The 144,179-nt window shown below is 34.9% G+C and overlaps 4 protein-coding genes across 6 annotated transcripts in view; 1 reads left to right on the plus strand and 3 right to left on the minus strand.

Moving 5' to 3' along the window:
• Positions 1-13,359: 13,359 nt before the first annotated feature.
• On the minus strand, positions 13,360-51,220 carry LOC128999810 (heterogeneous nuclear ribonucleoprotein U-like protein 1). 3 transcript variants are annotated; one of them, XM_054426493.1, is made up of 21 exons: positions 50,942-51,220; positions 43,251-43,482; positions 41,917-42,184; positions 40,905-41,029; positions 34,811-34,914; positions 33,884-34,026; positions 33,528-33,624; positions 32,547-32,659; positions 31,553-31,810; positions 30,925-31,047; positions 30,254-30,382; positions 25,643-25,811; positions 24,150-24,371; positions 23,633-23,780; positions 22,865-23,008; positions 21,945-22,162; positions 20,062-20,120; positions 19,273-19,468; positions 18,391-18,557; positions 17,435-17,486; positions 13,857-13,996 (listed from the first exon to the last, which is right to left on the minus strand). In XM_054426493.1, the coding sequence occupies exons 1-20, from the start codon at positions 51,069-51,071 to the stop codon at positions 17,475-17,477; spliced, it is 3,057 nt and encodes a 1,018-aa protein (XP_054282468.1). In that variant the 5' UTR covers positions 51,072-51,220; the 3' UTR covers positions 13,857-13,996; positions 17,435-17,474. The 3 variants fall into 3 exon arrangements, with proteins under 3 accessions (XP_054282467.1, XP_054282466.1, XP_054282468.1); XM_054426492.1 differs by lacking the exon at positions 17,435-17,486 and having other exon boundaries at positions 13,360-13,996; positions 19,282-19,468; XM_054426491.1 differs by lacking the exon at positions 17,435-17,486 and having other exon boundaries at positions 13,360-13,996.
• Positions 51,221-65,022: 13,802 nt separating this feature from the next.
• On the minus strand, positions 65,023-71,444 carry LOC129001549 (protein MIS12 homolog). The gene is made up of 5 exons (XM_054428876.1): positions 71,340-71,444; positions 69,278-69,411; positions 67,731-67,903; positions 65,901-66,038; positions 65,023-65,343 (listed from the first exon to the last, which is right to left on the minus strand). The coding sequence occupies exons 2-5, from the start codon at positions 69,363-69,365 to the stop codon at positions 65,128-65,130; spliced, it is 615 nt and encodes a 204-aa protein (XP_054284851.1). The 5' UTR covers positions 69,366-69,411; positions 71,340-71,444; the 3' UTR covers positions 65,023-65,127.
• A 4,573-nt stretch (positions 71,445-76,017) lies between these two features.
• Positions 76,018-117,423, minus strand: LOC129000654 (protein stum-like). Its single transcript, XM_054427614.1, has 9 exons — positions 117,389-117,423; positions 110,360-112,021; positions 81,780-81,909; positions 80,909-81,069; positions 79,738-79,893; positions 79,357-79,525; positions 78,206-78,332; positions 76,569-76,763; positions 76,018-76,362 (listed from the first exon to the last, which is right to left on the minus strand). The coding sequence occupies exons 2-9, from the start codon at positions 111,955-111,957 to the stop codon at positions 76,259-76,261; spliced, it is 2,640 nt and encodes an 879-aa protein (XP_054283589.1). The 5' UTR covers positions 111,958-112,021; positions 117,389-117,423; the 3' UTR covers positions 76,018-76,258.
• Positions 117,424-133,741: 16,318 nt separating this feature from the next.
• LOC129001631 (P2R1A-PPP2R2A-interacting phosphatase regulator 1-like) overlaps positions 133,742-144,179 on the plus strand; it is a 12,207-nt gene continuing 1,769 nt past the window's right edge. The window contains exons 1-4 of the mRNA XM_054428998.1: positions 133,742-134,161; positions 139,653-139,902; positions 142,837-143,027; positions 143,921-144,046. Coding sequence (XP_054284973.1) covers positions 134,034-134,161; positions 139,653-139,902; positions 142,837-143,027; positions 143,921-144,046 — 695 coding nt within the window. The 5' untranslated portion in view covers positions 133,742-134,033. The remainder of the gene's footprint in view (positions 134,162-139,652; positions 139,903-142,836; positions 143,028-143,920; positions 144,047-144,179) is intronic.

Below are 144,179 nucleotides of genomic sequence, written 5' to 3' on the forward strand. Positions count from 1 at the left end.
ATTTCAATTGGACTCTCCAATCATCTTGTCATTAGCCTATTGGGTATGATGATTAGGGTGTCTAATAGAAATCGATCACCACTTATCATTTTTTAATATGTATTTACCGTCTTGTGAGTAAACATTATAAGTGTGAATATAAGTGATATTTGACGTATTTTTTGTGCTTTCAGATATTATTATTTTTATAATTTTCATATTGGGTAAGTGCATTCTACTAGCTTAAAACTAGTGCATCTTCTTGATTTATGCCCTCCTGTTATTCAGTAATGATCTGAAGCCTCCAAAAAATCCAGAAAAGGTGTAATAACAAATTATGGAGCTTGATCGAAAGAGGGTTTTTTGTAGTAATTGTGGCTTTTGACAAAGTTTTAGCTTAATCACACTCCTCCATGTAATCAAATAGAACGGGTACAGTAAATAATATGCAATCACATTGACAACATAACAAACGCATTTCAAATATGAAACAGCAATGATGCGGATTTTATTGACACTTGACCACGATATTCATGGACGTCAATGGACACCCTTGTTAGCAACCCCACACCCATCACATGATCCAGCAGTGTTATGTTCACTATATCAAATGTTCTGGATAATTTTATGAGTGTGTCTTATTTTATGTAGGTATCGATGTCTCATAAAATTATCTATTTTGTAGCCCTATACTACTCCTTTTCACTCCTCACGTACAAACATTTATTAACCTTTTTAAAATCTAAGGCTTAACTCACAATCAAATTTATTTTAATTTTTTAAGGTGGAGACCTAGGTTTCTACGTCGAAACGTTTTTATCAGTCCTTTGTCTCATAGTTTAAACTTTGTCTCATAGTCCTTTGTGTTAAACTTTTAGTTTTCCATCTATTACTTGAGACTGTCAATTTGGTACAATTTGCACAAACATTGAACACTTGTTTTCATAAGTACTTATGAAAAATATATCTAGGAGTTTAATGTAACCTAACCTTCTCAAATATATTCCGCAGCATAACAGACATTTTATTAATTAGCCTAACTGAGGTCCGTGAAGTTGGCGTACCCATATTAGCGTATCCACTTTTGATCATTCCAATCGTTAGTTCATCGTTAGTTCTCGATAGTTCCCAAATTTTGTCGTTAGTTCTCAAAAAATAAAAAAGTTATAGCCGATAATAAGTGGGTACGCTAACTTCACACTTCCGGGTTTTAGCACACGCCGTTTCCTGATGAGAAATGTTTACATCTATATATCAATCGTTAGTTCTTCGTTAGTTCTCGATAGTTCTCCAATATTAACGTTAGTTCTCAAAAAATAAAAAAGTTACGAGGCATACAAAGTGGGTACGCCAACTTCACAATTATAGAATTTCCAGCGGGCACACTTTTTTGAATAAAAATGCTTACATCTATATACCAATCGTTAGTTCTTCGTTAGTTCTCGATAGTTCTCCAATATTAACGTTAGTTCTCAAAAAATAAAAAAGTTACGAGGCATACAAAGTGGGTACGCCAACTTCACAATTATAGAATTTCCAGCGGGCACACTTTTTTGAATGAAAATGCTTACATCTATATACCAATCGTTAGTTCTTTGTTAGTTCTCGATAGTTCTCCAATATTAACGTTAGTTCTCAAAAAATAAATAAGTTACGAGGCATACAAAGTGAGTACGCCAACTTCACAATTATAGAATTTCCAGCGGGCACACTTTTTTGAATAAAAATGCTTACATCTATATACCAATCGTTAGTTCTTCGTTAGTTCTCGATAGTTCTCCAATATTAACGTTAGTTCTCAAAAAATAAAAAAGTTACGAGGCATACAAAGTGGGTACGCCAACTTAACAATTATAGAATTTCCAGCGAGCACACTTTTTTTGAATAAAAATGCTAATATCTATATACCAATCGTTAGTACTTCGTTAGTTCTCGATAGTTCTCCAATATTAACGTTAGTTCTCAAAAAATAAAAAAGTTACGAGGCATACAAAGTGGGTACGCCAACTTCACAATTATAGAATTTCCAGCGGGCACACTTTTTTGAATAAAAATGCTTATATCTATATAACGAAGAACTAACGATTGGTATATAGATGTAAGCATTTTTATTCAAAAAAGTGTGCCCGCTGGAAATTCTATAATTGTTAAGTTGGCGTACCCACTTTGTATGCCTCGTAACTTATTTATTTTTTGAGAACTAACGTTAATATTGGAGAACTATCGAGAACTAACGAAGAACTAACGATTGGTATATAGATGTAAGCATTTTTATTCAAAAAAGTGTGCCCGCTGGAAATTCTATAATTGTGAAGTTGGCGTACCCACTTTGTATGCCTCGTAACTTTTTTATTTTTTGAGAACTAACGACAAAATTTGGGAACTATCAAGAACTAACGATGAACTAACGATTGGTATGATCAAAAGTGGATACGCTAATATGGGTACGCCAACTTCACGGACCTGCCTAACTGTTAACTTTAAATAATTCCATAATCTTCTGTCTATTGAGCATAAGTTTCCTAATAACTGGGAAGGCTTCTTTGTTCAAGGGTTATATTATCAAAAGCCCTCAAAGTTTCCTAGCCATTGTGATAGGATGAGTGAAGTTTAATGAACAAACCCTGTTAGTACAACGGTGTCAATGAGATAAGTTTAGTTTTGATGAAACTTTGCCATTAATAATGCTTTTGAAGGGGTAAAGTTTACTAGACAAAGAATGTTAGGATAATGTTAGGATGTTATGTCTCAGATAATGTGGATTTTTTAATGCGAGGATCCACTGAAAATTCCACAAAAGTTACTAAATATCGTACAAGCTAATCGTATTGTTTTCATCCTCTAAACATATAAAAAATATTGCTATTAAGTTAGTTCATTAATGACATTTTAATCGTGACCTACCTTCTGGTCCATGTTGTTATTGGAGTATATAAATTCACCACTCAATTGTCTAACAGATAACAATAAAATTAAACCGTGAACGTTGCACCATGTTGCACCCACAGCATTAATTGAATTATTACAAACAACAGTAATATACGCATGTCTACACACGATCAGCCGTCCGTATAAAGAGAGAAAAAGACAACAATGCCACAATCAGCTGACTAGCGTCTGGGCCTCAGATTGGGATACTTTCTTGTTTCGTATGAACATTACAAAACAAAAATGTTGCACAAATATTGCAATGGTCTGTGTTTTGTTTATCTATTTAACAAATAAACTATTCGTTGATAAATAAATAGTACCTGGTGACCGAGCTTTGCTCGGAGAAAATCATTAGTTCACTCTGAAAGCAGTCTTAGTATCGGAGATACATAAATCTGTTCCCAAACTCCACACGGCTCGCCTTTACAACGTCCTACACCGTTTCCTACGTCATGGACCTGTTTCCCTCCATTCCCATAGCACTTTAGGATTGTAGATACCCTAATCTAATCGTTATTAACAATTCCCACACTCTGGACAGCTCGCCTTGACTACTTCCTTCACCACTTCCTACGTCGCGGACCTGTTTCCCTCCCTTCCCATAGCATTTTAGGATTGCAGATACCCTAATCTTATCGTCATAAACAGTCCCTACACTCCGGACTGCTCGCCTTGACCACTTCCTTCATCACTTCCTACGTCACGGACCTGTTTCCATCTATTCCCATAGCATTTTCTGATTGCCTTTACTACTTCCTTCACTACTTCCTACGTCACGGACCTGTTTCCTTCCCTTCCCATTGCATTTTAGGATTGCAGATACCTTAATATATTCGTCATAAACAGATCCTAGACTTCGCACTGCTACCCTTGACTACAATGTATCGAGTAATCTTAAGTATAATCTTTGCTCAATATTAACAAGTGATGTTTTTCCTTTTGTACTGTATTTGTAATTTGCTAGTATACTGTGGGTAGTTGGCTTATTATGAACACATGCTACGACTTCAAGTCTTTTGTTTACTTTTTCCTTGTTATTTAATTCAGCCAACATGGTTACCTAGCAACCCATAAGACTAATGTTTAAAAAATGCGATTTTCAGTTTCATTTTTCTACGTAATTAGATTTTTGTTGGCAGTTCTAACTGCATGAAACTCGTTTTTAGGCCAGAAATAAACTATTTACAACATTTGTAGAAAATCGTCGGAGCCGTTTTCGAGATCTTGGTGCAAGCATAAATACATACAAGCAAACATTACTCGTATTAGAGTATAGTACCTGGGGACCGAGCTTTGCTCGGAGAAAATCATTAGTTCACTCTGAAAGCAGTCTTAGTATCGGAGATACATAAATCTGTTCCCAAACTCCACACGGCTCGCCTTTACAACGTCCTACACCATTTCCTACGTCATGGACCTGTTTCCCTCCATTCCCATAGCACTTTAAGATTGTAGATACCTTAATCTAATCGTTATTAACAGTTCCCACACTCCGGACAGCTCGCCTTGACTACTTCCTTCACCACTTCCAACGTAGCGGACCTGTTTTTCTCCCTTCCCATAGCATTTCAGAATTGCAGATACGTTAATCTAATCGTCATAAACAGTTCCCACACTCCATACTAATCGCCTTTACTACTTCCTTCACCACTTCCTACGTCGCAAACATGTTTCCCTCCCTTCCCATTGCATTTAAAGATTGCAGATACATTAATCTAATCGTCATAAACAGTTCCCACACTCCGGACAGCTCGCCTTGACTACTTCCTTCACCACATCCTACGTCGCGGACCTGTTTCCCTCCCTTCCCATTGCATTTAAAGATTGCAGATACCTTAATCTAATCGTCATAAACAGTTCCCACACTCCGGACAACTCGCCTTGACTACTTCCGTCACCACTTCCTACGTCGCGGACCTGTTTCCCTCCCTTCCCATAGCATTTTAGGATAGCCCATACCCTTATCTAATCGTCATAAACAGTTCCCACACTCCGGACAGCTCGCCTTGACTACTTCCTTCACCACTTCCTACGTCACGGACCTGTTTCCCTCCCTTCCCATAGCATTTTAGGATTGCAGACACCCTAATCTTATCGTCATAAACAGTCCCCACACTCCGGACTGCTCGCATTTACTACTTCCTTCATCACTTCCTACGTCACGGACCTGTTTCCCTCTATTCCCATAGCATTTTATGATTGCCTTTACTACTTCCTTCACTACTTCCTACGTCACGGACCTGTTTCCTTCCCTTCCCATAGCATTTTAGGATTGCAGATACCTTAATGTATTCGTCATAAACAGATCCTAGACTTCGCACTGCTACCCTTGACTACAATGTCTCGAGTAATCTTAAGTATAATCAATCTTTGGTATAATCTTTGCTCAATATTAACAAGTGATGTTTTTCCTTTTGTACTGTATTTGTAATTTGCTAGTATACTGTGGGTAGTTGGTTTATTATGAACACGTGCTACAACTTCAAGTCCTTTGTTTACCTTTTCCTTGTTATTTAATTCAACCAACATGGTTACTTAGCAACCCATAAGACTAATGTTAAAAAAATGTGACTTTCAGTTTCGTTTTTCTACGTAATTAGATTTTTGTTGGCAGTTCTAACTGCATGAAACTTGTTTTTAGGCCAAAAATAAACTATTTACAAGATTTGAAGAAAATCGTCGGAGCCGTTTTCGAGATCTTTCTGCAAGCAAGCAAGCAAGCAAGCATACATACAAGCAAACATTGCTCGTATTAGAGTATAGGATATAGGATAGGATTGTAGCATGTCTTGGATTTCTTCGAGTTATTACATTTAATTATTGTACGTGATCCATAAGTTGTTTTTGTCTAAACATGTGGACTGTAAATTAGTAAATTAGAAGTTAAATTATACTCTCAATACTTTTTATTTAACAAATAACATTAGAAATGCGTGTTATCGTGTTTAAATTGTTTATTGATCATTATTAGGGCCTATCCCTTTTATCGTTTGCTGTAAAATTATGTACAAAGAATGGACATTTAATAAATTTAAATTACAATAAACTTAAATATTGTCAGTTTGGCCCAATAAATGACTTATTACAATCCTGTATTTGAAAAATATCTTTTGGAAACTTAAATAAGTACCTTTCCACCACAAACCAATCATAATTAATTATCAATCAAACCTAGGACAATTAACAATATTCCATGTTCAATAGTTTAAGAAGACAATATATTTGCAGTAAGAACTAAGCTCAAATCTCGCCTATCTAATTTACCTAAAATTACCTTATTAGCATTGCATCATCCGAAATACGTCTTCAATGTCACATGACACAAACACAAGCAATAATAAATAAATGTCCACTAAAGCACGCGTTGTACAACGGACACGGCAAAATTGTAGAAATGTAAAACCAAAACGAAACCGTTCAAGGAAGAACTAAACCAGCAACTAACTCTTGCGAGAAGAAAACAAATAAAATACATTGCCAAACATCAGCTGTTTTATCAGCAATACAGTATTTAGGAAAATGTGTGGTTTGGAATAATAGCTTACAATTGAATAGTACAAATATATATAAATGAATAAAATTATACAAGTTGTGTATTTACTGTTAATTGAATATATGTCTTTAGATTAAATAAATGGAACTCCTTAATTTATTTACCGCCCATAACTGAAGTTACAGGCTATGACCGGTAATGCTTGATGTTTCTTCAATATTTAGTTAGGTTACAGGTTATTTACTTGTAGGCCTGCTTCCACATAGTGAAATAGAATAATCTTGTAAGTACTGTTTGACCTCTGGCATAACTTTAAAGCACTAATATACAATTTACCTTTTAGAGAGTAGAAGCTTATTTACTTGTACTTTTTCTATTGGATTCTATTTTAGAGTGGGTTTCTTCTCAAACTTAATTGCTTTACTGGACCTAACTTAAAAATAAGGTTTATATTTTACATAGGTATGACAATTTTACATTCAGTATCCAAACTCAATGGAATTCTTAAGCGGGGAAATGTATTTAATTGCAATACAGTCAAGAAAATATTAGAATCCCTAATTTTCTTCTTTGTTGGTTTAGCTACTCAGATTTGCTATTTTCCTCAATAATTAATATTTTATTTCCTATTACATTCAATTCCACTTATACATTTCAGTATATTATCAGATCATTATGAAAGTGTTACTGCAGATGAAAGAACAATATTTTACATAGAAGTGTGATAATTATAGGTACGTTGTAAAGTAGATAAACCACACATACCTTCCCTTATTGTCAATTCTGACTTTGAATTGTATTCTTTTGACCCATTCAATGCATTTTCTAGGTTTCTATTCCAATGTTCATGGATAGATTGATGGGCAACAATACAATAACAAATTATAGAGTATTATAGTTGAATTTGTGCATCAGACCAATTTCCCCAAAAATTCAAGTCCCACTTTTTATTTAACTAAAGCTAGGGGAGTATTTTGTATATTGTCTTACAATTTTGTTTTTTGATTTCAAATTAATAATTGAATTTGTAATTGGACCTGGATTATTTTCAAGATCTCATACATCAATCCTAAGATGTAAAGTTACAATCGACCTGCAAAAGAAATACCGGTGAAATATTTTATTCAGCACAAAAGAAGCAGTTTGGCTGTGAAAAACAGAACTTCTCTAACTTGCAAATTTTATCTTGTAAACAACAAGATGCTCTAGAGGAAGGAAAGTAACATTTGTTGTTTTATTGATTCTCAGCCACTATGTTATTCATGCAACATTGAAGGAGCACTTCTTATGTTAGCACTATTTTTACTTATGTATACTTTTTGCTTCTTCAGAGTTGTACATTTAGCCTAAGGGTTTCTTTTTAGCGAATTTCCCATATAGGGAATAAGGAAATATTAGCAAATTTCCCATAATAGTGAATATTAGCAAATTTCCCATAATAGGACACTTTTACCCTCCCTGTTGCAGCAAACCTAAGGAGACGTTTTAGTGTAAATCCAATCAGGGCAAATGGAAATTTGCTTAGTCTGCAGGTTGGGCTGGGGTAATTGACTTGTTTTTCGTTTGTGTATTAATATTTTTAACTAGATAATTGTGAGTTTATATTTACAGTCTTAAAATGCAAACTCTATAAGATAAACTTGAAGGAAATCACAAAAGATGACTGAGGGGGATGGTTAAAGAGCGGCTGTGTTTTATTGAACTTGGCTGTAAACTTGCAAAGGTTCCAATAAATTGATAAAATGAGGGAAATCTGGACAAAAAGCTTATAACATATTTTATTGTTGGAGTATGCAGCTAAACTAATAAAAGTCTACTTAGATTTTCTTCCAGTTTACCTTAGATTACATTGTACAAAGCAGGCAGATTTTTTTGTTAATAAATTTGAACCCTTTTACAGTAATCTTTTTTTTTAAATATTTCTACTGTTATTAAATGGTGCAAGTAGACTTTTTTTTTGCAAGTAGACCATCACTTTGTACATTTTTTCTTAGTCCTTATTATCTTTTACCACTTGGTTTAAAGGAACATGACATTTAAGGGTGTGTTACTAGTCTAGTGGTTTGTGTCTTTGATGTCAGGATGGTAGGGACGGGTGCGATTGCGATTCCTGGCAAGCCAAACATATAGGATTGGACCGATTCAAAGTCATTTTCAAAGAGATGTTTGTGTGTGTGAATGTTTACAGTATACGGACACCTGTGGTCCAATATTGATGAGATTTGGTAAGGGTACTTATTCAAAAAATCTAAATTTTTTTACATTTTTATTTTTAACGATATTGTTTTTAAACACATAAAATAACAGAAAATTTTAATTTTACAAAAACAGCTTGAACGATTTTGAATAAACTGTATTATGTTGTTGTTCTTTAATTTTAATCAAAATGGTATCAACCCAAATGCTGGTACGAGCTATAAGGTTCAAAAGGTAGGTGTAGCTTTAGTGATTTTCCCTTTAAATATCATACTTACTATCATCTTTACCCATGATAAGGGTTGTTTAAAAGCTAATGTTTGTGTCGGATTGCTGATACCTTTTATTTTACCTTTGGTTGGAAAATGTATAACATAATAAGAACAATAAATTCTGAGTACGGTACAAAACTACAAATTCAACTAATGTTGAAGCTACATGAATAGAATAACCTAGTTGCTTCAAATCTGCAAGTAGTTTGTTACCGTAGTTTGTGTATTGTTAGTTCGCTACATAATTGTAGTGCACTTAAAATCTTAACACTATGAAGTGTCATTTGTCTCTATGAGTAGACAGAGTAATGTTTAATTCATTTGATTTATCACAATAAGAACAAAAAAGCTAAAAATAGTAGTGTTTATAGTGCTCGGTGATGTGAGTCAGCCGTTCAATTATCAGAATTGTCAGTAGTTTTTCATGGTTCATGACTGGGTGTAGTACTAGTCCATGTGTACATTTGCTAAATCTTTTTAATACTCTTTCCCCCTAAACATAGTAAATGCAAAACGAAACTATTATTTTGGTCAACATTTTTTAGTTTAAGTTTTGGTTGGATATGTTTTGGGCCCCCTGAACCCAAAAAAATAGCTTTTCAAGTGGTGTCTGCGTGTGAGTGTCATGGATGTGAATAGAGCTACTAAACCAAACTTATGGTTTGATTTTGATGAAATTTAGTACTGTAATTTTCATTTTGAAATTTGGGTTTTTAATGGTGATTTTTCATTAAAACCATAAAATAACTGAAAAATCAGATTTTTATAAAATAGCTTTAACGATTATGATTATAATTTAGTTTGCTATGGTCTTTTTAACTCTCAACAAAACTGTACAACAACCAATGCTGTAAAAATTATTGTTAAAAGTATAATGCAATTTTTGTAGTTTCCCCTCAAATGAAATCTTAGTTACTCTCACCGCTTAAGGGTCGTTGACAAGCTGATGGGAGAACGTATGATTTAGTTCGCTGATGCGTTTATTTAAGTACCGGGACCCCGAGCTCAGCTCGGATTCAATAAAACATTTAAAGTTAATTATTGAATCTAAACATTTGCAAACCTTCTCATTGCCTAGTAGCATTTGGATGATTCCGTTGTTTATCACTACAGTTTTAGCATTAAGTGTAGCAAGGATCAAATGGTATTTCACATTTTCTAATATGGTCCGCTTGCAATGTGGGTGCATAGTGCTTATTCAATCAAATATCTCTAATCCGCCGATATGGCTGACTTTATAGGTTTGAGGAATTTCAGACTTCACTGCGCTGACGTTCTACCAAACTGAGCAGCGATTAGTCGACTCTCCTGTTCAAAATGATTAGCCTTTTGTTCATCATATTGCTCGGCCATAAGATCTAAAATTATTTCACTACTTTCATTCTTCGATGCGTTACTTGGCCGAGGTTCTGAGACATTTGGTGAGATGTATGAGCAGGTTGGATCTTGTTCGGTTGTAAACGAAGTGGTAAAATTTGTTTCTCAATGATCAATTGTCTCTCCCTTGCAAATTCTGGAAATATTTTAGCTTTGGAAGTCTTCCGCATTTTGTACCTAATAAACTAACTAAATACAACTATTCTTTAAAATGTTTAGTCCAAACTAACCAATGCCAACCAAATTTGTTTACATGTCAAATCAAATTATGACAATACAAATAACCTGTAACAGCTGTTTTTGTTAACTACCGCTACAAAAAGGAATGGACGATAATATGGGCACTTTCAAATGCTGTAGAACAGAAACCACATTTTCCCCAGCAATGTGACAAACACCAATCGATTACTTGTGGCCAAATACCCTGTATTCAACAAAAAAATCCAAATTCTTTGGACAAAAATATAAGTTTGCCCAGACACACGCTTGTTTTAGATTATAGAATTTGTTCCACAAATTGAAAAGGTCATTGAAAGGTTGCTGTCCTTGATGATTGGGGTTTTTTTTATGGGCCTGATTTTAGTCAGCAAAAAAGCTAAACAGGTTTGTTTTGTACGACTGTGTTTATATTCAGCTTAAAATATAAACAAGTGTGCTGCTATATAAATACCATGATAAGAATAACTCATAACAAATTATTCACCGATCCAAAACTAGGTTACATAAAATTAAGGAGTATCATAATATGTATATGCCACAAAGTAATTTTTACGCTCGTGTGCATTTCTGACTTTATATTTTTAATTCATTCAAGGTAAGGAAAAATAGCAAAATACATGACAAAAGAAGCTTCTTCTTTACATTTGTTGCAGAAACAATTGACTTTGAATGTTTAACAGGTCCTTCACGCTCTGTTGGTTCAAAACTGCTGTTTGTGATGCTAACTTTGCACTAAACGTTTCCAAGAAAATTAACACAATGGTTATAAATTTGAAGAATAACAACAATGCACAATGTACAGGGTGAGGCAGTGAAATGGCATGATTTTTAAAAATCACAAATAATTTAGAAAAAAAGGATAGTTGTTTTAACATAAATCCTAAGTACATGAGTGGAAATTAATGATTTACCTTAAAAATAATTATATTTTGTAATAGAGTGTCAGTAAAATGGCGTACTTGGTTTTGCACACATTATTTTTTTATTATGAATTAATATCAGCCCATGACGCTTTTTAGCTTTTGCATAACGTCTGCAATCGTTTTATAGCGCTTTGTCGTGCTAGTAGTGGCTTCAAAGTTATTCACCCGAAGGAGGATAGCTTTCATTGATGGCACGGGAGCCCATGGCGATAGACTGAACTCACAACGGAAAGTGTGCTGAGTGCAAACCATAATATCCATGTTTTTGTAATATGCCTTTTACAGCGAACGTGTGTTGAGCACTCGTACAACACTCCATGGCTAGGGAAATTTCCACTTGTCTAGACGTCTATGGTCATTTCCTCCGAACTCTAATAATAGCCCCCAATACCTTGTCAGCTGGTATCGGAATCGTGCCATTTCACTGCCTCACCCTGTACTTTGAGGAATGTAATACTAGTTGTTTGGATCAGTAATTTTTATAACCTTCCCAAAGTTAAAACTTAAAAATTTAACCAACTGTTCAACAAATTGAGCTTGGATGCTTAAAAAAATAACAAGCTCGCATTTCTACTCAAAAAATATTTGCTATTGGCCAAAAAGTAACCTTGCATTAAATCTGTGTCAAGCTGTACAATTGACTACAACTACTCAATGTGTCACACCTTATTTCCCGAGGGCTACATTCGTCCTTTGCTCTCGGTTGAGAGCAAACATCAATCGCAAACTTACTCTGTTGCAGACTTGCTAGACGATCATTTTTATCGTTTCCTTCAAATAACATTTGACGTCAATAAATTTGGTCTGTAAATTCAGAGTAAATATAAGAAAATTCCACTTTAGTAAACTCACAGTTTTAGTAAATTTCAACAAGTATTTATTTTATCAAGGAGGGGAATAACATTTTTTTTTTTTAACCCGGCACAAATAAATTCCTCAATATCTGCAAAAATACAAAATTAAAATTAATCATACAGTATAACAAAGTCCCTAAATGACTAACTAATTTAAATGTGGTATTTTACTTTTTCCTCCTATAGAGAAAGTATTGTTGTAGACAAAATTCGAGAGTTTCAGTGGATATATCTGTTGGCTGGGACGGGTGGCGTCGTCCTGTAATCCAGCTACTCGGAGGTCACGAATTGTGGATATTTATAGGCATGCACTGTGGATGCGATACTCCCTGGTGTGGATTAACGTCCGCACGAGTGAGTACTACGACTATCCGCAGTACTATCCTGATAATTAGACCAATTCGTATATACCAAGGAAAAATGTGGTTCGGATTCCACTATAAACTGTAGGTCCCTTAGTTGCCATTAGCTGTATGGGCTATTAATTAACAGCTGTGTCTAAGGAATGTCGGCCTTAGTCACTAACAAGACTACAAGATCGCGCCACTCATCCTACACTCATCTCCATTCATACTTGGCTTAAAATACCTACTATGTATGGTCGCCATTTCATTGAACAGTATTGAACAGTATATATATCACTTTGGGTACCTCTGTACCCAAAAAAGTGCTTTTCGAAGTACTGTCTTTTACCAGACTTTTCAAGACTAATTTTTTCAATAATTAGTGATGTGTCAATACCAAAATTTATAGATATCTGAAAATTTTTGCTAATGCCCACAAGCTGCTACTTAGTGAGTGATTTAACCCTTTTGTCTTACAATTGTGTTAAGACATTTATACTATTGATATGTTGAACTATTGACAAGAATGTAACAATAAGCTACAATCAATTCAAAGCAATCAATACGTGTGATTGCTTACAATTTAAGTTTACCCCTGAGTCAACCGCTGACTTTTACCCTGAAGCAAGAAAAAGATCTAGACCCGCAACACTTGTGTAAATACAACTGTTTTTGCTGCGGTATGCCGAAAATTAAATTTTACACGTCATAAACTACAGTAGGATTTTATAAATAATATACACTTTAAGGAAATATAAAAAACTAACCCCATTGGCATTTTAATCACTTTAATCTGTCATACCTTATTAAAAATTACATGTCTCATTCATAAATCACGATTAAAATTAGTTTCTCATTTAAAACAATTACAATCTTTATTGTACAAAACTTATAAGATAAAAATATAAACAGAATAGCCTTGGATTGGGCACAGGCTAACACAAACACATTGCATAACAGTTTATCACAAAATCATTGTGTAAAATCTAAATTATAAGACTTTCTTATATTAACTTACAGCAAGTTGTTTAGTTAAAAACAAAAATTTTATGCATAAACATTGTAAAAATACACTTTAAATTTACTAATAAACTTCTTCAATTGCACATTCACATCAACATCCAATTCATTCAGGTGAACTGTTATACAATGTCGAATGACCGAGGCTTTAATACTAACATAAATATAGAATCTACAAAGAGAAAGAAGCTTGTTGACAAAGACACTAGTTGTCAGGGTGTCAGGTACATAGTTACTTGGCTGCGGGGGTCTGAGCTGTAACCGCGGCAGGGGTAGCAGTGGTTGCTGCGGGGGTGGCAGCAGCCGTCATCCCAGGAGTCATGGCTGCCCCGTAGTTGTAGCCGTAGTTTTGCCACCCTTGCGGATATGAGTAGGTCCCGTCAGCATTCTGTAACAAACCACAATCATAAAATACTATGAAAATTTAAAATTATTATTATTTGTTGTTTCTCTGTTTTATTATTGTTTAAAGAGTATTCTACACATTTATTATTACTACACCTAACCAAAGAATAAACAATGACTAGTCAAGACAGTGCATCTAATTATTAGTTTAGTAGACTTGGTAATCTGACAGGAGTGCTAATCTGTCACATCCCCAAATATATTTCAGTCGCTATCAAGTGAATTTTAAGACAATTCTCTTGAAAAAAATTAGGCTTATTGTAATATGTTGAATGAGAAAATATATCTAACAACAACAAAATATACTATAGGATGTCTCCAGGAAAATACATGTTGGAAACAACAAATTTACTGTCAAATTAGAATGTGAACTTTTCATTCACATCTTTTCTCCCAAACACGTGAGGGAAACAATCATTCATAGCTATCAATATTTTTATTAATTTGAACGATCATATTTAGCTATTTCTTCGATTGATTATATTAATTAGCAATCATTTTGGAGTGTAAATTTAGTACATAAAATAGTTATGATATTGATTTTAGCTATGAACAGCGCCTGTTTTTGGCTAGTTGGTTATGTCACTGCTTGTTGCTTGTAGACTTATTTAAACACGCAAGACTCTTGTACCAAACATAATCATAATCAGAGGTATGGATGGCACATTGGTTAGTGAAAAACAAAAAGTTCTTAATACATGGAAAGATTATTTTGAAGACCTATTGAATTGTGAGGAGGTCAGTGGAATAGGAGATGAAATACAAATAGGTACAGAAAATGTAGATGAAGCTATTGATGAGCCGACCCGAGAAGAAGTGAAAAATGTAGTAAAAAGTCTAAAGAATGGAAAAGCCCCAGGTGGAGACATGATACCAGTAGAACTAATTAAGAATGGAGGCCCGATTCTAGAAGAATATTTATACAAGCTGATTGTGAAAATATGGAGAACAGAGAAAATACCAGTTGAATGGCAGGAAGCTGTAATTGTCCCCATCCATAAGAAGGGTGACAAACTAGACTGCAAAAATTACAGAGGAATATCACTCTTAAGCACAACTTACAAAATACTCTCTAAAATAATTCTTAATAGAATAGAGAAATACGCTGCAAACATAGTGGGAGAACACCAGGCAGGATTTATGGCAGGCAGATCAACAACCGACCAGATTTTCATATTGAAAGAAATAGCATCTAAATACTGGGAATACAACAAAGACTTGTATATTCTTTTTGTTGACTTTGCAAAAGCTTATGATAGCATATCAAGACAAAAAATGTGGAAGTTGATGGAAAAACACAGGATTCCAAAGAAACTTGTCAATCTTACGAAAATGTGCACATTTAAGACCATATCAAAAGTCAAAGTAGAAAATGAATACTCAGACACCTTTAGAATTAACACAGGACTAAGACAAGGCGATGCACTATCCCCATTATTATTTAATATAGTCATTGAAGAAGCGCTGAGAGAGGTGAGCAGTCTTCAGGGAGGTGCAAAGATTAGCGGGAAGACAAACGTTCTAGCATTTGCAGACGATGTGGCACTAATAGCAGAAAATAAAAAAGATATTAAGGAGCTAGCAGAAAAGCTAATCACTGAAACACAAAAAGTGGGATTGAAAATAAATGAAGAGAAAACTAAGATAATGAAGATAAGTAGACTACCTGATAACCAACCATACTTGGAAGTCTTAAATTTTAAATTCACAAAAACTGACAATTTTAAATATCTGGGAGTGACAATAACAAGTGAAAGCAGACAAGACGACGAAATCCAATGTAGATTAGCAGCAGCTCAACGGTGCTATTGGAGTCTAATAAAACTATTTAGAAGTAGACTCCTGACCAGAAGAACTAAAATAAAGATGTATAAAGTAATAATACAACCAGTTCTACTATATGGAGCAGAAGTCTGGACACTTACAAAGCAAAATGAAAAGAAATTGATAGTTTTTGAAAATAAAATCTTACGTAGAGTGTTTGGTCCTATTAATGACAATGGTGAATGGCGGATAAGGAAGAACCAAGAATTAAGAGAACTTTATAATGACCCAGATATCATAGCAATGGTAAAGAGCAGAAGATTACGATGGCTGGGACATGTATATAGAAGAGATAATAACAGTATGATTAAGAAGATATGGATGGGGCAACCAGAAGGACGACGGCCGCTGGGACGGCCCAGATTAAGATGGAATGACCAAGTGAGGCAGGACCTCAGGAGGTTAAGAGCGAGTTTGGAGGCAGCAGAAGATAGGCAGCAGTGGAGGAGCATTGTTGGCGAGGCCAAAAATCACTTGGGATTTGTGTGGCCACAGGAGTAAGAGTAAGTAAGTAGTAAGTAAGTAAGACTCTTGTACTGGGACCTATGCCATGTTGGATTATTGAGGAAAACTGTGCTAATTTTCACCCACCGATTTCCAACAATAGCTTCCAATCATTTTGTTTTAAAGGTTGGGTCTATACTTTTAACTAATGCAAGGTTCCTCAAAACGTATTATAATAAATGTGTTTGTCGGGAAGAAACAAGGGTTTCATCCTTTGCTTTGAGTGTGGATGTTGAATTTAATTGTAAAATTAAATCAGGAAGTTAGATCTTGACATAACACATTTTTTTGTATATTTGGCATCTATTTCATGAGCAAGTCTGACTCCAGTTAACTGGCGTAGTTTCAATTACACATCAGTCATATTATAACTTAATATTTAAAAAAATAAGTTTGTACTTACAGCTCCTGGGCTTAGGTGGCGCTTCTCCCCTGTAATAATAATTAACATGTCCCTCCATATTTCAACCATTCATGCTCCAGTACCACGCCCAGTTGGCAACACAACACTCATTGGTGTTTTCCTTTTTACATGTTACAGGCATGTAGCAAGTAGATCAAAAATGTTAAAGGAAAAGCAGGCTAGTTCAAGACACTATCCTTTACGTTAGTTGGCAAGACTCATCGGAGCATTCGACTCGGAAAGCCCGAGGTAATAACCAGCTAACTGAGGACTGTCCATTTTTTATGTTCTCGTCTCGTAGGTTAGTATAGGTGTCACACTGTTCCTTACACTTCATAACTTGTAAGATTGCTTGGACAGTCCACCAGATTAAGACTTTGGTTGAATACTCAAGATTTGTTTTATCACCTTAAGTTTGATTAAAAAGATTAGCCTAACAAAACACATTAAAGTGCAGATTAAATTTCAGTCCTTGTCTTTTTGTTACACATTTAATTTAACAGTCTGTGCTATCTGTAATGTCAGAGTTTTGGTTCAAGGCCAGCTCCAGGAATCCTTTGTATCTTCATTGTCATCCATTCATTATTTTAAACTTTTCAGACAGATTTTATATCGTTTTAGAGTGAGGACCTAGACGTTATTGTATCAGTTTGTTTAATTACTTGTTTAGCAAATTTATTAACTACTTACTGTATGTACAACGGTTACGAGCATCACTGCAGAGGTTTGTTTATTTGGGAACCTGCGAAAATCGGACGGTTAAAATACAGGATTGGGACCGTGTTTAGCCTTTTTAATAGCATGCAAAATGATTTCGTCATGAAGGATTTCTCATTGCTTTTCGTCAAGATTTTTGAGTTCTGGTTTGCAATTTCATATAAACAAATATACATTAACAATTGTATTGAAATCAAACTTCCTTCAGCTCGATTGACATTGAGTGTGCCATAGTTTACATTTGTTTGTGATTTTTCTTCTTCTCTAATTAAATGATGAAGTGTTGTTTTAGAATTTTAAATCCTTCTCTACCTAGCGCAGGATCTCTTTACCCATCCATTTACACTAGTTTCATTATTTGAAAACCATGCCTTGGTTAGTTACATTTTGGAAGAAACATCACTTGGCAAATTGTCGGTTAGTATTAAATCACAGAACAATGTTAAGTTACACAATTCAGATCTAAGGCTTAATCGTAGACTGGAGAAAAAGGCCTTTCACATCAGACCTTTTCAAATTCTTTTTGTGATTTGAGACAACTTCCTTAGACATATTTTTTATTATTGCAGTCAAGGTCTTACATTATACCCCACTGTGGCACTTTATCAAAAAAGAGTCACTTGAGTGCTCATTCTAGAAACTATTACAAGATGTTTATCTCAGTCAAAACTTTGAATTTGAATTTGCCAGATCCAAACAAACTAAAGTTGTATGATTCCTTATCACATTTTTGAATGTTTTTCAAGAATTGTTTTAGATAAAGTTAATAAAATTATTGAACATCAGTGTGTGGTTTGACAATATTATTGAAGACATTCATTTATCCCAAATGCGTCCAACATCCAAAACCAGTTAGAAACAATTGCGATGCAGCAGTGCACACATACAAGCACAACTTCACCGTGTTCAGACATTTATGCTTCACTGACCTGCGTCCAGCCCTGTCCGTAGCCGTACTGGCCCCAGTAGCCCTGATAACCAGCTGCTTGGTTGTAACCGGCTGCTTGTTGGGTGTAACCGGTTGTATTGTAACCAGTTGCGGCGGGTGTTGTTGTTGCTCCAGTCGCCGCTACAGCCTGTTGTTGCTGGCCAGTAGCTATAAATACATCAGAAAATTATTCATCAATTTATGTAAGAGATATATAATCTGTCATATTTTAAACATGACAAGTAATTGAACGTGGCTGATAGCAATTATTATTGAATTAAAGTAAAAATAAGTTATTGAGATCCTTTTAAAGGGCAGTACATGCAAATAAGGACTTCTAAGTCAGTATGTATTGGATTTAAGAAGACATAATTTTCATGAACCCTAACATCTTAAACATAATCATCCAAAGATCATCATGTTAATAATTTTGCTGTCTACTGAAACCTGAACTCAAAATCTCGGCTAGTATGAAAATAAATTTTGATTTATAGATCCAAATTGTAGGTTGATATCTAAATGAACCTAAAGCCTTGTAAGATACTAGTGATGTGTCGACACAACAATTTATCGATCCTTTATAACAATATCTGAAGAATCAAGTCTATACATCCTGTCTCTCGCAATAGCGACAAAACCCTGATAGTCTCCAGCGATTGCAGTAAAATTCTGATCACCTCCCGCAGTTACGGAAACGTCATTGTCATCATGGACAATCACAGCAAAAGCAATAAATTTACAACTACCCGATCTTATGGGCGTCTAGAGTATCTGTATTGACGTTTTGACTTCTCATTACCGAATACAATATATTGGTGATATTGAGAGAATTGACACCTCCCTATCAGATACCAAATAAAAGTTCAAGTGTTATGTCCCTTGCCTTTGTTACCCCAAGCTTGCTGCCCCCAGCCCTGCTGAGGTGTGGCCTGCTGGTTGTATCCTTGGTTGTAACCTTGGTTATAGCCCTGGTTGTAGCCTTGGGGGTTGTATCCCTGTTGGCCCCAACCTCCCTGGTAGGTCTGGTTTCCCCATCCACCACCTTGGTTGCCTTGGTTTCCACCTTGGCCGGCCCCACCCTACAAATCAATTTGATATATAGCTTATCCACTTTGACACATAATTTCATTTTACTTGGACCAAAGTGGTCCATATTTTTGGGAGAACATTTTTCACATTTTAGCATATGTTTATTTTTAATTTTACCAAATGACGTTTGATCTTTCTAATTTAGTGTATGTAGGAGTATTCATCTCAAGTAGTAGGCTGTTGATTTTTAGAGGTAAAGTAGAACCTCGATAACAAGACTCTCATGAGGATTATTAAATAAGACTTGTTATCAAGATCGACTTCTTATCAGGGTTAACAATAACATGGGATTAGGGGTAAGATAAAATTCAAGGGGATTAGAAAATGACACTTGTTATAAAGGGTGATGTGTTATCGAGGATCTTGTTATCAAGGTTACAATGTATTTTTTTTTTCGTACAAACTTCTGATGGCTTTACTTTTTATTAGTTTTTGGGCAATGGTTTAATACCAGATTTTTATAATACATCTAGGCCTACAGTTAACTCAAATAAAGGTTACAACTCCAGAACTACTTAAATTATAGGTGATGAATTGGAAACAATTTTATTGAATATACCTAAGTGTTAGAGATTCAACTTACCTTGTTGTCTCTAGGGCCTCTATCCCCTCTGTTGCGGTCAAACCCATCCCTGTTTCCACCTGAAAACATTACTCAGTTAAGTTTCTTCTAAGTAGGCTATACAAACACAAAGTAACTAAAACAGGTAAATTAATTGTTTAACAAAGGAATCGAGTTCAGCTATCTTACCTAATAAATAGTCTCTAGAGGCTAATGGATACACAATAAATGAAAACAAAACATATAAACTAAAAGCCTATTTTGTCCTGATCGGTGGCGTAAATAACACCCCTACGGGCTATGAGGTCCAGGGGACGCTGAGATCTGATTGTCACCGCCCAACAATTGCGAAAAAAATGTGACATTGTTCCTGTGACTGTGGGATGTGACGATGATATTGTCTTTAAGACCGAGGAATATAATCTTGATTTGGAAGCAATGGTGGAAAAATAAGACGTTTCCAAATCGCGGGAGACAAATATGATGTGTTTAAGCCCAAAGAATATGTCAAGATTTTGACGCAACTGCACACAAATTTGACATCGTTTACGTGACCGCAAGAGACGAAGATGATACACAAGACCGAAGAAGAAATTCACAATTTTGCCAACCACAGGAAAAGGTGACGTTGTTTCCGTGACCACGGTAGACGAAGATGATGTTCACCGAGGAATACATTCATCAATTTCCGCAATGGCGGTAAAAGATTATGTTGTTTTCGTGACCACGTGAGACTAAGATGATGTCTTTAAGACCGGTGAAGTAAACAACGGCAACTCTATAGTCTGCCCCCGAGATGATGGGCCTTCTCACTCTAAACCTCTTGATTCACTGTAAAATGTACGGTACATTTAACTTCCATGATATAACTTTAACTTTTTATTTAATTTTTTTGTAATATGTAATGTTTATAATCGGGAGTCTACTGTATTAGCCATGGGAAAATATTATGTTGAATCTAACCTCTGCTATATTAACACGAAATAAGAGTAGTATTGATGTTTTAAGACCTTTCAGTTGTACATTATTATCAAATAGCTTATGGACTCTTCCATTTTCCAGGTATGTTAGTTGAACTCTGTTTGTTATCAGAATTAAAGTAGTAATTTAGATTTAGGTGCCACTGGATCACTTGTTGAAGCTTTCACCAATGAATATCAAATAATACACAAAATTAGTAGGGATGGTCAAGTCTCGAAATTTTGGGAAATTTTCGGGAAATTTTTAATCTCATTACATGAGACGAGATTTCTTTTTGGCCAAGATTTTTATCGAGACGAGAATAAAAAAAAAAAAAAAAAAAAATTAAAAACGCCTGCAGAAAGTCAATGCAATACCCGCAATACCTTTAAATGTAAATATTACTTTAATTATTTTAATAATATTACTTTAATAACATTTGAGAAGTTTTGTTAAGTGTAAGCAGTGTAAGGAATGTTTTATTACTATAAAAAGTCAAAATAAGTAACTGGGCCTATTTTATAAAAATTAATATTGCTTTTATTTTATGATTTATTTTATTTTAGGATAAGTTGAAGTCTATCCTAACTGATATCACTATGTTTCCTAATCGTAGGCATTTTTAATAAGTTAGGCGTGATTAATAAAAAAATGTTATGCTGATGTTTTATAATAAAAGATTGTAAATATTCTTGCCTATTATCATTATTTTTGTATTTAAACAGTCATCTAACAATGTTACAAAATCAGGTAAAAATTTTGAACGTGCATTTCCCGTTGTGTATGAGAAGGGAAATCCCGTCTCGATCTCGTCTCGAAATTTTATGAGAAATAAAAAATCTCGTCTCGTCTCGTCTCGAACTAAAAATCCAATCTCGTCCATCCCTAAAAATTAGAAACCAAAATTCTGTAGCCTACATTAGATGTCCTTGCGCCTTGCATACCTCCACGTCTGTCGTTGAAGCCGCCTCTGCTCCTGTCAAAGCCGCCGCGTCCTCCCTTGTTGTCTCTGTCAAAGCCTCCTCCTCTGCCCCCTCGTCCACCTCTCCCTCCACGGTTGTCTCTGAAGCCTTCGTCTCTGTTGAAACCACCACCTCGGTAGTCGTCCCTTTCATAGCCTCCGTCTCGGAAACCTCCCCCTCTGTTGTTGTAGTCATTGTCCCTGGAACATCATTACCAACCGTTAGCCAAAGGGTTGTCTACATCATTCAACAGTAAATGTTAAATGTTAATTGTGAAATAAGTTTTGAGTGTAAAATATATATGAGTAGGCCTAATTAGGCGTGACCTACATTGGAAGCAGATTTTTGTCTGATCAGCCAACCCGACCAGACCAGACCGGAAGTGGGTTCACGCTCCTACACTGCAGCCAGCCTCACGGTTTTCACTCACAAACAGCACAAAGCATTTGTGTTGTTATTAAAATTAACTTATTGTTATTAAACTTTTGGTTAGCCTAATTAAATTTGTTTATAATGTTGGGTTAGGATTGTCAAAAACTTTTAAAATACTCATGTAGGGCTGGCTAGTTAAAATGTATGCTACAGATCAATTTTACAGCTACAAACAATAATTTCAAATACTCTACATTCACAACAGTTTTATCACAACACTGTAGTAAAATACATTTGTTAACCTTATAATTTTATATAGTTAAAGTAAAGATCAAATATACAACAGTTATTCAGATAAAATTTAAGTATCACACTCTTAAATCACTTGTAGATATGGATGATAAAATTTGTTCTTCAGATGCATATTTTTTTCAAAAGGCTGTTTCATAATAAGTTTGCAAATAAACACACACAAAAAAATTAATTTGCCGCTGGGATAAAACAAACTCTTACGAGTCAGAACCAGTTACCTGAAGTTACCGCCACCGCGAGGTCCACCTCTCTGGTTACGGTCATAAGGTCTATCCCTGTCCCCTCCTCTCTGGTTCCTCCATGGACCACCACCGGGAGGACGGGAGTCCGCGTCTCTGTCAAATCCACCACTAGACGGACTTCTGTAGAGACATAACATCATGTAAGTAAGCAATTTCTCAGCAAAATTGTAAAAAGTTAAAATAAGTAAAAGATTTACAGTTACCAACTACTGGGAATACAGTCAAACCCTCAGGTTTAATCTAGAGCTTGACTAAGTTCTGTTAGCATTCAAAAACAGATCAGTAATATTTTATATCATTTGAATATCAACAAGAAATAAAAATCTATATTACTCAAGACACTACTAGATAGAATGTTTTTATTAAATAGACTATTTTGTACTTCAGAGCCTTACATAAACCTTTCAAAGTAGCTCGATTGAGAATTTTTCCTCGATACCATGGATTGAATGAAACCCACTTGTGAACTAAACTTGGGAGACGGATTAAGACAACCCACACAATAAAACCGTTCTGGGTAGATAACAGCACACACAAAATTTACAAATGCATCAACTGATAATAATTTCAATATTTTTCTCACAATATAGGAGTTAAAGTAGTAAATAGGACTTTTGTTAATGTACTTTACAAAAAAGGACATTAACAAAATACTTTTGCTTGGGTTTTTTGACTATTAATACAACAACTTCTGTATCCAATAGTCAATGGTTTTATATTAAGATTGAGAAAGTTTCAACTGACCTGTCTCTCCAGTTTCCTCGAGGAGGGCCACGGTCAGGGCCACCACCACGTGGACCCCATCCTCCACGACCTCCACGATCCATACTTCCACTTCTGAACCCTCCACGACCACCAGGTCCACGGTCCTTCCTGTCCATGCCAAACCCACCTGCAACGACACACCACAGCAAGTGAACATCAGCCAAACAACAGTTAATACCAACAATGGTACAAGTTATGCAGCCTTTATAAATACAGCTTACCCTTTAGAACATTACCTATCGCAAAGATACTCGGTTTGATGTCAAAATTAAACATTGCAAGAGGAGTATCCGCAGTATTCTCAGGATTAGCCAGCTTTAAAACCTACTTGATTAAATTACAATAAACCTAACTACTCTAAGCAACTTCTAGGTAGGTATAACATGAAACAATTGTTAGTGGCAGTCATTGAGTAAATACAAATTTTTTTAGCTGTGAACACTTTACTTGAGAATTTGAAATTTGAATCATCATAGGCTGAATCAAGAGTGAATACCTCCTCGTCCGCCACGGAAACCTCCGCCTCCTCGGAATGGAGGTCTATCGTTAGGTCTGAACTTCTTGCCCCCTTGTCCGCTGAAGGGAGCTTGCTGTCCAAACCCTGCGGCCCGACCCTCCTTGTTGTACTGTTCCACCAGTGGCTGGGACTCCTCACGGTTTAGCTCTATGAAGCGCACCTCGTCAAAGTGTTCCCCTTCCTCAGGCAGCCGAAAGTTGGCTAAACACAATGTTTATAATGTAACAATGTTTATAGCGATATACACACTGCAGCAAGCATAGAGATACTTTCATGATCGGTGATAGCAGATGTGAATTTAGAGTTACACAACAATTAAACTACAAATGATTTCCTCTCAATTTAAGACTCAGTTTTCAAACCAACAAACTAATTGTATAATACTACATATTGGTTATATTTAATTTTAAAAAATATCATCAAAGTATCTCTACGCCTTGCTCAGCAAACCATAGAAAATGTTTGAGGTCTTTTATTTTAAAAGAGTTAACATTCAGTGAGACTTGTAAGTTACTTTTACTACAATCTATTTGTTGGTGATTCTATTACTGTATTATTTAACCTGATAAATTGTTCAATTATAATCCTACCTGCGTAGTTTACACTTACAAACAACCTCTTCTTTACAAATTTTCTTATGGTGAAGTGGAAAACAAAAGGAATACAGTACGTCAAAGGACTTAATTCTTCTAACTCTTGTCATACCCAACCGCTAAAGCTCCTAGTATCATCATACAGTAAATTAAATTAACAGATAAATGAAGGTGGTAGCGAACCAAAATGGTAAAGAAATATGTAGGCTAATAAATCCATAGAACTTTATCATTGACAATTGAATCAAATTAAAAACGTCAATGTCAATTATTGTACTGCACTGCATATTCAAGCGTTAAATCTATAAAAGTGTGAACCAAAATATTATAACTTGCCTATTTGAAACTTTTATCTAACAAAATTGTCTGTTGAAATGACTAACTCAACTAAAATGTATTAGCCTAGCATCTTATGTTAGTAAAAGCAATAAATAGTAATGATTATTAACCAAAATAGTAACAACTCACCAAATTTGTTAAAGATTGATAATAATATTACTTAAATTTAAAATAGCATTAATTTACAGTAATATGAATCACAAACGAAAATGATTAGTTATTAGAGTTACTTGTACTTAAAGATTCTTTGTCTCACTGAACATTGACTTACAATTAAAACTCAAGACCGCAAACGACATTAATGGTGTATTATACAAGAAGTGTACAATGAAAACAAGTTCAAAGAAAATCAAACAAAAAAAAGAAGAATTCTTTTTTTTACTAGTTTAGACCCTTCTTTACACAAACTTTAACCCCTATTACATATTAAGCAGATAAAATAATTAAAAACCCACCAATAAACAAAATTTTTTAAATTTACTACACAACATAAATAATAAACACATAGAAGTAACCATGCAAGGACTGATAGTACGCTACCTTTCATCTCCAAAACCGCCGAGTCCGGAATGTCTTTTCCTTCCTCCGCTTCACGTTTTGCACACCTGCGTTGAAACTCTTCATCGTTGGGCACTATAACGATCGCCCGTCGAATGAAGCCCCCAAAGTTGCGCATTTTGCGTTTTTGAGCGCTCGGGTAAACATTCGTCTGTGTATCATGTATAATCATAGTTGATTTTTCAAACAATTGTGTCCGGCCTCTGACGTGAGCTTAGTTTCGACTGAGCTCACCAGAGGCCTCGACCACTCACCTTCTTGCCTTCTGTAACCATCAAAGTTATACAACATCATAATACACAACATCCCCTTCATACTTGAACCATCTAGGAACAAGTCTACACACATCATATCATTAAGTAATCTCTTCTTTTGACAAAACTTAAACCTAATTTCAGATGAGTGGTTTCATGATTGACGGGTCTATTGTCCAATACATCTTCAGTGGATGCCATGTTTTGATTTATGCCTTATTTTCTAAATTACTTCTTAAACTTCACTATCACCTACAAAGGCTGGCATGAGCAAATTCTTGCTGCCAAGAACCTTTTTAGCTTTAACTTTCTACTACTTACCAAACCATCTCCGAGCCGATATTACCAATTCCTACTCATAAATAGCAGAACTAATCCGACAAAATCTTGGAATTTTTAAAATTCACATTCTGGTCCTTCCTTTTTCATTCCAGTGTTTGGACAGCAATACAGTTTCCCAGTATTCTTGTGGAATAGATATTGCTGTATGCCGTGAATCCAATTTTTCTATTTTTGTATGTCATAACTATGGTTTGGCCCATTCTCCTCTTAACTTAAGTAATTATTCTAGGCAAATTAAAAACTAATTGGTACGTTCTTGTTATGTTCCGCATAGTACGTCGAACGCTTGAAAATATTTTTCTAAAGTTTTATATTTCGGGCCAACAGATGAAGTTGAATACAAAAATGTCGTTGGTTGTATTTTATTCTACTTTTCATTAATTTAATTTTACTCTTAAGGCTAGTCTAGAAGCTTATTTAAATTATGATATCACGGTTCAGAGAGCCAAAGACGAGTGATATTTATACTAGTCTGTTTTTAAACCATCCGATCCAATATCGGTTTTAAAAAGTCTATCTTAATAACGTAGGTATTGTTGTGTAAAGTTATCTTTGTGAATTATATTGTAATAAGCCTGTTGAAAACAGACAGAATGGTGGATTGTCAAGGTCTATACTCTATCAGGGATATGTGGTTTAGAGAACAGTCCAGAACAGACTCAATCTTACTGTTAGTTTAGTAGAACCACTTTCTTGTGCCTTTCTCATTCTTAATCATCAAAGTTATTACCAACTGTAATTTCCTCTCTCTTTCCATTCTACCTTTAAACAGAATGTGATAGTATAAATTACAATAGAACCGTCCTGTCATATTTCATTCAATGCTATTTAAGTGGGAAAACTCTTTGCTACAGGATAGATATCCATAGCATGCCCTTCTTTTCCATTTAAATGTTTTCCAAGGAGTAAATGTACCCTAAACTCCATTCCATCAAAGTCATGGCATCCACTGAAATTGTATTACTACGGACAAACACCTACCTTAGCTTACAGCGAGTCCATGAGCTCCTTAAAGTATTTACCTTGTCATCGTGAAAATCCATGTACCTGAAAATTCAGGCTCTATAAACTTACCTTGATCGTTCGCTGTGCTCGGATTGGGCCTGAAAATGGCAACTCACCTCGTCATCCTGTGTATTACATATTAAAAAACAAATGGGATGGTATTGGGGATATTCATGGGCATTATGGTAAAATTCTATGGATAAAAACTACATGTTTAACCATGCGAGAAGTTACTGAACAAAAACATTTCTTTTTTTCCAAACGCTTCAAAATTTTTTTTCATGAATTTAACAAAGGCACACCAAACTAAGGAACAATAATAAAAAAAATCCATCATATAAAAAATCCAGGAATATTGGGTCCAAAATATATTCAGACAAATTTTAACAATCCAGATAAAGACATAAGGCCAGTGACTAGTCTTAACTTCTAACACACCATAATGCCCATGACTGTAGTACAATTAAACAACAACAAAACTTGTGTACAGTCAACAGCGGCTTGTCACACCAAATACTTAACAACTTCAAATGGAATAAGCAAAATATTTACACCTGACAGAGATTAAACCATAGACAAATAGAATAAATATAGACTGTCAAAGGAAGTTTCCGGCGCCCACCACTAGGTTTGCCGTGTAGTTACGACGCACACCGCTGCAGTCGAGGAGCGCAGGAGCCGTATGCGACCAGCAGACGCTGCAGCGGTGTGCGCTGTAACTACACGTCAAACCTAGTGGTGGGCGCCAGAACTTATGCTAACCGCAGCACAGCTGACGGTCTATATTTATTCTATTTGTCTATGATTAAACTGACTACTATTAATGTCCTGGGAGAGAAATTGTTTGTCACTAATAGGCTATTATTGTAAAATCAAACTTAGCTAGACCTGGATAAAAGACTAAACATGCAAAGAACAAAACCCATGTGAATATCCATAAGAGATAGTAAAATTGTAGTTTTTAATTGGTTAAAATCCTATTTCATAACCAATATCTGACTCGTGTTTGATTTATAACACTAAGTGATTTTGTTCTTGGCTTTACTTAATCTAACAATTCATGCAAAACCCCTAATACATTTTATTGTCCTTGTGAAATTTAAAACTACCCCTACTTATATGACTGCTACTTAACTTATATTTTCACACTGGTGAATGTATTTAAGTTTTATATTCATTGGAAGAGGTAAATAAACGAGGAGTAAAAAAATATGATTTGTTGAGAGCTTTGGTCACTAGGGTTGGAAAAATATAGGTAGTATTCCAACTTTTTGGGATTCAACGGAATTGAGTTATTTCTTCATGTTCTTGACAGTACACTATGCCTAAAACACCCTTCAAACCACATTGTAACTTTCCACCAATTGGTACAAATGGTAAGTACATTGGTACATTACATTGTGTTCATTATGTGTGTTACATTATGTTGGCAAATACATGATTAACATTATATTGATAACTGAATTCCCTAATTTTATTGATGTGTTTTAAACCAAAAGTTGTCTTCAACACTACTGCCTCATTTTTACGAGTAACAAAGCAAACCTTAGTTTTGTCTCCCGCAGATGTGTTAACATTACTATCGTTTCCCTGGAATACGGAAACGTTGTCAACGTAACCCGGGATTGTGACAAAAGCATGAATTTTTCTCCCATCCAAACTTTGCAGAGGCCTTTGGCGATCGTGATGGTAAGAGCTTGATTTTCCAACTTTGTGCTCGATCTCTCGAGCATATAGGCCAAGCTTGGCTTGGCTCGGAGATCGAGCCACTAGTATATTTCTAATTTGAGGTAAACAGGTATTTCATTGGATTCATTTTGCCTTGGAAATAAACCCTATTAAAATGTACAATTTACGCACGGGTCCCATCAACTAACAAAATTTTTCATATGACTACTAGATAAACACCTCTTAAGTGGGCCTAACATGGCTAAAGACTTAGTTTGAGTTCTAAGCAATTGCTATTGCTAGAAACAGTAAAGTTGTTCCATTGTTGGTTGCCCTAACTTCCTATTTAAACACTGTTAGCCACCCTACCATTGACCATTTCTCCGTCTCTTTTGGCTTGATTCGAGTTAGCTTTCATGATTTACTACATACCGAAAAAAGGAAGATAGGCATTATATCAAAATAAAATACAAGAAGCCAGCAAAGATGGAGAAATCCATCCTTGAGGGGTCTGCACTACATTAACAATTATTCATTTAACCAGCTATTCTTAAGATACCACAAGATTAGATATAACAAAGATATAACTCAAAATTGTAAACTTTTGGTTTTCTTTAAATAACCTATATTGTTAAATTGGTATTTTTACTAACTCAATAAATTATAGCCTAAACCTGATGTTAATTTATACTACTATTTCAGCATGTGACAATGTTCATTTACTAAGGTAGGCCAAACAAAGTTTATCCTGTTGGGATTGCAACAACTGTTTACAAGTCCTATGTGATCCTACGTATTCAGCAACAAGATGTATTATCATCGGATTATTTGAAAGCGGTCTAGTGTGTCAAGACAATTAACTTATCACAATATTAAAGGAGGCATTAATACTTATCAACAGTACTAGAGATTGTATATGAGTCCACTAAAAATTTTAAAAACTCTCACGTGAAGACCATCCTGGTTAAGAGGTATAGTTTCACACTTTTTATCACAGAAATTCATGTACCGGTACCTTTTGTGATGTAAAAATAATGGCTGATTGAAATTATTACTAACATAGAAAGCTTAAAACTATCACAAAACTAATACATATCCTATAAGGTCCCTCATGAAGGTTACTACGCTAATATTAAATTAAATTATTTTACGGCATACTGATTTAATCATTATCCATCGTGACCCTCAAATGGCTTAAAATGATTGAGTAAAATTCTGCAAGGAGAATACATCCTAAATGTCATGTCTCTTAGTTTCTAAGGTAGTGTGACAAGCCTAGCCGAGACAGCACACAAGTGGTGTGGAGGTAAGCTAGTCAATGTACCTGGTCTAGGATGTAGTTTCTGCGGCGACGAGCAGCCAGCTCCAGCAGCTTGTTGAGACACTTGGTGCATTTGTCAATGAGCACGTCCCACCGGCCGTGGTAGTTGCGCTTCCGCGGCAAACCTTGGATCTACAAATTAATGAATAATAGTGAATATTCTACAAAATATTGTTACATTTTAATCAGTTTTAAACCTACAATTGCCATCCAAAATTGTCTCTCTCACAAAATAACAGTACTATGATTATCAGTATGATGATTTACGACCACAGCAACATACATAATCAATCATCTAATATCATCGTGACAACACTCATGATTGGTTTACCATGATCGCAGTGACATCCTAGATAATTTCTTACGATCATGGCTACTTCTGCGAGCACGATAATATCAAGATCATTTCCCACCATTGTGATTTTCTTGACACAACGGGAAAAAGAAAAATGGTGATTGGTGGTGGATTTTATTGGCGATTAAAATGTCCCAGTCTCATGACAATTTGAATACAATTCACAGCTTTCCCGGTTTCCAGGATGTACCCAGAAAATATATTTCTTGGGATCAGGAAACAAAATAAAGAAAGATAGCAAAGTTTATTTTTATAAGTTTACAATAGGCCTATAAAATGTTACTAAATTCAATGTCAGCAGCAGTTTGACAGAGCTTACCTTCATTTTGTCAATGAGGTTGTTGGTACCCAAAATATTGTAGAACTTGTCACGGTTTTCTTTTACAAAGGCGTTGGCCCAAGTGGTTTTACCACACCCAGGGAGTCCGCACATCATCAGCATCTGCAAGTCCAAGCACATAAAAAAAATGAATTTTTAATATTTATACAACCCCTTTATTTATCTTGATAAGGGCTCAATTAATTGTGAATAAATGCATACTTTGAAACTTATTGCTAACATTGCATTCCAATAAAAATTGCAACCAAAAGAAAACTTGTGGTAAAAACTATTTTAAAAACTACTGATAAAACATTCCCAAAACATAATTTATTCTGTAGAAGGTGATACGTATGCCAATCCCATGCTATGTTTAATACAGCCTCCTAGCTGACTTCAATGAGGCCCCAAAATCAAAGGAAAATGAAAATTTAACTCTAAGTACAACCCACAATTTAGACCCTTAAAATGTATTTAAAGAAAATATATTTAAATATTTTTGAAAAACCATTCCCTAAACTAATGTGCCTACTTTAAATGCAATAATAAAATCATTATATTTTCAACTAAAATTATTTATAATTCTAATACTAGTATCCTCCTAGCCAATTTTTGAGTAGGTACTTGCCTCACAATCCTCACGACGCTCAGGCCGGCGTGGTCCAGCCACTCGCTGCTCCACAGGGACGTTCGCTGCCCACACGTACTCTGGCTCTGCGGGAAACTGGATCTCACTGAGGCCAAAGTTGACCCGGAACTTGATGTTCTTGGACAAAACGTGCGGAAACAGCGGCTGGTTGTCTAAATCTGACGAAGGGATGTCAAAAGCGTCTCCGAGAAATTGGCCGTTCACTGCATACGACATCTTTACACGCTCACCATAGTCCTGTGAAAGAAAATCATCCATTGTTGATTTTAGAAATTTATTTTCATTAAAATATCATCACTAGTTTGTATGATAGTCAATGAGACTCTTTTTGTGATTCAATTATGGAAATAGGTAAAGAATAAAGAAAAAGAATTAATTTATTTGCTCAAAAACAAGGATTTACCGTTACAAAAAATAGATGGCCTACATCTAGACATACAGTTCTAAACATAAGAGTTCAGTCTTATCAGTACGTTACTAAATTTGTCGTTTCTGCTGTTACCTAGCATAACATAAATTAATATAGGAATACTTTCAAATTTCAACATAATTATTTGACAGTACAGTACAGTTATCACTATTTGTAAGTAATGAACACAAAATATCTAAAACGATACTACAATTTAACAAGAATTGAGTGATCTAACAGAGAAAGAGTCAATGCAAACTGATTTGGAAAAGAACAATTCTTCAGTTAACCTGAATAAATGTAAAACTGCTTGTAATTCTAGATAAGATAAAAGGCATATTTAGTTGAAGAATTAACACATAATGACATCAAAAGACAGAAGCCTACTACCATGAATTTAGTAACTATGGTATTAAATGTAGATTAAGTTAGTAAAAGAGGCCTACCCATATCGACCAGTAATTTGCGTTTTTTTTGCAATATGCCTACAAGTTTACTGTGAGTTACATCGCATCATGCATTTCTCAAAATGAGATGTTTTAGAAGAAAGTTACTTTATATTACCAAGTAGGCAGTCACCACATCCCCAACAACAAAGGTGGTTCCATAGTTGGTGAACTTGCAGTTAGTGGAGATCTTTCCTGTTCCTCCGTATCCGAAGGACTTGGGTTCTTCTCCTAAAAATAAAAAAAGCAGGGATTTATCCAACTGAAACTCATCTTGATAAATTTACTCAGTTACTCTGATAACATCAAAGTCAGTTAGCAAATTTCAAGTGTCTAAAGTAAAATATCATTTTACACCAAACAAGTTATCAAATTCAAATTCAAATCATCTTTATTTGTAAGTAGCATATATGTCATAAATAAATAGTGTCAAAACATAAATAGTGTCTAAAAGGTGTCAAAGGTGGTAGTTTGTTAAAATATCTAGGAAATAAAAAAGTAAACACCCTTTTGAGGCTATTTACTATTTAGCTTACGGAGGTCTTTTACCTAGGATATTATGTGACATAAGTGGACACACATAATCTAGAACTTTTAAGACTTCAGTTCATCGCTTTATTACACAAAACGCTTGATAACTGAACACAAATTATTTAACAAAACTGTTACTATGAATATATTGAGTATATCGGTTAAATGGAGCCTTAAGGTAAAATAAACAGATGAGACTGTTTTTAAATCTACGCCTTACCTTGCCCAATTGAGAGAAAATTGGCAGGTAACATTTAACAGATGCCATATTTGCAGGATTTTACTGTAGTACTTGACCCCTTTAAAATAATTAGTTCTGAATGGCTGTGGTTTTGTTGCAAAGTTTTAAAGCCTCATAAAGAGCCTCATTAATAAATGATGTGTTAATGGGAGCAGAAGAGGGGATAATAAGCATTAAGACTTATAAGACCTATAAGAAGATTAAGAGGGGATAAGCAAAAAAAAAGAGTTAAAAAACTACTATTACTTTTAAACGGAAACCATGCAGTGATGTTAAAGGCAATATCAAAAAATGTAAAAAAAATACATAATCCATCATGATTTTTACCTAGCATCATGTCGGTGTCAACTGTGGACCACCCCACTCTCAACACATGAGGACTGGGCTCGTCTTCCAGATGGTCTACATCGTGATTCTCTAGCAACTGAAACACAAGACAAAACCACTTATTTACTTTCAACAACAGAATCATGCCACAATAAATACTACACATTTATACATTATTATGTCACTAACAATTTTACTGGCTTACTTAATTTTCTTTTTCTTTTTGTTACATCAAGAGAGCCTTATTAAAATTTTAAAATCATCCAATTTGTCACACATAATAATTAAGTAGGACTAAATTGTATTAAAGCCAGAAATATGTAAAAATCATCTGTAAAGAATGAAAACAAACCTACCTTAACCTCGTAGCAGACTTTGCCCTGATTGAACCCAAAAGTAGCTCGACAACCAGCCCAGATGTAACCGAACCCTTGGACACTCATTGGAGCTGCTTCTAGGAAGTCTTCTTTGTTGATTTCCAGGTTCAAGTCTGAATCATCTATGAACAAAGAACACAAGATATGAACACCCACAATCAAACATTTAGGAATTGATGTGTTCAATATTTCTTTCAATGTGGTAGCCCATGACTTCATGGAACTCGGGCCAATGGAGCAGTAGACACAGCAGCGGTGGCTAGGGCGTGTTGTTAGCCTAGTGGGCAGTGTAGTGTCGCAGACTACGGTGCGGGAGGGACAGGTTCGAGTGGCACATCCACAAAACTTTTAAGGATTTGGACTGCTTTCCCATAAAGTGTTTGAATTGACTTAATTAAAAAATGCCACTGGCTGAGACACAAGACAAAAATGTTGTGTGCTGGCAACGGTGCCCAATTGGACACAAATCCTTTTCCAGATTAAGTCAAAAGTCAAGATACACAATGAATAAGTTGTTTAAATGAACTAGGTGGGAAGGTTTAGTAAATTATTAACCAAATTGTTTTAAAAAAGTTAAATGTTTGTTTTACTCATGAAAAATAATTATCTAGCCATTAGCCTATAGATCATTGTTATATCTAAGTTCCCAAAAATCAGGATATTGTTTACAAATTTCTTGTGTTATTTTAATAGTTTTGGTGTTCAAAATCTTGAAATATTCTAGCGATCACGGAACTTATTTGTTAAGTAAAATTTAAAAATTCTGGACAAGTTATCAATCCAGAATTTTGTTACGGTCGACAAAATTTACAGCTCGCCAGTGGCTACAAGGTTTCTACGGTTGTTTATCTTTCCACAACTGTACTGTCTAAATTGAAATTATAAAGATACCAAATTTTTACTTACACCAGCCAAGAACCATTGCATCATTATCCAAATCAGGTTCATCATCCTTACGACTCCAATCTTGTTTTTGGCCCCATCCTTGCTTTTGCTGAGGTTGGGGGCTCCTGAAATCAAACAAAAAACACTTTGTCTCAAAAACTGAAAAAATGGCCAACAAATGAACATTTTTATCATCTGAATATCATCCAACTTCAAAAAGGAACAGAGAATTGGATTGATTGATTGATTTCTTTTAAAAAGTTATCAATAACACTCACTGATGAGTCGCAAACATCCGCAATTACTCAATAACAAAATTGATCGTCTAACTTGTAATCAAATTCCTAATCCAAAACATCACTTGTGTTCGGATTGTCATTTCCGTAAGACTCAATACATCATCTCTGAGAGAAGGAACCAGTACGATTTGTTTGCAAATAAAAACAACACAACTCAGAATGACAAAAGAACACAACAGGCTAGCAAGCGAGACATCTATGAGCAAAATCAAAAACTTCTTCCAGCTGACTTATATTGATTGCTGCACAGATATTGTTGAGAATTTCGCGGGGGAAAGCTAAATATAACATGAACATGTAAATGAGCATACTTTCTTGAACATACCGATACCAAATAAGACACGCTTTTATTCTTCTATAGGTAATCGATATGATTAACAAATTCATACAACACTCAGGCACAGTGCCTAGAAGGAATTGGGTGATTATCAAATTGAGGGACAAAATCAAAACAAATAAATTTTTTTCATAAACAAATTTACTTTGGTATGGTTCTTTGTATACAAGTAGTATATGTCATATAAAACATAGTAATTAGTTCAACAGAGCTTAATTCTAATAATTTCTATTTTTTACAGGTTTTTTTGTGAGCAGAGTACAAAAAAAACGTCAGTTTCGTTACGTTTTAAAATTCCTTAAAAAACATATTTAATTTAAAAAAAAGTTTTGTTAATAGTTTTAATAAATTATATTAAGGGTCTAAAAACAAGAATCTGAGAAGAAACTAAAATTAAAGTATATTTTAAGATAAATAATTGTGAAAAACCTCTCCTTGATTGAAAATATGCTTAGGATGCAAGACAAAGTTTGTTGTTTCAGCCTGAAAAAAATTTGTCAGGCACTTGTTTCTGTGTTAAAGTATGTAATTATATTGTATTATTACAAATAAATATTAGTTGGTCAAATCAAGTACGAAAATATCCATGAAAAAATACATTTCTTGGGAGTTACGAAACTGATTATGTGTTACGAAACTGACCGCGCGTGACGAAAATGGTGATATCACGTAACGAAACTGACACTACATATAGGTTTCAGGCCAAAGAAATGTGAAAAACGTAATACAAATTAACAAAAACATTATTTTGTTGTTTATTTATGTTTATTTTACCCCCCATGTAATCCTTATTTCTAACATAAATACTGAATAAGGCCGTAATGCTCGTCCAGCATGACGTCACGATAGAAGACGGCAATGACGTAATTATGCCGTTTGTGATCAGCTGCTTGTTTTAATCTTTCATTGGAAAATAAATCAATAAGTACTTATACGTCATAGCCGTCTTCTATCGTGACGTCATCCTTGGCGAGCATTACGGCTGGAATAAGCTGATTTTCGTCGAAACAAAACTGACTACAAGACTGACTTAGTCGTAGGATTATTTTTCGTAGGAACGTGTTACCAACTTATTATAGAAATAAAATAAATACACTGGAAATTAATACTAAATTTAAGGTAAGTAAAAAGGCTGAACGTGACCTTCCCTACTATTTTTGTAAGGCAATAAAAAACGCTGAACGTCACTTTCACAACTATTGGTGTACGTCAATGTCACAGTCGAATTCATAAAAAAACCTATCCCCCTTCATGATCATTTCAGGAGGAGGAAGGATCTCAACAATATCGGTGAAATGAACAAACGAGTTGTCACTGTTCACAACTTTGAAAGTAGTGTTATTCTCTCCAACGCGTTTAGCAAATGTCACCTCCACTTCACCATTGTCTTCAATGGCTGAACTGCACACAGCCAAATAGCGATAAGGTACATCCTTTTCATTTTTCAAATTTACAATCAAAAATATCCCGGCTTGAATATGATCTGGATCTGAAATAAAAACAATTTTCATTAAACTTATAATTTCAATTAAGACATAAGTTTTTTTTTAATTTAATAGAATGTTTGAAAACAAAACATTTCCTTTAATTTAATTAATTTAAATTTATTAAATTAATTGATTTAAATTTATTTTAAGTAGTCATTTAATTAAATGTAATTTAATTTAATGTAACTTTTAATTTATTAGCAAAAACTGTTTTAATGTTTCATGAACGTTATTGCAATTTTATTATTTTTTGAAATGAAGCTGATAATGATTTTTTTTGCTCCTTACCAATATATTTAGTGGATGAGTCTTCCAGATTAGTGCTTGCTGGCCCTTCCTCTTCAAGTGGAAAGTCACTTTCGTCACTTGATGTAAAAACATCGCTAACTTTGAGTACCTTTTTCTTGTGACTTTGATTCCGAGTCTTTTGTTTGGAGGATTTTTTATTTCCAGCTTCCTCGGTGATATTTATTTGCATTACACCGAAATGTGGGCATACCTTGTTGACTGGACAATCAAAGCAGGAGAGTTTTCGGCCGAACATACTTCCAACAGTACTAAACGTTATTTGCCTCAAACTCATGATCCCCTTTATTTCTGGGATAGATTTAGGGAGGGCCTTTTTTGCAGATTCAATAGAAGTGTAAGGAATCTCAAGAAGCCGAGTCTTGGTCTTATCATTTAATGCTGATACAATGTCAGCAGCACACGTGATATCTTTGCCGTGTTTGACTTCTGAGTCTGCGCTTCTTTTTATGTGGCCACCTACGCCATCCATGGCCCCCTTCCCATGACCAGGTTCACTGAAGTTCCAAGTCACACGTTTGACTTTTTTGAAAATGTTCGGTAGGATTGTCTTCATTAAGTAAACGTTTGTCCGGTTCCTATACTGGGATGACGGACTATCCGAAAACACATGCACTGTATGAGTATCCGGGAATCTTTCATTTGTTTCTTCGAGAATAGGTGCCATATGCGCCCAAACACCATGCGCATGATGGTCTAAATTATCAGAGAGGGTGCAAAAAGTTTCAGCCTTTGTTGTCTCGCCAATATGATAATATAATAGCCCTGTATGCAATGAAATCTGGCGTTTGGATGCTCCAAAATGTGTGGCTTGGATTTCATTTGCATACTTAGCAACGTAGTTCTGAGAAAAGTCGATGTGAAAAATAAGTTCACCGTCCTTTAGATTGCTCTTCAGCTGTTTAAATGCCTTAGATTGATGTTTCAGATTGGCAACGTGTTTGTTAAACACTTCCAGAGACTTATAGAAACGTTTCTTTACTTTTGCTATTGGCTCAGACACTTCAGACTTAACAGTCTTTCTGATTTTCCTACAAACTCCTTTAATGTCTTTAATTTCAAACTCCGTTTTCCACTGATGGAATTTAAGTTCATCAACTATGTCACCATGAAACTCCACTTCTTCAGTTGGGCAGTTCACGAGATCATTTGCATTGGCAAACTTTATAACATTTGAACGTTTTAGAGCATTTACCAGGAGTTGCATGTTTTCGTGTATAATACAAGCACACGTTTCGCGGTCTCTTGCATTTGGAGGCTGGACCCAAAACGGCCTTACACGTGTAAATGTAGAGTATGAGATTTTTCGCCCATATTCCTTAACAAATCTCAGATACAGGTTCTTCATGGTGTCCAAAAGGATTCGACGCTGCTTTTTAACTTTGGCTTTCTTCACCACGTCTTTCTTTCCTGGGCACATTTTTGAGACGGTGTCATCTTCAAAGAACTTTTGAAGTGTTTTGGAGTCCTTAACTTTAATTGTCCGGTAAACTTTTCTTGAGTATTCAGCATTCACTTTGTCAGTCTCATGCTTATTGCATTTGTACGGAAGAATTTGTTTCAACTGATTTTGAAGTCTGTATTTCCTTAAGATTTTAGTTCCAACCACTTTTCGTACTATTTGGATTTCTTTAGTTTTAGGACTTACACTTTGAAGTTGTGTTTTTAATTGTTTTTGCAACGCAAACCCAATGAATAATTGTCTGCGTACATTGGGAGATACACGATCTTTACCTATCACTTCTTTCACTTTCTTTGAAGGTGAGGGTGAGGCTAGTGTTTGATTGTCACTTTTACTTGTTTTTTTTTTCAATCTTTGCAACCGTTTTTTACATTTTTCCAGTTTTCTTTCCAAACTTAATATTTTTTCATCCTTTTTTCTAAGCTCTCTATATGCCTTTGCTCGATCCCGTCTTACTTTCTTTCTTCCACTCAAATTTTGTCTTGAAACTTGTTGGGGCACTTGTACAATGTCTTCTTCCTCTCCAGATTCAGGGGGGGTGTTTTCCAAGGCCTTCTCTTGCATTTTCTTCTTGTCGCGATACCTCTTTGAGTCTTCTTTCCACCTTTTTCTTCTTTCTTTTTGCTCTTTAGCGCTAAGTTCCTTTATAAATTTTACTTTGTTCTCTGCTTTCCTTTTTTGATATCTTTCCCTTGCCTTTTTTCTGTATTCAGCTTTCTGTTCTTCTGACATTTTGTCTCTATATTTTTTTTGACGATTTGCGGCGAGTTTATTTTGCCTTTCCAGTTTTTTTGATTCAACTGTCTTTTTCTTTGTTTTTTTCGCCATTTTTTCAATCTAGCAACTGTAAAGAAAAAAAAATCCTGCATTAGAATGATACCCGAAAATATAAAAATGATATTAAATCTTAGTGTGGTTAAGATAAGATCAACAGGAACAAGAAAAACATCGAGGATGCAAGAAAACAAGAAAAAACGAGAGGTGCGGCAAAAACATTATGTTACACTTTTTTCTAAATTGCTTATTATTGTCCCGCATAATAACAAACCATTAGAAGAACAGGTAGTATTATAAAAAAAATCAGTTATGTTTATACAGAATACAAAAATCGTCAGATACGTCACGGTTTCGTCAGTTTCATTACGATTTCGTCAGTTTCATTACGTAACGAAATCTGACGTCAGTTTCGTAGCGGAACGAAAATGACTGTAACGTAACTGACGATCTTGACATTTTCGCGCCAGATGGTGCTGAACATCGCCAGGGTGAGCGAAGAGACGTATAGGTTATGTTTGTACTGACCTACTGTCTACTACTAAACCTTAATTAGAACAATTAACATATTAGTTTTATATAAACATGAGTAACGAAACTGATGTGTAATAAAGGTACTTACCTTCAGTAGTCCTGAATTTATTTATTTCATTCGAAATATAAAGAAAATACCCACACGAAACACTTTCACCGCAAACTTCATTAGTTCCTTTTGCCACTGTAGTATGATTGGGCGGGATATCGGCGAATCACGTAGTTTGTAGCGCGAATTTAAAATATCTCTGCAGACGATGGCAAAAGCCGGGGACACGCAGTTTTTTATTATTTTCTCTTTAAATAACAATATTATGGAAAATATAGGTGTGGTATAAGAATATACAGACATTAGTTATTACGTTTTATATTTAGTTTACAGATTTCTTTTTGATTCTACATTACTTTAGAGTTTAATGATATTCAAACTAGCCTCTGGGGACAGTAACGAAACTGACGAAAATCAGCTTTTAACAGATTTAAAACTAATTTATTCACTAAATAAGTAAAAAATAAGGATTACAAGGGATAAAATAGGGATAAATAAACAACAACATAATAAAATTGTATTTTTTTATTAACTTTTTCACATTTTTTTGGCCTGGGACCTAAATTGTCCCTCAATTTGATAATCACCCAATTACAACAGCTAGCTCTCGGATGTGTAGTTTATAATTTTTTTTTTATTATTGTACTGCAGTTAAGAAAATTATTGGTTCTTTACAATATAATGTATAAGTGCAAATAATGAATAAAGTATATTTTGATTGGGTGTTATTTAATAAACGAGCATGTGAGATAGAGGGAGGTTAATAACAAATTCAATTCTTGGATCAAACAAACTCCAAAGCTTCAACATAAAAGCTTTTCAACCAAATTACAGATTGTGTCATGCAATAGTCGGCCTATTTCTTACCATCTGGAGCGTTTTCTCTTCCTATCCTCCTGTCGGTCATCTTGTTCTTCCTTCACCTCTACACCAGGCTCCATCTTGACTTCTGCTTCGTAATCTTCCTTTTTGTCATCACCATTGTCATATCCCTGCAAATTAATTGATGTTTTTATCAATACTGCTTGTGTAAAAATAGTTTTTAGTGCAGGCAAACTATTTGTGGTTTATCAACTTTTGTAACCTATGTATTGGTAATTATTGTGTTAAACACATTTATTCTTGATTGATTGATTAACACCAATATAATCAACACCTGAGCCATGTGTGTGTATAGCATAAATAGGAGACTCGCTCACAAGAACTAAAAGCTGTGAAAAGCTGTTGAAAATTGAAAACTGGAAAAATCTTTTGAGGGCCGATTTACGTTTTATATGGGCCTTGATAAAAAACATATTGTACATTAATACTCTCTCACACGGGGTTGTGAAAGGTGCTGTAGACAAGGCATCAAAAATTAGTTGTATATAAATAAATACAGTAGACCCCCTCTTATCCGGACCCCATGGAACCGAGGCCAGTCCGGATAACGGGTTTTCCAGTTAAACCAACGTCCCCAAAAACTCATTAAAACTGACTGTGATATTCGACTTAAATTTAGGAGAACATTGTATATTTAGACACGTGATCACTGGTCTCAAGTCTTTACCACGAGAACAGTCATTTCAGTACTGCCCACTTCCTGCCGATCTAATCCGGTTAAACCAATGTGCTGATAAAAATTGTCTGGTTAAAGAGATGTAATTTCCACTGAGTGTAGTTCGGTTAAATTGATGTCCGGTCAAAAGGTATCCGATTAAGAGGGAGTCTACTGTAGCTAGTTTATAGCTTCTAAATAACTCATATCGATATATTTTTATTTTTTATTTTTTTTGTAATAATCAGTCTACTTTGAAACATGTCTATACTACTCCTTACGACCCAGAAACAAGCCTTAACCTAACTTGAAAAAGAAGACAAACCACTGAATGAACCCTACCTGATACGGTAATGAGCTGACGTCAGGTTTTTCCTCATAGTTTTGTTGTTTGTACTCGTCTACAGTGGATTCTTCCTCTTGTTTAACAATGACATTTTCCATGTCAATTTCTTGTGGCTGGTCTGATTCTTCAATCTTCTGGTTGTCTACAGACTCTGATTGTTCTTGTTCTACGGGCTCTGATTGATAAGCCTCTGATCCATAGTTCTCTGATTCATAAGTGTTCTCCGGGTCTCCGTATTCCTGAGATTCGTCAGGCGGTGACTCTCTGAAAACATACAAGAAACAGTCAATTACAACCTATAATATAAAATTAAAATTATTGATTGTAGAGTTCAAAAAGAGTAAAAGTGTAGATTTTATGATAAACTTTGTACTTTTAATATGGTAATTTTACCACATCCATATCAGTTTTCAAATACTTCGGTTTTAATATATTGTGAATAAGGATGGTATTCCAGTGAACATTTATATTAGGTTAGACCTTGTTAGAAAAAAGTATAGGACGTGGAAATACAGTAGGAGGGTGGGCTATATACTTTAATCTCTATATTTATAAAAGAGGAGTATGTTTGAACGTTATGATCTCGGACGCCGTTGGACTGATTGCCACGAAACTTGGTACAAACGTGTAGAATTTCATGGAATAGGTTTATACATCATCAATTTCATGATCCGTCCAATCGGCTCCGCCCCAGTGGCTCTGGAGTTTCCTCATGTTAACCTTATGAGTACTTATATTTAAATAGAATTAAAGAATATTAAAAGCTGTTTTAACTAAACAGTTTCATTCTATGATGTTCAATAGCATTAAAAAGTTAGGTTTACCAACAGGGTGCAGCACTATTATATTTTTAATGTATGACAACAGCTAATTTGAATCAAGCAGAAGCAAAAAGCTGTGCTACATGCAATGATGGATTTTTTACAGTTATGTTTATGTAGACAGTTAATAGTAATAGTAAATTAATAAAAGTCTATCTACATAAAGAAGATCTAGGGAACGAAAGAACTGTTCTATTTAGCGTTCTCAAGCTGCATGCCATTATTTTCAAGGAACCAAAAATTGTCTCTTCCGCATCTTGACCCCGTTGCAAGGAACGGGTATAGCGGCTAGTATAGCCTACTTATATACTTTATACTTTTTAATGAATTGTGCCTCCTTCAATGAAAGCTACATTCAAATGACAAAAGTTCAAATAGAGGTATTGTTTCAAATCTAATTCTTGTCCGACGGTAACTTAAGTTTACAGAGAAAGTTAAGTTAGGACCCCCAACCCAAAAAAATTAGGCCCAAACATTAAATTCAGCCAAAAAGAGGCTTATTACCTAACCTTTCAAGTTCAGTATTATTCTCTTCTTCTTTCTGAGGATCGTCTTGCTCAAATTCTTGATAGCCTTCTTCCAGCTTTGAGTTCTCTTCTTCAGACTGTTGATCTTGGTTTTCCTCAGACTCCGGCGTATTTTCTTGTTCCGGCTCGGAACTGTCTTTATCCGCCTCAGAGTAGTCGACTTTATCTTCTATTTCTTCAGTTGACGTTTCAGCGATTGAAGTATCTGGTACTTCTGAAACAAAAAGTGACTATTGACAAATTTTGCTACCTACTCCAGTTAAGTAGGCACTGTATGTATGGTGGCAACCAGTACAAAGTTAGGCTACTAAGTGACTTAGTACATACATACATACCAACGCAGTTGTTGTTTGCTTGCAATATTGAATATTGAGCTGAGCAATCATATTAATACAATTACTATTTTGAGAAATGTAACCACAAAATTATCATACCGTGGTGTCTACCAGATTTCTCAAATGAAATTCCCGACTTTTCATTTACCAATTTTTTTTTTTCAACCCAACCAGAAACTCGGTAGATTCTCCATGTTACTAGACCTTTTACCGTCCCACGGTCACGGCACATCATCATCGTCAACCGTAACACCGGCGATATTTTTTTGAAAGCGCGGAAACGTTATCGTCACTTGCAGCGAAATCACCAATGATCAGAACAAATCATGTGCCGAGAAAAAATTGACAATAAAAAAAAAATTGACAATTGAATTGACAATTGCCAAAAACAGCTAGCTGCATTTGTAGTCAGGTGACCAACACTTTCCACTGCCAAAATCTATTTTGAACTCTGGCTCTAGTTTTTCAAACTATGTCTTTCGCTAGGCCTACTTAGGCAACTCACTCAATACCGTTTTATGCATGAAAATGAATCCTCAGAATCTCGTCTTTCTAATGGTAGGCCTACCTATAAGATTTATTGGGTTTTAAAACAGTTTTGAAATATTTTAGTATTAGAAAAAACCCAACCCATGTCGTCTTGGTCGATAATCGACCAGTGCCACTGAGAACTCGCGTTATAGTAGAGGGTTAAATTATATAAAATAGAAAATTAGGCCTACCGTTGGGTAAAAAAGTTCAGACACATTTTTAGTAAAAAATTGTGTATGGATTTTTTTTGGCCAAACATAACGTACATAACCTTTTTTTGGCTATAACCTGCAACAAACAAGGGTTAGTTTAAGATAGACCTAGCCTAGTTCCCACAGAATCTTGAGTTTAAAGTAAGTTGCCTTAATTTGCCTGTGAGAAACGAAACAAGAAAAACGGAAACAAAAATAAAACCGCTTCTTAAACTTAAAAAAACAAAACTAAAAATTGCACTTACTCACGTGAAAAAGGTTAAAACTTAAAAGAAAAGCCCCAATACGAATTAATGAAACGTTAATTTAAAACGGGAGTCACCAACTTTAATTTCCCCACTAGGCCTAAATTGGTTAGTTGAAGGACATTGGACTAAGTCTGAAAGTCAGGCCTAACCCGTCAAGTTTTTGAAAAATTTTGCCAACTAAAACTGGCAGAGAAATATTCAAAAACCTAAATTATTACACAACTTACCAAACGACGAAATTAAAAAGCCAACCCAACACTGTGAAGGTACGCTTCAAATTTAGCCGTTTATTTGTGTTGCACCATATCGTTTTTTATCTTTTGGAATAGTTAGTTAAACGGGGAAACGATTTCTAAATGCAAGCATTTTTGAAATCGTTTCCCCGTTTAACCAACTATTCTAAAAGATAAAAAACAATATGGTGCAACACAAATAAACGACCCGATTACCTATAACCTACACTTTACCTTCCTAATCTAACCTTTACTTCAAAACACTTAATGAAGCCACAAATTCTCATAACCACGACCTGCCTTCCCCACACGCCTAAATTAGATCAGTGTTCAATCTGAGTTTATTAATAAGTGTAATAACTTACTGTACCGTCGGTGTAATTCAACATATAACCTGTGAGCTATCGGATTAAATATCGATTTCGATGCGGTTCGATATATCGCTTATTAAACCCTCTTTTCTAATAAGCTGGCAACACAAATAGGTAACTTAGGTGCCCAAGAGCAAGAGCGATATGCTCCGCGCATTGAGAAAGTAGTTCCGTATATTTTTGCAATTTGCAGTGGTTTCCGCGCCTTAAAATAATGTTTTAAAGGTATTTTCTTGTTTATTAAGATCGTAGAAATGGTTTAACCCTCCGAAGGTCACGCTTCTAAAAATAGACGCACAACACACTTTGTGTAGTGTCACACGTCTATTTTTAGACGCACAAACATCGTTTACGGCGAAGGCTCTATGACTGACTGAATCGGATTGAACTGGATCGAGTTAGGTATCGTTCTTTTCATTAGATTCTAAGCTTTCTAAAGGTCTGTCTCTAAGCGCTGTTTGTTCTCTGAGCCGATCGTAATTGTAGCAGACAGCTGACGTGCATATTAGTAAACAGTAAACAGGTAAACTCGGACCGATGACTGATGTGTTTTATTATGTTTATCATTGTTTTAGTGTTAAAAATCAAAAGTACCGTAGTGATATACGTGGTGCATTATAAGAAGATTTAAGTGGTTTTGAAGTGCTGGTTGATGATCCTGAAGAAGTAGGTAGTGATATTGATGTAAATTATCAGCCAGATTCCTAGCTATGGTTAGGCTATGCATTCTTAGCTAAACGCTATGTACTGAAATCCGTTTTTAGCTCATAACTTATTTATTTGATAACTTACCTCGCTATATGATTATATATTTGTAATCCTCATTAAATTTAGAACAAAGTGGCTATTTTCAAATATTTATAGGCCCATAATTTATACAACTTCATTGAGCGCGAACTTATTTTTTTTTTTGAAAATTTTCGAAATTACATTTTTTTTTACCTAAAATTTTTTTTTTTTAAATGTTCCTTATGTTTTATATATAATATTGAAGCCCATGATTTTCCAAACAAAATGGTATATAGAACATTAGAATTAACATTGTTTTAAGCTTCTCAGATCCGTTTTAATAAAACCTTGCAAATGCGCCAAAAATAGGTGAACATTAAGGCCTAAACTATGGACCTTTGGAGGGTTAAAAACGTTATAAAGAAAAGTCCAGAAAGTTCAGAAATACCTATTTTTGAATAGGTTATTCCTTTCTGAAAAAATCTATATATAATATGTATGCTTTTTATACCATTTTATATGTTTTATGTGGTATTTACTAAATGCTTGCGCGGTGGTCAAAAAAACCTTACCAGTACGGGAAATTTTAATACGTCCATGTCACTGGCCCGGCCATGACGGAATTAGTACATAAGAATTATGCTAATATTTAGTACCTATTTCGTACTATTTAGTACCAACAAACAAAAAATTAGTACCCCACTCGGTACCGGATAACTAATTAATTTAGGATTCCGGGCCAGTGACATGCTGGCCCGGCCATTTTCGAATTTGATCCTAATATGTATACCATCATTTAGTACCTATTTCGTACTATTTTGTACCTCCATTAATATAATTTGTACCTCAAAGAAAACCAAGCTACGGGCCCGTTAACTGTACATGTCAATGACCCCTCAGCCCGGCCATATCGGAACCTATGGTTATAAGCTATACTACTATATAGTACTTATTTCGTACTATTTTGTACCTCCATTAATATAATTTGTACCTCAAAGAAAACCAAGCTACGGGCCCGTTAACTGTACAGGTCAATGACCCCTCAGCCCGGCCATATCGGAACCTGTAGTTATAAGCTATGCTACTATTTAGTACCTTGTTCGTACTTTTTTGTACCTTTCGAGGTAAAAAAATTACCTCAAAGATAAACAAACTACTTATGTTACATATTGTATGTGTAATCATGTTATTGTTAGTGGTTAATTACCCCTCAGCCCGGCCATGTCACAGTTTCTAGTTACAGTGTATGTAAGGTATGCTATTATTTAGTACTCAATAATTAACAAGTGATGCAGTTATTTGGTGGTTATCTCCAACTATTTAGTTCTTCATATTAAACAATATGTAACTTACTCATACAACCCAAGTAATCAATGTGTCGAGGTTTAGGCTATTTTGGTGCGAGGGTACTGTGGTGATTTTTTTATTTCATTCAACATTAAGTTCACAACTTTGTTAATTTTTTCTTTCTTTTTTCTTAATTAATTTATGTTGTAAAACTTAACGAGCTGTTGGCCCGTCCTACGTACGGGAATTTAGTAGTCAACTAAAACTGAAGTAATATCAATATTTCTAGAATGTAGAATGTTAGCGTCGGCTGCTAGACTTTTTACAATTTTAAACTTATCTTCTAAAAAACTGAAACCCTAAACTAAAATTATGGCTTCAACATTCCCTAGTTTTCAAAATTATTTGTCTTTCAGTTTTTTTTTGTAGTTTTTTTAGTAGGCCTAGTTATTTTAGAAGTACAAATTATATTAATGGAGGTACAAAATAGTACGAAATAAGTACTAAATCATGGTGTCTACTAAACCTGGTTTGAAAAATTCAAGGAGTTTTCCAGGAGAATTCAAGACAAATTCCTGAATTTTAAGGAGCTACTATCGGAACCCGTTTAACTAATCGCAACCCGCTAATAAATGAAAATGATTATTATTAGGCTATTATTATTATTAATAATGATTATTATTATTTGAAACAAAACATTTCCAAAGAATAATATTTTTAACATAATAAAACAGTATAACTGGTAGGTAAGGCGACACCAGTTATCATCTCCCGCGATTGTGGGAATATCAGTGAGCATATCTTGCAGTTTCTTCAACACCAGCGACAAAACGTCACACCGTCAACGGTCACGGCAACACCCGTATGCATATTTTGCGGTTTCGGCAACACCGATAATCGTCTACCGCGATCGCGGCAATAGCCGTGGGGAAATCTCGCGGGTTCGGCGACACCGATAATCGTCTCCCGTGATCGCGGCAACACCCGTGAGCATATCTTGCGGTTTCGGCAACACCGATAATCGTTTCCCGCGATCGCGGCAACACCCGTAGGCATCTCACGTGGTTTCGGCAACAGCGATAATCGTCTCTCGCGATCGCGGCAATACCCGTGAGCATATCTTGCGGTTTCGGAGACACCGATAATCGTCTCCCGCGATCGCGGCAACTCCCGTAGGCATATCTCGCACTTTCGGTGACACCAATAATCGTCTCTCGCGATCGCGGCAATACTCGTGAGCATATCTTGCAGTTTTAGCAACACCGATACTAGCATCCCGCCATCGCGGCAACGCCCGTAGGCATATCTCGCACTTTCGGCGACACCGATAATCGTCTCCCGCGATCGCGGCAATACCCGTGAGCATATCTTGCGGTTTTAGCAACACCGATAATCGTTTCCCGCGATCGCGGCAACACCCGTAGGTATCTCACGTGGTTTGGGCGACACCGATAATCGTCTCTCGCGATCGCGGCAATACTCGTGAGCATGTCTTGCATTTTAGCAACACCGATAATCGTTTCCCGCGATCGCGGCAACGCCCGTAAGCATCTCACGTGGTTACGGCGACACCAATAATCGTCTCCCGCGATCGCGGCAATACCCGTGAGCATATCTTGCGGTTTTAGCAACACCGATAATCGTTTCCCGCGATCGCGGCAACACCCGTAGGCATCTCACGTGGTTTCGGCGACACCGATAATCGTCTCTCGCGATCGCGGCAATACCCGTTAGCATATCTTGCGGTTTGGGCGACACCGATAATCGTCTCTCGCGATCGCGGCAATACTCGTGAGCATATCTTGCATTTTAGCAACACCGATAATCGTTTCCCGCGATCGCGGCAACACCCGTAGGCATCTCACGTGGTTCCGGCGACACCGATAATCGTCTCTCGCGATCGCGGCAATACCCGTAAGCATATCTTGCGGTTTGGGCGACACCGATAATCGTCTCTCGCGATCGCGGCAATACTCGTGAGCATATCTTGCATTTTAGCAACACCGATAATCGTTTCCCGCGATCGCGGCAACGCCCGTAGGCATCTCACGTGGTTACGGCGACACCGATAATCGTCTCCCGCGATCGCGGCAATACCCGTGAGCATATCTTGCGGTTTTAGCAACACCGATAATCGTTTCCCGCGATCGCGGCAACACCCGTAGGCATCTCACGTGGTTTCGGCGACACCGATAATCGTCTCTCGCGATCGCGGCAATACTCGTGAGCATATCTTGCGGTTTTAGCAACACCGATAATCGTTTCCCGCCATCGCGGCAACGCCCGTAGGCATCTCACGTGGTTTCGGCGACACTAATAATCGTCTCTCGCGATCGCGGCAATACCCGTGAGCCTATCTTGCGGTTTTAGCAACACCGATAATCGTTTCCCGCGATCGCGGCAACACCCGTAGGCATCTCACGTGGTTTCGGCGACACCGATAATCGTCTCTCGCGATCGCGGCAATACTCGTGAGCATATCTTGCGGTTTTAGCAACACCGATAATCGTTTCCCGCGATCGTCGCCCGTGTGCATCTCACGTGGTTTCGGCGACACCGATAATCGTCTCTCGCGATCGCGGCAATACTCGTGAGCATATCTTGCGGTTTCGGCAACACCGATAATCGTTTCCCGCGATCGTGGCAACAAAAGCGGTAGTGTTTCGGTTAGGCGACGATTCCGATGACCGGGCTGTGGATTCCCGGAGGTTTGGGTGGATTCCTGGAGTTTTCCAGGACATTTCAAGGTAAGATAAAATTCCCGGAGGTTTCCCGGTTTTCCCGAATTTCCCGGAGAGTAGACACCATGTAAATAGTAGTATAGCTTATAACCATAGCTTCCGATATGGCCGGGCTGAGGGGCCATGGATCTGTACAGTTAACGGGCCCGTAGCTTGGTTTTCTTTGAGGTACAAATTATTTTAATGGGGTACAAAATAGTACGAAATAGGTACTAAATAGTAGTATAGCTTATAACCATAGGTTCCGATATGGCCGGGGTGAGGGGTCATTGACCTGTACAGGTAATGGGCCCGTAGCTTGGTTTTCTTTGAGGTACAAATTATATTAATGGAGGTACAAAATAGTACGAAATAAGTACTAAATAGTAGTATATTTTATAACCATAGGTTACGATATGGCCGGGCTGAGAGGTCATTGACCTGTACAGTTAACGGGCCCGTAGCTTGGTTTTCTTTGAGGTACAAATTGTATTAATGGAGGTACAAAATAGTACGAAATAGGTACTAAATGATGGTATACATATTAGGATCAAATTCGAAAATGGCCGGGCCAGCATGTCACTGGCCCGGAATCCTAAATTAATTAGTTATCCGGTACCGAGTGGGGTACTAATTTTTTGTTTGTTGGTACTAAATAGTACGAAATAGGTACTAAATATTAGCATAATTCTTATGTACTAATTCCGTCATGGCCGGGCCAGTGACATGGACGTAATTTTAATGACCAGTTGGAGGGTTAAAATAGTGACAACATTACAATTAACTTAAAATTCAATAACAGGTAATGGAATTGAAAGGCAAACAAAAAAGTCTTAGGAAATACCAGTTATTGGCCTAGGCCTATCACTGAAAGGGTTATGGGCTATTTCAATGTTAGTTATGGGGTAAGTAGGCTAACTTATATGAGTAGCCTACGCCGAGTAAGACGTCGACACCCACTGGCTTTTATATCCTAAGTAACTTACGAATAAAACTAGAATTCATACCTTGTCCAGTCTCTTCCTCCAAAGCTTGTCTAAGTCTGTCTACTAGAACAGCCTTAACACCTTTATTATCAAGCCCTCTTGCCGATAATTCGGCGCGCAATTCTACAACTTTAAGTTTGGCAGGATCCATTGGAATGTATTTATAAATCACGACACCACAACTGAGCTACGTATAGTATTTATCATTTGCACTCTTTCCACTAGTTTATACCAATTGTCTAGATGTAAGTTAAATTCAAAATAATCACACAACGATGCGGCAAAACCTGGATATAACTCCACAAAATGGCCGACTTGCAGAAATGGAATAAATTATAAACTCCCACAATGCAACCTCAACATTACGTGATTGGCTGTGGATATTGGATAGGCAGTGGCTATTCGCACGTCAGACGTGCGCCACTACCCCACACGTCTGCTCCAAATGACGTCACACTATGTTCCTAATCTAGTAACTGTTACAGCTGTTTTGGAACAGGCTGCACACAAAGATATCCTAGTATTAGGAATGGTAACGGTAGTGCCTCATTTTAGCCAAAATGGATGTAATCAACTTCGCAAAGAGAAAGGTAAACGAGTTCAACAGAGCCAAAGAGGTTATAAGCAATCAGAAATACACATTAGAAGATTCACGACCTTCTCACCGCAGTATTTCACCTTCCTTTTTTTGAACTTTTGGAACAGTTACACGGAACTGTTTGGAATAGATTTGTTAAAACCGTTACATTACAAACAAAGATTTCCATTCCATTTCCTTTTTAGGCGTTCATTTTGTTTTTCGTGGATCTCTGTCTTTAACCTCCATTTTGTCAAGTGATTGGAAACTTTATCTCAAATCGATGGTGTAATTTCAAGTTAAAGAGTTACTGGATCAGTATGTCTGATATTAATACAAAAAAGTTTGAATGTTCATTTTGTGACAAACCCTTTTGCTAGTAAATTTAATTTAACGCGCCATACACGTAATGTGCATGATTGTTGTTGTAGTGAACAATCTGACTGTTCAAACAACCCGAAAAGGCTTATTTGCCCAGAGGCCCAGAGGGTGAGTGCTCCGAAACGGCACACGGAAGATTTCTCAGGTGCCGTTTGACGTCACTTTGAGGGAACACTAATACCGCAACGATACGATTTTCAGCCATCGGCCTCTGTGGTGCACTAGATAGCGTTGCGGGCTGATAATCCGAACGACCCGGGTTCGAATCCCGCCGGTGGCACTGACTTTTTATCAACAATTTTTTCATACCAGCAAGTTTGGTTGGTTTGGTTAGGTTATGACAGTTTAATTTTATAATAAAAAAAAATTATAAAATTGAATTTTAGACAATTATAATTTTATTTTATGAACAAAACTATTTTTTAGATTAGTAAACCTTTATTCGATTTTTCCATTATCAGCACGTTTGGTTAGTTTGGTTAGGTTATGACAGTTTAATTTAATAATAAAAAATTATAAAATTGTCTGTTTCTTCAGACGCAGCAGTTAGTGACGTCAAACGGCACCTGAGAAATCTTCCGTGTGCCCCACCGGTGATTGCTCTCATCAATTTTCGTGGTTTGAAAACTTGATCCAGCATCTGGAAGAAGCCCATGCCATTGAAATAACAGTTGGGGAGCTGAATTTTGAAACAGAAGAAGGTAAGTTAAATTTATTATAATTATGAACTTCACAATACTGTATCCAAAATATAACTATAAATATAATAATAAAACTTTTGATTTTAATTTGTATGTGCTTTTTCATTGTGACTCCTGCTCCATCAACAATACCTTATACCTTATATAACCTTTCTCATTGTTAGCAAATTTAACAAAACTGTGCAATTTCTTTGAATAGTTTTCCTTAATATGCTATTATATCATTGTCTTTTAAGAATAAGCCGGTTTTCGTGATGTAATGCAAGAATAATTAAATAAACGAAACCAGTTAACTAACTTACAGGTTATGTCCATGTCTATAAAAGACTTGTTATTATTATGAGGAGGAGGAAAAAAGGTATATCATAATAATTACATTTTTATGCAGGAAAAATAATAAAGTTGAGAAGGAACGGAGCTATTTGTAATATAACGGTTTCGCCTAACCTATTCTATACTTTTTGTCACAGTTGTATTGAACATTATCCCAAACAGTTCCGTGTAACTGTTCCAAAGGTTCTAAAAAAAGGGAGGTGAAATACTGCGGTGAGAAGGTCGTGAAGATTCAATATAAGAATCTTAAAAAACTTAAGCCTAGGCCTGATGTTAGGAGAGCACTTTTTCACCTCAAATTATTTGACGAATATCGAAACTGGAAAATCGATACTTTTACCGCTCGATTGTTTAAGAGTAATCGAATCGGAATCGGAGTAAACTTTATTGGTTTGACTGAGACTGACTTTTAGAAGTTTTACAAACTCAATGGCTTTAATTTTAACTTTCAATAGGCTACTACATTTTAAAATATGAGTTAAACCTTTTAAGTGGTGGGCCTCTTATTAAAGAGACCCCTTGAGCTGAATAAATTGATACTAAATAAGTTACTGTTACATTCAATTCAATACTCTTGAGTAGAAACTAAAATCATATCGACCTCCAGACAAAAAATAAGATTAATGAAGGAATCAGGAATAAAATTTCTAAGAACTGTGAGCAAGGTCATACAATTCTCCAGACAAAAAATAAGATTAATAAAGGAATCAGGAATAAAATTTCTAAGAACTGTGAGCAAGGTCATAATTTTGTAATTTTTAATTCGTCATTAAGCTTTAAAATTAGTCTTAAGAGTTAGAAAAGAGTAAATTACACTCCCTCTCAGGAAGGAGGAATTTTGGCATTTTTTACAAGAGCTGGTTGATACTAACAATAATAATACAAATTAGGTAATAGAAATGGCCTCCATCTGATGATATTCAGTTTTGATTAAAACAAATTCTGGTCAATGAACATAACCTTAGCAATAAGCTTTTCAACTGTTGACATTGAATTTTATTCCCATTACTACCTACTGATAAATAGAAACTTAAGAGTTTGTTATTAACAAATTTATGTTTTCTCTTAAAAAATTGACATTACGCCTCTAGGCGCTACAGTTCTCTCCTAATGATCTACCAAACTGTCAAAACTGTCAAAACTGTCGTCAAGTCAAAGGAGAACGGGAATGGATAGAGTGTGGAGTGGCCGAGTGGGAGTGGACTATCGATATCGCGATGTACTAAATTCTAAAAACAATCGAGCTGCAAAAGTATCGATTTTCCAGTTTCGATATTCGTCAACTAACTTGAGGTGAAAAAGTGCTCACCCTGATGTTAGCCTACTTGACCAATCACAGGCTGGGCCTATAAAAGGTAGTGCAATTTTGGTAGGCCTACGTTGGCCTAGATAGCCCAGAAGTAGGATAGGCATTAGGGGAGAGTGGGGCACATTTGAAACTTTTTTAACTTTAATTTTTATTAGGTGAATTTATGTGTTTTTAGTCGTAACATAATTTTTGCTTTAATTTAGTTATTTTTTAAACCCTCCAAGTTAACATGTTATTCTGCAATATCTGTTTTCACAAAGGTATGCAATTTCCCACTGTACCCCACTGGTGGGGTACTTTTGAATAAGAAGTGGGGTACAATTGAACGCACTAATTAAGTAAAATGCAAATTTTTATTTTACATAAATTGTTATGCATGTGAGTTGATAAAAACAGTTTTTATTTCTATTGGAACTAATTATTTAATGTCAATCCATAATATGTCAAATTATCATCTTATGTGGTTTTTAAAACCTTTTCTGGCTCGATCGATTGTTCTTGAACAATCAATCCATAACTGTATGTATTCGTCATTTTCCTTTCTTGAAATAAATTCATCTAACGCTTCAAAATCACAAAATGTTAAAGGGACCTCCATCTTGATCTTCAAATAAGTAGAAAGTAGTAAGTCATTCAAAATGAGTAACTGAACCTGAACGTTCCCTTTGCATTATTTTGTAATACTGTAACTGTAACTGAATACTGGAGCTCGAACGGGAACGGACTGTGGAGCATTTTGACGTGCGAATAGTCACTCCGTATTGGGCCAAGCTCAGTGATGGATCTGTATGACAAAAAAAACGACGTGACTACCAATAGTCCAGTAAATAGAGACAAAAATAGGGGGGTTAACTTACAAACGGTCCGGTAAGTCTAAATTTTTTATATGTTGTCTAGGATGGTAAGTAGGTGTTAACCCTTTGATTCACAGTGGTATTATCAGGATACCACTTGTAAAATAATTTTTACTGCATTGATGCATACTGGTATTGTGGAAATACCATACCAGGGGCCTAGTCAGTGCTGTAACCTAGCGTATTTTGGAGGAACTAGTAGCTTCTAGATTAATTTAGTATTAAAGTTGAAGTTTCAAAGCGTCGTTGCATGCTACAGGCTACAGGCTGTTATGCAGAGGTTTTGACTGTCTTGTATACCCTTCTATTACATATAACAAAGTAAGATATATGTTTTTATGTTGAATTAGACACTATGTAATTGTTATATTGCGTCAAAAACACTGTTTTTGTTCAAACTGAAAGTTTATTTTGCCAAATATAGGTGGTATACCTACAATACCACTATGCTACTAACACTAGACATATTTTGTTGTTGCCTTACTAAGCTAAAATATAATTTCAAGCATATTTTGTGATAACTTTCGTTATTTTTTTTAGGTAACTCAATCATATAAATTTTACTTACTATATTTTAAATATTTATTTATTATTCTCAGATATCCAAAAGACATGACTGAAGACATCTTACTAACAGAAATTCTAAATGACGGTTGCTAAGATGAAATAGGTTTATCAGATAATTGACCAGATGACAGTAGTCTCTCTTCAGCAAATATACTCATCTTCATTGATGAAAATACATAATTTATTTTTATCATTATAAATCACCTATTGCGTTTGGAATCATAACCCAGGTGAAGCAATTCCGCATCTCCGTCACGAATGGCTTACACTCAAAATCGACAAAAGGCAAAGGAAAGGCTAAATTAAATTTGATCAAACATAAATTTAAAATGCCAGTAGAAAAGAGGCTCAAGGAGAACGTTCACATGCCCATAATATCAACATGGACGAGATGCAACTTATGCAGAACAAAAGAGAAAAAGATTCGCTCATACTGGGAATGTAACGAGCGCAAAGTGTGCTTATGCTAGACAGACAAAAAATGGTTTTTATGAGTTTCACAACTGAACTAAGATAAAGATTAATCTTGAATCTTAAGATTGGAGAATACGATGTTGTACAATGATTCTCTGGAAACTTATTATTTTATAACAGACCTTCAAATGTATTCAGTATTGTCATACAAATGTATTTACGAGTACTAATATCTTGAGCTAATTTACTATTTTTCACATAGATTAGATAAGTAATCTTTTTATTACAATACATGAACAGGTAAATAATTGTTTCTTATCTGTAACATATTGGTAGGTTTTACGTTTCAAGGAAGGTTTTTAATATTTTATATGCACATTAGACTACGCACTGATACACAGTGGTATATATAGAATACCACCTCGTTTTTTATTAATAAAAATTATAAAAACAAAATTAAATTTTTTAAATTATTTTTCCTGAGCTCTGACACGGTTAAGGTTACCAAAAAACATCAATTCAGTAAAAATTGAAATAAAAAAATTTTCCTGTGCATCAAAGGGTTAAAACCGCAAAATGCACAATTCTACCCCCTCCGCGCCCGCCGCCATATTGAAAAATCTAAAAAATCTGTACTTTCTAGAGATTTTCGCCTATATCTCCGTTTTGGTGCGTTTTAGGGAAAAATATGTAATTGCAATGTTGTAGACAATTAAATTTCCTATATTATAAGCATAACAATTTGGTTCTAAGACCTATGAATACGAAAATATTTAAATTATTTTACAATAAAACGTAATTTTTTTTTATTTTGCCAAATCTCTTTCTTTAGATCGCTGTAATTCAGTAATGAAATCAAGAATCAAGAATCTTTATTGCCTTTGATCCATACATAAAATATACAGACATTGGCATAGTCAATAAATTAAATAAATAAATACATTACATTCTAACAATAATTGAGTGAAAATTTAAAAACGTACGTTTTCAGGAAAAGCACTTTGCAAATTCTTTTCCCCTTTTTTCAAAACTTTTATTATTTTTTTTATTTCATTAACATTTGAAGTTTCATAAAATGTCCATGGTAACGCAATATCTTTGGTAGTTTCTTTTTAAAAGAGCATCTTTAGTGGAAAAACACAAAATCCTGTCACGACCATAACGGACGTTTAAATGAATATTAAAAATAGTTAATATTATTTTTATAACTATGTTTTGCTATAAACTAATTTACTTTTATGACCATTATACAATAAAAAGGTCACTGAGCTTTTGGTATATTTGGTCTTTCTAGAAAAAAATAAAAACACTCAAAAAATTGAAAAAAAGCCAATAAAATCTTTTTAAGTTTGCATAACTCCGAAAAAACTTACCTGAGACCCGAAAAATCGTTATGTGTGTATAGAGGTGTGCTTCTTTTGTGTATAAAACATTGAAATATGACGATATTTTAATTTTTGAAATTTTTATGATAGAAATCATAAACGTGATGGTCAGGGACAAGCGGTACGGTCGTGAATTGTCTGGAATAATCTAAATCTTTCTAAACAATCCTTCAATTATCCTGTTAGTTATAATAAAAATATGTGTTTCAATTGAACTAAACTGTTCAATTTACAATTATATTAAAGTTATTGTCACGACCAAACACTCTATAATCCATAAGGCTGGATTGGTCGTGAAAAAAACCGCGATGGTCGTGAAACTTTGGTCGTGAAATTACGTGTTATTTGGCTCTGTTCTGGCGGTAGCCCTTCACCTCATGTTCGAGGATACAAAGTGGACTTCTAGGTTAATCTATCAATTGAAATATCTTATAAACAAAAATTAACACCATGACTACTTCATCGAATGACTACGTACGGTCATGGACACACCAAAATTACAAAAAACACAATCTTTCCTTTATTAATCTTGTAATTCTTCCTTTCAACTCGAAACGACCGGCACTACAATCCTGACGTACACCCCGAACTAGTCTCTAAACCCAACTGACTCCATCGACGCCAGGCTTGCCACTGTCGTGCTCCAAAGTTGAAAATTTTTCCCAAATGGTCGTGACGCCCAATCGAGGGACAGACTTATTTTGTCATGGTAGTCAGTTTGTAATGACAATAAAATTATAATATGCTCCTTTTTTGTAAGTTTAATAACCATTGATAACATAAAAATATGGCTTTATATATTTCGGCATGAATAATTAGTCTAAAAACAGCGTGAAAGTTGGAAAATGTACCCTAGGGACACGTTATGGTCGTGAATTTCGAGACTTTAAAAATACGAAAAAAATACCTAGAACCTATTTAAAACCAAATAAATGTGTGTAACATGTTGCCCCCGTCCCAAAAAATATTAAAACACATAATAATAAACTACAAATCTAGTATCTACGAAGTAAAAGGCCAGGGACATGAAAACGTACGTTTTTAAATTTTCACTCAATTACAAATGTTAAATTAACAGTAACGGTACATTGAGGTGGTGAACAATAATAACAATAACAGTCAATAACATGAATTAAATCTTAAAATCAATAGTAACAGGACATGATAAAAAATGTTCTATTTTATAAAAAGGATTGGCAATAAGCCACTCAGATATTTTAATTTTAAATTGTTTCATAGTCACAAATCGGGCAGTGTCAGGCAGTTTATTGAAAAATCTCACGTAGTTAATTTTAAAGCAGTTTCCTGTTTTTGCTAAGCGGTGCTGGGGAAGGTCAAATTTGTTTTTTCCTCTTGTGTTGTGGCTATGGAATGTTTTTCTATTATTGAAATCTGTAATATGTAGTTTGGTATAAATGAGAATGTGGTAAATGTAAAGATTAATAACAGTCATTACTTTGAGTTTTATAAAAAGTGGTTTACAATGTTCAGTGTCACTTGTTCTAAATATTGTTCTAATGATATTTTTCTGTGTTGTAAGTATGTCATACACAAAACCTGAATGACCCCAAAGAGTAATGCCATACGAAAGATGGGACTGACAAAAAGCATAGTAAGCCACCCTTAGATATTCAAAACTCACAAAATCCCTAAGCTTCCACATGAGATAAGAAACTCTTGAAATTTTTCTGTTCACATACTCAACATGAGATAACAAGTAACAAATATTCTAGGATAACAAGTATCCCAATCACATGTATAGAGCATTTAATTACCTACAAAATGCTTCTATTCTTTAGGCCAACCGTTTGATGTGGGGCTGAAAAACAAACAAAATGAATTAAAAGAATGGGTCTATTTGTACGCTTTTGTGACCTAAAAATTAACAAATTAACTTTCTGTTTTCGGTTTGATTTTCAGTTAGTGAAACCACTACAGTAATAGTGCAATGCTCATGATGCAGGTACTATATTCCTCCCTTAAATATACACTGGTGAGAGGAAGTGTTAAATTTAAAACAACCCACCAACAGAGCAAGTAAATTTTTAAAGATTCATTTATTTAAACAAAATAAGATAAATACGTAATGTCAATGTTGTAGACGGTTAAATATCCTAATATATTATGCATATACATATATATATATATATATATATATATGTAATATATTATGCAATTTTTTAACTATAACAAATCAAACATTCTGTTATTTTGCAAAATTTCTTACTTTAGAATTAAGTCATGGCCTGGAATGTGTGGTAAACCCAGGTAATTGGGATGATTTTGGAGTTTTGATTTGGTATGTCAGTTTTGACCCTGCAGGTGGTAGTAGTTGGCGGCCAACGTCAGAACTCCTACTGTTCAGTCAAGTTAAGTTGTCTTTTTGTTTTTATTATTTTAAATGTCTTTGTTCCTAACAGTCTGTAATTCACATAACATGAACATAATATGTTAGTTTCTATTGTTGCATTAATTCATCACGAATCACCTCTAATACAAACATTGTTTCTCGTTTAAACTTATAGATAATTTGAATAGTTTACTTTTAGTAGTGCGTCTGCAGTATTAGTAAAGGTAAGTACTCTTTGTGCAGATTATTTCATAAGATTTATGCTAAACTAATTATATTTCTGAATCTAAGTTTTGTGAGTTGGTTAGGCCTCACATTGTTTAACCGCATGTGTATAGCGAAACAATCAGAAGAAGATCTGCAGAACTACCTATCGTATGAACTGGCACCATTCCCTATGTCTTAGTTATTTAGTTTATTTTAATTCTATTAGCCATTAGTTTACTTATTTATTAAACATTTGTTATTACAGTATTTGATCTTATTTTGTTTAAATAAATGAATCTTTAAAAATTTACTTCCTGTGTTGGTGGGTTGTTTTAACACCTCCTCTCACCAGTGTATATTTAAGGAAGGAATATAGTACCTGCATCATGAGCATTGCTCTGTTACATGTAGTAAGTACAGTAAGTATGGTTTCATAAAAAAAATTGCATAATATATATATACATAATATATTAGGATATTTAACCGTCTACAACATTGACATTATGTATTTATCTTATTAGCGAATTTCCCTATAGGGAAGTAGCTATTACCGTAGGTCTCATGGTAAGACCTAAGCCCGGGACCGATTTACTTTTTCATTTAGATGTCCCCAGAGGCCAAAAACACCATTCGTTCAAATTTTTATATATCTATATATAGATATATATATATATATATATATATATATATATGTGTCCATCCGCACGATAACTTGAGTAATTTTTGTCCGATTTTGATCAAATTTGGTTTGAAGGTGTAAGGCGGGATTAACTTGAATGAGTTCGCGAACCAGCATGATCGGACTATGGGAACGGGGGTTTATGGGGGGTTTTATGGGGTAAAAATAGGTTTTTCCCATTTTTGACCCTAAAAACACAAAATTTCACAATTTCTTTTTAAACCATTTTGTAGAGCTTAAAAAAACAAATAATTTAGTATATTGAAGCGTTATTATGCGCCTAATTGTTACGGAGAAAATTCCAAAAAATTGTAATTTTAAAATTCCCATGTTATTCTTATGAAGAATAAGTCAACTGTTGTTGTTTGCTTATTTGTGAACATATTTTGATCAAATTTGGAAAATTCATTAATTTCTTACTAAACCACAGTACCTTTTAATATTTTACATAAAAAAAAACTTTTTACCCCCCCCCCTGTTGCAGCAAACCTAAGTACTCATTAAACTAATTCTGTTTAAATTGGGAATAAATGTGATATTTTTAAGGAGACATTTTAGTTTAAATCCAATCAGGCAAATGGAAATTCGCTAAGTCTGCAGGTCTGCTGCGGCGGGGGTATTTTGTTTAAATAAATGAATCTTTAAAAATTTACTTGCTCTTTTGGTGGGTTGTTTTAAATTTAACACTTCCTCTCATCAGTGTATATTTAAGGGAGGAATTTACTGTACCGTAGTGGTTTCATTAACTGAAAATCAGACCGAAAACAGAAAGTTATTTTGTTAACTTTTAGGTCACAAAAGCGTACAAATTGACCCATTCTTTTAATTTATTTTGTTTGTTTTTCAGCCCCACATCAAACGGTTGGCCTAAAGAATAGAAGCATTTTGTAGGTAATTAAATGCTCTATACATGTGATTGGGATACTTGTTATCCTAGAATCTTTCTTTACTGAATTACAGCGATCTAAAGAAAGAGATTTGGCAAAATAAAAAAAAAATACTTTTTATTGTAATATAATTTAAATATTTTCGTATTCATAAGTCTTAGAACCAACTTGTTATACTTATATTATAGGAAATTTAATTGTCTACAACATTGCAATTACATATTTTTCGCTAAAACGCACCAAAACGGAGATATAGGCGAAAATCTCTAGAAAGTACCGATTTTTTAGATTTTTCAATATGGCGGCGGGCGCGGAGGGGGTAGAATTGTGCATTTTGCGGTTTTAACACCTACTTACCATCCTAGACAACATATAACAAATTTAGACTTACCGGACCGTTTGTAAGTTAACATACCTCTATTCACTGGACTACAATAGTTATTTGTGTAACTAGTGGTGAAAGTGGCACTTTGCTGCACACGAGAGCAATGTTTACGCACGAGCCGCAGGCGAGTGTGGAATGATCTCGAGTGCAGCAAAGGCCTTTTTCACTCGTGTTACACATTATATTTTTCCTACAGTCACTATAAAGCATATAAATAATTAGTCTTTCAAACACTATGCAACACGTTTTTAGGTTCAGCTGGCAACACAAATGGTGCCCTAGAGAAAGTAGTACCCGCGGTCCATATCACTCCGCTATTTTTCCTCGGCAAGAAATGTGCTCCGCGTTTTGAGAATATAGTTCCGTATGTTTTTGTAATTTGAAGTGGTTTCCGCGCCTAAAAAAATGCTTAAAAGGTATTTTCTTGTTTATTAAGATCGTAGGAAGGTTTTAAAAACGTTTAAAAGAAAAGTCCAGAAATACCGAAACTATAAACACGAAATGACAGGTTAAATCGTAGTTATAATAGTCAATCAGCTGCTCATAGTATAATTATCTTTAAGTGTTGCCAACCTATTTCCAAGCGTACACGGATTACGTGCATAATGGAACCACGCTGTTTTGTGTTGTTTCGTTGGAATCCTGATGTGCGGCAAAGTATAAACCGTACGGCAAAGTATAAACCGTACGGCAAAGTATAAATATGCAGCAATTAGCAGCTTTCTGTACTATAAACAGTACAAGGAAGCCAACTTTGTCGGGTGACTGTAGGAAAAGAGTATGTGACGCTTCAGAAACGGATGTGTTGTGTCATTGCATAGATTAAAATTTTACTTCCTTGCCGTATTCAATATCGATGGTTGGTTATAATGTACAGCGCACAGCACTTCCGTTCCTTTCCATTTTCCGTCATTCGTGGTTATAAAAAATATATATAGCTAAAAAAATATAGCTAGGTGTACCACCCAACACGAACACGGGTTAGCGAGTTTCAATTCCAGAGATAGCAAATCCCATAGACTTGTTTGAGACACACGCTAAACTTAACAATCCTTAGCAGATTATAATCTCAACTATAAAACATTACTCTAAAATTAATCATTAATCATTAACCTATAATCTTAAATTATGTAACAAAACTTAAAGCATCAGAGTACTAATGTTAGGTAGAGGTTGAGGGCAAGATTTTACAAATCAAGTACGGTATCACATATCAGTCATCGTAAACAGAGAAATAATTCAATCCGAGTGCAAGGCAAAACATTGTTTTGAGTCCATTAGTCCAACCTTAATCATTTCTTAAATTGCGTACAAAATAATAGCCATACAAAGCTCATGAATTATCATAAAACCAGCATTACCGTCAGTCACGAGATACAAAGAACTACAGTTTAACCAGTGAGAGAAAACACCCGAGGCGAAGTCCCAAAGATGGGTTTAAAAGGTGATCTCTGGGTGTCAGGGGTACTTGACCATTTTGGGATTAATAAACGCTTCGGTCTTCCCCCTCGGCACAGCCACGGCCGCAGTTAAAGGTCGCCGTGGCACAGCCAACTCCCCACCCTGTCATTGTAGTATTGTAGTGTGTAGTTATATAGAACAAAAAAAGAACATCTGGGAGCTAGTCACAGAATATGCTGGCTAAGATCCATGCCCCATGTGCTTCCAAATTTTCAATGTTTACAATTTGGAAGAATATGTAAATATATCAATTAAGGTAAACTGTAAATACCGGTACTTTAATTTGACCGTTTTTTTTTAAAGAGAGCAGAGGGAGGCACAGGTTTTGCTCTTATTGAGAGATTCTAAATTTTTAGGATTATGGGAATAGTAACATCTGATTATTTACAGTTAAAAGGGTTTGGTTATGTATTAACAGAATATATTAAATAGATTTAATATATTCACACAAAGAACATAATACTTGCTGTATTGTTCATACAATTTGTAAAGCAAACTTAAAATAGGTAGGTTCGAAGTTCCAACATTCGTGGGTACGAAGTTAACAAGGCCGGCAGTTTGGCGAAGGCCATTAGTACACAGTGGCGCTTCTAGGACCTTGTCAATTGGAGGGCTACTGGGTCCATACCCCAAGAAAGCACGGAGATCTTCCACAGATGGGGTGACTTTCTAAAGCCTTAAGCCACTTGTATTGTCCATACCTCTCTGTCCAAAAACCTCAGTTACTTTTGTACTTTTACTACTTTTTAACGAATTACCCATATAGGGAATTTACTTGTTTATGGATATATGTTGATAAAATTTGGCAAATTTATTTATTTCATCCTATACTATTGAGGAATGGTCAAAAAACACTTTTTACCTTTCCCGTAGCAGCAAACCTAAGCACTCGTTAAATCTAATGTTATTTAAATTGGGAATAAATATGTCTTATTCATGGAAATATTTTAGTAATAATGTAATCAGACAAGTAGAAATTCTGCAGGTTTCAAGGTAGAAGTCTGCAGGTTTGCTGCGGTGGGGGTATTTTCAAAAACAATGTTTAGTGTAGCTGAGGCTTAAGTATAAAATTCCCAAAATATTTCATGTTTTAAACTAAATTAATTACAGTAATGTGTTTGTAATTTACCAATTAGGTCTGACTGGAGTATAGAAAGTGATCAAAATTGATAACCTCTTACCATTTTTAAATAATATTTGATATTTTACGTGGAAATAATACACTGAAAGTGTAAATTGATCTTTAGGGCCTTCCATTATCAATGTGCAAAAAAACACAAATCATACTAATACAAAATTAATTACACTATTTAAAGAGTAAAACTAAACACTTCCTTTCCTTGTTAAAAAATCTTGGCAATGCCTTGGTTATAACACATTATATAACGTTCCTGCTTATAAGAAGGGATGATACGTTCTCTCCTTGAAATGGCATTAGATCTTGTAAATATTAAAAAATGTGAAAGTTTGTCTGTTTTTATTTCTTACGCTGTTTGATGGTTATACCACCACAGGCAAAGACGCGGGTACAAGCTAGTGTCACTAAAAAAGCACAAGGGTGACATTTGACAATGACCACAAAATGATTTACAAACAATGCAAAGGTTTATTAATAGGAGAGACAGACATTGAGATACAATTTAATTACTCATATCGTCTAGATATTATAGTCAAAAATTTATTCTAAGGATCACATACTCTAAATTTATCATTTACTCTAAAGAAAATTTATGAAATCATTGCCAAGTTGAGATATTGTTTGAGTTTTGTGAATCACTTCTCCAAGGGTAGGCACCAACGATCGCAGATCTTCTTCTTTTTTCTGATGTGTGGCTGCAAGAGTTTCCAGTTCTTCTACTCGTCTGTTAAGATCAGGCAGCACATCTTGCAGCATTTTCATTTCTTGCAGAAGTTCAACTTTAAAAGCTTTTGCCTGGAATATGGGAACATAGCTGAGTTACGGATACCAATTATTAGAACATATATATGATGTGGAAAGCGTAAAGGACCTCTTGGTGGCGATGCAAAATTTTCAGTACGGCCAAAACAAGTAATTCAGGTCAAAAATATCAAAATTTGTTTTATTATCGATTGTTATACCTCATTTAACATAGAACAGGACAGTATCGGTTAAAATATCGAATTGAAGATGTGGTTGAAATTTGAAATAAATAATTTTTCTATTATTTTAGGGTTATTTTCAGGATTTGTGATTTACTATTTGGTTATATAACTAGAAGACCAGTTATTGTTTATGATTATATCGTTTATTTTGTTAAAATGAGGTTTTAAATTACTGAAATAACAAGAAACAAATTGTAAACAAAACACAAAGGAGTATGTTTTATCCATGGTAAAACATACCTACTTTTATAAAACATGGCAAAATACAACTTTTTAATCTTATAAAGCTACTGCTAATTTTTTATTTTATTTTATCACTACAAAGTTTACTAAAATTTACCCTCAATTTACCCTAACAAAGTTTACCCTCTTTAGTCGCTGGAACAAGTCCTCCAAAAGATTGTCCATTTCTTTTTCCTCCTCAGACGTGTACTGTATCCTCTGCGTTTCGTCTTCAGGGAGTAACACATGCGGGGGAATGTGCAACAGCTCTCTCAACTGGGCCTGCAATTGACTCCTAACTAAACGCAATTCATATCAAATGCAGTTTTTAGAGTTACTTATCAGAACTACTAAAGAGTCTTGATAACCATTAAACATTTCTGTGGATCTCTTGTCCAGATAGGTTGGGACTGGAACAAAAAAGTCTGAACCATCAGAAAAAAAGGATGAATATGTTTCAAAGTCATAAGTATTAAATATGGAAAACAACAGAATTGTATCAAACAAATAATGGGACACAGGTAGAAAAAAGCATGATACACTGTACCAAACATAATTTTACAAATAGCTTAATACTTGTTCATGTGGCTAAACAGACAAAGTGATGGTTGTTTGGTGTTGAGTGTGTCATATGATACACTAGTGGTTGTAGGAGCCAAACAGATCCGAACAAGGGAGAGTCAATTGTAGTGTTTTATCGTAATTGGTGTTTCATTTACAATTGTTAGATTGTTCAAAGGTATATTTTAGCTCAATGTTCACCTTTGGAAAATACAACCGAGGAAGTTAGAGCCAGTTAAACAAAGTCATCCATCAGCCTAACCCACTGCTGGTAATCTCTACAAGCTTAATATACTAAAACTAGAACTAAAAGAGATTGGTAGATGAACTGGATGAGGATCTTCATTAAGCCTAGTCCTTACATGACTGAGTCGGCCGACTGTGCGCCAACAGTCGGCGGACAGTATCTTAACACAGTTTCGGATACAAGTTTTCGATGTGTTTTGCGTCCACACTAGCCAGCCAGTGTTTCTATGTTTGTTGGTATGGCGACCATGGAGAACGTAATTATATCCTCTGCGGGCTTCATATTTCTTAAACATGGGGCTAATAAACCTAGGAATAGACAACGATGGACCCAACATTTTCGCGAGCAAGGTCCGTACTATGGTCACAATCTTCTATCAGACCTTCAGATTAGGTGAAGGATATAGGAACTTCACGAGGTTGACTTCTAAAGATTTTGAAGTTTTGCTAGGCTGGAACACACCTAAAGCCTAAGATTTCACACTTCAATTCAATAAAATTTCATATAATAATATAAATTATTGAAACTGATTCAAAAACTTTCAATAAACTCAATCCAGCTCCGTTAACACCGCCCAAAAATTGTAATATTACCGCTTTGCAGTCCAACTAAATGGGCTGAATGTTGAACACCTTCGGCTTGTATCCAGTCTCCCGTCTCCAGACACGTACACACATGCAGACTTGACACAAAAGTCTTGTATCTTGTCTCCGTGTTTCCCATTTGAATGGGAAACAGAAAACACTGTATTTTGTCTCCAGAAACACCGAAATTTGTCTGCCAACAGCCGGAAGACAGTCAGCCGACTTACTGGAGACTTCGCTGGAGACAAATGGCAACACTACAGCTGACAATCGGCCGACAATGTTTCCGCAGACAAATCGCCATGTGTGGACGAGGCTTTAGAGACTAGAAGTTGAAAGATGGAGATTACGGGCTGATACAAAATAAATGTGAATATCTCTTAAATGACTCTACAAGAGCAGAGGGTAATAAGAATTATTGTTACATTTGTCATAGTTCTTCTAGATCTAAGTCGCCAGGCATCACTCTTTAGGTACCATAACTACCTACTGTAAAATAAGCTATGGAATCAAGTCACAAGTAGTTGTTAAACATACGCCAAAAATGTTTTAGTTCTACATCCTCTTTTGTTTAATACTTACTTTTAGCATACCGAGAGATGATTCGGCATTGTTCATATACTGTTTGACCAGGTTATTCTTGATTCCTTCAATCAGTGCTCTTTCTGCAATGTCATCTTCAGGGCATTTTTTCTTCAAGCTTGATGCCATTGCACTAGTGAGGCGTTCAACCTCTTCATGAACAAGCATCTTGACTGGAAACATCATTTTAAACATAATTTGAATCTAAAACTGAAAGTTTTTGGTTTGGTTGGAGAAATGACTTCACAGATCTAACTTTGGCTCTTAAAAATTCTTCTATTTTGTAAAAAAAAGCCAAATGTCTCAATCATTGTTTAAAATTTTTTATAAATTATCTTCAACAAGTTGATCATTTCACACTATATCTATACATTCCTGTCATAAACCATCTCATTTTAACTTTGTATAGTTAACTTAATATTTCTCATTGGCAGTAGCAAATGCCAAATTATCTTACAAACAATTTTAGTTTTTTTAAACCAAAAAAGTAAGAGCTTTCACCCTGACTTGTCTAACCTCAAAGTTATGCCCCATTTTTTTGTCCTGTTTTTTTTTTACGTTAGGCACAAGCTCTAGATTGTTTTCATATTTCTTCTGGCTAGGCCTAGAGGTTGTGACATTATAACTTAGATCAAATCCATTGGTGATTTGGCAGAGTTTAAACTCGGGACCTTAGGGACCAAAGTCCCTGGCTCTACCACTAGACCAGCTCGCTTCCCACAACTTAGACCCCATAAGACAACTGGGTACCTTGGTATTATCCGGAGGCCACATATTTTAGAGGGATTTTATTTACCGGAGACCAAAAATAACTACAGAATTTGAAAGAACATACTTTAATTGACTTACTGTCCAAATCTGACATGATTACGATTAGGGGCATATGATTTCTGCCTCCCAGAAGGCAGCGATGTCGGCGAGGATTGAGTTGAATGTGTCGCCGTCGCTAAACTCTACCAAGTAGGTATACAGCGCGCAGGCGGCAGTTATGTTAGGATGAGTTATCATGAATATGTTTGTAGGACTTTCCTCGTTTCGTTATGAATTGAACGATACCAGATGAATCATACTTTCTCCAAATACCCTAGATACAGGCGGTCACAGGTGATGCGCATGCTCCGGTCAAAGACCTAACCTGGGCCTACTTAGAGGGGATACCTGGTATCGTTTTATTCATAACGAAACAAGGAAAGTTCTACAAACATATTTATGATAACCCAACCTAACATAACCGCCGCAGCGTGGTGTATAGGAGTGGCCTCCGGATAATACCAAAGTACTGACAACTGTTTGTGATAGATCATTCGCAGTGATAGCTAGTCACCTTCGGAACTTTCAACCCCACCCTATCCTACAGGCTATGACATCTAGAGAACCGTTTCTGTAATGGTAAGAAAAGAGTCCTCATTTTTGCCTATTTACACAAAGTATTAGATCATAAAAAATTACATTTTTTATAATCAGAATTTTAAGGTACCTACCTACCTAGCCTTGTCTAATTTATTTAGTAACTTAACTAACTTATTATTTAGTAGCTTTGTACTTACAGGCGTGTATAAAATGTTCTACGGTAAAACCAAACAGTTGAGAGTCATACTCTGATTCTCTTATATTTTCTATGTCCACCATTTTCATTAATCTTCAGTTAATTGCCAGGGAAGGAAAATGAATGTCACCTGGGCTGAAACAAACAGACAAAGTTAACTTATAAAGGTGTCTACCAGATGATGTAACTAAGTTCAGTGACCTAAGTGGGCAGAGGGGACGTTTCAGATAGATAACAATTTTGGCATACGGTAATTAGGTAACTTACTAATCACATTGGTTAAGTAGGAGTTTCGGAAACTCATATTTTACAAATCAAGCACTGCTTTTCAGTGACTTGAACATGAGATAGTCGGGCATAGGCTACAGTATTTTTTGCCGTAACGATTTTGAGCTTGTTGTCTGCTCCAAAATATATTCGCTCTCTGATTCTGCACTTAACTTATTAATTTAACCATTGCTTGCAGCAAGGAATGGCAAAACCGGTTCAATTCCCAGCACATCCACAACACTTTTAATGAAAAACAATGCGTTCAATTCAAAAGTTTAATTTGCCATACAGTATTCAATCCAATACTTAGGCTACAATATTTCGAATGAAATATTTTAATGGATGTAAAAGAAAATGTCAAGCGATAAGTTATTAGCTTAATAAGATAGGCCTAGCCTAAGAACAAAATGGCTAATTAACCTTGTAGGCCTACAGCTAGGCCTATTTGTTTATTGAATCCATACATGTAAGTTAGGCCTAATTTTAGCACATAACCAAAAATTATGGGGGGATGGAAAGTAGGCATGATAGGCAGGCCTATAAGTTAAGAAACATTATGGTAGAAAAGGAAAATAGGCTAGGAGACCTACTAACTTTTCTATAATTATGTAATTAAAATACTCAAACTTGAGCCTGACAAAGCCTAGCATAGATCTTTTGGTCATTATGTTATCACTTAAGCAAGGAAAGAGCTAGGCCTAGCCTATAATCTATCCAACTAAGAGACTTATTTTGCTTTCTTGAGTCATGGTGGAAGGTATGTGAGTATTTGTGAGTTGTGTATACATCTATACTTATTTAATGCGCAAGCAGGATTTTTGTGACAATTACTCCTCCGAAACTACTGAACCGATTGACATGTTTTTGGTCTCATTGGAAAGAGCGTAGCGTGAAGTTGTGCAGGAAACTTTCTTTTTAGGGAAATAATTAGAGAGTGAGGCCCTGGGGCCCTTTAAAGTTTCGTATTTCTCCATAAGATTAACATGGGAAACAAAAATTGTTATGAAACTCCAGCTGTTGTCAGAAATTAAAAGTGAGAAGAAGAACATATGTTGTAAACCGTTAATAAGTTTGCTAATTTAACAGTTTGCTACAAACATTTACTGACTTGGTTGAAATGAAATGTTTACTATTTGAATTTGGGTTGGCGTAAATATTACAATGGAAAAAAGTGAGAGAGCCTGAATAAATTGATATCTTAAAAAAGAAAACTGAATTAACTTACCACTGTGCTGCATTTCTTATTAATCATTGAAAGAGCCCATTTGCAAACTATGGAACCGTAGGAAAGTCATAGAACACCACCAAGGAGAAGAAATAGAAATGTTTTTTTTTATATTTATAATGTTATTATGGGTAACCTAATGCGGCTACGAGTAAGGCTATTTGTAGAAAACGCTAAAAAATAAGATCAGCTTTTAAAAAAGTGATAAGATATTTACAAGAAATTGTGATTATATCAATATGTTATGTACCTGCATCATGAGTATTTCCAAAATCTTTGAGTTGAATTTTTTAAAGTCATCAGAAATTATGACTGTTATTTGTTTTAAAATAACGCCTTTAATAATTAGCAATTGCTCGAATTCGAGCAACAGGGACACTAGTAAGTTATTATTCTGTGTGAGATAGGCTTAGACTAGACTAGGCCTGGACTAAATTTAGCATCATAGGACTGGAAATACAATCTAGCTATGTTTTCACTTAGAAAAGAAGTCGCCGTAAGATTCATTGAGAAATTGATCACTTAAAGAACTCTAAATACATTTATTTTTATTTTAGTTATTACATACCTTTTCCTTTTCCCAAAAAGAATACCTTAATAGAAATAGAAACACAAACCAAAAGAAATCAGTACGATTTTCATAGTAAGTTGTTATATTCGTATTCGTCTCGTCCTCGTCTCCGTCTGTTTGTTTTGGTTCTTTTTCTTTAGTTTCTTTTTGATTTTGTTTTGACAGACAATACTACCGACTACCGAGTGGCGACCGACCTCGAAATGCATTGTACATTAGTTTAGGCGCGAAAGTTCTTGCTGGATTTTATCTCAAGACAGGGAGTTAAATAGCTGTGGGTGCTATGCAGCTATTCTGTTAGTTCTGTATGTTGTAATCTGATATACCATTGATTACTCTGTTCTACCCCACATAGGTTTATCATTATGGATCGACTATGGAATTGAATTGGGACAAATTTTCTATTCAAGTAAAATTTAAATAGTTTCTTTCAGAGTGTGCTACTCCACAGAGATGTAAGACACAAATGATACAAGCTTAAGTGACAACCGTACGCTTTTACCACTCTCATGTTGGAGCGGAAATGTACATGTAATGAGCTAGGACTGTCTATTTTATTTTAACATTTATTTATGTGTCTCTTTGCTTATTTTAGCCCCTAAAGTTTTATATAGGCCCATGCCCAACTTGCCCACATGACTATATCAACAGTATCGGGGGGAGCTAGCTGTTCTGGTTAGTCCCTGAGGTCCTGGGTTTGCCTAGCATCCTAGGTGAAAAAATCATTATGAATATATTTCAATTACTATTGTATAAAAACCAGAATTATTAGTTTATTAGTATAGTATGTTCATCATACACTTGACTCTGTACATTTACATTGTACAGTACTATCAATATATGAATTAATTGTATATCTCCATTGACCTGGCCTATTGTATGACATGTATACTTAGCAATAAACTATTTGAATTTGAAGGAAGAGCCCGATTGGAGATGGTCATATTGCATCTTTGTACAGCAGTTTATCGCATATATAGGGTCTTCCTACAGCATGAGCGAGCGCTGTAGTCACAGAGAGCAGCTGAGGCTCATTTACTTCTTTATGGCTGCTCTCTTTGGATTTTCATCTCCATTAGTTTTTAGTACTATGACACAAGATTCTACAGTTACAATTTTTTAAAGGCTGGCGGCCTGTTTCAACCTTGCATTTGTCCGTCCACATAGACTATTTGCCCGTGCGTGGAACCATAGACTAACCTACACAAGAAGACTTCTCATCCCATTGTAAATTTTGAAGCACGTTTTTCGTGTCTAGTTCATGTACGTGACACAAAGGCGCTAGTGTCAATGAAACTTTGTTTCCATTATTTTAGGGTTAATTTCTTGATTTGTGCTTTACTGTTTGGTTATTTAACTAGGGGACAAGTTATTGTTTATGATTAGATCGTATTATTTGTTTAAACAAGGTTTTAAATGGCTGTAATAACGGGAAACAAATTGTAAACAAAACACGACCTCTACATAAACCGTACATGAACTAAAAATAAAATTGTCTTCAGCTGTTCCATAAGGATGAGAAATCTACTGTGGAACGTATAAAGCAAAGTAAGCGGTGAGCGTGAGCCGGTACCGTACAAAGGTGCTACATGGTTTGTGGCAGTGACCAGGATCCGAACCCACGACATTGCTGCTTTTTGGGTCCGAAGTCCGTGACGCTAACCTCAATAGTGTTACCAGCATATGGTTGAGAAGTAGAAGCTTATAAAATGGCGCAGTTTTAAACATATCTTGCTACCTTCTTGTATAAAGATGTATCAATCCATAGACCAATGTTTTTTTTTTATCTAAGACCTCAATCTTTGGAACTATTTACACTACACTGGAGTTTTAATTATTAGGCCTATTTGATTCTCCAACATTTTCAATGATTCTTTTTCAAAATTTAATGTAGAACTCGAAAATGACATCATCTACTCAAATCTGTTTGCAGGTAATTGATAAATTGCTGTGTGTTTAAAATCATTGTTATTTTAGAAGCCAATTTTTATTACACTTGAAACCTCTTATATACATCATCACACTTCATTAACTTTGTAATTACACAAACAAATTTTTGTAACACTGATGACCAGCCACCCTGTATGTACATTATAACAAAATTTGAACAATAAATAGTGTTTCTGGGGACATGAAAAAGTAAATCAGTTCCGAATGGTCTTACCGTAATTCCCTATAGGATAAATTGCTAATAACATATAGGTGCATAAATGTATGTTCTCCAGTAAAAAATATAACATATTTGTACAATAGTATTCAATGCAAAAGCAAATATGTTTTTTAGATTAATTCATTAAACTGAAAAATATTAAAATATATTATGAAGAACGCCTCAGATTGATAAGGAAGAACAATGTAAAAGAATAACATTTAAGAGGAGAGTAAAATATCCAGTATTATTGTAATGTTAGGATTTTAATTAAAACCAACAATTCTTTCACTTAAGTGGTAGTATGACCTATAAAACAAGTGTTGAGAAAATACAGGAAAATATCTTATATACAATGCCAACGATAATTATAATCTACAAATATAAAAGTGACTTTTACAAATTTTATTTTTAACTGACGGAAGACTGATTATTACAACTATTTAATTATTCTAAGCTCTAAGTTAGTTTTGTTTTGTTGTGCAGAATATCTCTTAATTTCCATTAAAGATGTTCACATTTGTATGTTACTTTCATTCCATAAGAGTATACTTTAAAAGTTCATTCTATAAAACATTAGTCAAGTTTTGGATTGACAACAGATATTGTGTTTTATACAAAAAATAATGGAAACAGCAACTCATATTATTGTAGACCTAAACATGTTTAGGGAATAACACTTATAAGAATTTTGGAGATAAATAAACAAACAATTTGCTGTAATACGGGGTGAGACAATGAAAGCGCCCCAATTTATAAATAGTACAAACTCAATACTATTTACCCTATACATATAAATAGCACATCAAAACCCCAAAACACAGCTTATCTTTTGTCATATTAACTTAACAAAGTCATTTTTTTCCATTTCTTGGAAACAAAATCCTTTAATTGAAGTCCTCTTGTCCTACTTGACATTCCTTTTCAGTCACTTGAAAACACCATCCAATACTCCTTCCAATATTTCTTTAGGAAGCACTTTAGTTTCTTGAAAATTCAAGAAAAATCTCTAGGGCAACTTTGAAATAAACTTAAATTTCAAGTAGCTTATAGGGAGAACCCCCAAAAAAAGCAAAGAGCCAACATAAAGCTTCCAACTAGGAAAGCATTCTGGCAAACCTCTTTGGACTTTGAGTTACTGTGACTCATACTCTTACAACATTTGCTGGTGCACAAAGAGTTTTGTCGCACCCCCGCCAGCGATTATTTTTATGTTTTAAGCTGTTACCCTAAATAGTTTAACCAAGTTCCTTATTGTTTTCCAATCTGGAACAGCGCCATATTGACCAAGTATGGGATATGTGGTCCAAACAATCTCTAGGTGTTTGCACAAGAACCACTTTTTTTACAAATAGGTTCCTGCTTCCTACATCAAAATCTCAGTGTTACAAGCCTCAGGCACAATGTTTACTAAAATTGCATAGTTTGATAGATGTTATAAGCACAGCTGTTCATTCATTGTTGCTTTACTTATAATGTGACAATAACGAAATAAAATCGGAGTGCTCTCACTGCCTCACCCTGTACAAAACTGTTTCAACCCCTATATACCAAACTAGGAACTAATTAAGTGTCTTGTTTTTGTTTAAGAATACAAAATTGATAAGAAAAACTTATACCAGTATCGTAACTTTGCGTTTCAGTAAGATAAATAATATGCAACAAAATTTGCATTTGTTTGTTACAGTTATTTTGAGATAATTTTTCTCTTAAACAAATTGTTGAAATGAGTATTTAATTTTTTTAATTTATGAAACAGAGGCAGTAGCGATAGGTTTTTTTTATAGTTTTTCAATAATCCTATAATTATCAACAAAAAAAGGTAATATGAGGTATAACAGTTTTAGTTGTAATAAGCAATATAAATAAATACAAATAATACAAAATATCAACACTACAGCTATAAATTGACATTAAGTAGGTTTTATAAATGCTACAGGTTAGTAAGTATAATAATAAAAAACATTTACAATTAAACTAATATTACTAAAAAACTAACTTTAAAATTAGGTAAGCTATACATAAAGGTGTGGTTGTAGAAAAATATTAATTCTTCGGAGTTATACAAATATCACACTGACCAGCAGTGTATCAAAAAGGGAGGTCTCTATGATTATTTAAAGACTATAAATGATAAATGATTAGACATAAGTAGACAAGAAGGTTTTGACCAAAATATGTTACCAGAAATATAAAATCCAACAGTGGCAAATTATGTATAAAAATAGAAGCTGACATGAACTACTCTTTATTAGGCATAGTATTCAATCATTGTACGAGTAAAAACAATAAATTCTTCGTACACTACTGTATGCTATAATATTTAGCTTTAAGAGGTGTAACGATTTTATTTAGCAGTTCATATTCACTTGTTTAATTTTTTAAATATTTTTGTTTGCTCTGCCATAAAGTTGGTTAAAGAAAATCAAATTTCATAAAACTTAGTGGTAAATTTAATTTTATGTTTTAAATCATTGATTGTTTTAAAATATGAAAAAAATATATAATCCTTTTTTATTACCAGCCATTATAAGTAAGTTCAAAGGACTTACAGTTACTCATACCACAAAGGAAAGGATGGTCAAATCAAATCAATGTAGTAATCTTATAAAACATATGGTTAATCTCTGTAAATTTTGATGAAATGCAGCATTTTTTTAATGCCATATTTCTTTGTGTCAACACAATGAGATGTTAACCATTAACATTAAGTTGAACCACATGGACGCAGCCTGTAAAATCTGTATCCGTTTCTTAGTCTATTTCGCTATCGAGCTCTCTCTACATCATGATTCTGATTGACCGCCACTGGCGCAGCCGCTGGTTGGTCTCCGCCTGTTCTTTCTGCCAATTGAATCCTTTTATTTTTTCCTGTAACAATGTACAACAATGGCATTGAAAACAGTTATTTACTTATTTCAGTTTCACCTAATGTTACTTATAGGACTTCAAAAGAACATGGATAGTTTCTAGATGGTACATGACTCTGTCCTAGTTCTTAAAAACAATAACATGTTTCTTTCACAATTAAAGATTTTCTCTCGGTATTCTCTAAGGATGTAACTTGAGATACTCACTTGCAAAGCGTACCATCATCACACCCCACCAAATACTCCAGCCCCATCCGACCAGACAGAATATGACGGTGAAGAGTTGCGACACGGACACAACCAGGTTGATGAGGAACGCTGTCAATCGAGACGGGTACGAGTCGTTCACTGAGAACCTCGGCTTGCCGAAACACATGCAGAACACTCCACTCAATAATGTGCCTATGATCAAATAAAAATATTAATACGATGATGTGCCTCCTTAAACGCAACAAGATTAGCATATTTTAGTGGTAGTGTATTTATACCTACTTTATTAAAAAATCTTATCAAAGAACTAAACTGCCTTTTTGAAACCAGTTGTATCCTAGGAAGGTTTAAAGGTTGTGGTAATAAGAAAATGAATTGGTATACAAACTATAGGTTGACATCTGTCATTAAAAACCTCCCCGTTGATATTTGACCTGATAACTGAACCGTCATCGGAGGTGGGTGTACGTATTTTGAGGTGGAAATAATAAGCAAGGTGATGTAGAATGGAGTGAGATCATGTGTATAGCTTTGTTACTGGATGACTAAGATCAGCTGTTTCATTAGCCAGGATAATTTAGTTAAAGCCAAATGATAGAAACAGCTGGGTCTAGTTTCAAACCATCAAAAAGGCTACTGACTTTTCTCAGGCTCGAACCATCAGCAACCTTTTGATTGTCAGGCAAACACTCTAACCACTCAGCTACTCAAACCATTCATCATGTAGCTGTAGTACAGATTTTCTTACTTTAGAAAACATGTCCTTTGAATAAATTCTTGGTTCCCAATAATGACTTCCTAATCATCGCTATATTTTATTGCACAGCTGGATTGCATTTATTAATTTATCATCATCAAATTACATTAATTTTCTCGACAGATGATTTGTTGGGCAAGGTTTTAACATCAGTTTTGCAACTCTCCTTCCACACAATATGGTTTTTGGGGAGCGAGCTGGCGTAGAGGTTAGAGCGCGGGACTTCAGTCCCTGAGGTCCCGGGTTCGATCCCCGCCAAGTCACCAATGGATTTTATCTAAGTGATAATGCCGCAACCCCTAGGTCTAGCCTGAAGTAATGTGAAAAACAATCCCAGGCTCGTGCCTAGCGTCCTTAGGACAAAAAAAAAAAAAAAAAAAAAATATGGTTTTTGCCGTAAACAATTTAACCTATAAATCGGACACTGTTTATGATTATTAATACTTAATACTTTTTTAAGAAATGGCGGCCATACAAAGTAGGTATTTTAGCCAAGTTTGAATGGAGATGAGTGTAGGATGAGTGGCGCGATCTTGTAGTCTTGTTAGTGACTAAGGCTGACATATTCCTTAGACACAGTTGTTAATTAATTATTGTGACACTATAAACACATTTATCTTGACGTACAGTTAGAGTTAGAAACCATGTAATGTAATAGAAACAGAAACATATAAACTGAGTAACATCGTACTGTTTTCAACCGGATGGCTAAATCCCTATAGTGTAAAATAAGCATAAAGAAGGCTTTCTTTTTGCTTATTTGAGATGTATTTGTTATATAAATTTATTACATCTAGTCCTCTCCATAGACAAATGTTTTATTCAGTTTGGTTATAGCACTACTAAACAAAGTGTTACGATGTTGTAGATATCGTACCTGTACCAGGCAGGAAGACATTGAGGATGCAGCACAGCCAGGCTAGAGGCACAGGCAGTACAGGCACGGCCCCTCGCATCATAGACTGGTGTTCTACTAAGGTAGGATCTAGCTTGGGGATCCCTTGCTGTAACAGTCGTATTGTTAGGTGGTCAAATTAGGTGTACAAATAATGTTTTTGATTGTTATGGTAGTTAAGTTGGATTTATTTGCATTTATACAAATTGCTGGACATATGTGTCAGGATTTGAGACAGCCAATTGCATTGTAAACAAATTCAAATTCCATACCCGATATGCACAACCACAACAGGTAGATTTTCATATTTTCATTTATGTGCGCCATTCTGAAAACATCCTAAACACACAACTACTAAATCGACACTTCGGTGATTCATCTGCCATTTGAGCCAAGTTTTGGTAAAGTCTAGTAGCGCAGTAGCCTCCAATCAAAACATGTTAATTATTTCGTCCCTTGTTTCGGACACCGTTTTTCAACAGATTTTCTTAAAACTTGGTAAAAATGTAGTTTAATAGTTATATTATTGCTTTTATAACTCAATAAATTGAAAATAAAAAAATAGTTTTATCAATGTTTAAAAGTTACTCAAGTTACGTTACTTTTAAGATTCTTTTGTATTGATTTTCTTGGATATATCATGTATGAGGGCTCTAGAATCAACATTAATCTGTAGAGGGAAATTTTTTAACATTAGATCTGGACACATTCCACACACAATAACACATTCCATCCGGAGCGAGGGAATCCCGACGCATGTTTTTAGTGTTTTTGCAGGGGTGAATAAGGCTCTTAACTGTAATTATATCACAAAGGCAAACTCTACGATGACTTTTGTTTCTCACATAATTTTAGCAATCAGAAAGCAGAGCTGGCCACAAAAAAAAGAACTAGTAATCTAACAATAAAAACTAAACAAAATCTCAATCTATAAATTTAGTATTTATACTCTCCCCTTTTCTTTTTGTAATATTAGCATAACTGGTGTAAAATACAGACACTCTTTGAAATTGTTTTGAATTTTGCAAGAGCGGGCCTCCAAAGGTACCCTGTGTGGCTGCACTTTTTGCACGTGCCTAAGGCCAGCTCTGTCTGGGAGTTCAGAACTAAGTGTTTCAGTTTTACGTTCTCACCGTAATGCTGGTCTGACTCTTGCGGACGCTGAGTCTGCTTTTTCTGCGGTCCAGCTGTGCAGGAGGGGTAGGACCGCAGCATCCCCCTGATCTGCAGCAACCAAACCTTGTACATCTGCAGCAAGCCCGCATTCTTTGACAGCAGGCTCGGTTGAGACAGAACAACGCCCTGGGAGGAAAACATCATAAGTAGAACAAAGTTTGATAGTAAGTTGTTTAAAGTTGAATAAAGCTTGGCAGAAAGTCGTTCAAGGTAAAAGGTTGAAAAGTTGACATTGAAAATTACCTAATTAAGACAACAGTGCAATTTGCACGGTGAATGTGAATACTGGATGAGTGTATGATGGAGTACGATCAGCTGTTTCTTCAGCTGATACATACCTGAAACATCCGCAGGAGCGATACTTGCAGCCGTCACAGCAGCCTCCCCCCTCGTCCCCCTCCTCCTCATCCCTCGGTGGTGGGGGTTGTCTCTTGCGACAACACGTGGACCAGCGGAAGCAGTTCAGGTGTGACAAGCAGTCTCGTAGTCTACTGCTATTGGAACAGTTAACATTATTATTATTAAGTTATTTGTACATTGTATCATAGATGAAACATACTCCCTTTTAGTAGATTTCTCATCCTTATGGAACAGCTGAAGCTAATTTTATCGTTAGTTCTGTCTGGTGCACTGTAGAGGTCGTGTTTGGATAACAATTTGTTTCTTCTTATTAAAGAAAAAAACCGTTTAACGTTTAACCAAATAAAACGATCTAATCATAAACAATAGCTCATACTCTAGTTACAACTGAACAATAAAGCAGGAATCATTAAAATAACCCTAAAATAATAGGCTACAACAAATAGCCAGGATAGATTATAGATTAGCCAGGAAGATTTTGCAAAATAATAGGAGCTAAATTTTGTCGACAGCGATCAGCGTCACCGGACATAAACTAGACAGGAAACCGAGCTTCAAAATTTACAATGGGATGAGAAGTCTACTTGTGTTGGTTAGTCTTTGATTGTATCATTTGAAATACATAATAGCTTTTGCAGTTGTATCTGTTATAATTGCTAAGGTAGTAATTTGCTACAGTTGGAAAAAATGTTTACCAATGGTTATCAAATGGAACAGGTACAATGCTGTGCCCAAATCCACACAGCTCCTCACACAGCTACACAGCTCTACACAGCTTGCTTTTCCTGCAGCTCCAATAAAGTTTAACATAAAAAAGAATTTTCAATTTTGTTCAAATGTCTTACTTATGAACCAAGAATCATCAAATTGTTTGATACTAGTGTTTGTACTTTAATGGTTGTAACATACTTCGCTATTTTTATCAATCAACTATGATTCCTTAATAACAATAACTATTTTAGTTGGAAATCTGGGATGTAACAGATTAATATGTGGGCTAATATAAAGTACTGGATGTAAAAAGAATGCAGGAATCACGTCTCAGTGAGAAGGATACGTTCACTTTATTGGTAAATGTTTGAAAAGAATCATATACTGTGCCTTAAAAATGTGTTTTGAGAAAAGCCAACACACTTAAAATGAATTTACCTTTGCCGAGCAGGCTTGGGTTTATTTTTGGTTTTAGTGTCAGTCTTTCCGCAGCAACTGCTGCAATTCATCTTCTTGCAGCAGTTTAGTTTGCTGCAGAGAGCTCCCAGTCCACGGCCCAGCCCGCTGCAGCAGTTTGGAGTTTTTATGCAGCAACAAACCTAAAGAGGATGCAGAGATTCAGTTTTATATATTTTTTTCTTCACTCTATTTTAGATGGTTTATAAGATGGAAATAACTATCACCACTTTACGTTGGCGCTTTTATACACAAGTAACAAATACGTCTAGCAAAACTTTTGATATGTATACACTAAACTGTAAACATATGCAAGACAATAGATATACAGTCCAACCAACGTATAGATTATTATTTTTAACTTGACCAACATTTTTTTTTTTTAAATCCAAGGCAGTTACAATTTAACATTTTTTTATATCTCTTATAACTTTCTAATAAAACAGCTGGCACACTTATATCAATCACCCTGTATGTTTAGAATATTGTATAGAAACTGATAATCTTTACAGTTGAATTTATATTTGTCAGGTTGGACAAACTGGTTACCTCAAGAATCAAAACACTATGAGTGGAATGGAATGCTGTATTCACCAAATAGAAGATGGTAATAATCATGGTGTAAAATCAGCTTCTGATTATACCTTCGGTAGGCTGTAACATTTAATTTAAAATTTGAAAAAAATCGGAACTTCAGTTTTAAGACTCTCTAAATGGTTTTAAACAGACTATCTTAAGGTTAAACAAATCCATGATAGTAGCTTAACCAAAGGAACTTTAAAACTGCTCGTTATGACAAGTGACAAGCTTGCTCAAGTGGAACATTTTTCAGTATTTTACCAGATCGATTTACCTTATCAGGTGTTCGGCAACACAGCTTGTCACACAGCCGACCACAGCATCCAGTCTTCTTGGGGGGTTGCAGCGGGAGCGAGGGGTCCAGGGGATGGACAGTGTTGTTGAGAGGAGACATGTCCGGAGTCCTAGAACACACAGAGTACATAAAAAATAAGTTGTCCTGAACCATACAAGTATGTAATTCGCAAAGTATGAAAATTATCTCATCTGACCATAATAGCATGAATACCTATGGAGCTAATAGGTTACGTAAAATAGAAGGCACCTAAAAGTGCCCAAAGTTAGAATCGGAGGTAAATACAGGTCTGTGTTAAACGCATAGAGTACAAAAGCTTGACCGCTGGAATACACAGATTGAAGCCGAGCCACCAATAACTTTTAAGATTGCTTTTCAACCATGCGACTATGCTGGATGGCATTGTCTCCTCATTTATTTAACTGCTATTAGAAATTTTGTTACGTTCTTGATACTATTTAACATCAATATTTTGTTAGTTTTTTATTTTAACAAAACTCTTTCGTTTCGATATCCTAACAAATGGTAATTAGAATAATATCACCGCTTTTAATCAAACTATGAGCTTCCAGATTTGAAACAAATTTTAACCATTTGACTAACCAGACAAGTTTAGGTTATGCCTAAACTTGATGTTGTCTATATATATGAATGGCAAATAAGATCTTACTGCTTTTGGTGGAGGGATATCTATATCTAGAGACATAGTTGTCCTATACTCTAAAGTCGTGTTTTCATGAAGATGGCAGGCAGGTCACCTGCCTTATTAACTTGAAAAACACTAGAGGCAGGTAACCTGCCCCGTGACCTACCTGCCTAATGGCCTTGTGTAAACTCAGAGACATATTTTTTCTTGGGGCATGCCTACTGTTTACTGTGGACTGTAGATTTAAGCTTCGAAGTCTATTGGTTCATTGCAATCATCCCATAGAAGATTTACATTGTCCTTAGCGGAATTTGAATCACTAGACAATTAATTGTGAGGCTAAATAAATCAAATTTCTTTTTCTTTTTTTGATAAAAAATATGTTATAAACCCCAACCTTTATGATGCAAGGAAATAATCTTAGTAGAAATTTTACACGTTGTTTTTAAGTACCTTTATAATGTGGATGTTTATAACTAAAGATTACAAAAACATAAAGAATATTTTAATATTTCACTGGCGTTAGTAACACTTTGGGGTTAAAACAAATAATCAAGTTGTGTAGCCGAGTTTTTAAGTGTTGCATGTTCTCTTGCATTGATCAAGTCTTTACTCCGAACATTGTAATTGTGTATGAATAAATGCATAAGTTCTTTGTATTGATTAAATGGGGAGGTGGTATTACCTAATGCATTTTAAAATGGCGTCAGTATTCACACGTATATTTTTATTAAAATTTATAATTGCTTATATGTTAGTTTGTTGTAAAGTTTTAATTTTTTGTTATCACACTGCCCTTGTAGTAGAACTTAATACTGAAAATTATTTAGCTAACCCTTATGAGGAGAAGTTATCTCTTTTCTTAGTAAAAAGTTAGATAAACTATATTGGTAATATGATTGGTGGAATTTAGTCTTTGAATTTCATTCTATTTCAATAAAATCAAAGCACTAGACAATTTTTGAGAGAACAATTTGAACTTTTAAACTGGAGCCTCTCTGTAGGTGTATAAGATACACTCTTTTGAGGTAGATAAATTTGAGGAGCAGATCTTACTTAAACTTTAGTGTGTAAAACTTTCAATCTATATCGTATATAGATCCTTTTAGATCAGCTAATGGACAGTGTCAACCAAAGCAAAATGTACTATGCTGTAAAGATTTTGTAACATTTACGCTCACATGAATCATCTGATATGGTTCCAAAGTAATTCCACAGATGGTTATTTAACAAGGGTTAAAAAAAAATAACGAATGTAATTTGAACAACTAAAATCTAGAGTCATAATAAGAGTTAAAATTATACATTTAAGTGATTTATGCTTTTGAATGTCTAGAAAAAAGGAAAAACTGTTAGTCTGCAATCTTGCTAAAAATTATAACGCATGTATTTTAAATTTTTGATGAGTTTAACCCTCTAGGAAGATAACATTTGTTAAATGTGAAATCAATGTTAAAAGTGTTTTTGTTAACCATAAGTACTAATGTTAACCTGTTTCTGTAACGTTTATTGAAATAATAACACAATAACTATACAGACAAGACTAAAATAGGGTTTATAAAATGTTATACTTTTTACGGCCTTTTTTTATGTGTAACATCCTAACCCTCTGCCATTCATTGAGTTTATCCTAAGCTCCAGAATGATAAAAAAAATCTGACCTAACTTTCAATACAAAAAAACATCACCCCCAAAAAATAACAAATCATTACACTGAATTTAAAGAAAGACAAGTTTTATCCCGCAGTACACACATACATACATGAAGGGGTAAAGAAAGTGTGGCGTAGGAAGTGTGGGGGGGGGGGAGATAAGATCAGCATAAAGTAGCACCTCAATACCTGTACAGTATGTAGATCATGGTACTGCAGTGGACAGTCCGCCCGACACAACTGCCCCTCGCACACTGCCGCGAGGTTTTCATTAGTTTTTGTGGTGTAATGATTTTCCACTTGTATTCCACGGTCATGCATGCTTTCTTACACGACACGACATTTTCCACTTCGGTCAGGCGATCTTATAATCACCCGCATTGCATTACGCCTTACGGTATTGACCCAAGGCTATTTCGGACTATTTGTGTTTTTTTTTAATTAGGGGAAAGTTGATTAGATAGATTATTTTGAATATGTCTGAGTTAAAATTGTAATACCTAAAATATTTTACGTTTTAATTGTATTTCAATTTTATTTAGAAACGCTTATCGTCTGAATTACCTCAGACAACATTCAAATACTATAAGTGAAACTTATGTAATTTGCATACACGATATAACTCTAACAATAGATTTTAAAAATTCAATTATGGTTTTGATTTGGGTAGGAAATGCTACCCAATGGATGTTAGACATGTGTGCTAACATCAACATAGTTTCAAAATCTGAACAAAACTAAATTGTCAATTACCGTACTAATAGGTATAGCTGAATTTTAAATACCTTTAAAATAAATTGCATTATATTTTCCATGCTAAATATTTAACACAAAAAAAATCATAGTGATTGGAGGTTTATGCTGTTCATCTTCATATTTGCACGATTTCGATTTGGTCCTAAAAGACACTACAATTTTAGTAACACAGAAGGTTTTAGTTTTTGGATTACAGTAGAGTTAAACATGTAGTTTTTTTGATAATTCTGTGTTCTGATTAAACAGGTTTGTTTTAAAGTAACTTTAACCTTGAGAATGTTTGCAACGTTATTTTTTTTATTTCAAAATAAAAAAATAAAACATGAGAATATGGAGTAAACAGTTTTGATTTATTTCAAGAAAATCTTGAATTAAAATACTACTCTAACTCAGTAGTTAAAAAACAATTATTTTTTCTTATCTTACACTGCTTAGTAAATAACACACCAGAAATCTGAGCAGCAACCAACTGAACACTGCTGAGATAAAAATTTTAATCATCTACTGTGGTACGAGTTTGAAACAAAATTAATTTCACATTCAATTACAGTTTCATAATTTTATTAGTTAGTCTCATTATTAGCATACATAGGTATAAATGTTAGATATAACTAATAATATCTTTTTAGCAGCTATCTTGCACCAATTATCCTCGATCATTGCTTTCAGCCAATCATTTTATTTTTAATAAAACTTTTTATATACATTTATTTATATCCTCTTCAATAGCTACTTTGCATCAACAATCTCCTCTTTAATAGCTGATGTAGATCAATATTCTCCTCTTAAATAGATCATTTATATCAATATTCCCTTCTTTAATAACTGATACACCAACTCCATGAATAACTTTTGGTTAATATAACTGATTGTGTCACTCCTCCAAAATAGATATTTTGTATCAATTATCTCCACTTATTTAGCTGATTTGTATAAATATTCTCCTCTTTAATAGCTGATTTGCATCAATATTCTCCTCTTTAATAGCTGATTTGCATCAATCTTCTTCCTTTTAATAGATACTTTGCAAAAATTATCTCCTCATAGTTAGCTATTTTTCTTAATTCACCTTAAATAACTACTTTACATCAATCTTCTTCCCAACGGCTAACTTCCATCAATAGTCTTCTCTTTATAACTACTTGCATAAACTCAAAACAGTACCTAATCTCCTTTTTACTAGCTAATTTGCATCAATCATCTCTTTCGCACAGCCCTACGTTTCCTTGACTCCCACGTTTTGTGTCTATTCTTCTACAATGACTACAATACCTACAATACAATATCCGGTGGTTGATTGACATTAAGCAATAGTCAGTCCCGACCTAAGTCACAGGAAATGTGCGCATTAAGACTACACGCCTACTGCGCCGCGCCGTTGGCAACAATGCTCGGAAACAGCCGCGTCACCCAATCATCGTTTTATCATTCGCAAAGAAAGTGTCCATTGTTGTCACACAATCAGCTGTTAACACAGCAACGACCAATCAAGCGTCGTGTCTAACAAGGAAATTAGTGGAAGTGATTAGAGATGTGTGATTGGGTTTTAAAGATTTTCATCATTAAAGCAATTCTGTGTTGCGATCTGTTTAGTTTGGATAATCCGATTGAGGTGGAAATACGTGTTTGTAGTGCAAAAATGAGGGATTTTTGGTTTGTTTTTCGCTATGAGGTTATACAAATTGGAGGAAATAATTGCCAAATTACACCAGAATTCAAGTTTGTTCCTAAGTACGCAATTTATAGAACAACAATCAACTGACAATAAATTGTTACAATAAAATCAAGAATGTAACTATGTAAGTATATTAACAGCTGATGATCTTAACGAAATACCGTACAGCTGTTGAACAATAAATACCTATCTGACATTGACATTGTTTACAATCAAAACACTTTTTTTAGCCCGTGAAACTGTTGGTTTGTTTTATTTGAAAAAAAAAAAACTAAGAGGAATATCTCTTGCCTAAATTATAAAATGATATTCAGCTACATTCACAATAGCTGAAAATTAAATTATAATTCTAAAAAACGAGTTTGGGTGTATATTACGTTGGCATAAAATCATAAAAAGTGAAGGACAATATTACTGGAATATATTGTCAACCATAAAAGTTTTTCAAAAAAGTCCTTTCCATCTAATAATTCATCAATTATTTTTAATCACGTCCATGTGAAAATGCATTCGTCACCTAAGGTTTTAATGTTTTTAACTAGAGATTCCCTGATAAAAATGAGACTACAACCAATATGTCTACAAATCTTAGGCTACAAAAACCTACTAATGTGTGGGTTGACAAAGTAAGTTTAGGGGGGGAAGTACAGGGATGAAAGGGGGGCAAACAGGTCACTGATAAGATCGGCCTTGAGGCGGCTGACCCCGTTAACCCCCCCCCCCTTGGGAGCTACGTCATAACGGTCTGGCAACCCCCCCCCCAAACAGACCCTTAAGGTCCTAAGCTTAAAATAAACCAGATGCAAAATTACGACTGAAGTATTGAGGACAGGTTTCGGTTTTGGGGTTGGGAACTTTGGTTTGTCTCTGACACAATAGAGCTATTTTTAAAGGTATAGGTATTTGTTACGTGTATTTGATTAACAATATGTAATTTTGAATACTTGTGTATCTTCTTTAAAGTCTTACTTCATAAGACAAAAGTTTTTCCAGCGAGAAGTTGGAAAATATGTTTACGCACACATGTGGATACAGCCTGTAGTGTGAGACTCCAACGGGTTTAAGACCCCTTTTACCCACTAAACACATCGTCTGAGCAAAGTGAGATTGTACAATAAAACCTTATAAATTTATAACTGTCAGAACAACGGTTATGTGATTAAAATATCAAATAGACCCCTTCAATACAGGCTAGCATTACAAGTATTAGAGTTGGCTTTTAATAGTGTTTTGATGCCTTTTTAATGTTGGCTAATGGCTACGTTTGAGTGTGGCTATTTTGACTAAATATTTCTTGTCAAACCACGAAAACGGGTATTTATGGGGGAGTATGAGGGGAAGCGAGTTACGCCCTAAACATAAAAATTTGCAGATTCTTTCTAAACCATTTTGTAGGGCTAAAATACAAATACGGTAATTTAGTTTGTTGAAATGTTGTTATGCGATCAATGGTTAGGGAATTAAAAAAAAACCTTTAGCCTAAATTACAAATTCCTATGCTTTGCCCGGTTGTTTTTGTTATATGTTGATCAAATTAGGGGAAAAAATAGTTTATTTTATACATATCTATGAAACTTTCACTAAAATACACCTTGTAGCAGCAAACCTATGAACTCGTTGATCCTAATGCTATTTGAATAGGGAATAAATCAGACAAGTTTAAGAAATATTCAATAAATCCTCAGGGGTTTGCTACGTCAGGGGTATTTTCACAATACAGGAAATGTGTAATAATATGAGTGATGGAGAAAAAAAATTAATTTAAGTTAATTTAATTCGTCCCTAGAAGACCTTATTCAATGTTGTTAATTTTAGCGTGATATAACATTTAAAGTTGCTAACACTCCTATTTTGATGGCCAAAACAATTTCTAAACCGAAGAAAGCTTCAGATTTTCTGTGTGATTCTTGTGGAAAATGTAGAATCAACGGTTATAGATCCTAGCGTCCGTATTAAAGGTTAAAATTAGGAATGCCTTCAACCCAAAAACTGTGTTTTGTACGGTCTAGCTTAACACTCACCTATACAGGTTATTTCATAGCATCGTACACACAATAGGTATTTGTGCAACTAGTGCGCAAAGTGAGCCTACGAATTTTTCGCCTACGGCTCGTGGGTAAGGATTTCTCTCGAGTGAGGCAATTGCACTTTGCACTCGAGTTGCACATTATATTTTTCCTACAGTTACCATAAAACAAATAAATTGGTAAAGAAACATGTCTTCACGTTGCAAATCTAGAGTGAGACAAAGTAATTCGAGTGAGACAATGTTAACATTGTCTCACTGATGAGCGAATTGGCCACTTTGCTTTCTCAAATCAGTGAGAGAACATGTACATTGTTAGGTAACTGTGGGAAAAGGCATTTTTTTACTGACAAAAAAATTATCACTCAACTAAAAATAATATAAGTAAAATACAAATAAATCTAATACCAACTACAAAAATTTTGTTCAGGCAATGTAAATTGATTTACGTATTTGTAAAATAATTATTTGTGGAAAACTGAAAGTTTAGTTCTTAAACAATAGTGCACAGTTTTTAAATGTGTTAGTAAAAATTTTATGATTTTTAAAAATAAATGTTTTGCAGGCGCCGTGCAAAAACTGCAGACAAAATGACTACAGTATCTAAATTGCGTTTCGACATCGAAGGCGCTTTCCTCAACACTGTTTACTTTCTCTTTCTTTGTCCTCAAATTATTTATTTCTTACTTTGACTTTGGACATTAGAATAGTTACCCCTCCTTGTGGACCTGCTGCTGAGCATTTTACTCAAATATAGATAGATAGGTCTTATGTAGAATGTCCTATTGTTAAACTTATGTTTTCTCTTATAGTTTTTCATACAATAAAAGATTAACAATTTGTTTGTGTACGCCAGGGGAATTTTTAGATGAGGTATTTAAACGATTTTAGGGAAAGAGACCCATATATCCAAACCCATATTTGTTGTGGATGTGCCGGGAATCGAACCTGACCCTCCCGCACCGAAGTCCAAGACGCTAACCACTAGACTAGTAACTAGCAACACACCTATTGAAGTGGACATCAAATATGTAATGTTTTACAGTATTTTACAGTAAGTTGCGTTTCAAGTATGGCATGATTAAAAAGTTACTGAAGAACAAAAGAGCATTTTACACCGGCACATTCTGACGTTGACTAAATTCGATGAATTTGTTTATTGCTATACGAGTGAAAATAACTGCTCCGTTGAAATATATAATGAAAACGATTAGAATAAACTTTACAACGTATCCTTCTAATGCAATGTTTGTGACAGGAATAATGGTTTGGCTGCGTTCATGCATAAACAACAATCATACAGCACTGAATAAGATGTGATTACATGACAACAACTAGTGGCAATTAAATAACAATAAGTGGCAATCAGTAGTTAAAAAAGTGCAGACAATCATACATGGTTATTTCTGTATACTAGAAGTTTAATCAGTGCTTTTTTGTGATGCAAACACATATTAAATGCCTTTTTTACAGCATATAAATTGAACCACCAGATTAATTAATTGCACTTTTAATTCTACAAAAAGTGTTGTTGATAATATAACCAGTTAGGTATTCTGAAAGATAATAAGTTTGAATTAAGATTGAGGTAGTATAAGATTACACAAATTTGAACATTTAAAGAGAGCAAATTTAATTATTTTCATTTTCTGCTCGTTTCCATGGACACCAGTCAGTAAAAGAATTTGCAATGAGTTTACTAATATAACGAAGTTCTTAAAACCCATGGACAGAACCCTAGGTAGACGTCGACACAGGAACCTTCCCAGGCATATGGAATACGATTTCCTACAGTTCCAGGAACTCCACTTTGGTTGGATGGCTTGGTTTTGCATGGAGGACAAACAAAATACATAAACCAAACCATGCCTACGTTTTATTATACACTCGTATGTATTACAGTTTGATTGTAAGGTAATATGAAAAGAGGGGAGAGTTCATCTCAGGATCACACACACACACGGCGAAAGTGATGATAAGTGGGTCGGAACGTCTCATCTCGCTTTCTGCGGTGGCGAATCAGAAAGCATGATGTGAATATGCGCACGCACACTCACATACACGTATATGCACCTCCTAACGACCAGCATCATGAATTGTCTGGTGGGAATAAGAAGGACAGTAAAATGTGGTGCATAATGGTAAAAATGTATTAAATAATTTTATTTTTTAAATCTAATATTTTCCCTCAGATAATTTGTCTGTTGCCTAGCTTTGTAGCCAATACCTGCTCAAACTTTTACATAATTTTATTGAGAAGCTATAAAATTGCTCCTTAAGTTATGCGCATTCACCTCATATGCCACTTAACAACTATTATACTTCGTATGAATTTAGCAATCCTTAGGGATTAGATAAAGATAATTTTAAGGCATGTCCTAAGTTTGTGTGTAAATGTTACTGAGATAAACTACAAGAGGTGCATGCGCAGGAAGTATAAGAAACATAAAATACCAAATTAAAGGTAGTAAGTAGTAGGTTATAGCCACGATCCTAACTACGTATGGGACCTCAATCAACCCAAGACAATAAAATGCAGATTTTTAGGAAGACCATAATAAGAGGTACAAATTCAGTAAGCATAAAAGGTATTCGGTAACGGGCTGGATAGTAAGTACCACTGGAGAGTAGGAAGCTATGGTTAAATAATCCTGACAGAATGTATCCAACGGTTAGATTTGTATACAGGTAAACTACAAAAGACGCAGGCGTAGGTAAAGTAATATATGTAGTAGACAGTTCCAGGTTAGATAGTAAGTAGTACAGGAAATAATAGGAAATTAAGTAGCAAGCCTTAGTCACTATCCTGACTACTTATAATATTTAATTTAACCTAAAGCTGTATTTATATTCAGGCACACTATATGTAACAGGTGCAGGTGTAATAGAATAAGTATTACAAAATTCCTTGATGTAGTAAGTAGTGTAGTAGATAGTATAAATATATTTTCATGATCCTGACTACTTTACCCTTAACACAATCTACTTAAAGATTGGTATCCAGGTCAATTGCAATAGGTGCAAGTGCAGTAAGTATAAACTGTCGACAACACCATGCTAGGTAGTAAATAGTACAGTAATTAGTAGCAAGTAAGTAGCAAGCTATGGTCATGACCATGACTACATGACTACATAAAACCATAGACTAAGGTTACTCTATGATAAAACCCCTTAACCTAGGGCTGTATTTGTATGACATTTTCCTGAGGTAAACTATAAAAGTGGTGCGGGTGCAGTTAGTATAAGTAGTAGACAATACCAGACTGTGTAGTAAGTAGTGCAGTAATTAGTAGCAAGTAGCAAGCTATGGTCATGGCCGTACCCCCTTAACCTAAGGTTGTATTTGTATGACATTTCCTGAAGTAAACTATAAAAGTGGTGCAGGTGTAGATAGTATAAGTAGTAGACAATACCAGACTGTGTAGTAAGTAGTGGTAGTTAGTAGACCAGACCGCGCGGCACGGAGCACGATACTACACTTGTAATGACCAGTGTATTGACCATCCGCATAATGCTCCTGGGGCATTACCATACCATCGGTGTATGCTTTGCTTTGTTGTCTACCTGTGTTTGGGTTTTGACCAATGGATTGGATACAATGAGTTGTAGCACAGTTTTTTTTGTTTTTTTAGAGTATGAACTAATTTTATCAATGCAAATTAAAAGAATTTCTTAGAAAGAGGGGAACGGAAGGGAGAGGGGAATAGTAGGTTATAAATTTTGTTCTATGGCGTAAACCGAGTTAAATGCATGCTGAATACAATAACAACAATATTTTGCAAACTTTGACAACCAAGCCAAGGCATTTCTTTCAGTTTTTCGCTTTGTTTAGTATTGAATTTCAAAAATTTAATCGAATATTTCTAAATCTCGTGTACTTAGAATAATAATAACTAGTGTACACGTTGCTCGAAATCGAGCAATTGCAAAGAAGTAAAGTAGTTATTTAAAAACAAATAAAAGTCATCATAATTTCTGATGAGTTTAAAAGACTCAACTCATAGATACGTACCTAACAGTTCCATATAATCAACATTTCTTATAAATAGTTTATCATTTTTCAAAAGCTGATCTGGTTTTTTAAATGTTTCCCACTTATGGCCGTATAAGTTGTCCATGTTGATCTTCGTCAATGATAATGTAGTCTGCATGGTTACCCATTGACATAAGTACCCATTGTCGCCAGTACGTTTACAAATTTCAGGCAATTTTTTAAAGCGATAATATTTTGTTTACATGACTAAGAACTACCTGATTTTCTGCATAACCTCTCTGTCGCAATTTTATTTGCATCAATTGGCATTCATTTGGCTAGTTACTGTTATATCGTAGATTAAATTTACCTGAAAAATGCAGAATTGTTAGGCCTAATGTCGTTCAGATGGATTTTGGTTTATCTTCAATGTGAATAATGCGAATCCTTCAATGAAAGTTTTAGGTTTCTTGGACGTAGTCACATTCTTTTGACTTTTATAAAAACATATATTTAATGATTAATGTCCTTGCCGTACCAGTTTAATTCAGACTTAGGGGGTTCCTTTGCCAATCATCATAAAGTTAAGTCCATGTTTCTACAAAATAGTAGCACTTCGGCTAACATCCTTATTCATTATTTGTGGGAATCTTCATATTGTAGCTGTAGGTGTTCTTCATTATAAAGGTTGATAACGATAGTAAATTGTTTTTAATCTCTATTTCTTCTACTTGGTGGCGTTATTTGACTTTGCTATGTTTCCATGATTAACAAATCGGTTCTTTAAATGATTTCTCAAGAAATACAGTACTATGTCAATTCATTTTTCTTATTTGGTAAAATATATCAAATTGTCCAGGCTTTCTCGATTTTTTTACATTGTAATTTGTACGAATGTAAATTAAAATAGTAAATATTTAATTTCAACAAAATCAGTAAATGTACCCAATGCGTTTCATTGAATTGAAAAATAATAATAACAACAATTAAATTTTACAGCTGATCAAAATGTAAACAATTATGTTCTTCATAAGGATAACATGGGAACTTTAACAGCCACTGAGGTAGAGCCCATGGCACTTTAAAAAAAATGTAAGGTCAGTTTGCAAATCTACGCGACACGCTCTTTCCAATGAGACTTCAATGGATAAAATCAGTTAAGAAATGGCGGAAGAGTTCAACCGACAAAGTTTCATGTAGCGTATTAATTATATAGATTATAGGAATTTAGTTATTTTTCAACTATTAGTTGCTTCCATTACTCCAATTATCCGATTTTGATGAAATTAGGTACAAAGGTACCTACAACTATAGGTACCTTAATACCTTAAGGTCGTTTCGAATACGACCTTCATTTAATCAAAGGTGTTCGTGAACCAGCATGATCGGACTACGGTGACGGGGATTTATGAGGGGTTTACGGGGTAAAACTAGGTATTTTCATTTTGTTTATCCTCAAAACAAAAATTTTTCAATTTCTTTCTAAACCAGTTTGTGTAACTTAAAAAATAAATAATTTATTATAGTGCGTTGTTATGGCTTTAATGGTTACGGAGTAAAAAACTGTAAATTTAAAATCACCAGGGGTTTTTTAATGGAGAGTTAGTAAACTGTTGTAGTATGCTTGTTTATTGATAAATTTATATACAATTTGAAATGTTTCTTTATTTTATACAAAACACATTTCATCGCCTTCCCTGGACGACGCCTAAGTAGGTTGTGCAAACCTAAGTAGGCCAACTCGTTTAACTTAATTTAGTTTGAATATGGAATAAATATGACATTTTAAAGGAAAGATTTCAGTGAAAATCTAATCAGGAAAGGAAATTTACATAGTATGCATGTTTTCTGTGGCAACAGTTATTGCTACACTAAGATGACTACGATTTTAAACAATTTCGGCTATATCTTAAAGCTGAAGAAAATTGACCAACATACGTTTGAACAACGTTTGAATTCTCTGGTTCCCTACAACACAAAAGTGTACTAATAACGATTTGTATATAATATTTATTGTACTTAGCATACTTAGATACACTAGGGAATGGGGATTTTTCATGAGAATTGTGAAATAAAAATATGAGAATCAAAAAAAAAAAAAAAATAGTATTTGGTAATTTGTATAGGGTAACATGTTTGACTTAGTTCGTTTGGATTTTTTCGTGTTTTTCAAAATTCTTACATACACAAATTTATATTTATAAAGCATATTTTTAAATCAAATCAAGTTTGTTTTAGTAAAGAAATGCATGTAAATTATTTTACATGCTGTAAAATATCTATTGAAAATACGAGCTGATCTGCCTTTAATATTTTAAAAGATAATACATTATTATAAATAATACTAGCTGACCCGGCGAACTTCGTATCGCCTAAGTTATAGGTTTCCCCTAAGACAGACCGATGGAAAGAAAGTACCGTTACGTTTAATTTTCAAGATGATCTCGTTCGCATCGCTCAATCACGTCCTGGTTGAAGTTCGTTCGCTACGCTCACTCACCTTTGGGTTGGAGCTCGTTCGCTACGCTCACTCACCTTTAGGTTGGAGCTCGTTCGCTGCGCTCACTTGCCTTCAGGTTAGCTCGTTCGCTACGCTCACTCGCCTCCAGGTTGAAGTTCGTTCGCTACGCTCACTCACCTTTTGGTTGCAAATTAGCTGTTGTCATAAATGTAAAAGAAATAATAGTGCTGCACCCTGTTGGTAATCCTTGTAACTTTAATGCTATTGAACATCATAGAACAGAACCAACTTGTTTAATTGAAACAGCTGTTAAGATTCATTAATTCCATTTCTCATAAGGTTAACATGGGAAACTCCAGAGCCACTGGGGCGGAGCCCTTTTAAGAATTTCGAAACGGGAAATAGTTTACGTCCGATTCGCATACCTACAGAATTTACACACCAAATTTCATAACGATCGGTGAAGTCGTTCCGGAGGAGTTTGCAGACAAACGCTGTGACACGAGAATTTTATATATTAGATATTAAAAAAAAATATTTGACACAAAATGTTTAAAGGTGAGACTATGAATCATACAGCTTATTTGCATTATCCCCCCCCCTCCCTCCCACTCTTCATTGAATAATCTCATCGCCCCGATCTTTTATCTTTGCTTGATCTGCACGCATCTACGTTTTTATAGACAAATATTATCTTCTATGTTAAAGTAAGGGAAGGAATCCTTCTTTCGTTTCGCTATTTACTTTCACTAACCAGCTTTGCTAGCATAGTTAGTGTTTTCTCCATGTCCCACTTCCATTTCCCCATATGTTATTGCTGCAAGTCATCTCTGTACTTATCTTTCTCCACAGTTTTAGATTTCTCCTGGTGTAAAAGATGAAATATCGCAAAATCCTCTCTTCGCATACCCTGTTAAGGAGTTTCAGTCGTTTATTTGATATCTCTATCCAAAGAAAGTTCATTTACACTTACAACATTGCAAACAAAAATAACTTGATATTTTAAAATGAGATTAGCTACTACGAGGAGTACATAAATATTTTCTACCATCTTATTCTTATGGATAATAGATTCAGTAAGATTGCTTTTTTATGAATATAATATCCTCATAAAACGTTTACCTGACAACAAACAAATTTATCTGATTGGAATCTATCTAAATCTTAATTTATCTAAGATGAAGCTTAAACGTTAACTGAATATTGTGTAACTAGTGTGCTAAGGGGCATTTTGCTGTACACGAGATAAATGATTACGCAAGCAAGTTTGGAAAGTTTCTCGAGTGCAGCAAAGGCACTTTGCACTCGTGTTCCACATTATATGTTTCCTACAGTTACTATAAAGCATAGAAATAATTAGTATTTCAAACAGTATACAACACGTTTTAAATTAGATTAAATCTTTAACTATTAATACAACAACTAGACATTCCATCCCCATGTTAAAAATGTAGCCATGTTTTTAATAAACATTTTTTCTTAGTTGATGTCCACCTACAGATTGCGCTGATCTAAATTACTGATTTCTGCTAATCAGCAGAAATCGGTGGCTTTTACCAAGTCAAACTGATGGAATGACTTATTATGAGCTATAGCAACTGTTGTGACCCAGCAACTATGTCAGTAACAAAAAATAAGGTACAAAATAGAGTTTTAGACACTAGCGCAATCTGTGACTGGCTCACACAACTACACTCTTTTTAGTAAAAAATTAGCGACAGCTGATCCATATAGATGGTCTTCTTTTGTAGCCAGCCAATGGCTCTTTTGTGGTCAATGGTTAAATCCAAGCGTTGGACTAAATGGGAAACAACTGCACCAGCTGATCGTAGGCGTAGTATCTTTAAGTGTTGCTAACCTATTTCCAAGCACACACGGATTAAGAGCATAATAAAAGGTGTTTTGTGTTGTTTGGTTGGAATACTGGTGGCAAAAAAAAAGAGTGCGACAAAAGATTGCATGCAGCAAAAGTAAGTAAACGCAACAATTAGCAATTTTCTGTACTATAATTAGTCCAAGGAAGCCCACTTTGTTAGGTGAATGTAGAAAAAAATTTTCGTATTTTGTCACCATGCAAAACCTCTTACGAAATAGCTGTTTGGTTTAAAATCACGCTTGAATCTCAAAAAATCTGGATCCATCCATTATGAAATTTGGTTACTATACGAGTTTAACACTTTAAACCCTACGATTATTTTATAGTAAGAAGAAAAGTTGATTGTTGGAACTGGTTGATTTTTATTCCTCACGGTTCTTGCCCGGAATTGTTTTAAAAATTAATTTAGGCTAGTCCAAGAGGGGGTCGCGGCATTATCACTTAAAATCCATTGATGATTGGCGGTGTTTGAACCCGGGACCTCGGGAACCGAATTCGAAGCAAGGTTAGGGTTCAGTGGTGAAACATATTCCAATTGACACGACTGTTTTGTTAATGTTGAGTAGCTTTATCGAATATGTTATTAAACCTAAGCCGTTCAAATAATTTATTTTGTCAAATCACATTAAAAATTAAATCATCGTATATCTTTCATCGTGGGGAATTCTCTCATTAGTTTGATACTTCTTCTTCGTCATTCTCAGCAGTCCCCAGCCTTGAAGCGTTGCAAGGCAAGAAGTAAATGTTTGTTAAAGCCAGTTTGCTTCTCGTGTTGACCAATCGATGTAGCGAGCTAAAGGGTGAGATAATCAGAGCATCAGTTGAGAAATTCACGGCACGATTAATGTTAAATCAAGGATTTTAGCTCAGAACTAACGAAGGGATACCTAGATTCACTTAAACAGATCTGCCACATAAAATAATATTCGAGCCAGGTTAATGTAAATACCATGAAGTTAGGTTAGTATACTTATATTACGAACAAAATAATTTTTTGTTAATAATGTACATTTAAAAGGAGACTACGCAAGAATTTTAAGAGAAATAAACCATGTGCAGGGGAATATATTCCTCAAACTAGACAAAATTAAGCCGTCAACCAAACACCAACAGACAACGCCTCGAAGTAGCGCACCCTTGGCATCCGCGATACGGAGAGATGGTACGAGTAGACTGACGCAAAGGTACAATGAGCCAAGTATGATTGTTATATAAAGAGACCAACCAATGTATATACACAGATATTTGCATGTATACTTAAATATAGTTAGTTTAATGTCTAGTTAACTTAACGGTTAACTACCACCAAGAACACAGGTAATTATAAGGTAATTATGGACTACTTTGGACAAAGACTACTTCGAACATCTGATACTTTGGAGAGGGACTTCTCTGGACAACAACTACTTTGAACATCTGATACTTTGGAGAGGGACTTCTCTGGATGACAACTACCTTGGGCATCTGATGCTTTGGCCAAATACTTATCTGGACAACAACTACTTTGAACATCTGATACTTTGGACAACGACTTATCTAGACAACAACTACTTTGAAAATCTGATACTTTGGAGGACTTCTCTGGACAACAACTACTTTGAACATCTGATACTTTGGAGGACTTCTCTGGAGAACTACTTTTAACATCTGATACTTTGCACAGGGACTTCTGTGGACAACAACTACTTTGAAAATCTGATACTTTGCACAGGGACTTCTCTGGACAACAACTACTTTGAACATCTGATACTTTGGACAACGACTTCTCTAGACAACAACTACAGTACTTTGAAAATCTGATACATTGGACTGGGACTTCTCTAAACAACGGTTACATTGAAAAACAGCTGCACTTCAGAATATATAGTTTCAACGCCTACTCGATTAATTTGGCTTCGGAAAACGATAACTTGTAGAGCAATTACTTTGTAGGCATATAGTAAATGTCACATCTCCCTAACATTAGTCATACAGTGTCGACATTTCCTGGACACCCTGTATACCTCAGCACCTGTGGAGGGATGACCATTGGTCACTCGCGTGTTTATCGCTCCAAAGATCTCCACTCCTCCCCCCCCCCCTCCTTTACTTCCCCCCTGTTAAGAATCAGGCCAGAATTGATCCGACTGTCCCAAGGTTCTGAACACCTTTCTTAATCGCATTTACTTACATAAAAACTATTGCATGGGTATAGCCAGTTTAAACATGGTTTACTGTAATGTTTATAACAATAGTTTTTTTTCTTATTTGTAAATAGTAATTGTGGAGAAACTTGTTTTACTATGTGGTATACTATTGGGTTTTAAATTCATCATTGTTGAGAAAACAAAGAACATATTTTATTTAAGGTAAACGAATCAGAGATTTAAAAAAACTAGTTGAACCCGTGCGAATTCGCACGAATAATAAATTAGGATATTATAGCAACGTCTTTAGAAGTTGCGTCGTTGTATCGGCGTTTTGAGCTCGATCGTTGGCTATATGCATTCTAAGTTCATTTTGCTGTTCAGTAGGAGTATTTTGCAGGACGAAGCTCATCGTGCTGAAAACTTGCGCGTATGGATTAATATCAACCAAATGTTGAGTCAAAATGTCCATGAGTTCAGTGCTGCAAGAGACATTATAGCTTTGTTTAGCATTCTTTCTTGAACAGCGGTTTCGACGACCGTAGATATAAATTTGGGCACATGTGGGATGCTCCCCTTCTGACGGTTGAAAGGTGCCAATTGAGTGATAAATTGTGTCGTGCACCTTATACATGAAAGGCCCTCCACCGTTATGTTCTTCAATTTTAGCTCGAGTGCTGACCATTTGCGAGCGCAGAGTTGTACGATCTAATGTTCTCTTTGTAGTTTCTGCTCAATTGATTTGCTCTATTAAGTAGGCTCTGGATATAATAGATTTCTCGGTATGGTGGTAGATTCACTTTTCTTTATGGCAGCAGGATGAAAATCCTTCGCCTCGTCCTCTTTGTTCTTCTTTAAAATGTAGCGCACCACATTTCTGACATTTTAATGCCATCTCGCCAAGTGAATGCTGCTGAGAATTTTTCAAAACTAAACAAAACAGCTGGGATTTTTTTACTACTGTATTGACATCTGTTTTAAAATACAATAACATTCAAATCAATCACAATGTTATCCTTATGGAAGGAACTTTGAGGGCAGCCCACGCCCTTAAAAAGATATATTTTGAAAATCTAAAGCCAGTTTGCACATCTACACACCTAGACGAACATTTTGGTATACAAAATGTGGGGTTGAATCTTAAAACAAAAAAGCCTTATTGTTCACAAAGTTTCATGTCGCGTATTAAATATATAGATTACCGCACAATGTCAATATTTATTTTCAAGGCGAATCGAGTTGCATAAAACCATATATTAAACATGCTCCCTTTAAGGATGACACTCTGTACGAAGTATGCAATTTTTCAGTGTGAACTATGATTAATAGCCTCTAATTGGAATATTGTCTATAACAGTCAATGCTATAACTTGAACCGGGAAAAACGTTTTCTTACAAAAGTTTGAACACCATCATTCACAAGTGCTACAGACGAAAATTTACTTAGTATAGTTATAGCTGTTGTAACCACAGAGCAGAGATGAAGAATTGTAGCTCATTTGGCTTTAAATAAATAATCCTTGCTAATGAAACAGCTGATCTTAGTCAGAAAGCTACACAGATCATCTCACTCCATTCTACACTCATTCTTCACTCATATTCGGGTTTAAATACGCACCTAGGTGGCGTCCCCATCTCAATTATTGATAATTGGTTAATAATTAATTAAATGGTGTACTATAAGATCCATTGACTACGCTTAATAAACAAAGATTATTCGAAATGTTCATTATCATCTGAGGACAAGGGAAATTAAAATTTTAGTATTATGACTGATTTCCTTTGCTAAAAACGATTAAGAATATAGGAAGTAATATATTTAGGCATTAATCACTCAAAAATACTGGCAAAGCTGAAACGAATCTATGGAAAACAATTGAATACAAACAATTTAGTAAATGTGCACTATTTATTCCGTGTTGTAAATTGTTAAAACCAACCTTCTGCTGCACCAAACACTGCTGCAACTACTACTCACTTGCGTTTAAACGATTACGAGATAAGTTAGAACTCATCAGTTTATCTGCAAATCCAAGTTTTCATAACTGTCACCTATCACGAGGAACTAGACGAGATTTAATTGGAATTTGTCCTAAACAAACAACAAGTAGTGCAATGTTAAACAGTTTGCACCCTTGGTTGGCATATAGTTTTCTTAAAAGAACATTCATAGTTTTAAATTGGTTCTAGCTAGTATGTAAACAGAATTAAAATTTGTTTACATGAAAAATCATTGCAATATGTAAATGTCTAGGAGGATGCAGATTGGAAGAAAGGTCACACCAACATCATAATTAGGAGTTAAACAGAAATTGGTTTACTCCTAAAATTATATAACTATCCAGCATTGAATTGTATACACTGAAGTGGATATTTATAGGTATGATCTGTGGATGCGATACTCCCTGGTGTGGACTCCCTTGTAAGTAATTTCCGCACTAGTTGCAGTTTGTGGACTATCCGCAGTACTTTTCTGATAAAAATGTGGTTCGGATTCCAATATAAACTGTAGGTCTCTTAGTTGCCATTAGCTGTATAATTAACAGCTGTGTCTAAGGAACATGTGGGCCTTAGTTGAACACAACCGACTTAAACAAATATCTCTCATAAGCCAGACTACAAGATCGCGCCACTCATCCTACACTCATCTCCATTTATACTTGGCGTTTTTAATAAGGCGAGAAGCTAGCAATGGCAAAACATATACATTGAAAGTACAAGAAAGAAAACTTAGAAACCTATTTAGAATCTCAAAAACGAGGGTTGCACCTCGGTTTGAGCAAGGACGTTTCTTTAATCATTGATTGTAAAACACTTTGAGTAAAATCCTTCTTTCAAAAGTAGATAGCCTGTTTATCAACTCGGAAATTCTTCTTACTTTTGTTTGATCAATAAGTGCTTCAGGTTGTTTAATTGTACCAGATTAATTACTTCCCCGCGATGAAAGTTTTATCCCACTTCCCGAGCGATCACAAACAGTTAGTTATCTACTAACAAGGTGCTCGTTAAAGTCCTAATTGGCTAATTGTTTGACCGTAAACAATAAACAATGATGATTGTTGGTAGAACAGGCACATGGTCCTTACTGGTTGATGTACTTGTCTTACATACTTTCTTCATAATTGACGTTATAAACACATTTATGAATCTTTTGAACATAGGACAAAGGAAGAATTATCTTAAATTGGTCAAATTTTGTCTCTGTGTTCAGTGTTTTGGTATTCGCAGATTATTTTAGATTCATACTGCTCACCGATCATCATGTGGAGTCCATATTCTAAGTCCTGTTGCTGTTAATTATAATTGTCCTGGTTTATTTTATTCCTGTTAAATATGTACATATCAATCGTTAGGTACTATGAACTGTGTCATCCAATGGTGACTTGAAACAGTTTTAACACAATACATATATACTTCCCAAAATGTAGCTTACGAATCGCAAATAATATACTAGAAAAAAAATTGAATGTTTTTAAATAAATTGTGTTGCGATTTTAACTGAAGTTGAGCTTATCTAGTGGAATAATTACGTAAGTTATTTAGTTTCACAGAAGTTGAACAGCTCACGGGCTAAAATATAAATTTATATATAAAACATGTAAGGATGATTGGCATATTAAAAATGTAGAATTTATTGATATCGATAGTAGCCTCATTGACCAAGTTTTCCGTCCAAATGGGCATTAGCTTTGTGCATTGTATCGAGCAAAGAAAAGGGTGACTAAAGTAAAAAATGAATTACACTATCAAAATTAAGTCTCAGCACCGGGACTTCGCTGCTATAAATTCGTAGTCACGCACCAAACTAACCTAACCTAGCCAATCTAACGTAGCCTAACCTAACCTAAGCTAAGCTAACCTAACGTAACCTTACCCAACCTAACCTAACCTAACCCTAACCCAACCCTAACCTAACCCCAACCTAACCCTAACCTACAACCTGAAATAACCTAACCTAATCTAACATAACCTAACATAACCTAACCCAACCTAGCCACGTGCTCAACATTAAATTACAATCTTACAATAATCTCCAAGACACTATCAGCGCAAGAGAGGAAGACAGGATGATTCGCGTGACGATCTGTTGACTGTTGTCATGCGGCGTTAGTGACGTCAGCGTTACGCGTCACGCACCATAGCGTTACAGTGACAGCGTTACGGTTGTGCTTCCTAATCACGGGGTATCCACTTAATCCTACATCCATGAACATGTAGCACAAGTGGGGTTGACAGCCTGATTATTCGACAAGTCATATGTTACAAGTATTGCATGCATAGGACGTGTAGCGTGTACAATCTTAATTCTGTCACGAATTTGAAGCTTTTGTTGAAATCGTTTAGCACTCCTTCTATGTGTGTGATTTCGAATGAGTTATATTTGAAAAAAGTGAATATAGCATTATATATTAGTAAAAGTTGAAAAAATAAAGATATTTAACTATACCCACGCTGCAGCAAAACTGCAGACTAAGTGAATTTTCAGATAGGATCTTCGCGTGGATATTTCCTTAAATTTGTCAGATGTGTTCAACTATTTAAATTACTTTAAGTTTAATGAGTACGTAGGTTTGCTGCTAAAAGGAGGGTAAGAAAGTGTGCTTTTGTTAAATGTTGATAGCTTAGTATGAAATAAATTAATTTGTCAAATTTTATCAATCCGTATCCATAAACGAGCAAACTACAAAAGTTTACTTATTCTTCACTAAAATAACTTGGAATTTTAAATTTACAGTTTTTGGACTTTTATCCGTAACCATTTATCATGCAACAACGCTTTAATGTACTAAATTATTTTGGGCTCTACAATTGATTCAGAAAAAATTGCCAAGTCTTATGTTTTGAGGATAAAAATTGGGAAAATTTTTAACAATATAACCCCGTTAAAAACGATATAATTATAAAAATAACTCATCCTCTATATATCCAAACAGTAAAGCACAAATCATGAAATTTACTCTAAAATAATACAACAAAATGTTGTTAACACTAGCAACCAGTGTCACCGGACATGAACTAGACACGAAAAACGAGCTTAAAAAATTTACAAATGGATGGGAAGTCTACTTGTGTTGGTTAGTCTAACGTAGTATATATATATATTTGCACCGAATATAATCAAAATTGAATTATTTTTACGAGTTATCGTGCTAACAGACACAGTTAAACATATGAATTTGAACGAATGATGTTTTTGGCCTCTGGAACCTCAAATCTAAAAAAGTAAACTGCTCCCGGATCCAGGTCTTACCATAAGACTTCCGGTAGTAGTGGATTCTCTATCTGGGAAATTCGTTTATTACAACACTCATTTTTTGCTAGTTCAGAAGTCGTTTCCAAAATTTCATGTACGTATAAGGCTATTTTGGGTTATCAGTGTATTTTAGTATGAAATATAATATGTTAGTAGTTCCACATACATACGATTTAAAAATGTAAACCAACCTAAGTAGTTTTATGAATTTGTTTACACACTTTTGTATTTGGTCACGTGCATAAGCGAGGTCCAATAGATAGAAAGGAGTTCTGTCATGAAAGCCTACATTCAAATCCCGCCACTCACAAATAGCTATACGATGACCTCATAACACGGTGGTTCACAGCACACATGAAGCTGTATGTGCATGTGTTGTTGCATGTGCTGTATGTGCGTGTGTTGCAGCTGTATGTGCTGTATCTCTTGTCATCGCATACGTGTGAGCTTAAGAAAACTCCTGTGAAAAGTCATACAATATTTTTCCAACTACGGCGGTCACCATCAAAGATGTTTGAAGAAGTCACGAGAAAATGTCTCCAAACTGACGAAAATTCTAACGCCAGCACTACAGCATAATGTGAAAACTACGCGAAGAAAGACTTTAAAACTTTAGCTCATAGTACACTAGTCCTCCCCCAACCAAAATCACTCCTGATGGAGTGTTTCAATTGTCAGTCGCGAACAGCTGGTGGTCTGGACATCCTACACTCTGTGTCGCTCCTCAGGGCGCCCGTAGTCTCGAATATCCTGACCGGAAGGAGGGAAAAGCGTGTCGATAGTTGCGTCAGGAGTGGTGGGTTACATAGACTAACCCAGGTTTCAATGAGTTTATTTCCCAGCAAATGCGTTTTTTGACATTTCAAAAGAAAGTAGGTGAGTATACAACGGTTAATGTGTTGGTCTGAAGTCTAAATAGCAGAAAATGCACTTGTAGTCATTAATATGTATTAATTAATTAAAACGCAAAAATACAGTTGCTAAACACGAGTGAAACTGAATCTAAAATAATTAAAGTAATTATCTGGGATTCTGTTAATTTTTCAGTTTCTGGTTTATTGATCCTAGCTGAAGAAACAGTTGGTCAGTCAGAAACAAAACTTCACAATCTTACTGCATTTTCCACTCATGTTCAACTTTGAAATATGTAGGGAGTATTTTGTGGTTATTTTAGTTAAACATTATTAGGAAAATACAAAAGCACATTAATAGATTACATAATTAGTTCTCAAATCCCATGTATAATTTTATTGTTTTTAATTAGCACTATGAATGTGTAAAATTCAATTAAAAACATTTGAGGACAGATGCTATTTTGTTATCCATAAAGACCGATTCCCATTTACTTCCCAGCGTTTTTTAACGGAACTCTGAAGATTTGGGGCTAATCCCAAAGCAAAAATTTGTACTCCAATGTATATACTTAAATTTTAACATTTGTCTATTGGTTTTCGTTTAATCTACGAGCGGACATTTGAAATACAACACCTGTTTTATACCTTTTACATGATAAATATGCATAAACACCTTCTTTTACTCATCACTGTGTTCCACCTTCGATATATCTTCGTTATCTTTTAGCCTCTCCCTTATCTTGTCAGATTATTGGCCTCGTCAATAAGATCAGCTGGCCACACGCGAACGATAGCGTGTACAAAGATTACCCGCCAAACCTTGCAATTCCCGCCATATTTCTTTAATCAGCTGTGAAAAAGCGCCATTACGATTACATGGCGTGCCTACTGGTAGCATTAGGGTATTGACGCTGCCTTTCAGATTGTTTGCTTTAGCTCCTCTCTTCCTCGGAGGCCTTTGTTCGATTGTCAAGAATAAAAGTGGAAGGAAGTGTATATAAGATTCCGTGCGTATGGAATTGTACTGAGTTTATCCGGTAGGAACCAACTTAAAGTGTAGTTGGTATGGTCAGTTAGGTTAAAACAAAGTGGATGCAATGCGAAATGGTAACTACGGCGCTCGTTATGGTTTTCAAAGAAGACATCCTTTGGCACTGAAGCACATATTCAATTCATGCATTTGTTGAATAAGTATCCTGTCTATCAACAGTAATCAACTTATTAATTGATTCAAAATAAGTAACGTGTATGTCCAATCTTTGGCTGTAGAACTTATTACGTCATATCTGACAATGTTCTATAATTTAAATCAGTAAGGGTTGGTTTATGCTCTCCAGGACACGACCCTTAGCTAAGGGTCCTTAGACTGCTCGACTTTTCCCATATTTATTTTTATGGCTAACTTGAGGAACAATTTGGAAGATATAAAAAAAAAAAAGTTTTCATCAACTAACTAACGAACGGCCAACAGTGAGCAAATTAGTTTTAGAAATTAATATTCGTTCATTAAATATTTTTGTCACATTGTTGTTTTATAACTTGACGAAGATCTGATCAAAGGAGCTATTCTTGTAGGTGACAAATCAGACTTCCGATACCACACTGGAATAAGTCTCATCGCTAATTACGACCCGATATTTCCCATTCTCGACTCTTACTTTATCCACTGTATTTGTAAAACTTTTTGCGTTAACGTAAAAAAACAAGCAGATTAAATATTGAAAAGTTATATGATTAAGTAAGGGTATCGCTAAACTATCTACACATATTTTCTTGGATTGGATTTCAATTTAGTTGTCATCAGACTATAGTAACGTTTGAAGATTAACAATAACCTCTAGAAATTCAAAACCAATGTTTGTATCTATCCAATGTCTATTCTTACAAAATCATTTGTTTTTAGGTTAAAATACACTGCCTTCCAACAAAAAATGAGACACTTTTCTAACGCAAATTGATTTAACTAAAATATCTAGTTGTTCCATTAAAAAGCTTCCCGTGCATCTTTTTCAGTTGTTAGTAATATTTATAATTTCACACAATATTCCTAATACTCTGTAGTAATCCATCTCTGTAAGTGTTATAAAACCATCGGAAGCTTTGCACACACGAATACAAATAAATAATATATACATTTCTTAAATAACCTTTATCAAAGATTTCTGCACTATATCATGTCGCATTCAAACGACCACGACATAACTGGTATTTAATATAGCGTTAAAACTATAAACGAACCTTTTCTTGGGTTAGATATGATCAAATAGTAACTCATCAAGCAATTAAAGCTAAAACCTGCACGAAGTCACAGTAAACTCGAGTTTATTAGACATTAATAATTTCTAAGTAACATTCAATAGTGAAAATATAGAGTTGAGTCGTTTTATTGCCCTATTGTACTTTACTGCAATAAAAAATAGTCTTACATATAGACTTTGTGTTTTCAAGCTTGTGCAATTATTCTAGTCTGTTAAAGTGAGTTTATTTACTGTTACTAACTCAATTGTGAGATGAGTTAACGTTTTAACCCATTTTGAAGCACCAAACTAAAATATTAGTCGTATTCACTAAATTAAATACTGTACAAATGTATAAAAACTGTTTATTCATATAAAAAGTCTAAGTTTATTATTATTTATAGTTTTAATTCCATATCGTTTTAATCTCGTTCATTTTGTAAATTCACTTTTTATGTAAACTTTGAAATATTCCTCAGTCCTCAAAATATTACAAATTAAATAATCATATTGTTACCATGATAGGTGTGTTTTTTTTAGCGATATTCTATATAGCGAAGTAGCTATTACCGTAGGTGGTACGGTAAGACCTAGGCCCGGGACGGATTTACATTTTCATTTTGATGTCCCCAGAGGACAAAAACACAATTCGTTCAAATTTGTATATATGACCAATTTTGATGAAATTTGGTTTATAGGTGTAAGGCGAGATCAACTTGAATGAGTTCGCGAACGAGAATGATCGGACCATGGGAATGGGGGTTTACAGGGGGTTTTATGGGGTAAAAATGGGTTTTCTCATTTTTGACCCTCAAAACACAAAATTTCCCAATTTTTCTCTAGACCTTTTTAAAAAAACAAATAATTTAGTATAACAAAGTGCTTTTGTACGGTTATTGGTAATGGAAAAATTCAAAAATTGTAAATTTAAAATTCCCATTTTATTCTTATGGAGAATATTGTAAAATGTTGTAGTTTACTTGTTTATGGATATATTTTGATAAAACTTGGCATATTTAATTCATACTAAGCTATTATTATTTTACTAAAACACACTTTATTAGTTTCAGTTTCCTTGTAGCAGCAAACCTAGGTCAATTCAGACGAATGGAAATTCGTTTAGTCGTCGTTAGGTTTGCTGTGGCGGGGGTATTTTCAATCTGGAAGAATACTTTAAAATACTTCAAAACTTATAGATAAATTATATTGTTTATGAATTACTTTTGACTGTAATTCAGAAATTGAATGCAAATAAAATTGTAGGTTCGATAGTTTTAAAGGTTCTACAAAATGTTCAATGTTAGATAGGGAAGATAGGCCGAGCACACAACAATAAGAAGACAGTCTAAGTTAGTGGGTAACTTAGGCGTTATGTCCAGTGTTAATATACTGCCTGTCGACATGCACACCTAGCTTTATTCTTTAATTACTTATTTTACTAACCTTAATAAATTGCAGTCTTTCATCTTCGAAATTAGTTCGTTGAGGAAAATGTTCCCAAGCTTCAATATTAATGATAAATTTCTTTTAGAGTTAAAGTTTTGTTTATGTATGTTTTACTTGGAAGTGTTAGGATAGATAAGTTGTGTGTTAAAGTATACAGCTATACTGTAATGTTTATTTGAAATAAGGGTTTGAATTGTTAATACTATTTTGATCTTTACTGCTAGCTCAATTGCGAAATTTTGGATTCGAAAACTCATCTATAAGCTGATAAAAAGGCAATGTATCACCCAGCGAATTGAAATGGTGTTTACATAGCAAACACCTATTCTATGTGGCTTTTTAACACGAGTCTTAGTAGACTTACAAAAAGATTTACTATTCCTTTAATTTCTGGTCTAGAATTGTTTTCCACATTACTTCACGCTATGTCTAGAGGGGATCGTGGCATTATCGCTGGGATAAAATCCATTGGTGATTGGCGGGATTTGAACCAGTGACCTCGGGGACCGAAGTCTCGCACTCTACCAGACCAGTTCACTCCTACAGACTTATAGGAACCATTACGAAATTAAATCTGTCGTTTACCATAGCTTAATCATAAAATAATACTGTACTACTACTTGTGGAAAGATAGTTGACTTCTAAATCCCCATCAAAGTGCCATTGAATATAACCGTTTACAGAAATATACTTTATTGAGCAGTAACCTCAAAACAGCTGTATAACAAGTTAGCCCATGACCCAAATAGACGTAAATGTATGCACGAGTGGAGTATGCCGTGTGGACGCGTCTCGCTGCGTGTCTGACGTCCTCGTTGTCTTCTTTGAGAATTCATAAAGTTAAAAGTGTCCTTTAATTTAAAGACATAACTAATGCCTTGATACTTAAAATGATTGGTAAAATAGCTTCGATAAGTAGTTGTGTTTGTCTAAATGTCTTTTCATTTTATTAGTTAACTCCAGTAGGCATATATTAAATCAAATTTCATAAAATTTTAAAGTTAAGCATTTCGTGGAGACAAAGGCTTTTCTACTTTTACCAAAAAGCTTAAATTAAAAACAGAGCCTTTCGTCCAAATTACAAAAACTTTGTTTTTATAACTGTTTAAATAACATACAGTATTTGTATCACACATAATTTTTGAATAGTGTTAGATCACGCATCAGCTAAATGTAGAAAATTCAATACTACTGAAAACATGGGAAAAAATTCGTTTTTATAATAGTTTTAAATAACAAATTTGTATCATACACATTTTTTAATATTTTTTAGTTTACATGACTCATCAGCCAAATATTAAAAATGCAATACTAATTAAAAAATGGAAACGAAAAGCTTGATAGGCCTACTTCATAGACCGATCATAAGAACAGTTATTTGATTCCGGATTATGGGTTATAAATTATGGAGATCGACGCACATTTTTTATACCAAACAAGAGTACTTATCGCTGTTAAAATAAAACATACGATTTGAAATAATACGACACGACTATATCCGTTATCAGCAATTGCAGCTTCACAATGTAATTGAGCTTTAGTGCCCATAAACATAATAAATGACAAATTTGACTCACTTGTCCCACGCGACGTTTCTGGTGTGGCTGTCGGACTTCATCAGGTTGTTGGCGCTAAGTACCTCCACTTCATTCTCTCTACTCTGAGCCTTGGTTGCCGCTCGCACTGTCTCCACCGAGGAATTGGACCTGACAGACTCCACGGAGGCGAGAGTCTCTCCCTTCGGACCTCCTGGGTTCTCGTCCTGATCCTCCTCAGAAGGACCTTCACTGATCGACTTTGAGATCTCCTGCTCTCCCTTGGACAAAATCGTAGGGATTACATCCGGCTGGGCCAGTTCCAGGGCCGGAGCAGTTGTAGTTCGTACAAGAGTAACAGTTGCTTCTGGAACTTCTTCTTTGGTATCTTTAGCAGCAGTTGGAGCTTCCTGGGGTTTCTGAGTTTCCTCTGTTTTATTTTCTTTTTCTACCTCCACTGTCTTTGCCGGTGGAGGAGATTGTACCTGAGCCTGGGGTTGCACCTCAATCGGAGCTTCTTGTATTTCTTTCTTCTCAAGTTCCGGAGTCTTGTCGTCAGTTCCTGGAAGTGTTGAAACAACAGCCTCTATAGGTGTTGGAATTTTATTGTCAAGGTCTAAGTTAAGCTTAGGCTTCTCTTCGACTAGTGTCGCTGGTGTTGTTGGCACGGATGTTTTTGGTGTTGCATTCTTCTTATCTGCAATCGGGCCAGTTTTCTTAGCGTTGTTTCTCCTTTCTATATTCGAAACACCCTTTTTGTCACCGTTAGCAGGTTTAGTTGATCCTTGAGGTAGTTTTCGTGAAGCCCTTACAACCGCTCGTACAGGAGATGAAGCTCGGACATTATCCTCCCTCCCTCTCGAGACACTTCTAGTTCGCGGTATCCTAGAGGGGGATTTGACCGCTTCAGGTTTGCTCGGCTGAGGTCGTTTCCTATACGGAGATGTAAGATTACCCCGTTTGTCATTTTCCTTTTCACCATTTTTCTGATTCTGCGTTCCTTGAATCTTCGGAATCGGTGGTTTCGTCCCATTCACTAGGGATTTTGAGATCTCCGAAGATCCAACTCTTTTAGGAGAAACGCCAGTCTTAACGGAATGCCGAGGAGATTGAGACACTGGTTTTATTATCACTGGTTTTCCTTGGGAGGGCAACTTTATAGATTTGTTTCTATTCACTTGATTCAACACTTGAGTTGCTCTATTTGGCGACAAAGAGTTTCTTCTGCTGATAGGCTTAGGTATACCAGAGACTCCTGGAGGGCTGGTAGGGGTGCTGGAGCCGTTGACAGTTCTAGGAGTAGCTACAGGCAGTCTACTGGTCGATCTACTCCTCGCTCGTGGAGGGATTCTCCTCGCTCGGTCAGGTGACGGGGATGGCTCTCTGGAGGCATGCCTGGAAGTCTCTTCGCGGAAGCCTCTTCCTCGGAAAGGACTCACTCTCCCATTAGGAGAATTGTCTCTACTTCTCCCGTGTGGTGGCGCCTCGTCGTTGAGGATGACGAAGGCAGTCTTCTCCCTCCTGACTACAGGGGGAGCCACTCGATGGGGTGGCGGAGCTCTAGGAGGCGCCGGAAGCTCTGGACTTAGTGGCGGAAGAACCTTGAACGCCTCCGGGATCATGATGCGTTGTCGACTCATGCTAGGAGAGGTCCATCTTCGCCATCACTACCTCGTGGCAGCTTCTTGCATTGCAGCTCTTCACCTGTAACATTTGAAAGAGGGTGAGTAAAAATATTCAAGGGTGATGTCTCTGCTTCGTTAAACCTTTAAATTACTAATCCTGACAATGTCAGCGACATAGACTTAGTCATTATTGGGTTTCACGTGGAATTCTACACTCTGTAACTTGCAAGTATCAAAGAACTCGCCATGTTGCGAACTGTTTCCATGCACCCCAGTCACCAAATTAAAAAGTTTTGATTCATTAGTTCTTTCAGAGTGGTTATAAACCGTAGGAAAATCAGTGGAAGTTTGAATCAAAGATTATTATATTTTAATATTTTAATTGAAATCAAATTTTTTTACATGTTAGAGTTTTAACGTACGCATTCAAAGTAATCCATCTACTCATGGATATAAAGCAAAAGCTAATAAAGTTTTAGGTTAAGATAAATTTCGGTTAATATTATAAATAACATCAAATAATTCTTTTTCTTCATGTAAAACTGGTAATTGATTTAAATATATTTTAAAATAAATAATTCACAAATAATTTTGGAATGTTTATTTATAAACGTAACTCACAATGTGTTTGTTGTGTCTGACGAAGGCGAAAGGTCTCACGAAATAAATATTACAAAAATATTAGTGAAGTATTTAATTTTAAAGTTGTAATATAATTAATTTGTAAATCGATGATTTATTTAGAACTGTCATTCAAATATAAATAAAAGTGTTTGAGTTTTGTGTTTCATGAAAGAACAATTTGTAATGATTGGATTTTTGCATAAATTAGAATTCCTGAAGAAACTAAAACTCTTTCGGACAAGTTCTTGATATAAATTCATCTTCAATATTAATTAAAACATATTTCATTTTAACGTGTTAGTAAGTTAACCTTAAATATTGTATATGTATCATAAGATATAAAATCACGCAAACTATTTAATTTTAAATTTTATTATTAATTGGGGTTTGAAATTTACAGTTTTACCTATGATAACACCTTTGTTTTGAAATGCTCGAACAAAACCATCCAACGAATAAATAAACCACACTTTTTTTAGTCTAGTGGGTTAGTTAAAAGGACCTAACCTTTAAGGTTCATTAAAAGGCAAGTTGACCGGAAATGCATAAATAAGCACAGACAAGATAACCTAGGTAGTTGTTAGATACATAAACTTGCACGAATGCATATCACTACACTAATCATGAACTTTTAAAAGCCTCAAAATGATTTGCATAGCATGGCACAGAACCCTCTAACACACTCTTTCAAGAAAATTTATAAAATCAAAGTTAGTTTTTTTTTTAATAATGATTTTAATACGAGTCTTACTTTTGGGCCAGAAATTTTACTGGCAAACCATTAAAATAAATTATAGTTTATGCTATTTTCACTGATGTTGATTTATTTAATACAAAGATTGTTTTAAAACTAGGTGTTTCCTTTGAGTTTATATTACAATCAATGCTTGCTTTTTACATGGCTAAAAATTTACGTTAAAACAATTAATGGTTGTTTTTTAAATAGCTTAAAAAATACGTGCTTACCCTTTTCTTGTTCAAAATTTTTAGGGAAAGCAACTAATGCTAGACGCGCTTGAGTATTTTTTTTATCTACACCGATCGTCCTACAAAAGGTGTAGGTTGGTTTGGATTTAGCTTCATTTGCTGGCCTGTTAATGTAACATTCGATTATAATAATAAGGTAACATTGTCAAATTATAAAATGTTGCCTTTCAATCAAAATAGATACTCAATACGTAAATATCCCCAGACCAATTATTAGTTTATTTTAGAAGTATTTAAACGAGTTTGAGTAATTGTAAATTATCCTATATATGTCACAGTCAGTAAATTATATGTGGTGAAATTAACGGAGAAGCAGTAGTAATTGCATACATAGACGTGAACATTATAAAAGTACAATTTTGTTATAATAAAATATGAATTTCAACGAAGAAACAAAAGAAGACCAAACACTAAATGTCGTAGGTAGTCTTTTAAATTAAATTAAACATGAAGTGATTGCTTTGGTTAATAAATTAATTCCATTTGTATGTTGGTAAATAACACATTTTACTTTTCGTTTTACCAACATTTAATACTGACTAGCTACTAACTATATCTGTATTGTTTATAATTTTTTACATATTCGTATTTCTTTTCCAATTTGTTTCTATCAATAAATAACAATTTTCGTACAATTCAAATTACCTATGTAAATGGAAAGTATTTCTCATACGAACATATGAGAATTTAATTTCTCAACCAAAGTTGCTTCTTTTTTACCGATAGAAAATAGGTTTTGTATTAATAGACGGGGAAAGTGCTGTACTTAGGCTATAAATCCACTAGGGTCAACCGGGGCTAATATGAACAAAAAAAGTAAACTTTTGACATTAACTCAAAAATGGTAAATGACAGAAGAAAAGAAAAAATAGTAGTGTATACAGCTCTTTTAGCTGAATCTATTTATTTACTAACAAAAACCATAAATGTAACCATTATTAAAAAAAAAATTAAAAACCACTGTTCACATTAGCCCTGCTAAAAGGGGCTAATGTGAACAGCCCATGGGGCTAATGTGAACACTCTTAATAACTCTGTTATTTACAACACTAGGCATTATGTGGGGGCTGTTGTGAACAAGCCTAGGGTCTAGTCTACCAGTTGCAATAAGTCTCAATATTTTATCTTAAATAGTTTTTGAGATATGAAGGTATCTTTGGAAAGCCGCGGGTCGCCCTACGGTAACCCTTTTTTTAAAACCATTTATAAATATTATACAGGGCTAATAATAAGATAAAAACAAGAAAAAAATTATCTGTCAACATACCTGAGTATTTATTAAAAATTTCTTCCACATACAAATTGTTTAAAGCACTTAAACAAAAAAATAGCCTAATTTAAGACAATGCAAATTGTTCGCTTAGGCAAATGACAGTTTATTGCATTTTTAGGCCTATTAGGTAAATATAAAAATGTGGGCTAGGCCTATTCAACACCTTAACTGTTGTCTTTGTAAAATTAAAACTGTTTTATCACTGTAAGGCCTTCAAAGAAGTTTATTGAGGAACTTACGCCTCAAAAACTTCGACAATTTTGTCGAAGACATACTTATGTCTATCACTGGTTCCACATACATTAGGGGCTGGAAGTTCCCCCAAAATGTCAGTGGTAGAAACAATAAACATACCTATCATCTTCTTTTTTCAGGAATGATTTTTTTTCCTCATCACAGGATTTAAATCCCATCACTTCGATCTCCCTGTCAGCCAGTGTTTTTAACACTGTGGCGACATAGCGGAAGGTGGTACTGTTCACAATAGCCCCCATTCACTGTTCACATTAGCCCCCCAACTTTGAAAGCTTATAACTTTGGCTGTTATTAATATATTTTAACTTTGGGAAAAGAAAAATAATCCCCAATTCTTATTTAACAAAATTCAGGCTTAAGATTATTCCTACAACCAATGTAAAAATTGTTATAACAAAAGTTTTCACTTTGCGCGGAAAAGTTTTTTGGGCGGAAAAAAAGTGTTTTAACAAAGTATTTTTTTAAAGTACCTAAAAGTCAAATTTGAAGTTTTCTCATTATGGACACAAAAAATACAATAAATTTCCTTTCTAATTATATTTTTTTCATGATTAAAAATCCCAGATAAATGACTTTTTAAGTCATTGTTCATATTAGCCCCAATATTTCGGTGTGTTCATATTAGCCCCGGTTGACCCTACATCATAGGTTACCAAAACATTACAATGTCCGAATGAATTTAATGTATGAATTTAACCTATTTTTATAATGCTACCTACACTACTTTATTTTGAAACAGTCTTTTGCAGTGATCTTTACTTCCTACATCACATTCAAAGTAGGTTTATCAGTGAAAAATGGGGTGTTCAAAACATAACTTTTGTATTCTTCTAGAAGGTATCTTTAGCTGGAAATTTAAGGGTGGATTAAAATATCTTAAAGTTTAAAAACTGCGAACTTCGTAAATTCATTTTGTAGCCTAGGCTATTACATTATTTCAACAGTCAAACTGCAACCAGTTGAATATATTATTGTTTTAAATGTATTTATAATATTCTTTTATGTAGTATCAATATGTATCCCTATAGCCTATACGAAATTTAAAAATGAAAATTTCTAAAAAATGCCTTCTTTGTTTTATTTTTTGCCCTTATAAATATTCATTAACTTCTCTTTAATTTGGTTCAATATGTACAAATTTGAAACAAACCATAAAAAACAATAAATATACACTGTATTTCTGTGGACCTTAAGACTGTATTCCCTTTTTAGTCAACAGAAAAAAAAACACGTCGAAAGATAAATAATTTTACCAACAATTAATTGTTATTTACAAACTGTTAAATCCTTTTCACTGGAGAAGATTCAAATATATTATTTAACTGAATTTATTTTAAATTAAGTTGTGTCCATTATGTAATGTCGTGAAGTTCCTTTTTAGGGGGTTTCAGAGTACCTACCTATGGATAAAATCCAAACCCTACAATAAAGACATTATGAGTAAATTCATAAGAAACCCCTATTACCTACTAGCCTACCTATTTTACAGAAGTTTTGGAAAGTTGATTCAATTTTGAAAATATACTTATCACGTTAGATTCACATAATTGTCTGTAGGCCTACATTCTTTTTTACGTTACTCTAATGTAGCTTGTGTAAGATGACACTAATGTGTCTTTACATTTGTGTTTACTTTTATAAAGAAAAAAAATAGGAAAATGTAGTCCTTATAGGCGGTATTGAATTTGAAAAGGAACCATGCTATTTGTATCTACATTTCAAAGTTTATGAATATTTCAAACTTAATGTACTAATAATCTTTTTCACAGTAAAATTGTTTTGTATATTTATTAATATCTTAAAATTAATATTTTGCTTGTATATGTAAAAATGTATCTTGGGCACAAAAATAAATCCGGCCATAGCCTACAGCTTGTATTTAAACAATGTAGCCTATGTTTTTTGCGGTTTTGTATGGTGATACATTTTTTTCATCTCATATATCTCAGAATACGAAAAAATAGTCCCGCGCATAGGCCTTACAAGACCTGTGCGCGGGAAAAGATTTTGCATAAGTTCTGCCGTCTCTAAAACCTTTAAAATATGCAATTTTACAGGACTAGGCTAGTTTTTACACAAGAAACTTTCCTACGGAAAATATGTAAATGGATAATGTAAGTTTATATTACAACATACTATTTGTCAAAATAAATATTCATTCAACACACCATTAGGCAAATATCCTGCAATTTTAAAATGCCATTAATTTTTGTCACAAAATATTACCCTACAGTAAATATTTAAAAAGTGTACGTATTAACATGGTAAAAGATATGGAAACATTGAGACAAAAGTAGGTCTACTTACAAGCTGTAGGGTGGATGACGCTGGGTCGCCCGCACATACACAACTGAAGTAGCATGAGCGCAGAGTGCGCCGGTACAGCCACCTCCCGCGCTTCTCACTGACTCACTGACTCACTGACTGACTCACTGACTCACCGGGCGTACTCACATTAACTGTACAAAATAACGGTATAAAAAACTAGTTGCACTATTCATGCTTCAAGATGGTTTGAGACAAATGAGTTTATCAAATATTTGAAACCACTGTAAATTTTTAATCACGTTAGTCTCTTCTCGTCACCATTTCTTTAGTGTATTAGAAGTTTTGAATATTAAAAATAGTTTTGAATTTACAAGTTGAAATGAGCCTAATTTGAAGTCTTATTTATTTACATTGAAACACATTAGAACAATAATAATAACATATGATTGAAAATAACTAACAAACACATAGCAGTTGTTGGAACAGATTGTGTAAACACATAGATACAACACTACCATAGATTATTACTACTTAATGGTTCTTAGTTTTTACAACATATACTCTTTCATTCAGTTTAATTTTAATTGTCAGGTGTTTGGAAATATAAATTAGATACCTTTTCCTGCAGCTACTTACAAAAAGATTACATCAAAGATATTTCTATTATTCGCTTTGAACATGCAACAATTATACTTTCAAACTTATTGAGTACTACAAGTTATTTTATGGTGTGTTTCATAATATCCCTGTAAGTAATGCGTAAAACAATCCCAGTTTCATGGCTAGGACAAAAAATAAACATTAAATAAATACATTTTATTTTACTAATTGATTCAATATTGAAAACTATTAAACTGCCAAAATGCTTAAAAGTAAAATAAGTGAGTGTTGAAATTTTCTCATCGCATGCATAAAAAATTGTACAATTGATTCAAATTGTATCATATTATGATTCTCGTAATTAAAGTGGTAACTTTGAAAGCCTGAGACCAAATAAAAAATTTCTGGTCAGCTGACAACACGGAAAATAATAAACCTCATTGCACTTAACAACAACTTCCCATAGGTTCTCTGCGGTTGTATAGACGGTTTGGTAATGCATAAAAACAAACATAAAACCGATATTATATTTCAACCGATGCAATAGTCCGACTGTTTACAGTTCCTCTTTTACCCCCCAGATACTGAAGGTAATGATGCTTATAATTAAAAGATGGCCGTTCCGCGCCAATTATGTAGCTTTCCCTCCAAACGTTCCAGCCTACTGAGAAGGCAGGAATGACAGTAAATGCGCAGTTTGTTGGTTTACATCACTTTGATTGATGCTTCAAACAGGATGATTCGAACATTCTTTGAATGTCTGGGTGAAGTGTGCTAATGTAAATGGTGCATTTCATTGTGATATCTCCGTTACATCGGTTTCTTCGGCCGTTCACGATTTCATATTTCTTTTATTTGCATTATTTATTTTTATTTTTTCTGGCTTAAGAAAGTCTGCAACACCTATGATTGAAGAGATTTCTTGTTAGTATATATCTAGAACAATAGTAAGACAAACTCAATAAAACAACTAAGTCGAAAATACTCAACTAAAGTCAGTGATTAGGTATCCCATCAAATGAAGCGCACATCTTAACTTAGTGTTAAATTAAGTAATCGTGAAGATTTTGGTGGAGGATGTTTTAAATAGAGTAAAGCGCCTATGCTTTTTTATAAAAAAAAAAAAAAAAAAAAAAAATTTAAAAACATGGCTTGTAACTAAGGATAAGTAACCCGAGTCACAGCGATTTTACAAGTTTAAAGCCTTTGGTTCTGGTCTGGCAGGATTTGAGCCCAGAACTCTATAACCGAAGACCCGTGCACTAACAAATACATTTCATGACTATTATGTATATGTATTTTACTTTTTACAACATTCCCACGCAAATAGTGCAGTTTGTAAACAGACTTTGACGGTGAGATCTATTTTGAAGTATGTGGGACGTGGGTTCTTTTTTATAAGTTATAGGGTGAATCTACCAGCCCTTGTCCTTTATTTATTTCAGACAGATCCCAAATGATGAAATTAAAAATTATCCCGCTAAACCAACACCAAGAAAAACTTTTAAATATTTTTAATGTTTTTTATACTAGAAATATTAAAACCAGAGGTTCACTAGCTAAAATTTAATTGTCAAATATATATGCCATACTATACACAATTTTAAAGCTCTTTTTTATACAGACATTTTGACGTAATCAGAATTTTACTATTCTTATCCCTTTGAAAATGGCGGTTTCATTATGTGGAAATGATAGTTTTTAATACCCTATCATTTTCTTGAAAAATCTCCACTGTCATGAAAATTTTGCATTTCCTGTGAGTTAAGCTTTACTTTGCAATATGCAATATGTACACATATATCAAAAACATAAACATGTCTTAAATATTTCAACACATAAAAAAATAACAAATAGTTTAATGTAACGGGAACTATGCAACTTTCCTACAATAGCACACGCAAATACAAAACCACACTTCAATCAGTTACTAAGTACCAAGTACAAACAAAATGTATAGGCTTTGAACATTTAAAAGTCTACACAATCTCTAAACTAATCCATTAAAATCAAAAGTCCACAAAACAAATGTAAATTCCTCACAGCAAATAACGTGTTTAACGTACCTCGACAAATTGAAATACACCTTCGGACACCGTGTCATTTATATGCTGTTTCCAGAGCATTAGAATAATCTGGAAATATATCTGTCAACAAGACAGAAATGGTTCTTACTGAAATAGAACATAGAAACAGTCTGGAATATCACTGCAGTCACTGAAGCGTCTTGTATCTTCCAGCCTGTCTGAGAAGACGACGATTTATGTATCAATATTTCAGGAGTAAACTGGCGTAGTTTTTGGAAACCGGATGTACTGTTGAGTCAAAACTTTTAAGGTATAGCTACATGGTGTGGACTGAAAGAGAGTAAACGGTTCTTGAAAGAGAGTGGTACGGTTCTTTAATTATTGACTAATCATTTACAACTTATAGTTTATATTTTGATTAGGAAATAGTTATTTGTGTAACTAGTCGGTAAAGTGGCACTTTGCTGCACCCGAGAGCAATGATCTCGAGTGCAGCAAAGGCCTTTTGCACTCGTGTTACACATTATATTTTTCCTACAGTCACTATAACGCACATAAATAATTAGTCTTTTAAACACTATACTACATGTTTTTAGGTTCAGCTGGCAACACAAATAGGTGCCCTTAAAGAAAGTAGTACCCGGTCCGTATCACTCCGCAAGATTCCGTATTTTCCTCGGCAAGAAATGTGCTCCGCGTTTTGAGAATATAGTTCCGTATTTTTTTTGTAATTTGAAGTGGTTTCCGCGCCTTAAAAAATGCCTTAAAGGTATTTTCATGTTTATTAAGATCGTAGGAATGTTTTAAAAACGTTTAAAAGAAAAGTCCAGAAAGTTCAGAAATACCGAAACTATAAACACGAAATGACAGGAATAGTAGTTATGATACTGTAGTCAATCAGCTGCTCATAGTATTATTATCTTTAAGTGTTGCCAACCTATTTCCAAGCGTACACGGATTTCGTGCATAATAGAACCAGGCTGTTTTGTGTTGTTTCGTTGGAATCCTGATGTGCGGCAAAGTATAAACCGTACGACAAAGTATAAACCGTACGGCAAAGTATAAATATTCAGCAATTAGCAGCTTTCTGTACTATAAACAGTACAAGGAAGCCAACTTTGTCGGGTGACTGTAGGAAAAAAATTTAATTGCACCTCTTTTTGGTAAAGCTTTAGTTCAATTTAAACTTCGTGACAGCCTTGACTATTGGTTGAAGTGTGTTTAAATTTTTGCCAACTTTACAATTAAAATTGGTGTAGTTCATCTGAGCCTAGAACCTACAGACATGATGTCAGTAACTACTGGTAGTCAAACAACCAAAAGATTGCCGGATCTATCCTGAGAAAATCAGCAGTTTTTGATGGCTCAAAACTGGAATAAGCTGTGTCTGATCACTGAGCTTTAAATTAATGATCCTATATAAAATAGTGAAACAGCTGATCTTAGTTAGTAACATAGCTACAAAGCTATTATACAGTTCATCTCACACTAGTCTACGCTCATCCTTCGCTCATTTGGGTTCAAATACTTTGGGATCAAAAAAATAATATCCAAAGGGGGTAATCGGGTTTTTACAGCAACTCTAGGAGTTGCATAACTCAACTATGTTCTAAAAAATACAGTCAGTCCATATAGACTCTCTCTAGTAGTCTCTATTAGTAGCCATTATGTCAATAGTGATAGCATTGACTATCAATACTTCTGTATCCAATAGTCAATGGTGATAGCATAGGTTAATCACTCCCTTGGTGTTGTTGTATGGTGATAGCTAAACTTAAATAACTTCATTGAAATCTAGATAAAGCAAATATAAAATGAGCAAATTTTAAGATAAAGGAATGTTTGGGTCGATGTTTAAGGTTCCTAAGTTCCCTAAGATTTATAAAAACTCAGTTTATACAGCTAATGAAAATAATAAAAATCATGAAGTATTTAAATTGATATTTAAAATACTTAAAATTGCATATTTAACAAACAAAGAATGAATAGTTTATGTATTATCTAAGTCTGTTATTATATAGTAACTAATTTTAATTGTCGGTTTTTGTAATTCAGTGTCTCGTTTCGTTTTTTGTTTTAAGCTATTGAAAAGTCGATATAAAAAAGTAAACTAAAATCCATACCAAATTTATAATTTTAAACCCGTTTATATGCAACCAGATAACGCTCCTCTATTGGTCCAAATTGTAACGCATGAGGTTGAAATAAAATTATCTAAATTCTCTTTTGAAAAAATAAGAGCAATAATAACTATAACCCCTGTCCAAAAACAAGCGTTGTGTCGTTTGGCTTGGTCGGGCCTAACTGCTGGAGTCACTAAGTTTTCTCCAACTCCAGCGGGTATTTCCAGTCCGCTAATTCTGGACCGTCTGGACTCAAAAATATCCTGGACCGCATCGGGATGCACTGAACCCGAACTTGTTTACTATAGAGGTTTGATAAACACTCTATGTTTCTATAACAAATCCTGAAAGGATAGTTTTTAACTATACGGAAATGTAAAATTGAAATGTATTCTGTAACATTCTGTATTTTTTTGGAGATACAAATTAAAATAAAGAAATTTCCTCGAGTATGTTAGAAAGTAAGAATAACTGTGAATGTAAACATGTATTTCACCCTAGATAATAATTAATTAATCTCTGTTTAAACAATTAAATAGATTAAATTAATGTGTATTTATTGTGAATCCCTTTTTTGTAGACTCGGTGAACTATAGGTTACGCCATGCTGGTTTTGTGTTGGAAATGCCATTATAGACAAATAACCTAATTTTACAGCATAACATGCACACAAAAGCCACTTAAAATGAAATATTTGTGTAAAACATAAACTTTTTGGTCATTTGGTAGAAATTAAATTTGCACATAGCTACAGAATCAAGATTAATTATTAGATATAGCTTTTCGCACCTAAGCAAGATAGATGTTATGGTTTTCAGGATTTGTGCTATTTAAGGGCTATGTTTATTTCCACAGATGTGATGCATTTTTAGCGGGAATGCTTCAGGTAACTCCCTAACGTCTAATGTGTTTCGATAAAAAATAATGGGCTGAGTTCGTCATCGAGTCTTAACTAGTATATTATTTTAGGGTTGATTTGTACAGTTTAATATAATTGAAACGATATTCACTGAACAGACCGCGAGCACAGTTCTAGTTTTTTTAACCATATAATAGCTAGTAACTCTCGAAAAGTGTCTAAGCGCCGCTTAATGTTTCTAAAATCAATCTTCTTCGTTTGTGTTGACAGACTCAATTATGCGGTGAAGAAAGCGGGTTTTTACGGCGCGTGGAACAGTGGAACGGATCAACCGTCACGGGGAACGACGGTTTAGGAACCACGGTTAACTAATTTGACTGTTGTATACAATAAAGTTACCTCATGGTTTGGATACAATAATGCAACATAACATTCAACAAAAGACTGTTTGTTTGCACTGCTCTTCTCTTCATACTTGTCGAACTTACGAAAGTACGAAAGACCAATTTATTATAAAAATAATGCATACATAATGTACGGAGTGGCATTAGAACTGTGCAGTGCATATTTTGTTGGAGTTCCTTAAATTTGATAACACATACAATGCTGATCAAAAAATAATTCACATTTTAATAAAGATTTTGGAAATGTGGATATACATATTCGCTAGTTCTACAGGATTGGTGTTTTTTTTTACAAGGATTGAAATAGTAAAAGTAAATTTAAGTTCCTTCAAAATTATTGGATTGGTATTTTTGTTGTCGTCAAAAAATTTTAGTAATCCACTTTATACAGAAAGTTAATACGGCTTTTTATGCACTTTTGCCACACCAAACTTCGAAGTTAAAAAAGTGTATTTTAACTAAGGAACTTCTTTATGTTAACAAACCTGTAACAATTAAACAACAATTGAATATCTCTATCTTCTCTATCCTATCTACTCAGTAGACCTCCAGCTCATATAACAATAGTATATTTCAACCATCAGTAAATTTGATTAAGATATGTGGTTGTAGCATAATAATTTACCTCATTTTTTTACCTAAACAAATTTTTATTAACTCGATTGCCCACTTAAACTACCTAGTGCATTACCAAGCACCCAGATATGTGTTTAGAAAGGCCCAATTACAAAGAACATTCTGCACGACGATATACAGTAACCACTGCATTGTCGCTACAATTAACATGTTCTGCAGATTATACCCATGAAGCCATGCAGCATGCTCTACAGGCTTTCTAGGTGATAATCGTTTACAGTTCGGTGGCTAAAGTGTCTGCCTAGCAAAACATGCTGTTGTGTCTGGGACTATTTGGTTATCTAGATTACAATAGTTTTACCCATTTTGCGCATCTTATAGTGAACGCAGAGTTGTTAGTGTTTTAAGCTACTATAGAGGTATAGTTGTATTACCATTGATTATAGAAGGTAACACATATTATCTTTAGTTAATGGTACCAGCAAGCTATTAGTTTTACAGTGCATAGTCTTATAGAGTTACCTTATTGCAATAATTTGAATCAGCTATTCAGATGTACCGGAATGCAAGCGTAAAATTAATAGCAAAAGTTAAAATATTGTTTCTTTAATAAATAGAAAGTATTTTCTAAAAACAGCTTGAGCTTTTAATCTACAAATAAATCATTCTGTCTATATTAACATATGCATCTAAAAAGAAATATTCAAAATTCATACGATCCAAAACATAATTCTAAGAATAGCGTTGAATGCTCCCTGGTTCATTAGAAACAAATATATACATAAAGAGCTTGGAATAGAGTATATTTCAAATTTCATTGAATGATCCACATTAAAATTCGACATCTCTACACGATGTTCCTGGAGCACTTACGTTTTCTTGGTGAAGCAACTGAAAATAAGAGGCTACGTCGAAGCATTGACTATAAATCCTTAAGGATTTATAGTCAATGGAAGGATTTATAGTCAATGGTCGAAGGCTTCCCCAAGACCTGCTGAATGAAGCTTAAATGAAATTGAACATGTTAAATCTTATCTAAATTTATGAAGCTAACGGGGTGCTTCAGGTCTAATCGAACCGAACCCACAATGTTACTATACAGTAGTTATTTTGTTCCAATTTTTGTTCAAACTTCTGTGAATAATGTCCTGCTACATTGAACCAGAAAAAATTGATGCTGTAAAAAAGCGATCCAAACAATATCCAGTGATAGGCGGAAAAGCAGCCTGTGTGCTGAACCAGGTTTTTGGTGACACGGAAAACAATCAAATTGCATTTTATAAACGTTACTATTTGCATTTTATGTTAGGGCCAATCCGTATAAATTGATGAGTTGAACCTTTTGGGTAATTTTTTGACTGAAAAGGGGAATATTTTTATATAGGCCTATATTTTTTCCATCGTTTTGTTTTTCAGTCTAAAATACAACAATATAAACAAACTAGTGGCTTGTAGGGACATAAGTCCCTAAAAAGCTCAAATGTAAAACAACTTTTTGCAATACCGGTATTTAAACAAACTCAGAATAACATTATCTATGTGTCAGAATAGGCATCCATACACCATATATTTTGTGTAAAAACCAGTTTGTTGTTCTTCTTTGTTTGCTTTTGTTGATGTCATTTTCAATAAATAATTTGAATCACTCCAGTGGTTTAACATGAAAAGGCAGCAAACATATCATTGTTTGTGAACAAATACTGGTTTACTAAGGTAGCTTTGGTCTTGTGGTTAATGAGGATAAATAAAAGCTTCCCTGTTTGGAATTTTAAAAATTCATTGGAGGTTCGCCTTCAGATGAATTGAAGACGCCTGCAATTTCAACTGCAGTATGCTTATTATACCTACGACGATCTATATTTATCCTGTCTACAAACCTAAGTTCTAATTCACTGTCACCTTGTACAACCATTTCTTCCGAAGCTCTTTTGTAAATTTGTGCAAATGGATTTTCTAATAGAATTTCAGCTAGTTTTGACAATATTTCAGGTTTTAAGTCACTATTTTCTCGACGCCTTTGACGAATTTCTGCTGCTGTTGATGTGTCAATAATGTACAATTGGCCATACACGGGGTCTTCATCATGTTGAGGCAGCAAATCTGAGATTGAACGATAAATCTGTCCTTGAATTTTGAAACAGTACGGTCCTTTTCCTGGAATACCTTTCTTACTGGCTGAAAAATAAGCAAAAGCCATCGCACTGTTGCATTGTCGAATGAATTTATACAGTTGTGGGCTCTCTTCAAACAAACTTTTAAGTTCTACATTAGTTTTTGACTGAGGAAGGTTAATAAGTCCGTTATGGCAACATGTAATAAAATGATTATTCGTTAGTTCTTCTCTAAAATGAAGAGCACTACATTGAATGCACTCTTGGTCCAATAATCCTGCATCATGGATCTTTACATTTCTCTCGTCTACCATGGGTCTCCTAAAAAGGGGTTGTAACATATCTTGATTAAGTTCGTCATTATCTAATCTTGCTCTCCTACGCGCACTGTCATTCCTATGAACAGTTCCCCGCCTTTGTGGCATTCCCCTGGCGTTCATATTAATTACAGTACTTATAATGAAAAGAATATATATCCAGCAGCCTACATACCAAAACATCTTGAATCCCTGGTGATTTTATAAAAGTATGATCGAATGATTACTCTACGTTGTATATTCACTGCACTAACAAAATTTACTTACCTACAAAGGAATGCAAATACACCATTTTAGAACCAATAACATTTATAGGTTATTTTAGTTGTATATATTTACACAACCTTAACCTTAAAATGTGTAGAAATATAAGGGTCTGACTTAGGGGAGGTACGAATGAGGCATTGGTTCAAAATTCCTCCGTGAACAGCGCTGTAGTAGAGAGCACTTTGGCAATGAAGGTTTACTAATACTAATCGCAAAAACAGTTCTGTTCATAAAATAAAATTATAAATGCCTCAAATTCAATTTTATAATTTTTTAAATATAAAATTAAACTATCATAACCTAACCGAACTAACCAAACTTGCTGATAATGAAATAATATAACAAATGTTTAGTAATGAAAAAAACATTCTGTTTATTAAATAAAACTAGAAATTGCTAAATTAAAATTGTTTAATGACTTATAATAAAATTAAACTGTCATAACCGAACCAAACCAACCAAACTTGCTGATAATGAAAAAATCTTGGACAAAAAGTTAATGCTACCAGCAGGATTCGATCCTGGGTCCTTCAGCATGTCAGCCCGGTACGCTAACCACTAGACCACCGAGGCCGATGGCCACTGACCGTATTGTTACGGTAATGGCGTTCCTCCAGCTAATAAGAAGTCCACAGCTGTCATCGTAGCCTCTTCTATACCTCCCCTGAGTAAATACCGAAATATAAAGAAAACAACATCACTTAAAATAAACTTGAACATATGATTTAAAAATAAAAACAAAACAGAAGTTAGATTTAATTTCGACTCTTTGATTATTTATACAGAATATTTATTCTATGTCGTTTATTCCTTTAACACGACAATAACGTAAAAGGATGAAAAAATGAAACTTGAGTATATGATTTAAATATAAACAAAGAATGCAGACGTTTTTCCGACTAATCTTCAATATTTCAGTTTTATTATAGTATACATTTCATAGTTGACTGGCTAAAAGTAAACCAAATGTGTGTATTGATCACTGTTTTCAAATCTGTGGCACAGCTGTTTTAATTTCAAAAGATGTAAACAAATTAAACCCCATGTTGTTTTAATGGGAAAAGTTTTATTCTGTTGCGAATTTATGGTAAAAAAAATAAGAAAAATGAATAGTTTTCCCTCAAAATTCACGTCAAGACCTTTAAAATAAGACCCCTCCTATCCTTCTACGGCCATCCAGTCACTCACAATTTCTTTACAAAAATTTGACTTACGGAATTATATATAGTCTATTAAATATAAACAAAGAATGCAGACGTTTTTCCGACTAATCTTCAATATTTCAGTTTTATTATAGTATACATTTCATAGTTGACTGGCTAAAAGTAAACCAAATGTGTGTATCGATCACTGTTTTCAAATCTGTGGCACAGCTGTTTTAATTTCAAAAGATGTAAACAAATTAAACCCCATGTTGTTTTAATGGGAAAAGTTTTATTCTGTTGCGAATTTATGGTAAAAAAAATAAGAAAAATGAATAGTTTTCCCTCAAAATTCACGTCAAGACCTTTAAAATAAGACCCCTCCTATCCTTCTACGGCCATCCAGTCACTCACAATTTCTTTACAAAAATTTGACTTACGGAATTATATATATTAAATATAAACAAAGAATGCAGACGTTTTTCCGACTAATCTTCAATATTTCAGTTTTATTATAGTATACATTTCATAGTTGACTGGCTAAAAATAAACCAAATGTGTGTATTGATCACAGTTTTCAAATCTGTGGCACAGCTGTTTTAATTTCAAAAGATGTAAACAAATTAAACCCCATGTTGTTTTAATGGGAAAAGTTTTATTCTGTTGCGAATTTATGGTAAAAAAAATAAGAAAAATGAATAGTTTTCCCTCAAAATTCACGTCAAGACCTTTAAAATAAGACCCCTCCTATCCTTCTACGGCCATCCAGTCACTCACAATTTCTTTACAAAAATTTGACTTACGGAATTATATACTGTATATAGATTTAAGAGAAGATGTTTTATATAGTTTGAAATTTACATTTGAGACCCGAAATAATCTTTCCACCCATGGAATTAGAATGAATTTATTCTGTTGGCAATCTTTAAGTATAAACAATTCCAACTTAGCCCCAACAAAGGCGTAACCACTACAGGTCGCGGCCTTTCTACACGCGAATGTGACCTGAGGTCATATTTTGCCGCCAGTTCGTATAAAAGTGGCGGTAAATGGCTCATTAAACTAACCTCACTGCCGCACCGAGGGAGCTGTTTGGGAAATTGTTTGTTTGCCTTTGACGGTGATTTCTAATATTACCAATGGCTTTTTACTGACTAATTTGAGGGTTGGCCAATACGATTACCAAGTATAAACAGCAGCAAATATTTGGAGCAATTTATCTAAAGAGATATTTTACTACAAGTATACTATAAACTTTGATTAGGTATTCTCAAATCAATATTTTTTATCTAAATAAGCTATTAAGCTGAACGTGCTTTCTTATTATTTACTTAAAAATATTTTTGATGATATCATCGTGTTGGCTCCACACTTGTGTTGGCAACGACTTGGGGTATATTATTGCCCAAGAAGGATAAAGTATTTTTAGCGTTTTCGTTTTACAAGAAAATACCGAATTCACATAAGAGTTTCCTATTAAGGAAAATTTCAGAATGCAATCTCAAAACCTCCCTGATATTAAAAAAAATGAACTAATGAAGACGAGCAATAAACGCCTGATACGCACGAACAACTACTTCTGGCAATCTTTTGCACTTGCTTGACAACAATGCTTTTCATGATTATGTTAAATGTACAAAATTTAAGAAAACAAACCTCATAAGGTATGGTAACAACTATTTTCGCAATTCTCTCAAAGCAGGCAAGTCACAAAGCATAAAAGTGACATCTACTAATCGTAGATCCATGCAGGATTATTCCTGCGTAAATTGCAAAATCTGGCCAATATTGAGAAAATGTCGATTGGTTTTAGGTTCAAGGTCGGGTTCAACCAGAAGCGGTGGGTTTACCAGATGACAAGCAAGCAAACTCATGAAAAATACCGCTACAAAGTATTGTATGTAAGGTCCACACCTTTTCTTATGAAACTTTTTATAGATGTTGAGAGTTCTGAGCGAAACTGATATGTTACATTGATGAAATAGTTGTACTGTATTTTGTATTATAAACATTTCTTTATTTAGGCCTATTGATTTATTAAAACCATGAAACGTGATCGCTCCGTTCACCTGGCTTTCGCTCTGCTATGAAAGCAATCCTGGTATAAAAAGTTATATTATGTTATTAAATTTGTATTTATCATAATATTTAAGCTATTTAATATGCTAAGGCTGGCAACTGTGACACTGTATCGTCGTGTGGTCGCGTGAGGTGGTGCGCTCATTCACCACAACTTGGAACATTGCTACCAACTTTCCCGCATCTAATTAACCTCTCATAAACTAAACATTCCAACAGCCCTTAATTTATTGCTTTCGAGCTGTCAACTTATTGAGTAATCCAACCGCAGATACAAGGAAGAAGGAAGGGGCGTTTTCTTGGTTCCATGGCATAAATTAATTTTGAGTTATAAACATACCTTATATGTTTTTATCTAGTAGTCAAAATTCGATGTAAAATCCATCTTAGAAATCATTCAGAGATGAATCTTTGTTGTTGAGTGGTTTGTTTATACTGCCGGACAGTATTTATTGAATTAATTTGACTATTACCATAGATTAAACATGTTTAAAGTATGTTTAATCTATGCTATTACTTCCTAAGCAGTCAGCTATAATACAAACGTTCTTCAGGGTGGCGAAAATTCATAAATTTGAAATTCGAAACATTATGCAAACTAAGTATTAGGAGAATCTTTTTGACTGACTTAAACCTTAATTTCAAACATTTAAACCGAATTAACTTTAACTTTAGGATAAGTTTCAACAAAAAAGTAAAGAATGCAATGAATACAAAGCGTTGAACTGTATTCATACATGATGCATGGTGGATTATACATGGTGCAGAGCATAATCAATGGAATGAGGTTAACAGTTATTCAAGTGATAAATAGCGCGTGATAAAGAGTAAAAACATCGAAATTCACCCTTCAACCTAGGCACCAGTTAAACCTAATGTTATTTAAATAGGTTTGTGAAAATCAAATCAAGCAAATGGAAATTCACTTAGTCTGCAGGTTTGCTGAGGTGGGGGTATTTTTATTCGTACTTTAATTTATTTACTATTAATAGTAAATAAACTGGCATACTCTCTAAATCAATACGGTGATTGCTTCAAACAACTATATTGTGGAAATATTGAAAAACCCACAATTTTTATCGGTCTTTGGAAAATTTATCTATTTTGATGGTCTGTATTTTGACCATTATTTTCGCTACATACTTGCTGTTGGGTTTTAACTGCCATAAATGTATTCTTCTTTAATGTAATAAAATAAACTTTTCGGTAAAATCAACGGTTCGCGAGATTGAGTGAAAAACAATAGGAATTGCCATATTTTTGATATTTCGATAACAAGTGGCGCGCCCCGCGGCGAGCGGCAGTATCTCGAGGTGGATAACTTGGATTTTATGTTATGGGCCCAATACTAACAACATATCCAAAAATCAGAACTACCCGACCTTTTGCATACCAAAATGTCTTATTTTACTGGATTATCAAGTAGTTGAATTGTTTTTCTAGTAGTTGGAGAGGATACTAGTATTTGAATATACATTATTTAATTACCATTAGATTAGTAGGCTACTGTTATAATTGATTGTTATATAATTAATTAATCTTTTCTCTATAACTATTAAAAACTTGCTTAAATAAGTTAAAGAATATAAAAAAATAATTATCTATCTATATATTAATAGGCAAGCATGTTTCTTTAAAACCTTTTTTCTCAGCTCGTGTGTATCGTAGGGAAAATCTACGCATACCGTTAGAAAGCTATTTTCCTGTAGGTGTGCAGAATCCCTTTATAAATTAAAATAGGCTCAAAAATAAGCACAAAAAATTAATTTGAAATTTTAAAAAATTAACATAGGTCATATGGGTTGCTATGGTGATGACAAAATAACAACAAAATATAAACAGAAAATCAAAACAAATGGAAGACATTTCAATCACATGTTTTATTTACAGTGTGGGGTGAAAATAGAGAAGTTTGCACAAAACATACTTTTGGTCGATTTTTCGACCACGGGGCGTACTCTCGTAATTATTATTATATGTTAAGCAGGTGTTCCCCACTGCATCTAGTATCACAACATCATCTGACTACATTCATTATTGATCCAAACTTTTACAATATTTGTCTTATATTCTGCTGCCATAACATTTATGTACTTTTAAATAAATCAATATTTGTTAAAATTCGTTTTGGAATGTTTTATACTTAAACCCAACGAATACCCAACGAAGGCCCAACGATTCCAACGAATACCAGTTTCCGTTGGGCCAACGTTGGCAAATCGTTAAAATTTCTGCCAACCATTTCCCAACCGTGCCGACCATTTCCCAACGTTGGGCCAACGATGTGTGCTACTTGGGTCAGGGGTGGACACGGGGGACGTAGGGCTCCTTCACGACTCACGATAGAAACATTGGGGGGAAATGCATATTAAATTATCGTTTATGTCATCGTCAACACTGAGCTATAATTCTAACAACTGGAGGTAGCACTGAATGTCAAAGATGCGTGTCGCCAGCCGCCATGTTTGCGTGAGGTGGGTGTCCATAAGAAGCCATGTTATTGCTATGACAAAAAAACTCACTGCTATACAACCTAGTTATAAGAAGCCATGTTATTGCTATGGTAAGAAAACTTACTGCTATACCAACCTAACAAAATCAGCGACTCGCTTTTGACAGACTTCTGCCATGGCAGTGCTACATCCAGTTATAATTTTAGCTCAGTGATCGTCAAACGTCCATTAATTTCAAAAGTACTCCGGAAACATCAAAACGTGGTATTTAACACCTATATTTTTAAAACATTTTCGGGGAGGACCCTAAAAGATTCTACCCTCCGGGTCGCCTCCTCACAAATTTCCTATATTCGCCCCTCTCGGTCCTCCTTACCGTACTCATACTGCAAATATCGCAGTAACATATCTACATTTTCCTCAGACAGGAGGACATCTCCTCTTTTTGAGATGCTTCCAGCCGAAGCTGAACGCATTATCAAAACTTGTTGTCTCATCCAGCGGGTGTTACCTATCTTAAAAGAAGGAACCAACATATTTGCAGATTTAAGACAAGTGTAAACACTTGGAGGAATTGCTGGACGGGCCTTTGGACAAAAAAATATTTTATACACTATCCAAAAGGTAATTTGTAGATAGGAAGGAATTAGTAATAAAGTTTTGGCCCTAAAATGTTTAACAAACTTCCCTTTGTTAAAAATCCTTTCAAGAAAATGTTTTTAAATGTTTGGTAAAGCATCCTTTTGGGTCATTTTAAACACCTTGTATTGATTTAAATGTTTTATTTGAGCCTTTCTTCGAGTTTTTGTACACTACCGACCGGTACTCGTTATGTTTTATGTGAGTAATTTTGTGAACCAGTTTGTACAGAGACCGCACAAGCCTTTGCTCAAGCACAAAGGTGTTGATCAATTATTGCTTTAATATTAATTTATCCCTATTTCATCGACAATACGACTATTTGAACAAAACAAAACTAAGTTTATATTATATTAAAACCAATGTTCGTCCTCAGTTATTATATATCCTAATAAATAATAAGACTACTGCCTAGTTTAAGTTTTCGCCCTAACCTTTGAGTTTTGAGTGTTTACTCAATGATTTTGGTTGGCTGAGGCTCGTCGACTCAGAAACTTAAGAAAAGAGTAAGAAGTCTTGACTGTTCAATGTTGTGTTGTAGTTGAGTTAGGTTATGTTGAGCCTTTGTGTTGTTGTGAATTTAATTTAAACCACCCAATTTTCGCAAGCATTAGAAAAATCTTATGATAAATCTCTTATTTTCTTAATGCAATCCGTTTCGTATACATGTCAAGTTAATGCTTTTTCGAATTACCATCCAACCGTAAAATCAATTTTAGTGTGTTGCCTCTGCCTGATCAGCTGAGAGCTGAGAGCCGAGAGCGACTTCAACGACTTGAGTTCGGAGTAGGAGTTTCTTGAATCTGGGGTATAATAAATAATAGGGATGGGTGACTTGGGCGTTAAAATTGTTAAAAGTTCTCATCAGTCGCTGTGTTGTGCTGTTGTTAATATTTTATTTTGAGTTTTACTGATAATTTCAACTACGGCGTATCGTTAGATTGTTGTTGTGTTGAACTGCATTTGTGCACCAGAACTATAATATAGTCGTGTGTAACAGTTTAGACACATTATTTTCGGAATACTAAACCGATGTTTATCAACGAATCTAAAAATATTTTAATGTATCTTATAAGAGTTATTCAAGATGTCAAATCCACCTGTCAAAATGGAAGTTGACATTCCAGCTTCATTAAAAAGATCCAGTAGTGCACCAATGATCAATCAGTTAAATCCTACAATGACTACATCAGCAACAACTGCTACTACCTCAAGGTAAGTTAGATAAAGTTTAGGCCTAGTTAATTTTTAATTTTATAAGTAGTCCTTAATATTACATTCTTCAGTAAAATCAGCAGCCATATCCCAGGAAATGTTACAAGCGATGTTACAGTCAGATCAAGCGAGGAGTCTGACTAAGTTACCAGAGATTGGGTTAGTGAGGTTATTAGTCCGTGGTTTGAATGTGATGTACCTTGGGCCCAGTAGGTAATTGCTCCCCCCCTGCAACACCGACATAGATTTAAATAATACTTAAAATGAAAATAGGCATTTTACGAGTTGCTTACGCATCCGCAATCATAACAAAGGCAAGGCTCGTTATAAGTAGGCCTATTGTGTTTAAGTTACTTTTGATTGTTAATAAAGTTAGGCCCTACCCACATAACTTAGTAGGCCTAAAGAAAAAACGTTAACCATCAATTAAATGGTATAGGTACCGGTAACTTACAATAAGCAGTGACGTAGCCAGGATTTCAAAATAGTGAGGGTCGACCGACCGGGGCCCCAGGTAAAAAGGGGGATCCGGGAAAAATTTTAAAAATATAGGCCCTAAAACAGTCTCTTTTAGCTCTCTTGGCATTGAAAATAATCAACCCCAACGTCAATGATATAGGCTATGATTAACTTATATAATGGTTAATATGCATTTTAGGGTTTGCACGCGATTTTTGAATTTTTTTTTTCATTCTACTCGAAATTTAACGCTGATTCCGAAAATGACGTTCTTTTTCCGCGGAAAACGACCATAACGCGGAAAAACGACCAAAACGACCAAAAACTCTTTTTTTACCAAAACGCGTCATGTGGGTACTCAAATTAACCGGAATATTTAGCAGATCACGACTATGCAAGAATTTTTTTGGATCCGAGGTCAAATAAGCGAGATATTCACGAAAACGTGATACTACCAGCAATAACTCCAACTCACTAGGGGACAGGTGGGAATTCGGGGTTTTGGGTGGGGGAGACATCTAACGTGGTTTATCGTTGTAATTTAATGTGTAAAAAATAATGGGTAATTAGTCGGGAGAATTATGGGAGATATGCTTGAAATTGGGAAATTTTTCAGTACCAACCTATTCATTGGTTGTAGTAGCACTGCCATGTTGCTCGTTAGGTTAGGTTAGGTTGGTTAGGTTAGGTTAGGTTGGTTAGGTTAGGTTAGGTTGGTTAGGTTGGTTAGGTTAGGTTTGGTTAGGTTGGTTAGGTTAGGTTAGGTTGGTTAGGTTAGGTTTGGTTAGGTTAGGTTAGGTTGGTTAGGTTAGGTTGGTTAGGTTAGGTTGGTTAGGTTAGGTTAGGTTAGGTTGGTTAGGTTATTTTGGTTAGGTTAGGTTAGGTTAGGTTGGTTAGGTTAGGTTGGTTAGGTTAGGTTGGTTAGGTTAGGTTAGGTTAGATTGATTAGGTTAGGTTAGGTTAGATTGATTAGGTTAGGTTAGGTTAGATTGATTAGGTTAGGTTAGGTTGGTTAGGTTGATTAGGTTAGGTTAGGTTAGGTTAAGTTAGGTTAGGTCAGTTTGGTTAGGTTAGGTTGGTTAGGTTAGGTTAGGTTGGTTAGGTTAGGTTTGGTTAGGTTGGTTAGGTTAGGGTAGGTTAGGTTAAGTTAGGTTATGCATAGTATCATCCCTTTTACCTGTTAAATTAAAACATAAACACCAGATAACACAGACCAAAGTTAGAGCAAAAATCCAAAATAGCATCGCATATTTACGTGAAAATCTCGCTTATTTGACCTCGGATCCAAAAAATTCTTGCATAGTCGTGATCTGCTTAATATTACGGTTAATTTGAGTACCCACATGACGAGGAGTGGGGATAAAGACACGAGTCACCCTAGTGGCGAGCGTCGCGCCCGCGCTATCCGCGTGTTGCAATGTTAGTTTTGTGGAAATATTACGAGTAAAATTTATTATATCGAACTTAAGGAGGTTTGTAAACAGATATAATTAATCTAATTACTTGCTCACACTTTACAGACTATGCATCACAAGTAAATCCCAGAAGAAATTTAGTGATGTTATGAAAGAGTTAGATTTATTTATAACCTATTTGAACATTGGTCAGAACAAAATACCACAATAATTATTCTATCACATAAGCATGTCATCATTTGCTGCTGTGAGCCCCAATTATTATACAGAACCTTAGCAACAGAATATACATTTTGGTTATATTACAGTATGTTTCTTTGTCATAAAATATATTATATGTTGTTAAATAAAAGGAGTGTATAATATTTTATGGCAATAACTCCGATTCATTAATTATTCTCAGTAAAGTAAAATAATTGCAAAATATTTTCCCACATTAATAATAAATACTACTGTACTGTGAATCCAAAACGTATTATTTGATTCAACGATTAAAAAAAAAAAAACTATAGACTACGGTAAGCAATAAAATTCATAAACATACGTTTGTAGATTTAGTTACTTAAGCTATGAATGTAATGACATATTTAATGTGTATAATGATCATTAAATGCCAGAAACTCAGTATCTAAATCCCGTAAACTGATGCCTAGCCGGCCAAACTCCTAGCGCCAATGCCGCGCCAAGCGATTTTATGCCTACTTTAATCACTTAAAAATTATAGAAGCAAACTCTGTATCGAAAAAAGCTACAACTAAAAAATAAAATTCATACTTTAATTTTAATCTAAAACTTTGCCACAGGATTTTTTTTCTGACCAAAAATTAATAAAGTTCCTCGCTTACTACATTTTTCATGTTTTTAGTTGTGTTAAAAAACGATCATCAGTTTTTATTTGCCTAAATAAATTATGGTTAATATGCATTTTAGGGTTTGCACGCGATTTTTGAATTTTTTTTTTTCATTCTACTCGAAATTTAACGCTGATTCCGAAAATGACGTTCTTTTTCCGCGGAAAACGACCATAACGCGGAAAAACGACCAAAACGACCAAAAACTCTTTTTTTACCAAAACGCGTCATGTGGGTACTCAAATTAACCGGAATATTTAGCAGATCACGACTATGCAATAATTTTTTTGGATCCGAGGTCAAATAAGCGAGATATTCACGAAAACGTGATACTACCAGCAATAACTCCAACTCACTAGGGGACAGGTGGGAATTCGGGGTTTTGGGTGGGGGAGACATCTAACGTGGTTTATCGTTGTAATTTAATGTGTAAAAAATAATGGGTAATTAGTCGGGAGAATTATGGGAGATATGCTTGAAATTGGGAAATTTTTCAGTACCAACCTATTCATTGGTTGTAGTAGCACTGCCATGTTGCTCGTTAGGTTAGGTTAGGTTGGTTAGGTTAGGTTAGGTTGGTTAGGTTAGGTTAGGTTGGTTAGGTTGGTTAGGTTAGGTTTGGTTAGGTTAGGTTGGTTAGGTTAGGTTTGGTTAGGTTAGGTTAGGTTGGTTAGGTTAGGTTGGTTAGGTTAGGTTGGTTAGGTTAGGTTAGGTTGGTTAGGTTATTTTGGTTAGGTTAGGTTAGGTTAGATTGATTAGGTTAGGTTAGGTTAGATTGATTAGGTTAGGTTAGGTTAGGTTAGGTTGGTTAGGTTAGGTTGGTTAGGTTGATTAGGTTAGGTTAGGTTAGGTTAAGTTAGGTTAGGTCAGTTTGGTTAGGTTAGGTTGGTTAGGTTAGGTTAGGTTGGTTAGGTTAGGTTTGGTTAGGTTGGTTAGGTTAGGGTAGGTTAGGTTAAGTTAGGTTATGCATAGTATCATCCCTTTTACCTGTTAAATTAAAACATAAACACCAGATAACACAGACCAAAGTTAGAGCAAAAATCCAAAATAGCATCGCATATTTACGTGAAAATCTCGCTTATTTGACCTCGGATCCAAAAAATTCTTGCATAGTCGTGATCTGCTTAATATTACGGTTAATTTGAGTACCCACATGACGTGTTTTGGTAAAAAAAGAGTTTTTGGTCGTTTTGGTCGTTTTTCCGCGTTATGGTCGTTTTCCGCGGAAAAAGAACGTCATTTTCGGAATCAGCGTTAAATTTCGAGTAGAATGAAAAAAAAAATTTCAAAAATCGCGTGCAAACCCTAAAATGCATATTTACCTATATAATTTTACATTCAATTTAACAAAAAAATATTAACTTATATTTAAGACCGGAAGGGGGGGTCCAAACCCCCAGGACCCCCCCCCCTGGCTACGTCACTGCAATGAGTTTAACTTTTACTTAGGCCTACCGGTACATAAACACTTCCAAGGCTGTGTTCTTAAAATTAAGTAAAATGGTTTTAAGTTAATGTAAAAAAAGATTGAATTGAAGGTGTAGTTGCAAACATTAAAAACTAGAAACAGGCAACACATTAGCCTAGACCTATTAAAATGACTGGTTTTCCTAATTTTTTTTCGGCAAACTTGTTTAACTTAACTTATAAGTTAACATCATCAAAGTTCATTTTAGGGTTACATCACTTTCTGTACACATAATCAATAACTTAGGCCTAAAATGATTTAATGAGCGTGAAAACTACTTACTTCTGCTTAGAAACTTTTTTAACACTTTCTTACCGTCCAAAATTTTTTTGCCGCCCTCTTTCTTAACTCATGCCACTTGGTTTTTTTTTCATTTCACAGAAAAAGGGTGTATCATTACAAAATAACATTCGTCGAACATAAATAAAATCATATGCAAAAACACGGCAGCAACTTATCTTAATTTGCTAACCAATTGATAATAAGTTTCTCGCCCGATTTGACAATAGCAACTGACATTATGAGTAAGTTAGGTACCGGTAATGAAATAATGACATAAAAAATTAATAGCCTTCAAATAAAGATAGAGGACTATATTCAATGATAATATGCAAACAGTGGCAGTTCAGATGGCTCATGAGTGGGAACAGAAGTGAGGAGGATTCTACTGTCGCGCTATTCCAGATATTTTCCAAACATTGTCTGTTACTTGCCCCCCCAACAAAACAAAAACTCTTGCGCCCCTGGGCCTGGACCCACCGGGACCATTTGTAACCGCGGTACTGTTCTAAAGCACGGGTCATACTAGGCTGGCATCAGCGGTGAATTGAAAGAAGCCGTGACTGTCGGCTTAAATGTGACCACAAAATTCGCAGCCAGCTGACACTGAGCTGACTCAGCCTGGATTGGTGAGCCGGTGATGCTGGTGCCAGCTGCTGATCACCAGCGGCTGGCGAACAGCCTAGTGTGACCCGTGCTTAAGTTAGCCTACTGTATTTCCCTACCTAGAAATATTTTTAAGGATTTTTCTAATATAGGCCTAATGTCCAATACAAATGTCCTACCTACTTACTTCAGTTAGATTGTTGCCTGTATTAACTGAAGGCTTAATGCACCTAGATGAGAGAACTCCCAACCACTGTCCTGAGTAAACTTTTTTAATCACATTCCCCTTGTATTAACAAAAAATCCAAAAAGTAGTACGGTAACTTTCCTAGGCTGAAGGTAATAAACTTAGTCTTAAGATGAGGAATTGTCAAGGAACTTTTATTATAAATTTGTCTAAACGATTGTTATAGGGAATCAACAACCTTCAACGTGTTTTCATCAATGGCCCCCAGAACGCGGCGATTCAGTGCCAGTTTTACTTCCGGGTCCACTGCACCTTTGCTGTCCCCCCGCTTGACTCCACGGATCAGCCAGCTTCGCCAGGAGGAGTGCCTAGACGTGGCTGTAGGCCGAGAGACGGCACATGAGCGGGAACTGAACAACACAATGGTCATGTCACAGTCTTGGGAGGACCTCACCATTGTCGGCAATTCACCCAAGGTAGAAAATACATTTTGCTATGGAGATTACAAGTAGGCCTAGGCTTTCCATTTCAGAGCCAAGTGCAACTCTTTTAAGTTTTTTTTACTGTCTATGTTTGTGGCATTTTGATTCGAGGTGAGCTCACTGTATTATCCGAACATATTAAAATTCCATTTGATATTTTACTCTTGCCTTTTCTGTTACTGTTATTATCAGAATTTTTAATTCTTACAGCAAGTTTGGTTAGTTATGTTAGGTCAGCTTAGAACAGTTGAATTTCTTAATCCATATATTATTTTAGCCTTAACAAGATCAGTGTCAATTTGTAAGGCTGCACTTAAAGTAAAATCAATAAAATAATGGATTGAACAATCGAATGAAATAATTGATTGGCTATATCAATAGTTTTAATCCAAAATTTCAATCAAATGAATGTGAGGTCGTTTAAACTAAAGTGCAGCCATATAATAGCTTAGTTTCAAGATAGACAAAAAGAATTAAATATAGACTGTCAGCCGTGCTGCGGTTACCATGGTTACCATAGGTTCTGGTGCACACTGCTGGGAGCGCCATGTAGTTACGTAGCGTGTACGTCGTAACTACATGGCGCTCCCAGTGGTGTACGCCAGAACCTATGGTAACTGCAGCACGGCTTACGGTCTATATTTAATTCTTTTTGTTTGTGGTTTCTCAAAGGCTCAGTGGACAAGTGGTCCAAACCCATTAGGCCCAGAGGCTACATGTTTTGTGGGAATCAAAGCTCAAAGATTGAACAATCGAATGAAATAATTGATTGGCTATATCAATAGTTTTAATCAAAAATTTCAATCAAATGAATGTGGGTCGTTTAAACTAAAGTGCAGCCATATAATAGCTTAGTTTCAAGATAGACAAAAAGAATTAAATATAGACTGTCAGCCGTGCTGCGGTTACCATGGTTAACATAGGTTCTGGTGCACACTGCTGGGAGCGCCATGTAGTTACGTAGTGTGTACGTCGTAACTACATGGCGCTCCCAGTGGTGTACGCCAGAACCTATGGTAACTGCAGCACGGCTCACGGTCTATATTTAATTCTTTTTGTTTATGGTTTCTCAAAGGAAACTAGTCCTATAACTTTTTCATGTCACAAAGTTACATGAAAATTGTTCTAGTTTCGTCTGCTTGTCCAAAAAGGATATCAATGAATTTGAAATATGTTAAAATTACCTGTTTATTTCCTAAATTAATTGTTATTAAATGCATTTGGTGTGTTTGGTATGCTTATTCAGTTTAGCAGCTATGCGATTCATTCAACTTGTCACATGTGAGAATAAAGTTGTAGTCTTGCGAAGTATGATCTGAGAGCGATGAACGATTTTATTTCTGTGGTGAAAATCTAGCATTGTCAGTTGTCGGACATGAATAGAGTAAAGTTTTTGGACATAAAAAACGTGATTAAAAGATCGAGGAAGTCGGAGGTGGATATTGTAGACATATGCCCAATGTTTAAGATGTTTTGCCTTGATTAGGTCCGCTACGGTTTTTCATCATGTTTGAAGCAGTGATCAAAGTTTTGCCTGCAGATATCGGTGCGACTAGACAAGAGCAGGACAAGAGAACTAACAAGAGTCGTCTCTGTAAGACTAGGAATAACGCTATACCCTGATATCTCCAGATAAACCCACCAATCAGGATGTTTCCTCAACTCTTCATTGTCTTTATCAAATTTGATGAATTGCCCCTACCGGCTTCACAGTGCAAATTGCCTGACAAACTCCCTACTTTTTCTATGTCATAACATTTTCCTCCATAGGCCACAAATCTACCAAACGGCAACAGATATGTGTTAGGGTAGATACCCTTCCCACAGAAACCTTATCATGGAAAGGAACGCTCCTCAAACACTTGGCAGCTTTGATTTTCTATTATCTTTATTGGCTACTACTTATGAAGGAACTAATCAATGTGTTAGGGTAGATCCCCTTCCCACTCCCACAGAAACCTTATCATGGAGAGGAACGCTCCATACACTTGGCAGGAGCTTTGATTTTCTTTTATCTTTATTGGCTACTACTTATGAAGGAACTAATCGTCAGATGTAGGTGAGAACCGGCTAGATTTGTAGATGGATGAAGTAAAGGACACAACGTTGGTGTCAGATGTTAACTAGCTCGGACCTCAATGGAGATCTAAATTTAGGGACCGCCCTAGTAGTTTTGAATAGTAAAGATTGTAAATCATGAAAATATCTCAATGTTTCCTTGACACTTTGGGTTTTGTAGCCTAAGTAACCTCTCAGTAACCCATGTCTAGGCCAAATTATGAATTTTTATGAATTATTATGAGTAGATCTCTCCAACCAGCAATAATACCTCATTTCTTGTCCGGTATGATGAATAATAACATATTGGTACTCAACACTTTATTTACATTTTTATCAAACCAGTTGAAATTTACAGGAAATATATTATACTCCTTACTTGGTTGAACATGTCGGCAAAAGTAGGCCTATACCTGTAAGTTACTGGACTAGCGGTTGTTGGTTTTGTTTAGATTTCTGTGCCAAAATATAAATTGGTTATGAAGGGAAAGCCATAGGTGGCAATTTAGATTGAAAAGACAGCTAACTTATTTGAGAAAGTTTGTTCCCAGAGGTTTATGGATTTCCACAAAAGATCGCTTAGCAAAACAATGATATTTCAACATACACCTTAGTCTAGAACATGATTCCGAAGGTGATTATTTGTGTATGGTTCACTCAGTTCATGCTTTACATTTTATTCAGTAAAATTATTGTTAAATCTGGCAATTTTTGGTATATTTGTTTTACTCTTCAAATTGTTAACCCACCTAGCTCTCAGTGTGATGTATGAAGAGGAATGACTGTGAGACGATGCCACCTAGATTTCTGCTAATTGTGTTGTTTGTAGCTTACAGGATGGGTATTGATGAGCTTGTGGTTATGTTACAGGGAGATGCCGGGGACCGTAGTCCCAAGCCAAGAGTAGGCTTGTGTGACCCTCTACATGTCCACCTCCCCTCTCTCTCCCCCGTCTGTTCCTCTCCCTCCCCCACCCGGATGCTGGGCACCAAGCAGGTGTTCTCACCCAACGTTTGGAAAACCAACCTCTCACCAAGTCCTACCAGGAAGTTCACCACCAGGTACGCCAATGTTTGTGAGATTTGCTGAGAACAGAGTTTCAAAGTGTTACTGTTACGCTAGTGAAATATCTCATCGTCTAATTTAAAAGACTTTTGGTGTCAAAATATATAGGATTGTGAAGATGGTGAAATTTTAATTCGCTCAGATCAGATGGGGCTACTTTTTTAGGATATAAATAGGAAAACCAACAGTGTTTGAAAGTTTCATATTCAGATAGTTTAACAGCTTTTGAACTTATTTAATGCTTGTGTTGTTTTTGCATAGCCAAAGGTGGCAATAGGAAAATGTTTTAATTCTCTCCTATCTAACAGAAAATCTAAAGTGTAGCACATACTATGTATCAGTATCAGTGTCTTTGGACGTACGGTAGTTCTACAGAATATAAATGGGTTGCAGGTCTTCAGTACGGTACTGTAAAATGCAAGCAAATTGTAAAAACTATGTATTATAGTTATATAGGACTGATATAAAGTGCTGTAGGTGCGAGTACGCTCCTGTAAAAATTTAGCCTCATTAAAAATAATGTAAAAGGAAAATTTTGTTTGTTCCAATACTGTTACTTTGCACCATCATTATATGCACTTTTACGCTGTACTGTGAAGGCCTATTACAACTAGTTGCGTTGTTGCTAGATGTCGTACCTTAGCCTATATATAAAGAGGAAGGTGAAATCCATTAAACATGGCCAAACTCTACTGAACGCTCCCAGAATGTTTTTTTTTTTTTTTTTAACATCCTCTTAGAAAAAAAGAATCCTTAAGTCATTAAGTTTTCATAGTGTAACCGATATAAATTGTCACCTCTTTTCCCATGTAGGCCTACAAAGTAATAGCTGTAATTTCAGCTTGCAGTCCAAACCAATAATTTGTTAATCTGTAATTTACACTTTCAGACGGAGTTTGAGCCCTATTGCATTGCGGACACCAACTCTGGGCCCCATCAAACGCAAATTTGACTTGGATGACAACGAGCCACCTGCAAAGCGGACGAGCATGGGACTGCTCATGCCTCAATCAAGGTTTTTATTTATAATGTTTTAGTAAACTACCAACACCTTCTTAGTCTAAAAGACTTAGCGAGAATACTTAGGATGCTATGGATGTTTCCATTAACAGTGGGAGTTAAATTATGGTAATTTTACTGTATACCCT

The sequence above is a fragment of the Macrosteles quadrilineatus genome, unplaced genomic scaffold (assembly GCF_028750875.1).
Source record: "Macrosteles quadrilineatus isolate MER2022 unplaced genomic scaffold, UCM_ALF_1.0 Scaffold_8__2_contigs__length_117827958, whole genome shotgun sequence".
NCBI classification, from domain to species: Eukaryota; Metazoa; Arthropoda; class Insecta; order Hemiptera; family Cicadellidae; genus Macrosteles; species Macrosteles quadrilineatus.

Bases quoted from the DNA above. Each gene is read 5' to 3' on its own strand.
- LOC128999810 (XM_054426491.1), bottom strand. From the start codon at position 51,071: ATGGATCCTGCCAAACTTAAAGTTGTAGAATTGCGCGCCGAATTATCG. The intron at 34,027-34,810 runs GTAAGTAAAAAT...CTTTGTTCATAG, and splicing joins TGCAATGGTTCTTGGCTGGT to ATGATTCAGACTTGAACCTG. The intron at 33,625-33,883 runs GTAGGTTTGTTT...CTTGTGTTTCAG, and splicing joins AAGTCTGCTACGAGGTTAAG to TTGCTAGAGAATCACGATGT.
- LOC129001549 (XM_054428876.1), bottom strand. From the start codon at position 69,365: ATGAAAATGGTGGACATAGAAAATATAAGAGAATCAGAGTATGACTCT. The intron at 67,904-69,277 runs GTAAGTACAAAG...TGATGTTTCCAG, and splicing joins AGAACATTTTATACACGCCT to TCAAGATGCTTGTTCATGAA. The intron at 65,344-65,900 runs GTAAACTTTGTT...CCCATATTCCAG, and splicing joins TGTTCCAGCGACTAAAGAGG to GCAAAAGCTTTTAAAGTTGA.
- LOC129000654 (XM_054427614.1), bottom strand. From the start codon at position 111,957: ATGAGTCGACAACGCATCATGATCCCGGAGGCGTTCAAGGTTCTTCCG. The intron at 81,910-110,359 runs GTGAGTCAAATT...TGTGTGTTCTAG, and splicing joins AGAAACGTCGCGTGGGACAA to GACTCCGGACATGTCTCCTC. The intron at 78,333-79,356 runs GTGAGAACGTAA...CGACTGTTACAG, and splicing joins AGAGTCAGACCAGCATTACG to CAAGGGATCCCCAAGCTAGA.